Source organism: Puma concolor, chromosome A1 (genome assembly GCF_028749965.1).
Source record: "Puma concolor isolate L17-30 chromosome A1, mPumCon1.1.hap2, whole genome shotgun sequence".
Taxonomy (NCBI): domain Eukaryota; kingdom Metazoa; phylum Chordata; class Mammalia; order Carnivora; family Felidae; genus Puma; species Puma concolor.
In genome coordinates this window covers 85,532,082-85,676,260 of record NC_141667.1, presented here as the reverse complement: position 1 = coordinate 85,676,260, position 144,179 = coordinate 85,532,082, and the positions used below count along the sequence as shown (strand labels likewise).

At 36.1% G+C, this 144,179-nt stretch overlaps 1 long non-coding RNA gene across 1 annotated transcript; it reads right to left on the bottom strand.

Annotated features, from left to right (window-relative positions):
* Positions 1–38,734: 38,734 nt before the first annotated feature.
* LOC147584279 (uncharacterized) lies at positions 38,735–139,797 on the bottom strand. Its single transcript, XR_015247798.1, has 3 exons — positions 139,616–139,797; positions 111,129–111,192; positions 38,735–42,705 (listed from the first exon to the last, which is right to left on the bottom strand). It is a non-coding gene; the product is annotated as an uncharacterized LOC147584279 (long non-coding RNA).
* Positions 139,798–144,179: the final 4,382 nt, after the last annotated feature.

The window sequence follows — 144,179 nt, the reverse complement described above, 5'->3', positions numbered from 1 at the left end:
CCTAAATAAGCTGTAACCCATACACCATATTAAATAAATAGCAATTTTCTGAAATGTCTTTTTAATTTACCCCAAGCGTGTTCTTCTTACACACCAATTAAATCTATTAGCCCACAGTTTGTTGAGTTTAAAATAGTAACATCAAGAACTACCAACAACATACTAGCAAATCTGTTTAAGGGCATAAATGTGCATGCGTGTGTGTGTTAGACAGTAGTTATATGCATAAATGCATATTTAAGTATTCCTTTGATTTTGCTAAGATCTTTTTACAGAGCTCTCATCATTAAACAAATATTTCAAATGATTTTTTTTTTACCCTCAAAGGGATAATTTTCTGATCATTCTTGTATTTACTACTATTGGAACCAAGTGTATATATTGTGGGAAGCCTTTGCTGTCAGTCGAAGCAGAGTCTGAGTACAGGCTCCACCACTTAATACTTATGCGACCTTGAGCCAGTTACTTTGCTTCTCTGATCACCATCTGTAACATGAAGATAATAGCATGGATTCTAAAAATGCAAATAAGCAAACTCTGCATAAGGAAATATAAGGAGATTGTATGCTGTCTGCCTCGGATAAGGCGGCCCACTCTCTCCCAAGACAGTGACTCATCATCCAGAAAGTCACTAATCTGCTGTCCAACCTGCTTTTCTCAACACCTCCAAAGCAGATTAATATCAGGATATACTTACATTTCCCAAGCTCAAGAAGCTTTAAATAAAGCTTCATTAATGGAGAAGTAACTGACAGAGGGAACAGAATATTCTATGTTTGGATAGTACACCCAATTTCCGCTTATGGACAAATGTTCATTTATTCATTTATAATCAAACTGTCATAGATACCAAGCGGAGGGGACCAGGCTATTCCCTTCTTGTCTGTAGATAACAAGTGAAGCCAATCAACCAATGGGAAATTTCTTTGTAAATATGGAACCAAAGCAAAGGGGAATTATATTGATCAAATGTTTTAACATCATCATGCTAAAAGCCTAATGATGCAACCCATCTCACAATAGAGAGGACTTTAATAATACTAGTAGCTAACCCTGTGGAACACTTATGTGCCATGCACTGTTCTAAGCACTTTATATTAATTAGCTCATTTAATATTTATAAAAGCTCTTATAAGAAGTTCTACTATTATCATCTCCATTTTATAGTGAAGACACTGGCAGAGAGTAGTTCATTAATTTGGTTAAGATCACAAAGCAAGAACATGGCAGACACAGAATGAGCTTGTCAATGGGGCCTAAATGCTCAGTATCTGTGGGTTGGACTCAGTTTCTCCTCTGGACAGTTTTTGTGCTGTGGACACTGTCAACCTCCGCCTTTGTTTCTCATTTTCAGTATTACCCTTGATATGGACTCCTTTGGGTTCTCTGACGAAGGGACATTTAAGTCACAGTTAAAGAAAATCAATAATCCTACAACCAAGAAGTAGTACCTCAGGTAACAAAGAATAGTGTGTGCAGTGTTGGGTACAAAAGAAAAGATGAAAGCAAACAGAATGCTGTCTAGGTCTAGTCATCTATTTGACTCCCAGGCAAATGTTGCCGAACTGGGAACCACTCTGTCCATGGCATAGCTCCATTATGATTTCAGTATTTTGCCCTCACAGGGAAATCATACTTATTTCATTTGGTTGCAGGTATGGGATGGGAGGTAAGGGAAACAGCAGTGGCAGCAAAGCAGGATGGTAGCTTTAAAAAATGCAGGTTTTGGCATCGTATCCAGTTAGAATTCTGGGTCAACCTCTTACTAGCTGAGTTTGGGCTAATTATTAATTTCTCTAACCTTGGCTTTGCTCACTACGAAATGGAGAAAATATCAACCTCAGAGGTTTATTGTATAAAGCTCTGGGTCTAAACATCAATCACACAGTCCATGCACAACATTGGGTAGTTAATTCGTCTACATATACTGTGTAACTAGCTAACTCTCTTCCTCAGAGACTTACTCCTGTACCTTCAAACTTCCCTTTCATAAGGTGTCATTTCTGCACACCTTCAGGAAAATGAATACTTCAATCCTAAAGAAACACAGAAACCTCCTAGGCCTTACATTCACCTCTAGCTACAACTTACCTCTTTGCTACACTTGAAGTGACATTTTCATGATTTCATTTACTCACACTGCTGTCCCTCCCTGCTTCCTTGGTATCAGATTTTATTTGCCACATTTATCACCCCACTAATTTGGTTACTGTTAAGGCTACCAAATGGCTCCATGTTGCTCGACAAGATACCCATTCTTCATTTGATGCTGCCAGGGCATTTTAGGAGTATATGACGTTGCAAGGCATGGTCTATTCCCTTTGGTCACTCATTAGGTAACTCCTTCATTTCCACGCCACTAAAGATATGCTGCAGCCAAAAGTTTCTCCTGAGCCTCAAATTCAAGAATTTGTCTCTTTCATAACTAAACCTGTTCTTAAATATAATTATGTCCAGTGCTAAATCTTTGACTTATTTTCCAAAATTTGTTTCTCCTTCATTCTTCATTTTTCCCCCATCAGCCAGTATCATCTTCATTTCAATCAGCTTCCAATGCTAGAAACTTCAGGCATTCTTTTCAAAGAACCAATGAGGGGCTTGAACCCACAAGCCATGAGATCATGACCTGAGCCAAAGTCAAATGCTCAACTGACTGAGCCACCCAGGCGCCCCTAATCATTTCTTTCCTTCTTCTTGGTTTAGATGAAAATTGCTCTTTTTCTCATTTTTTAAGGTGAGAACTAAGTTATGCATTTTAGATCTTCTCTTCTGTTATACATGTAGTGCTATCAGTTTCCCGTTAAGAACAACTTTCACTATATCCTGTAAATTTAGTAAATTCTATTTTTCTTTTTATTTGGTTCAAAGTATTTTCCAGTTTGAGACATCTTCTTTGATCCATCCATCATTTAGGAATATGTGTTTACTTCCCAAACATTTGTGACTTCCCAGTTAGCTTTCAGTTATTTTTAGTTTAATTACATCATGGTCTAAGTGAAGGTGCCTTCTGTGATTCAGCAAGAATGTGGGCTACCTTGGTGAAAGTTCTATTCAAGGGTATTATAGGACTTCAACTCTTGTGTGATAAGGAGGTCTATAAATTAGATTAATTCAATGGATATGGTTGTTGTATCATTTATATATCTACTGATTTTATGCCTGGTGGATCTATTAATAACACGGATAAGGAAGTCACCAATGGTATTAGGGGATTCATCTATTCTATTTTCAGCATTATCAGTTTTTCTTCCATATATTTTACTGCTCTGTTAGGTTCATAGACACTGTTTTTTAGTTAATACTGTTTAAGATTATTGTGTCTCCTTGAGCAATTAACCCCTTTATCATTATGTAATACCTCTATCCCTGATAATTTTCTTTGTTGTGAAGGCTACTTCCTTTGGAATTAATACAGCTTTCCAGCCTTCTTTTAGTTAGTGTTAGCACAGTATATCTTTCTCCCAACCTTTTCTTCTCATCGTTTGCTCTTTGAATTTCAGCTTGAGAAGTTTCTATTGACATACTTAAAAGCTCACAGATTCTTTTTTCAGCTATGTCTACTCTATTGGCAAGCCCATCAGAGGCATTCTCCATTTGTTTCAGTGTGTTTTTTTCGATCAAGTATTTAATTTTCATTTTTCAGTTCTCATTATCAAGCAGAACACTACCAATTTGTTCTGGCATGTAGTTCACTCTTTCCAGTAGAACCCTTAGCATATTCATCATAATTCCTTTAAAATCCTTGTCTGATATTTTCAAGACCTAGGTCATATCTGAACTGGTTCTGTTGACTGCTTGCTTTCTTCATACGGTTTGTTTTGCCTTTAGAATGCCTAATTTTTTGGTTGGAAGATGGACTTATGCTGAGTGATAGGAGTGATGCTGAGCTATCAGCACAGAGCCTGCTGTAGGGCTTTAACTCACAAACTTTGAGGTCATGACCTGAGCTGAAGTCAGATGCTCAACTGACTGAGCCACCGGGTGCCCCAATACACCTTTAATACAAGGATTTAGGCTACCTATTACTGACAGGGGCTTCAAATTCCTCTAGTGCTCCTATTTTTGTCCCTATTCCTTACTTCATTTGGGCTTTTCTAAGTGGGTTTGTTTGCTTTTAACTATTCTTGGATCACTTAAAGTGGGTTTCTGGTAGACAAAAATATAGTTGAGGTTTTTTTTTTTTTTGTTTTGTTTTTTTTTTTAAATCAACTCTGACAACACCTGCCTTTTACTTAGTTCATTTAAACTTTTTGATTTAAGGTGACAATCAATATAGTTGCATTAATATCCCGCATATTTGTATTCTGAGTGTGTTACACCTTTATACCTATAAACCTTGAATATTAGGGGCTTTCAATCTCCCAATCTAATCTATCCAAAGTATTACTAAATCAGTGTTTAAAATATATTTTGCCCCTTCTTGCTTCCCTTCACTCAGGATCTTAGCATGATCTAAGTGCTATGTGATGTCCTTTAGTTTATTGCAATAGCTTCCTGACTGTGAAAGTGTGAGCTGTCTTGTTTCTAGTATTCTTTTTTGCAACTCCCTTTTATGAATAAGGTAGAACATCTTCAAGTGGTTTACAAAGACCTACACACTTTGCCTTCTAACTTCCCTCAAAACATTATCTTCTCTCAGGAGTCAAGTCCAATTCCCTTGCCTTCTTTTAAATCTTTTCCCCCCGCCCATTACTCAAATAGCATATCCCTCACTTAGGTTTCAGCTTCTTCCCATACCCTGCCACGCCCCGCCAAAGGTATTTATTACTCTTTTATTCTAATAAAACCTTGTTATTTCTCTACAGACATCTATCATTGTTCTAAATTATGCACTACTCGTAATGCATTATTATCTGCATCCTCAAATTGTTCACCAAGTCACATAAAATCAGGCAATATTTGTTTTATTCACTGCTGTACTCTCAACTTTCTGATTGTCACAAGGAAGGAGCTTAATACATATTAGTGAAACTGAAACTACAAAAAAAATTATTACTATTTAAGGACTCCTTAAAAGTATCTACTGGACATCTACTATATTTTATGGAACCCCACTCCCCTCCTGACTCACAAAAGGAAATTAAATTTGCCTCTTTTCAAATTAAGTTGTTGACAGCCAAAGAACACAGTCAGGCCTCCAGCTGAAAACGACACACTAATGGAGAAAAAGCGAGGAGATGACGTATACAAACCATTAATTAGGAGCAGAAATGAGGGCAATCAGCCCCATAGGTGGGATTTAGTCACGTGGATACAGAGGTAAATTTTGATCTTGATTTGGTGGGAAAATAACAGCCAATGGGTAAAATTAAAAATCATGATGTCAGTTTCCATTTTGGAAATTTCTCTAGCAGTTTTATAATAGCTATCTATACCTGAATACTGCTTAGGATACCATTCATTTGCATGAACATCCAAAGTAGAGGTCTTAGAGGGACTATTTGAAGTACATTTTAAATAAAAGGACATTGTTTCTGACAAAATTTAAGTGTATTCAAGTAATTCGAAAGGAGGGAGAACAGTAAACTCTTAAAATGTTGGATAAAAGAGAAAAGATATTTCTAGATGCAGAAATGGGCTGTCAGAAAAGTAAACAAGTATTTGGGGGCTCAAGGCAACAAGCAAGTCCAAAACCAAGGAGGTAAGAACTAATGGTATTTGCCCTGGGGGATATGCCCATCTCCATCAACCTAGCACCTGTGTCCACCTAAGCACAGAGAACAGATTTGGGACCAGAGGAAGAAACAAATGAGCCAAGTACAGCATAGTGCTATACTCCAGAAGGAGAACACACTCAGTCAACAATGTAGTCAAGACCTGCCGAAGAGAATAAAATGGTAGAAATACTTGCCTATCTTTGTAGAGAAACTGTCAACAATCACTTTTGTTTGGATTCATTAATTCCCATTAACCATTTGACAAGAAAAAAAAAGTGGAAAATTTAAATATTTTTTTGAGAATTAAAGGTGAAAAAGGTCTCTTTAATTTTGTGTGTCAGAGAGTTCTTACAGATAAAGCAAAGGATACATTTATAATCAAGTGTTAACCCCCAAAAACTCAAAACAAGTAATATCCTATTTCAATTGACAATCAGTTGCAACAAGTAAACAAAACCAAGAAACTCCACAGAAGACTTAAGACCTAAACAGATGGAATAAATAGGTAATTTAATATAATTAAAGAAATTAAACATAGTATTAAAAGAATAATGAAGAACAAGAGACTATAAAAATGACTAGGCATATATCACTAAATGATATACTTGCCAAAATGTTTAATTTAGTCATGAAGAAACAGACAAAGCCAGACTGTTCAACATTCTACAACATTTTACATGCCAACTGTCCTTGCTGCTTCAAAAATAACAATGCCATGAAATGCAAAAAAAAAAAAAAAAAAAAAAAGTCAAGTTCTAGATTGGGTTTTTCAACCTCGGCACTAATGACATTCTGGACTGCAAAATTCTTTGTTTTACGTGATGGTCCTGTACACTGTAGGGTGTTTAGCACAATCTCCAGTCTCTACCCACTAGATGCCAATAGCTCTGTCCACACATTTTAAACAAACATGTCTGAATAATGGCACACATCTCAGAGGACAAAATTGCCCCAGTGAAAAACACTGTTGTAGATTAAAATTTCAAGTACCCAAAATTAATGTTAACTTCTCAAATTTCCTGGGACATACATGCAAAATTACTGAGAGGTTATCATGAGTATACATGTGCATGTGTGTATTTAGAGAGTGAGCAAATTAAGTGTGCTGTGATAACATTAATTATTAAATTTAGGTACAAAGCACTTTTGTGTTTAATTTTATTATACTGATCTTTCAACTTTATTACAGGGGTCCTCCAGCATTGAGACTGGAAATCCGTCCATTGATCCCTGAGGTACTGCCTCTAAATGCAAGAAGTGGATGCAGTCCTGGAGCCCCAAGGGGCCTCCTGGACTTTGTCCCCACTGGCCCTGAGCCCAACAGCCTGTCTCACCCATCTCTAGGCAGGAGGCAAGTACCCCCATCAATGTTTATGCTCCCAGGGCTCTTTCCTTTGTATTTGTTCTATAAAAGTTGTTGCCTTTGTAATGGACTGTTACTTCAACCATCCCTGTAAGGTCCATCTGCACATTGATTGAAGAAACGCCCTTCTTGTGACCTGTGTTTCCTAGCTCTTGTAAAGGATTAGACAGGCTCTTACCCAAGTTCACCTGAACACCTGAACTAATAATTTAGAATATAACATGCAGAGACAGAAGATAGAAAATGTGAAAAAGAGACTAAAATACCGAAAAAAACCCAGAAAACAGTGAGATGATCCCCCATATACCAAATGAGACTGCCAGAATTCGTAGAAAAAGTATAGTTAAGAATTTTTCCAGGGATTCATGAATAATTTAAGTGCTGGAAATAAAAATCTAAATCAATTACAACTGACCCTCCCTAGCATAATGTCTAAAGATGTATTTCAGTAATATGCTGACTCCAAATTACAATGTGTGTAGGTTTTTCCACGCCACCAAACAATTTTGACACCAACTGGGTGTCCTACAATTCAACTCCATTCTGACACCATTGTGATAGTAACAGATCACACAGGTTAAGAACACAGTCCTACAAGAAGACTCCCCCTCTGTCTCTGCTCCTTTTCAAAACCAAGTTACATGGACTTCAGAGCTACTGGCAATAGATTGGAGTTTCCAACCACGCCCTTCTTGGGTTGAATTTGCTAGATCAACTCCTAGATCTAGATTTCACTAACTACATTACCAGTTTATTATAAAAGGCTAGAACTCAGAAAAACCCAGATGGAAGAGATGCAGGGCAAAGGATAAGAAAAGGACACAAAGCTTCCCTGCCCTTTCCAGATGCACACTTCTCCCCAACAATCTCCACATGTTCACCAATCCCCAAGTTCTTCAAACCCAGTACTTTGGGTTTTTAAATGGATGCTTCATTATTGAAGCATGATTGATTGATAACTGGTCATTAGCAATCAATTCAGCCTTTAGCCCCTCTACCCTTCCAGTGGGGCATGGGTGTGGGGGAATGGGAACAGAAGTTTCCACTCTCCAAGCTCCTGGTTGGTTTCCGTGACAACCAGCCCCCATCTTAGAAGCTTTTGACAAGTCACTCATTAACATAAACTCACTTGTGGTTGAAAAGGGTTTGTTATGAATATTAAAACACCTTTACTGCTCTTGTCACATTCCAAGAGTTTTAAGAGCTCTGTGCCAGAAATGGGGACAAAAACCAAGTATGTATTTATTATAAATCACATTATTCTATTTGTGCAACAAGGAGACTCATACCAGAAGCAAAAAGGAATGAGATTCCTAGTCAAAAAATGTAAGACTAAAACATTGGGCAACATTATGTAAATTGGCTGGGGATTTATAAGCATTAAAACATTCTAACATTCTCGTATTGCATTGATGAAGGATGCTTTTTATTTTACACTTTTTACTTTAAATACTCATGTTAAAAATTTTTAGAGGTAGCAATACAACAGTAAAAAAAGACACATAACTACTCTATTGTCAATTAAAGACAAAAAACAAAACCCAAAATGAATACATTTCACACATGTAACCAATCCAAAGATGGCAAAACCCAAAAAATCCTTAATATTTAGAGAAATGTGAGGAAAAAAAAAACATTGATAGAAATAAAATCATATAGCAATTATGTATTAACAGCAATTAGAATACACCAAACACTCCACTGAAAAAAAAAAAAATAAAGCTTCCCAGGATGGATCCAACAACATCCCCACCCTTCATATGCTGACACAAAAAAAACAAATCTAGAACGTAATGACAAAAACAAAAAACAAACAAAAACAAAACCAGAAGATAAATGGAAAAAAAAAAACAGCGTAGCAAGCAAATACTAAACAAGAGCTATAAGAACTTAAAATGGATATTCAAAATACACTAAGGAAAAATAAATATATAAATAAACAAACAAACCTAATAGGCAAACATTGTTAAAACCAACATGGTAGAGGAAGATATTAACACTCTTCTCTCACTGATCTATAGATCAAACAAATCCAAAAGTTAAGAGCACCACCATGCATATTAATAAACCTGAATATAATACTTCTTATAAAAACAACAAATAGATAAAACACTTTTCTCTCCTTATCAGAGAGAACCCCTGAGCCCCCACCACGAAGATACAAGGAAGATTTACATAATTTGATAATATGCTAGGAGAATAGCAATTACAGAGAACTTTAAAAGAATTGAGATCATACAGATTACATTCTCAAGCCACTCCAAATTAGATTAAGAATCATTGAACATGAGAAAACTTAAATGTTAAGAAAAAGTACTCATGGAAAAATAGTACATTACACCTGTTGGAAGCAGCAAAAACAGTACAGAAAAAAAATTACTTATGTAATTATGTTAGACAAATGAGAAAATAGGTAAGAAATTAGAAAAGTAAGTGCAAAGAAAGTAAAAAAGTATTACTGAAATAGAAATCCACTATTAAATAAATAAAATCAGTAAAGCCAAACCCTTTCTTAAAAAAGCATAATAAAACGCAAAACCTTCAAGAATCAAGGGAAAAAAAAACCTACAAAATTTAGAGTGAAAAAGGAAACCTAATTGCAGCTGTCATAAGTGTTAAAAAGAAGAGTATCATGAAAACATTCAGATCAGTAAATCTGAAAGTGTAGGGAAATGGACACTTTCTCAGAAAATTAGAAATTACTAAATCTGACTTTTAAGAGAAATATAAAATTTGACTGCCATGACAATGGAATAAATTGTTTAAAAACAAACAAACAACTTCCCATCTCAAGAGAGAAATGCTCTCAAGAAAAAGCTTTTGGCAGGAGAAAGAAGAAAACATGGAACCGAAAAGGAGAATAAACTGGGACTATGATCTCAGGTAAAGTCTAAGCTTACCTTCATTCAGACTCAAAACTTGGAGTTACAGTTGCCCAACAGCGTCTCAAAGCAAGAAAGCCCGGTTTTTGTCCATTAGGATTTACTGTCTACACCTGCATGGAGGGCATAATTTTCTAGCCATTTCCAGGTGAGAGGACCTGGCTAGGGTCAGCCAAGAGTAATTCTTCAAAGGCCACAGGTGTAAACCATTGGGCCCAGCATTTGAGCACAAAGTGGTGAACCAGCTGATAAAGGGATGTGAACAAAACAGTAAAATCCATGTTAAGAGAAGTTTTTCCCTACTTGAAGTCTTTCCAAAGCACCCAGATAAAGATCCGGAGCAATATATTACCTGTGTCCTAGAAAAGATCTCTGATTTTGAGTACTATCAGGATGTTTGAAGTAAATGTATCTCTAGAAGGCATCAAAACAAATCCAATTCTGATGTTTCTATCAATTACGAAGGGACACGGAATCTTCCTGAGGACTTCTTCACATGCAGGCAGAAGGGCCAAAATGAACTAATAGGGCTTTGAAGTGTCACCTAGCAGATTTCATCTTCTTATAACCTGAATTTTACTGTTAGGTATGTAGCCAAATGGCAAATGGGACTACTTTACCTCATTTTCAGGTGAGACAATGAAAATCAAGAACAACAGTGAAGGGAAAAAACAAACAAACAAACAGTGCTATTTCCCCTATATTCTAAAGACGTTTGCCAGCGGTGGGGTGAACCCTTCATCTAACACTCACAGGCAAATAATGAAAAATCGGTATCAAAGAACAACAGTAAGAGAAATAGTTGTTTTTTGGGGTTTTTTTTTTGCAGAATAAAATGACAAAGTTGTAGTTTTCCGACCCCCTCTTTGAAATTGTTAGCCAAGCCCTCCCCTGGGGAAATGGGTAGAGGCTGCATCCTCCACAATTCAGCACCACGGAGAAGGCTTTCAGGGGATTACTCAGAGTGCCGATAACGTGATCACCAGAACAGGGGCCATGGTGGACTAGTATCTGAATCGTATTTCAGAAATCTAAATGTGGGGTGCAGTGTGGCTCTGAGTCACAAGAGCAGAGAAAGGGACTGGAAGCAAACTGTCCCAGCACTGCTTGCACAGAAAATCTAGGTGGTTCCGGAAACTTAAATGTGAACAAAAGAAAAAAGCCTAAAGCTATCGGAAATGAAACTCAACTCAAGACAGCCATGAACCATGGAGGGCCAATGGCCTCAAACAAAACAAGACCGTGTAGAGACCATGCAAGAACTGAGTAGTGGTGTCCTAAAAGAAGAAGACATCCAATTTCCCTCCATTTTGAAACCTGTAGTTAGAATTTTTCAAAAGGGATTATTTATGTATTTATAATAATAAATATATATGTATATATTATATATTAAATATATACATGTATTAAATATACAAAAGTAGCCCAGGAGATCAAATGCCAGCTTTAAATATTTCCCTAGCCTGTTACATAGTTGTGTCTTCTTGTAAGTCCCTTTGCCCTAAATCACTCTTCTTACCTGGGTAAAACACTCAAGAAACCCCAAAGCAGTACCTCGAATGGGGCACATAGGAAATGCAGCTAGGGGAGAAAGAGTGCTCTGCCCATACCTTCTCCCTATAGGTGTCCTCACTTAAAGACATAAGAAGAAGGAAGAATCTTTACACTGCATATATTAAAGAGTTATATATATAACTGTGCTACCAGACTGGACATTTTACTTTTTGAAATAATGCTATCCTTGACACTAAAATTTAAAAAAAAAAAAAAAAAAAGAAAGAAAACATAGGTGAAAACTTCATCTGAAAGGTAAGGAAGAAATTTTTACACAGTGGATTTAAAGGATGGTTAAGACAGGACATTTTTTTTTTCTATTTGTATCTTAACAGTTCCAACTTGTTAACAACATATTGTTATGAACTGAATTGTGTGTCCCTCAAACTCATGTATGGAAGTCCTAATCCTCAGTGTCTCAGTATTTTATCTGGAAACAGAGTTGCTGCAGATGTAATTAGTTAAAAATGAGGACATTCTGGAGCAGGTTGAGTCCCTAAACCAGTATGACTGGTGCTCTTATAAAAATGGGGGTTTGGGACACAGGCACACATTCAAGGTGAACACTGCATGAAAACAAACATGTCGTCTACAAACCAAGGACAAAGACCTGAGCCAGATGTTCCCTCGCAGCCCTCGCAAGGAACCACCCCTGTCCCCACCTCACTTTCAGACATCTACCCCCTGAACTGTGAGATAATAAATTTCTGTTGTGACGCCATCCAGTTTGTAGTACTTTGCTATGGGGGCCCTGGTAAACTAACACAGCTGTTCATTACTACAGGTGGTTCCTTGAGTTTTAATTATTACTTCGGTGGTTTTGGTCATTTTTGATTTAAGGATTGGAAGCTTTCCGTCTGTAATTTTCATCATTTTGCTCAACATTAAAAGGCATATGTATTACTTAACCATTATGAGCTTCAGGTTTTCATCTAAAAGTAAATTCACATTGTTTTACTCCCATGTTTCAAATCCTATAGTAGCTTGGTTTTGCAACAACAACATTAAGAGTTCAAGCTCCTTACCATGGTCCCCGTGTCCCATATGATCTGGAGATTGCTTATGTCTCTAATAACTCAAATCCTCCCTTTTGTTCCTTTCTTTACCCCATTTAGCCGCACTGCCCAAATAATCCAAATTTATTCTGTTCACGGGACCTTGGCACATAACTTTCTTCCATCTTTTGGTTGCAACCACTGTAGTTCATGAAATTCCAATTTCTACCTTCGGTGGTTCTCCCTCATTACCTTGTTTCATCTTTTTTTTTTTTTTTTCACATTTATTTATTCCTGATATAATCTTACTTATTGATGTGTTTATTGTCTCTTCTCTCTCCCCTAGAATTTAATCTCCTTGAGGAGAGAGACTGTCATTATTGTTTATCCCTGCATGCCAGTGGTGAGAGACAGAAAAAGTGCTCAATCAATATTTTTTGACTGATTGACTCTAAAATGAGAAGGATGGCCTAATTTCTCCCTACTTATAGGACTAATTATCTATAATGTTCATGTTTTGCCTATTAATGTAAGTATAGTGGCTAGACCTTCCTTCAAAGCAACATTATCATTCCTTTTCCTCCCTCCCCCCACCCTCCACTACACTGACTAATAGGCCAGGCTGGGCTAGATGAGAGTCTACAACAATGAAGTCATCATAACATGTATTATCCAGGCAATTTCTAGCATGCAGTCTCTTCTGAGATTAAAATTATAGAATTTAGAAAAATTGAATTCTGAATCTTTCATGATTTTCTTGCATCATTCCCAAGAAAGTCTAGAAATGTGTGATTAGTTCACATATTTTTTAACCTTGGATATTGTTTAAAATTTGCTCACAGTAGCATGACTATTGCCTCCAAAGTTTTTTTGTTTTTTTTTTTTTTTTTTTTTTTTTTTTTTATTACTGTGGGTACTAGTGTCTTAGTAATGCTTTCTTTCTTATATTCACATGTTCGGAACCACCCTCTCTTCATGTTTGTCTTTCCTCCTTAAGTTACTTTAATTTTCACTATTGCAAGTATTTTTCCCCTAATCCATCCTGCTTTCAGCCTGTATGGTGAACACAAAGCTATAGCCTATGTTATTATTGTATGTTATTTCAACATGTTTAGGCACATGAATATTATGTGAAGACATAAAAGTAAAGGGGCAAGAGTGTGGGAAATAATTTTATTACTAACAGTATCCTTCATGCTTATAAATAGGGCAAAAGAAGAAAATGAGTGGTGCCATTATAATGGTATATCAAACTTCAAAAATTTGGACGAAGAGTCACATTAATATTTAAAGCTTGAAAAAAGTAAATTTATTTCCTCCTTTCACTCCCGTGTTCTCATGGAACCCAGATAAATGCACTGGCAAATTATTAATCCAAACGGTGTGGTACAAATTTCTGGACCACAGTGTACAAGATCATTTATTGAGCTCTTGCTGTATTCATAGCACAGAATCCATAGTTCTGAAATTGTATTCAAATTTAATAATAGTATACTTATTCTGCAATGTTCTCTGTGTTAAATACTTTACAAGTCACAAGTGCTTGGGCCAAAGTCCTAACCTAGTTGTGAAGACAAAGCTAGTATTGATAAAATACTTAAGATATCATATATATTAATGTAGAATACTGTACATAAATAAATTCAAAAGAAATAAAATAAGAGACAGCAGACTTAAGTAGAAATAGTTGGAAAAGTCATCTTTTCTAATATTTTAAGGTTTTAAAATTTTCATAACCAACACTCCACTTACTCCAAAAAGATTTCTAATCACCAACCTTGAAGAAATGCTGTTGGCTACAGTTTTATTTAGCAACATTTATTTACCAACAAAGACAAATAATCGGAATGCTAATGTGTGTTGTGTTGATGAAGGTATGTGCAAAGTACATGATGATACAGAAAAGGAGCACAGATTTCTTCAATTATAAACCACCATAAACAAATGTTAGTTCTGCTAAGATTGAACGCAGTGCTACCGGAAAGACATCTTGTGCAAAGGATTCCACCCCATACTTGAATGATCAAGGCTCTCTGAGAAGTCCTCACTGCCCTTCCTGGCACCTTGCTGACCTGATGCCTTTGTAAGCATAGGTGTTATATAGACCGCATTCCCTTCCGCCTGCTGGGAAAAATAACTGGGTATCTCAGATCATCCCACTTGAAACAGGGATTCTCAAATTTGATCCATTAGCATTCCAAAGCTAGGGCCTGAACCGGAAGTTCCCAAACACCACACTCTTGGGCTATGGTTCTGAATTAAATGCCATGCCTAACTTCCTGTTGCAATCTGTTTTTCCAAAGTAAAGTTATTACAAATAGCCAAGGGGCTCTAGTTAAGCACATGGTGACTTGGAAAATGTATCTGTGTCTGTACTGTATCTGTGCTGGTTTTCATGAATATTTGAACAGAAAGCAGGAAACAGTAAAGGAATCCATCCTAAGATCAGGCTTAATGTCCAACTTTACATTGCCAGTCTCAAGGTGGCATTTTGGCATGAAACTCAATTTTCTCTTAGAATAATTTGCATTGGGATTATGGGCTAAATGTTCTAAAAGTGTCTAAGCTATAATTCTTTATGAGACTGCACTTTGGCATTTAACTAGAGCATATGCAAGCCTAACTTGCAGGCTTAGTCTTTACATTTGTCCAAATTCTCCACACAATGCCAGCCAACTTTTAATGAAAAGCATTGCTTCGTGACATGATTTACTTGCTCTGTGCATTTTTTTTTTCTAGAGGGATTTTGGCTTTACATTAAATATAAACTGAACTTATTACTAAGACTTCTGCCTTTGAGTAAAACCTCTTTTTAAATCTCCCATCTTCCAAACACCCAACCCTATGCAAAGATAAAATGGTAATAAACCTAACGTGTGGCGTTTCCATGCTATAATAATTGTTTAGACTATACAGAATTACCTTCCGTTGTAGGAAGCTTATATTTCAAAATCCACTGGATTTGTGCCCCTTATGGTGAACCACATGATACTGAAACAAAGCACAAGACAAAGAGAAAAGAAAAAAAATGAGAGAAAAAGAGAAATGTTAAAAAGAAACAAGAATAATTGGAGAAAACGAGTAGAGGAAGGGAGAAAAGTAAAGTTACTAGAAACTGCAGAAGCTGCATTATCTGTATATAATGTGGCTATAATACTACATTGGTCAGCAACTATAATGTAAAAGGTAATGTGTAAGAGTTTTATATGCTTTTCAGAACTATAAAGGGAGTGTGAGTGGATTTTAAACATTTTGATTAGCACCACAAAGATTTTAATGCTTTATTTAAACAGTTTGCTATAGGGCAAACACATTTGGTAGACAAGTAAAATGAAAGCCCGGGCATCAGTTTCTCTGTTTTCTATTAAGTAATGTTGCGAAGTAAGCAGAAGTTGGATTCAGATATCAGATAATTATCTCCACACTGTGTGTCACAGTAAATAATTTTAATTGGTTTAACTTCAGGGACCATTACTGGCCTAATTAGAAACATGAAAAGGCTACAAGTATTAGGAAATATCCTGAAGGAATGAGAACATTAGCAATTCTGTCAAGCCATTTTTAAAATAAGTACACAGTAGCAGCCACATTTCAGTGAAAGGCAGGGTACTTGAAAGGTGCTTTTAGGAAAACAGTGCTTGTGAGTGTGTAATAAGAGATCTGTAATAGGAAGCATAGAAATTGGGTAACAGGCTGACACGTATGCCATTACTGTGTTAAAAACATACTAATCTTGTTCTGATTGCTGTTTTCAAGAGATGCAGGTTAATGTTTTCAAAGTAAAGGAATAGTAATTGAGGTTGGGTAAATCCTTATCGAGAATATGTTGACTTACTGAAAGAGGAACGGAGCTTTGAGTAAAAAAGCTGTACCCAAACACCTTCAGCTTGCAGGGAGTAGGACTGAGTGAAAGGTTGCTTGCTCTGTGTGTTTCCTATCCTCTCTTCTTCACCTCGCTTTCCCAAGGCTCATGACAAACAAATAGGTATTATTCTTTGAAGCATTCATATACATTATACATACCACAATGTGTGTAGACACAGTTCCCATTTACAGAATGGCTGCATTCTGAATGAAAAATGAGATGCTGTGTCCATTCGGTCAGAATTATCCTCAACAAATATTCCTCAGTTGGGGCACCAGGGTGGCTCAGTCGGTTAAGCATCGGACTGGTTTCTTTTCTATTTTAATGTTTACTTGTTTTTGACAGAGAGAGAGAGACCGAGCATGAGCAGGGGAGGGGCAGAGAGAGAAGGAGACACAGAATCCAAAGCAGACTCCAGGCTCTGAGCGGTCAGCATAGAGCCTGGCGCGGGGCTCAACTCTCACAGACCGCGAGATCATGACCTGAGCTGAAGTTGGACACTCAACCGACTGAGCCACCCAGGCGTCCCAGCATCAGACTGTTGATTTCAGTTCACATCATAATCTCCCAGTTTACCAGATCAGGCTCAACACTGGGCTCTGCAGTGACAGTGTGGAACCTGCTTACTATTCTCTATCTCCCTCTCTCTCTGCCCCTCCACCGCAAGCGCGTGCAGGCTCTCTCTGTCTCTCTCTCTCTCTCTCTCTCTGAAAGTAAATAAATAAACTTTGAAAAAAAAATAATTCCTTGGAACTTTCAACTGACCAGAAGTAAGATTATTACATCAGATGAAATAACTAGAATACCATATTATGTTTAAATGCACAAACAGCATCAAGAGCTTCTAATCAGTAATTATTTGGTACAATTTTCTTTTTTATTTGTAATCTTGGTTTTAGCTTTCCGTTTTCTGAAATAGCTGATGGCAACATTTGACCAACTATCCTGTTTGGGATACGCAGATTTTAATGGACTGTCCGAGCCTAAAGTTAGCATAAATCAACCATATTTTTAGTCATTTTTCTTTAGTTGTTTTAAATGGAAAGGATAGAGAAACTAAACAGAAAAAGGAAGGCATGGTGAATCATGGATCATTATAAGAAAGAATACATTACTAGGGAAGACCGCACAATTTTATACCTTTGGTATTTGGCACACTGTCAAATATAACATATTATTAATATAATTGAGCGCTTAAAAGATTTTTAAAAAATCAGTGTTCCACCAAAATTTGTCAAACAGAAAGTACAAGCATGAGTAAGGACCCAGCTCACAGATGTTCCCCCTGCGTATGCTCACAGACCCATTTATCTCATGGACACACATTTATTCACGCATGCACAAAGCCCCATTTCTATAGGCTGTGCTTTTATACCGAATGCCCTAAAATAACGCCACAAGCTATTATCTGTTTAAGATTTGTGTGTTTTAAAATTTTAGCAAATTCCTATTTGACTGGTGTGTATACAATAATTCAGGATAAAATTTTCTCTCACAAGATTAGAACAAATTATCTGTGTCTTCATGAAGAGCATACAGTGTATGCACGCAAAAAATGGGAATAGCTCCTATAGGATAATTTTTAGCGACAGAATAGATTAATTGCTTGTAGGTTTGTTAAGGAAGATACACATACACAAACAACACACACACACACACACACACACACACACACGATAGTTTGATCATTATAAAATAATACTGCCTGCTCACCAAGCACATGTTCCATATTTCAAATATCTTCCAAATGTAGAAGAGGGTGGGAGAATGAGGGGGAGAATAAAAACGTGGTTGCTTATACAAATATACATGCTCATATACGTACACAAACATACATACATATGTTCATATATTTCAGCTTTGCCCATATGTTCCGAAAATAGCAGCCTGGAAAGTTTGTACCCACACATCCCGCTCTCAGAGTAAGGATACAAATGAAGACAAATTTTGTTAGTACCCAAGTAACTTAAGAAGACAAAGTACTTCAGGACACTGCATTCTTTTAGGCCACTGAACATTGCAAAGCAGCCTTGACATACAAATCTTCGCAAAATACCAGATTTATCCCTGAAAGAAGTCTCTGATTACTTACTCTCGTATCCTCTTCCACAAAATAAACTATCTTCCCTTACACTCAGGGAACTAGCTAAAGGAGTAAATGTGCAGATTGTGGTATGGGCCTTAGTTTAAGTTTTCCTCCGAAACATTGAGAGGATTTCTGGATGATGACAATGATGATGCCATCCTGGTTCACCCTATTCTCTGATCATTCTTCTTTTAGGTATAGTGGCCAAAAATGTTCATTATTAAAATAATGTTATAATTATTCAGAATATGTCCTTGCCTCCAGAAAATATGAATTATGTAGTGAAATCAGCATGGCTTTTTAGTTTTGACAGACCTGGTTTAGATATCTGGATTAATATTTTACTACTTGTTAGTGGGCAACAGGTTTTTTAATCTGTAAAATGGAAGTAATGATTGAGTTGCAGGGGAAAAAAAGAAATAATGTACATAAAGCCCCTGGCTTATAGCAGTTTGAACAAAAGATTCCTCTTAATACTGTAATGCTTTGTTACCCCTTTAAGGATCAGTTTCGGTCATTTAGACACAATAGCTACTTTCAAGTCACTAGGATTTTCTATAAAAAATCAAGTCTGTGATAGGAAGCTTCCCGTAATTCCATCTCTTTGGTCATCGCCCTCCTTGCAATCTGCATGAGATCCTGTAATCATATTCATACAATGTGTTCCCCATTCCCCTTTTCCATCCTCTTTCAGTGTCCTGCCTATACCCCCAACCACAGATATAGAAGTGGATACTAGGTCCAAGAGTGACAAATCAGAGTCCCTTTCCCAAACCCTAATAGCTGGACAAAGTTAACTAGCCCAGGGGCAGAGCTGTCACTTACAAAGATGATAGGACTCAGAGAGAAAAAAAAAGTGATCAATTTCTCTCAGAAGCTGTTAGTAACTAAATTCTCTATGACATAAATTGGGATGAGTAAAAGAAGCCAGTGTGCAAAAGAAGAGAAGTAGATGTCCATAGAGGAGCAAAAATAACAGAGTGCTGGCTTAGGTTCTCTTAAGTCTTCCTGTTCAACTATGTTCTTGCATGTGTCCCCTTACTGCAAGCTCCAAGCACCTGCCACCCTGACCCACTTTTTTTTTTTTTTTTGCTTCTGTTTGGTTCCTGCAAACAAAAGAATTTCTGCTTATATAATACTATACTACATGATAGCATTAGTATGGATGCAATGATTGTATAAGATAAAATTAATCTAAAAATAACTTCTTACTTGTAGACATTATCTGTACTACTTTTACGTACAGTTGTTTGTTTTCTAATTTGCAGACAAGAACATATTGAATTAGAATTCTTGGGCTAAAGCAATAAACCAATTGCCTTTGAAAGGAATCTGAAGTTATCACTGGCTCTTGCCCATCACTTAAGATTTGAAAACTCAGGGATCCCAGCAGGCCCTTTAGATTTAGGCTGCTAATAATCTGGTAAATCTTTAGGGCAGAGGTAACTAGTAGCAAAGTTTACTGTATTAAGCAACAAACCTTCTTAATTAAAAATTGTACTTGAATAACTTTATAAATGCATTGATGTGGGAGTCCACAAACTGTTCTGCTTCCGCTATTCCCTGGGACAAAATGAAGGCAAGAAGTGATGAGGGGACTACCTGTTGGAAGCCTATGTCTTGTAAGTTATTTTATTCAGGAACAGAAATTTTCCTCTAAACTCTTTTTTTTTTTTAAACTCATAATTATCTATTCCAGATTTTACAACTAGCCTCTGAGTTTCTGATTAGATATCCTGTTAGAACATTTTCTTAGAGTACCGACTCTCAGATTTAATTGTAGATCAAAGGTTATTTGGGAAGCTTATGCAGCAGAGAGAGAAATTAAGGAATCAATCCCATTTACAACTGTACCAAAAACATTAAGATACCTAGGAATAAACCTAACCAAAGAGGTGAAAGACATGTATTCTGTAAATTATAAACTACTGATGAAAGAAATTGAAGAAGACACAAAGAAATAGAAAGACATTTCATTCTCATAGGTTGGAAGAACAATTATTATCAAAATGTCTAAACTACCCAAAGCAATTTACACCTTCGGTTCAATCCCTATCAAAATACCAACAGCATTTTTCACAGAGCTAGAACAAACAATCCTAAAATATGTATGGAACCACAACAGACCCTGAGTAGCCAAAGCAATCTTGGAATGGGAGATGGTATTTGTAAATGACCTATCTGATAAAGGGTTAGTATTCAAAATATATAAAGAACTTATGAAACTCAACACCCACAATAAGAACAGTCCAATTAAAAAAAAATGGCAGAAAACATGAATAGATATTTTCCCAAAGAAGACATCCACATGGCCAAGAAATACATGAAAAAAAGGCTCAACATCATTGAGCATCAGAGAAATACAAATCAAAACCACAATGAGATATCACCTCAAACCTGTCAGAATGGCTAAAATCAACACAAGAAACAAGAGGTGTTGGCATGGATGTGGAGAAAGCGGAACCCTCTTGCACGGTTGGAGGAAATGTAAATTGATGCAACCACTATAGAAAAGACTATGGAGGTTTTTCAAAGGTTACAAATAGAACTACCCTACAATCCAGCAATCACCTTACTAGGTATTTCTTCAATGACTACAAAAACACTAATTCAAAGGGATACATGCACCTCCATGTTTATAGCAGCATTATATACAATAGCCAAATTACGGAAACAACTCAAGTGTCCATCAACTGATGAATGGACAAAGAAAAAGTGAGATATATATTTAATGGAATATTACTCAGACATAAAAAATTGAAATCTTGCCATTTGTAATCATGTGGATGTAGCTAGAAAGTATATGCTAAGCGAAATAAGCCAGTCACAGAAAGACAAATACCATATGATTTCAATCATATGTGGAATTTAAGAAACAAAACAAATGAGCCTAGGGAAAGAGAGAGAGAGAGAGAGAGAGAGAGAGAAAGAGAGAGAGAGAGAGAAACAAAGAAACAGTCTCTTAACTATGGAAAACAAACTGATGATTACCAGGACGGAGGTGGTGGGGGGGATGGGTGATATAGATGATGGGGATTAAGGAGTACATTTGTGATGAGCACAGACTGTTGTATGGAAATGTTGAATCACTATATTGTACACCCGAAAATAATATTACACTGCATCTTAACTAACTGGAAGTTAAATAAAAACTTCAGGGGCACCTGGGTGGCTCAGTCGGTTAAACGTCCAACTTTGGCTCAGGTCATGATCTCACAGTTCGTGGGTTCGAGTCCCACGTTGGGCTCTGTGCTGACAGTTCAGAGCCTGGAGCCTGCTTCAGATTCTGTGTCTCCCTCTCTTTCTGCCCCACCGCTGTTCATGTTCTGTGTGTCTTTCTCTCAAAAATAAATAAACATTGGGGCGCCTGGGTGGCTCAGTCGGTTAAGCGGCCAACTTCAGCTCAGGTCACGATCTCTCAGTCCGTGAGTTCGAGCCCCGCTCTGATGGCTCAGAGCCTGCAGCCTGCTTCCGATTCTGTGTCTCTCTCTCTGCCCCTCCCCCGTTCATGCTCTGTCTCTCTCTGGCTCAAAAATAAATAAAACTTTAAAAAAAGTTAAAAAAAATAATAAATAAACATTAAAAAAAAAAAAAACCTTTAATAAAATGTAGCACCTGGGCTTTACAACATAGATTATCTTCCAAAACTTAGAATGTCACCAAAGAATCTACAAATCTTTAACAAATACCTAGGTGATTGTGATGCAGTTGATTCATGAACAAATCTTTGCACAAAAATTCTATTTTTTTGCTTTTTCTTATCAGATTTTTAAATGTAGAGAACCTAACATAATGTGGCAAATGCTTGAAAACATTTTTAACATTACCTTGCCCAAATTACAGCTGATTGTACCTAAAATTTTCAGTAGTAAAAAGAATAAAATTGTTTGGTTACAAAAACATTTCAAGCCTTATAAATATTTTTATTTGACGACAATCACAAACCTGGACGGAAACAATTTGAAGATTGTGCTTTGGTTTTTAATTTAATTTTTAAGATTGTGTATAAAAAATTATAAAATGATTGTATTGCAGATAACTATATAAAGGCACTACTTATCTATGTTACCTTCAACTGAGTTCATCATAAATTACATTAATTTTTAAAATGAGATATTTCTATTTGGTCTAAAAATTTGAAAGAAAATAGTTCCACTGTAGTAAGTGCAAGATACGGATGCTACTATTATCATAACCACGATAAGAAGTAACAATTATATTTGTGTATATAACTTATAAAATTAATTATTATGAAATAATACTTTTTATTTGTTTTATCAACGGATGATTCCTATTCAAAAGTAGTTTATTTACATCACCTTTTCGGTAGAGTCTGTCTTGTTATAATGAATTGATCTGGGTTATACACAATAAAATTATTTAAACCCTAATCCCATGATCCCTAAATGAGATTTAATATAGAAGTCAATGTGGTACACCTGTATTATGTTCTCTAAGGAGAAATAGAATTCTAATTGAAAACATTTATGTTGTCTTGTATACATTAACCTTATATTTAGAACTTCATGGATATTCAGCAAAGTATAAGTTCATAAATTTATTTAATAATTTATATACATAATAAATAAAATTAATCCTGATATGTGGGTCAATATTAAAATAAAAATGATAAAAAATTGTTACTTCTTTTCTTCACTTACACCTGCAACCTCCAAAGTATGACATGACATAAATCATTTTCCTTATCTCAATAGTACATGGAGTTGATTTTTTAAATTGTACAAGTCATACATGATCACAATAGAATATCTTAGAAATGTAATATGTTCTGTGACCACATTCCATTACATCTAATATCTACATGTACCTTAATTTATTTAATCCATTTTCTATCATCACGTTATGGCATTTCTTGTTTTGAGTCATTATAAATAGGTTTGTAGTGAACATCCTTATATGTACACTCATGCAAAAATTACCTCATTATTTCTTTATTTTACAGTAAGATAATCACTGCATTAAAGTATACCTGTATTTTAAAAGCTTTTGATTGATAATAAAAAAAGCTTTTGATTGATAATTTAAAAGTTTTTTATTGATTTTCATCTTCCTGGGCAATGTTTTAACTGAGACTAATGTATTCCTTAACAATGTATATTTTGGGGATGCCTGGCTGGCTCAGTTGGTTAAATGTCCAACTTCAGTTAAGGTCATGATCTCACAGTTCATGAGTTTGAGCCCCACGTGGGGCTCTGTGCTGACAACTCAGAGCCTGGGGCCTGCTGCAGATTCTGCCTCTCCTTCTCTCTCTCTGCCTCTCCCCTGCATGTGCTCTCTCTCTCCCTCAAAAATAAATACACATTTTAAAAAATAAATAAAAATGTATATTTTTGTCTTGCATCTTTGCTAAAGTTCTGGGTTTTTTTTTTTTTTTTCTGTTCATAAGACTGGGGCATTTTTCTTCATGAAACTGAAATTCATTTTGTTAGTATAGAAATTTGTTGGATGGTAACTACAGAGGAGATGAGGAAATATGAACCCCACATCAACCCGGAGTTTGTTCTCAAATGAGTACCCTAATAAACTGAATTACTATGTTATACATGGATTATCATGCTTCATACAATTATAATTAATTAAAATATCACTCATACTAAATAGTCCTGAATGGCTTTTGTATTTGAAGTTTCAGAAGTCCTTTGTGATTTGGTTTAAGGGTCTTGGATGTTAAACATCATTTATTCATTTAAGTGGCCTTTGTTTTATGTCTAACGTGCTAGATTTGGTGAATACAAAATAATAAAAAAGGTCTTATATACCTAAAGTAAAATGAAATAACCATACAAAGTCATATGTATTTAGGGTCACACCAGTGGTACAAGCCATGAGTATTTTAGAATTCAGAGGAACTAGAGTCTACTGTGGCCCAGAGAGGTCATAGAAGGTTCATGAAAAGTTTGAATCTTGGGCTGCATATTTAAGAAAGGAGAGGATTAGGCTATTGAGTGAGCGTAGCGAGGAGGAAAGGCATAGTAAGATAAAAATGAGCAAGGCAGGGGCGCCTGGGTGGCGCAGTCGGTTAAGCGTCCGACTTCAGCCAGGTCACGATCTCGCGGTCCGTGAGTTCGAGCCCCGCGTCGGGCTCTGGGCTGATGGCTCAGAGCCTGGAGCCTGTTTCCGATTCTGTGTCTCCCTCTCTCTCTGTCCCTCCCCCATTCATGCTCTGTCTCTCTCTGTCCCAAAAATAAATAAACGTTGGAAAAAAAAAATTAAAAAAAAAAAAAAATGAGCAAGGCAGACTTGAAGGACAGTAAATAAATGGAATTAGCTGAAAGGAAGCTTATGGGTTAAGGAACAATGAAGGGTACATTTGAAAACATGGGACAAACAAATTAGGGATTAGGCCAATTCACTATTAACCATCATCATAAAAGTACTTTCTGAGACATGATACTAAACAAACTCATCAAGACAAAGAGGGAGAAGAGTTGTAAGATTGGACCCAGAACTGGGAAAAACACCCTGGTAGTAAATGGGGAGAAGTGAGGTACAAATGGGACCATAGAAGATGCAAACATTGGCAATTTCTGTCAGGTAGCCCCAAAACATCCAGGAGATGATTTTTTCTATAGCATGTGGGTGGAGTCACTAGCAAAAATAATTCTATCAGAATTATAGGTTAGCTGAAGTTCCCTTTGATTGCTTTCATTTCTGAGACAGATTTCTTTTACTCTCCAGGAGGCTAATTTTGTAGATACTGCTGACTACCCAAATCACTTCTCTAGAACTTCACTGATTCTTGAGTTGCTTCTATCCTTCAGACTCTAAAATGTTACCTCTCTTTTTTTTTTTCTCTTTCCTCATTCTAGTCCAAGAATTGAGGAAGGAAATAATCTGTTTTTCAAATTAAATCACCAAAAAGTGAGAGAAATGGTAATGTAAATAATTTCAAGAAAGTAAGGGGGTACTTTTACTTAGGTAGATGGGTCTCTATCCATGAACTCTGATGGATCTATCTTTGAGTTGTATGTTTCTTCTCCAAAATCTTTACTTATTCAAGCAAACTATGGCCAACCCTAGATTATTTAAGCGCCTAATGGTGCGCTCACTGCTGTGGAGTTACTATCTAGTAATACTTAGTTCAGTCATGTTAAAGTTGACCACTATCTGGAAGACTCTTTCAGTTTTTCTAGAACAAATTTGGGACAGAAGCAAAGAAATAAATGACAGATAAAAGAAGAGTTGGGTTGATGATTAGCCAGGACAGATTAAGGAAACAATGGCATCCCTGAGAGAGCTTGGGCAGCCCTGAAATAACTAGTCATGAACTTCAAGGTGGGCAGCATAGGGCAGAAACACTGAAGGATTGGGCTAAATGAAAGGAGTAACACGACCAGAGTGTTTAAAGTAGCTAAAACTGAGAAGGGGTGTGTCAGACAAAGAAGCTGCAGTTGTGGATAGAAAGATTTAGAATTTAAAGTCCTGTTTTGAGGTAAAGAAATAAAGGGTATGGTCATGTTGAGAAGGTTGAGGTAGAATACAAAAAAGTTGAATAAGGGAAAATGGTGAACTATGAGGCTTGGTTTTAGATGGGCAATTTGAATATATTTGGAAATCACTGAGGATGATGCAATAACACAGGGTAAAGATAAAAGCATGATGTATTTCCTAAAGTTATTTCTTAAACAAAACATTGAGTATCCAAGATGGTAATATCAATAATTTTAAAATCTATTTCCCAAAATTTTCTGAAATATTATATGATAGCAAAGATGGTTGTGTTCAAACGGATTGAAAAATACTAGGTTAAAAAAGAAACCCAAAATGGGTGATGGGCATTGAGGAGGGCACCTGCTGGGATGACCACTGGGTGTTGTATGTAAGCCAATTTGAGCAGCAAATTATATTCACAAAAAATAAATTAAAAAAAAAAGAAATAAATTTAAAAAAAGAAACCCAAGTTTCTTTTCTACTCTGTTTTCGGCATTTTTTAATCAATTAACATTGGGAAACTCTAAGAGGAAAGGCATATCATGTTTTACAAAAGTAATCTCTTTTCTCCCCTCTCAGGACCTCTCAAGAAACTGGTAAATTGTTGCTTTTGTTGCCTTGGAGAGGTGGACTCCACCCTCTGTTAGAGGGAAGAGAGTTAAGGACTTAGTGCCTTGGGCCACCAGGAGCTCAACACTCAACCAAAGGGAGATACATAGAAAAGGGTGAAGGAACGGTGGAGATTTTGCACTGGAATCATGATTATTTTTGTCACTAGGCAGATTAGAAAGAGGTAATGGAAGTCCTGCCTGTAGGAGGCACTGAGGGTTACAGAGGTGGAGGTGGGTTTGTAAAGGAGCAGGCAACAGACATGGACATTAGGTTCAGTCCATCAACAGTGAAACAGAGGGATGAGAAGATGCTATATGAAAATCAATAGGACTGAAAACGATTTCACTGAGAGTATGACTATTTGGTTAGACATATATGAGACACTATAGGAAATTGAGTCAGTAGAGTTAACTTCTCCTGTAAGAATTCAACAAACTGGCAGATACGTCTATTTCTAATCACCCAAAACTCACTGTTTGGAATAGTAGTCAGAAAACAAGGCTGCAACAATTACCATGGATGGAGATATAACGTAACTTGGGTCCATCTTCTTCTACATATCTATGTTAAGAAAAAGATGTTTTCTACTTTTGCAATCCATTTTTAAATGAAAAAAAAGCAAACTCAAATAAATATCTTCACTATTTTATTTACCTACTTGATTTTCCATTTAAACAGGAAAGAAAAAAAAATTAACCTGGCTTTTACTGCTCCATTTGGGTTTCTATTGTTTGCCTCTGTAAAGTGACTCACATTTTCATGCAAGATCTTTCTAAATGCTCTAGCAGTGTGAATTGGGGTTTATATCTGTGACTATCTCCAAGTTTCTTTATCTGTTGTAGGCAGCAGCTTTCTTATCTGATAGCCTTATAATTACGGGAGAAACTGCATATTAATGATTCATTGCTTACATAAACAACTGGCCTTGGAGAAATCTAATGAACCAACTTTGTGAGATTTGATTTTACCTACTTAAATGTAAATAATGTTAAATGCTGTATATGCCAGGATTTCCACAGAATCTTATGAATTTTTTTATGTACACAAAGCATTATGAATTCAGAGGTTTTAACTGTTATCTTCTAATTCAGCTATTAAGATAATATGGTTTGACATCAGATATGCTCTATGAATGTGAGGTACCAGCACACATGTGCACACTAAGTGTTTATGTATGCAAGGTACAATTCTCAATTTTTTTTTATTTTTTTTATTTTTTTTATTTTTTTTTTTTTAGTTTTTAATGCTTCTCCTTTGAAGCCGGCAGCTTGTACATTTTTATCTGAAGGTTTGAATCAGCATCATGCTTTGAAGGAACAAATGGCTTCCATGTGGTGTTTGGCTTTCTCTTGCCTGTCTCTATTACCCTCTATCAATATGAAATTCATTCTGACAAAGTTTTTTACTTAAGCATATGCACCTGATCCTTTCCATTGGTCCTATGCTAACACATGCCTCCATTTAGGGATATGTACAATGATTGCCATTTGTAAAAAGAGGGTAATGTCATTCGGGGGGAAAAAGCAATTAAGTTTTCATATTAGAAGAAGATGGCAATTCCACATTTGTGGGGATGGAGGGATGGGAAGATTATTCCATTTTTTTAGTGCGTGCTAATTTTGAAAACAACATAAACAAAAAAAGTACCTACCTTCCAAAGTGGTACTCAGCACATAGACTTTAAAAGCATTTTGCAATAAATGAAGGTAATGACCTCTCTTAAAAATAAGTATCTCTGGGACATCCACCATTTATTACCCAATGTATATTTTTTTGAGCATTGCCTGTATTTATGACATGGTTATATAAATAAAGCAGGCCCTAAGTGAAACTGAGGAAATGTGCTGTGTAAAGTAATAATAAATGAGAAATTTTGCTTTTCTTAGCACTGGAGTCTCTAATCAACACAGTCATCCTGGTCTTTGTGGTCCCTTATTGGTTCTACTTTTTAAAAATGTGAACCACTGAGAAATCTCATCAAATGATTTAATAAAAATTTGTATTGGCCTTTAGAGGGTACCTCTTTATTTCTTGGTGAATGAGTGAAAAAAGGGGAGAGAAACCAACCAATAAAACAAAACAAAACAAAACAATAAAAATGTCATAAGAAGAGAAAACTAAGTAAAGACAACCTATATCTAAGAATGTAGAGCAATATCCATCTAACATTTTGTCTCTCAAAAACCTATGTGGATTAATAGAAATTTCCCAGGGAAAACTCAGGTCTGACCAACCCCAAACTGATCTATGTATGCTTCTCTGTTTTAATTGGTAAGTTAACTTTCCTTACCAAGACTCAATTTCTTCATATGCACAGTACAAATGGAAATGCTCATAGTTGTCTTTTTGAGTAAATGGAATGGCGTATGTAAGGCAACTAGCATGTATGTAGTCTACACCCAGGATAGAGTTATTCTGACTGAAAGTACATCTGGAGCCCACTATTCCTATCCCACCATTGCCGTCAAACAATCAGGGAGAATTACAATGACATCATATTATCTGATACCACAGAGGCAAGTAATAACTGTTTCCCTGTATTCCGGAAAATTAATCATTTTTAGAAAAGTTTCAAGACAGGAGGCAAAAGCTCTTTAAAAACAAACTAATACCTTAAAACAGCTCACATTTAAGTATGCTACCCACTAATATAAAATAGATAACTTGTGGTTTACTATCTCTAAAACACTGTTCTAGATGATAAATACAAACAACAAGATAGTGACGTCTCTCTTCTCATGAAACTCTCCATCTAATAGGAGAGACAAAAATAAACACATGAGTAGACAGTGACAGAGCTCTGAAGAAAATAATTATAGTGAGAGGATATGAAGTGATTGGGGTGGTTGTAGTGGAGTTTTTCATTTTTTTATTAATTGGAGTGTGGTTCGCACATAATATTACATTAGTTTCAGGTGAACAGCATAGTGATTCAACAAGTTTATTCATTTCGTGAAGCTCACAGTGTAGCTACCATATGTCACCATACAATGCTATTACAATACCATTAACTATAGTCCCTACAGTCTCTACTCTCGTGACTTATCCATCCCACAACTGAAGGCCTGTATTTCCCACTCCTCTTCACCATTTTGCTCATCTTCCCACCCTCCTTCCCTCTGGCAACCATCAGTCTGTTCTCTGTGTTTATGGGTCTGTTTCTGCTTTCTGTTTGTTTTGTTTTTTAGGTTCTACATATGAGTAAAACCTTATGGCATTTGTCTTTCTCTGTGTGACTTATTTCACTTGGCATAATCCCCTCTAGTTTCGTCATATTGTTTCAAATGTCAAGATCTTATTTTTTTATAACTGAGTAATATTCCATTGTGTGGGGTGTGTGTGTGTGTGGGGGGATGTGCTGTATCTTCTTTATCCATTCATCTACCAATGGACACTTGGTTTGCTTCCATATCTTAGCTATTTTAAATAAGGGTTTGATAAACATATATCTTTTTGGGGGATGCATATATCTTTTTAAATTAGTTTTTTTTCATTTCCTTTGTGTAAATACAAGTAGTAGAATTACTGGATCATATGGTATTTCTATTTTTAATTTTTTGAGGAACTCCATACTGTTTTCCACAGTGGCTGTACCAGTCTATATTCCCATCAACAGTGCTTGAAGTTTCCAAGGTGGTGGCTATTCAGATAGGATGGTCAGAGATGATTTGTCAGGGGAAGTGATATATCTTCAGAGATCTTGATACTTCAGTGAGTTATCCATGAGCATAGGGAACAAAGAAGTGCTTCTGACAGAACAAAAAAAGTATACAATTTCTAAAGCCATCATAAACTTCGTATTTTGAGAAATAGGGAATAACTCAGTGTGGCTAGAGCACATTGAACGAGGTTTAGCATGAAGGATGAGGACTATTTAAAATGTATTTTCTTAATTTAAATTTTTGATTATTCATTGCTAGGATATATAAATGTAATTAATTTTGTATATTTATTTCCATATCCTGCAATCCTGCCAAACTTTCTCATTAGTCCTTACAGCTTTTTTTCCAGTTTTCACTGAATTTTCTACTTAGGTGTTCATGTCACTTAAAAATAAAGATAGTTATATTTCTTCTTTTCCTATCTGGATGCTTTTTATATTTGCCGGCTTTTACTGTCTAGAACCATAGAACAATACTGAGTAGAAATGAGCATGTGAGATCCGTGTCTTGTTGTTCTTAGGGGGAAAACATTAAATGTTCACCATTAAATGTGTTATTTTCTGTAGGTGTTTTGTAGATGACCTATATAAGGTTGATGAAGTTCCCTTTGAAACCTAGTTTGCTGAGTTTTTATCATAAATGGATATCATATTTTGCCAAGTACTTGTCTTCACTTATTGAGATGATTTTTTTCTTTTTTGTTAATACAGTAGTGTGCAAATTTAATATTGTTAATTAAAATTAATCCCATATTACTAGGATAAAACCTATTTGATCATCATGTATTATTTTTCTATGTACTGTTGGACACATGTTAAAATTATGTTTAGAACTTTACATCTATGCTTATAAGAAATCTGATTTGCCACTAATCTCATCCAGTGTATTTTTCTTTTTTTTAAAGTTTATTTATTAATTTTTGAGAGAGAGAGAGTGGAGGTGGGGAAAAGAGAGAGGGAGAGAGAGGATCCCAAGCTTGAACTTGAGGGCTTGAACTCATGAACTGTGAAATCATGACCTGAGCTAAAATCAAGAGTTGGACCCTTATCTGACTAAGCCACCCAGGCACCCTCAAGTGTATTTTTCATCTCAGATATTGCTTTTCTGTCTAGAAGTATGATAAAGGGGTTTGTTTTGTCACTTGTTATTCCATATCTTTCATGTCTCTTTTTAACTTTTTTTTACACATAGAATAAAATTGTAATAACTTTTAATTCTGTCTGCTCATTCTAATATCTGTTTGATCGCTTATTAATTATGTATCTTTTCTTCCTGCTTCTTTGTATGTCTGGTACTCTTTGATTGGATGCCACACATTGTTGATTTTACCTTGTTGAAAACTGGGTATTTTGTATTCCTATAAATATTCTTGAGTTTTGCTTTGAAATGTAATTAAATTACTTAAAAACATTTTGATCCTTTTAGATATTTGATAATGATTTTTCAAAGTCAAATATGGAATAGTGCTTAGCCTAGAGCTAATTATTTCCCACTGCTGAGGCACAACCTGCTTTGAATATGCTACCTACCATACCATAAATTATGAAATTTTCCTATCTAGTTGGTGAGAATAAGCATTATTCTGGATCCTGTGTGAGCCTTAGCGCTGTTCCCTTTAACTCTACTAAATTATTCTTTGTCTGGCCTTGGGTGGTTTCCTCATTCACATAGAGGCTCTGACTGCTCCTCTAGTATTTTCTGCAGGTGTCTGGGGCTCTCTCTTCATGCAGATGTCTTTTCTCTGCTAGTCTGCTCTGCGACATCTACCTAGCTTCAACTACCCAGACTCTCAGCTCTTGTCTCCTCCGTGCAGGAAGTGTGCTGGGTCCCCTCGTGTTTTCTCTCCCTATCCCACAACCTGGAATCTCTCTTAAGGCAGTAAACTGTGGCAGTAATAGAGCTTACCTGATTGATTTCCCATCTCTCAGGGGTCATTGTACTTAGTTGCTTGATTTCCATTGTCCTGAAAACTTTCATTTTTTATATTTTGTCTGCTGTTTGATGCCTTGGGTCTAGAGGGTAAACCTGATCCCTATTTTCCCATCTTGGCCAGAGGTAGAAGTCATTTATTTGTTTGTTTTTGTTTTGTTTTGTTTTTGTCAGTGGAATAAAAGCAAATCATGAACTGAGAATGAGAATGAGTGTAGGGATTTGAGTTCTGAGAGAAGTAAAGGCATGAAATAGTTCTCTTAAAGAATAGTAATGCAAATCTCCTCTTGAAAGTGTGTTAAAATGATTAGGCATTATATGTAAAATGAGATAGTTCTAAACTAAGGAGTTATACGAAAACGGTTGAAACGTAAATGTGCATAAATTAAAATATCGTTAATTGCTCATGTTAAACCTGTCTTTATTTTTAACGTGAAACCCAGTTACTAGGTCTTGGATGTCCAATTCTACTTGTAGTTTAATGATTTCAGTTAATTGAAAAGGAAATGCTTTCTGACGTCAAGCTTTAAAAAAAAAAAAAGTGGAGTGGGCTGATAGTTTTAACAAATATTTAATTATAAAGACATAATCTTAGCAATCTGGGCTTAGTAAAGAAAATGTCAAATGTATATTTGGGTACCCTTAAATGACTGCTTGCTCAGTTGATTGAGGAAAACTGATACATTGTTTTCTATACAGATTATTTGCCTTTTCTGTAATATTGGCTGAATCCCAAAAGGAACATATTGGCTCTAAATGGTGTACATAATGTTAATTTTAATCTTTTTCCCCTAATATTTATCTCTCTTTTACATTTTTTATGTTTTGATAAATTAATTTTGTGATTTCCTCAAGAATGCTTACTTTTATTTTTTTTTCTATTTTTCCAGATACTGAGTATGTAGCACAGTGACCAGTGGTAGCTTTTTTTTTTTTATGTTTATTTAAATTTTGAGGCAGAGAGAGACAGAGCATGAATGGGGGACGGTCAGAGAGAGAGAAAGAGAGAGAGAGAGAGAGAGAGAGAGAGAGAGAGAGAATCCGAAGCAGGCTCCAGGCTCCAAGCTGTCAGCACAGAGCTGGACGAGGGGCTCAAACTCACAGACTGAACGTGAGATCATGACCTGAACCAAAGTCAGATGCTTAACCAATTGAGCCACCCAGGCGCCCCCTGGCAGCTTTGATTTACATCTTCCTGACTTGATGTCATTTTTTGTATTCGTAGACTATATTTTCACTGTAGTTATTCATGTTACGCCACTGGATCAAATGAGAATAAGGTGATGCTTTTGAATCATGGATGGATTTAATACAAAAATTTGAAGAACTGTTTGGATTTAGGAATCTAGCATTTGACTTTTTCTTAATCATTTTCACCATATGTAAGTCATAGTTACTAATTTTATACAGATACTGATACCTTCATATCTTTCCCACATTTCCCTAATTTTTTAGCAAATTAATTTATTCAATAATTTAAAAAATTACTTATGTGCATATTATAGCACACCAGTGGTAAAAAAAAATGACAAATAGTATGTGATCTCTGCCATTCATAAGAACTTATTTTTAATATTAAAACAAGATTAATGCAAATAAGAGGAGGGATACTAAAAAAACCTCTAAAAACCATCTAATTGGTGGATTATTTCATCAGATGATAAAATTTTTAGATACTCAGAAGAGAAAGATACAATTGTGAAATGGATAAGGGGCGAAACATTATGGACATACTACTGAGATAGACAGCGTAATATCAATCTTATTTAGGGCAGTAATAGACAGCAGGGAAGGTGACACAGAGGTGGAGAGGCACCAAGGTGGAGAGACCTGTGGTTACATGGGTGGGGGTGGGGGTGTTGGAGGGTGAGTTTGCATTAGGAAAAGGTGAGAATAAGGGTGAGTTTGGGTAAACTGTCAAAGGCCTTATATTCTGGGCAACTGCAAGTTTTGACTATTTCAGAGGCCTTGTTAGCCTGCCAAGGGCTCTTCCAAGTATTATTAGGCGGGGAAAAAAAAAAAATCACTCTCTCTCAAAGTGATAGCAAGTCATTAATTTATGCCATTCACGAGCAGCTGAAAGTTCCAGTTTGGTCAGTCGTGCCAATTTAAAAGTGTTAGCCTAAGTAAGTCCTACCAAGCTCACCCTGTGAGATTTACTTCCCTGAATTCTACAAATTATCCGTTAAATATATTAGCAGGCATCTTGATTTAATCTGGAACAAGATGAACTCAAAAAGCAATTTTTTTTCTCTTTCTTCCCAAATGTTCACATCTATTTAAAAGCTTTTTCTGACCATTTTGCTTATTTTTTAAACATTCCTCTGGCCTTATTTTTTTTTTTTTTTTTTTTTTTTTTTTTTTTTACGTTGTGAAATGATCTGAGTTATAAATGACATTGAAGAGGAACAAAGCAACTCAGCAGTTGGGGAGAAAGCTCAGTATGTGCCATAATTTTCTGCTCTGAAGAGATAAACTGATCAGTGATACGCTACAGTGATTTTACCAGAAAGCCTGTTTATTGTTTTGGCTTTAGCACATTAAAACTAGCAATGGTTCAATAAGAAGGGGTTGTGTTAAGAATTTTCTTGCCAACTATAAAGTTCCTTGTTGGTTTCATAGATAGTTTTCCCCCCAGGAAATCTGTGCTCAAAAGGGAGAATTTTGAACTCAAGAGAACATGCTTTCATTTGAAAAAATATGAAGAAGCCCACAACACAGTGAATGAAACATCAAGAAAACGTAAACATCTTTATGGTGGTAGAATTCCCCAAATACAGTGCAAGGCTCTTCTGATACAAAACAGCTGTTTTTCATGTGTATCTACAACCAGGCACACGGAGAAATGCTGCTTAGACACCTTAAGTCGTTTCAAATCAGCTTAAAGCATCCTTGGCACCCTTAAATATTAATGAAAGTCAACAAGCAGTGAAGTCTTTGCCCTACAGGGACTGTCACTGGTCAGCTCCTTGCTGTTTGTTTCTGAGTTAATCAAATTACTATATCATTGGTGCATTTGTACCTTCCACCATTAATGGTGAGTGTCTTTGAAAAAAAGAGGATGTCTTGGCATAATGGCTCATTAATCCTGTGGGAGATGGGGGAGGGGGACTCGTTTACCTAGATTGTCCTTGCATGTGAGGTAGAGGGGTAGATGAAGATCATTGGCAGCAATCAACCTCTAATAAGTCCTTCTAAAAGCTACTTCCCTTCACATCATCCCAGCCAGATAGGAAAGTACACAGGCAAAAAAGAGAGAGAAGCTATGAAAGGAAGCCTTTAATGATGCTAATTTCTTAATTAGGTTCCTCTGATGTAGGATATAGACATAGACATTAGTACCATTCTTAATATACGTGGAAGTCACTTCAGAAAAATCACTCCTGCAAGGAGAACTAATTGTTACCAAAATGAAAAATACGTTCTGCACGATACTGCTATTACTTATTTGTACTAGGCAAAACATACCTTTCCTTCCAGCATCAAAATGGTTAAAATGAAGAAGCCAGGTTATTACACATTTCAATTCCAGAGTCAAATATAAAAATTTCTATTATAGGGACAATTAATTACATCTGAAAATGGCAAATGTGCATCCTTGTCAGGTAGAGTGTACTCTGATGGCCTTTCCTCAAACACTGAATGTGGAGATTTGATCTCTTCTAATGATGCTGAGAAAAGGGTAATTACGCTATGGTCAAAGCTAATTTGCTTTCTGCCAGATGAACTGTTGTATTTTATTGTACGCTGACATTTTAAAGTAATTACGGCACTGTTGACCTTAGACAATTCCAGTTGTATCGCTGTCTACAGCTGCAGCGCTCGGTCTACCTTTGGCTGGCAGACAGTGGCTGTAACGAGGTAATGACACGGACAAAGAGCACCATATGGGGCTCCTTTGAGATACACAAAGCCCAGTGAAAGGAAACAAGAAAATTTTAACATCATCATTACAGTCACACATCTTTACAGCTATAAAGGATCCTGTCCACACATGCTCGTGTGCATGCACATACACACAGACACACAAATAATCTAAACACTTTGCTGCTTGTATCTTAGGTGTGTGCCTGGGTGTGTATGAGCATGTGTGAGTGCGTGCATGCGCGCGCGCGTGAGTGCGTGCGTGCGTGTGTGTGTGTGTTTCTTTTGTAAATGGCAGCATGCATCAAGAAGAAAAAGAGATCAGGTAGAACTGAATGTGACGGACTGGTCTTCCACTGACACGAGTTCAAAGGCTAAAGACTATTGATTGAGATAAAAGCCCAGGTTCTTATCTAATGTTAAAGACACTCCTTGTTGTCTGAAAACGGTGCACATAATTAGGCAGAAAGAAGAGCACTTCAGCCAGAAAATTACTATAAACTGAGCTTCATTAAACTTAGATATTAGTTAATTTAAAGGAAGAAGGTATTATTCATTGATATATTTTAATGAGCTATCTGGCTGTCTTTTCTATGGTAAGAAATAAAAACGTGTTCAGAGTTCGGCCTGGTTAATGTATCCCTGCTAAGACAGCAAAATAGATTAATATCATCCAAAAAGAAAAATACTTCATCCTCTTCAGGCACAAATGTGCAGGATACCGAGCTATGGAATTATCGTCGAGGAGAAGTGAAAGAAAACTGAGCTTTACCATCACGTTAAATATTTTATTCTGTTTATTAGGGTATGTGAAGCTGGACTATGGGAATGTGAGCTCTCTTACAATAAGCCGTGGGTGTTGCCTACATCATAGCTTATGGCCTACTTAAGTGACAGTTACATGGAGCAAAGGCAAATCAATTTATTTTCTTTTGAATTACACTTATATCATTCAGGGTTTTTTTCCCCCTAGTAATGATTGGAAGGATGCATGTGTCATTAACTTACCAAGGAAAAAAATATATAATTTACAAATTATACAGAGATGTTAGAGATGGCTTCAGTGTCCTCAGTTTAGGTTTAACTGTGAGGTTTATTTTTCCCCTAATGTGTGTTTGTTTGTTTTGTTTCTAATTTTCTTCACTTTCGTTACTATTTGGAGATCTCTATGCCAACAGAGGGTTTTTGTTTGTTTTTAGGACAGACTTCATCTGACAGAGTTACTAGAGAATTTCCGTTCAAAATTGGAATTAAATGGAATTAAATTATTAAAATGGTTATTTGTGAGGTGCTTACTTTTGGTGGCGTGTGATTGAAAATTACCTCGTTTGTAACCCCGGTAAAAAAGAAGTTCTAAATTAGATGCGGTAATCTCTTTTTAGTTGCATTTTTGTTTTGTCTTTAAACTTAGGCAAAACTGATCGATTATATAGTATATTCATTGTGGTGGGCTTAGGGATGTATTAATGCTATTTAAAACTCGTGTAACTATTGAATTACATATGAAATTCCAGATATTGTTAGAATGACTTAATTATTCTGGCACTGTTATTGTGACATCAACACATCCACTTAAGATCATATGTTAAGAAGAATGCATGACCAACCCATTTTAGAACATGAAGTAACAACAGCAAAGCAATCTAAGTGAGTGAAGTGATACACTAAAAAATGTAAACTCCGAGTGCTTTTGGTCTTTGCAGATTCAGACCCTAGTCCAACATTAAGAGACAAAACTGGAAATATGCACACGTCATCTATTTGTACCCTAATTCTTTGTTGTTATTAGAGACAATACCCCACACCTGAGAGCTAATTCTTTCATCTCCAAAAGTCCTTGATTGAAAACCTTCACTATATTTATTAATGAGTAATACTGCAGGAGTCTACCATTTCATATTTGTGGATACTTTCAGAAAATATTTATTCCTTCAGAAGTGCCCGGAGTGATGTGAACTTGAGATTTTACTGTCTAAATTTGTCTACCCTCCAAATCCTAAATGGTAGTAAAGACAAAGAAGGAAAATAAAAGTTTCTGAAAGCTGCATTTAAAAAAAAGGTAAAGAAAGAAAGAATTTCGATCATATTTCTGGAAGAGGAACGGAGTGAGGGAGATACATGAGCCCAGAGTAGTCAGAATCAGGAAGTGAGTTCTGATAGATTGAGAGTGAGTGGTAGAAAGAAAGAGAATGACAAGAAGTAAGAAATCACTTTCTTGAATTAAGAGTGAGTGATGCAGCCGGAGAAGCAGAGAGAAAGAGAGAGGGAGTTGGAAGCAGAGATGAGAAGAGAGCTACATCACAGAAGCAGGGAGACTGTAAAAGACCATTGCATAATAAAGCAGGTTCATTGCATGCACACTGGAACATTAGAGGTGATATCTGTAACCAGACGCTATAAAAATTCCACTTATTGGGGCGCCTGGGTGGCGCAGTCGGTTAAGCGTCCGACTTCAGCCAGGTCACGATCTCGCGGTCCGTGAGTTCGAGCCCCGCGTCGGGCTCTGGGCTGACGGCTCGGAGCCTGGAGCCTGTTTCCGATTCTGTGTCTCCCTCTCTCTCTGCCCCTCCCCCGTTCATGCTCTGTCTCTCTCTGTCCCAAAAATAAATAAAAAACGTTGAAAAAAAATTTATAAAAAAAAAAATTCCACTTATTATTAGAAGCTGACAGAATGCAAATAAAAGTAAATGAATAAAAGAAACAAAGCACACGCAAAATAGGACAGAAGACCTCCAATGGCTCTGAGTTCTAATCCTTCCTGGCTCTTTTTTGTTTTGTTTTGTTTTGTTTTGTTTTGTTTTGTTTTGTTTGTTTTGTTTTGTTTTGTCTTACTGCTACTTTTACACTGATCTCTCAATATGACACGCCAGCATCAATTCTTCTACTCTGCCCTAAGAAATGGGCTAGGCAAGGAAGATCTGCAAAATTCCTAAATAGCTGCAAGACCAGGGCTTTCATACAATATTTCAGTAATTCTGCTGATTATTTGAAAAACCCAAATTTTTCATACCTTTAAAATGTGGCAGAAGAGCACATCTTTTCTATGCAATGAAGGTTGTAAACAAGACCAAAATTGGCAAGGAGAAGGGTAGCTTTCTGGGAAGCAAAAATTTTAAAGCAAGCACTCAAAAGTCTTTGGAAAAGTTTCAGAGATTCGTTGGAAGCAAAATAATTCTCTCAACTCTACTTAAAATGAGCTAGTTTTCCATGCAAAGCTATTTGGAGCCATAAAAAGACAGTAACTCTAATCAAGTATATAGATTCATTAAGGACCATACTAGATCGAGGTCAAATATGTGACCCTCCAATCTGGGTGCACTTAGCTGAGGCAATACTATCTCATCATTACTATCTTGAATTTATTGTCCATGAAATAGGCTGTTGCCTGCTTTTCTATCAAAACAAATATAAAGACTAATCCAGCACGTAAAAGTGTAGTCAGACTATTGAATCTTTTTAGCTGGTGTGGATACACTGCAAAGCAAGAGAAGTCCGCATAACATTTAAAAAAAATATCTTCCAAAAAATAATGCATTTTCTCTACTAAATATCCATTGCATACAGTGGCTTTCATTAATTTCAGGAAAGGAAAACCAATCTTTGTATCTGCCTTGCTTTAAATGTCTTCTGTGCAGGAAAGTTTTAAGCAGCATCAGTATTTTACCTATCCAGATCAAAACTAGTCAAGGAAACAAGGACACAGGGTTCTGAGGAAAATGTAAGAGACTGAAACACCAATACTGTTGGGGGAACCGAGCACAATGAGAAATATTAAAGGTTTGTGAAGATTTCAGCGTACTTGAAAAGAAAAAAACACATATGCAGATATTAATTTTCACATATTTATATGTTTTTCATCACTTTATACAGCCTTGAGATGAACAATCCTGTTATCACGAAGACTTCTCTCAACAAGTAATAGCTAGAAATTAGCTTGGCACTGATTTAATTAAAATACCAGGTTTACATATTATTTTAGCATTTTCATATTCAATGTCTTCACTGGGCATTTATATAAGGATAAAAAAGAGAAGTAATTTAAGATTATTACAAAGTTAATTAAATTAAATCAAATCTTCAATTACTCTTAATTTCCTTTATTACACAGTTTGGCCTTTGGTAAAAACTTTTTTCCCTTTTCTATCACAAGGTAAAATATTTCTTGCTATAATTCAGACCAGCTGCAATTTGCAAATGTGCCAGAAAACTGTTCCTGTGCTGGTTGCTATTAGATAATGTATTTTACATAGATTAGCCTAAATTAAGAGTCAGGAGGAAAATCTTTCTTTCGTTTCATTTTTTTTTTTTTCTGGTTCTGAATGATGAGTAACTGTCAGTGTGTGGACGCCTCTTTTCAAGGAATGTGTGAAGCTGTCACCCTGCTATATGTGCAGGACCATCCAGATGTTACACAATATGAAATCCGGGTCTCAGCATCGTAATGATTGTCAAATGAGGGCCACCTAATTGTATGACCGAGTCTCAGTAAAATGACAATTTCTGGAGAGTTGGAGAAGGCCAATATCTTTCCATTATTTTAAGCCAGTATCTTTTCTCGGTTAAGTGTGCATTATCTTCTTGTGGGATAGTGCTAAAAATATTTAAAAATCTGTTTTGCAAGGTACTGCACCGTAGTTCGTGATCAGATTTCATTGGTATTTACAGAGGAAAAAAAAGAAAATATTCTTACATTACGGAGGTTTTGTCTAATCACAGCTATCAAGGATGAGGAATTCTGATCTGAGGACAGTGAACGTGCCACGCTGGCATCAGAGCCTGTTTATGCAGGTAATGGCTGGTTTAGGACACCTCTGAACTGTCACGCACCATGTGAATTAATGAGGCCATACAGGTCTAAGGTCCCTAAAAAGGCCTCTCTAGATTAGGGTCTATTAAACCTGCCACAAGCTGCTTAGTGTTATAAAAGTAACAACAGAGGCTTAACATTTTGTTCTTTTCTCTTTTCCCTTGCTTTTTAAAATACTGAAAAGAAAAATTCTCTCATTCCTTAGCAAATGCTCTAACTTATAATGAAGAAAGTCCTATAGATTTATGAGACACTCAACGCTTATTTAAAGAACACTAATGCTCAACAAAAACCTCCAATATCAAAAATATAAATTAGGTAGAAAAGTAGGTTTTAGGAACTGCATGGTGAGTTAATAAATGAAGCAGCTCTATTTCCTTGTTTTGTTTCAAGATTATTAAGGGCAGTTACATTTCAACAAAGTAAAATAAAAGAAATTGCACACAAAAAAAGTGGCCAATATAATCAGGGACAAGTAGAAAATATTAGCTCTGTTTAGGCTTAATCCAATATTTAGTTGAGGGAATAAAATATCATGATAGGTTCCCATGAAAAGGACAAACATCAACAGATAAAGAAATGATAATTAGCGTTTTTTAAGTATCACAGTTAATATAGCTCAGAGAATAATTTTATCCTCACGATATTGGCTTCACATTTGGTTGTGTGTCCTTTGTTCACGTCCTGTATTATTTCAAAACTCTCTCTCAAATGGCTATAGTTTTTCTGGGTTGTGAATATTATTGCATTAATGGACTTTCGTTTTTGCTTAGAAAGATTTGAGTGCAAAATCACTTTCACATCTTCAAATCTATTAGGTGCTTAGCCTTTAATTTTTTGCGCATTAACATGAAATGGTCGAAATATGAGGTTATTTTTGGAGTGATTATTATGATTGTAATAAGGCCTGACACTTGCGCGACTTCAAACACACAACCACCAACAGTTCCATTACAACAAAAGAGCTCCCAGGATAACACATTTTAATAGTCAGAAGAGTTGTGAATTCACAGCTTTGCACAGCAGGTGTGGCTGCACATCTTTGCACCCCTAAATACACTTGCTCATCTAATCTGACAGATTAGACAATGGCACAAAACCCTCATCACCGATGTCTAAACAAAGACTTCATTTCAGAAGAGACAAAGCTTCGTGCAGACCGTGTTGCCACTAATAACTTTTCCGAGCGGAAAACAATGTATATTTTATTAATGAAAAACAAATTGCGGCAGGGAAGATGAATGTCTTGGCTTTTCTGACATTTTAAATAATTTGCCTTCCCTTCCCTTTTGTGCCTTTAATATTTACCTTCATATCAATCTTTATGCAATTTTGTTAATTAGCTATGGTGCTGGCAGCAAAACACGGAAGGCATCCCAGTGTAGGACCTTAAAACCCGTGTTGCCAGGAGAAAACAATCTTGCTATTTTTGCGAGAGTAAACTATATTGGAAAGTATCTCCTTAATTAGAGCCAGAGGTTAAGTTGGACTCTGGGGCGCCCACATTCTGGTGACAAGGCACTTGGCAAAGGGTTTCGAACAGGAAAAGGCAACCTGATTTTCTATTCAACTTTGTCGCCGCTGAACATTCAAAAGTGAGGCTGGGGATGTGCGTATTTACCAGAAGGGAATGGACTGAGCATTAATGGGCTCGGGAGGCTTATTTGGAGGCAGCTGCACTTATCATGAATCAGGAAAGGGAAATAGCAGCCCTGGTGTGCTGTAGGTCAGTCACAAATGTCGACTTGAGAGAGCCATAAATCTCTCGCAGGACTCCAGCCAGTGACTTGCAGAACACCCTTCTAGCGTTTCCCTATAATTTAAAGATTATGTAAGGTGTATCGTGAGCGTGTTCGATGAAAATATTAATTTAGAGATAAATCCCGTAAACGCTTGGAGGCAGCGGCTTCTGCCGCAGTAGCTCTTCAAACAGGACACAGGCTGCTAGTTTGGTCAACAGTAGGAGGTCATGGAAGGCTGCCAAAGAAAACAAACCTTTTTCAATAAAATGCTTTCAGATCTAAGTAGTCACAGAATATCTCCTGTACTGTTTTATTACTGATATTTAAACTTTGATATATCGTCTTTTGCTCGAGTCAGAAATCTTCATCATAAAATGAACTGTGGCGCACACACACACACACACACACACACACACACCAAGAAAGGCAATTAATCACAGCCAACTCTTTCCAGCGAGTTCAAATAATTTTCTGTTGTTTTTGCTGGGGGGGGGGGGGGGGCGGCGGGCAGGGAAGAAAGGAGGGAGGAAATGGTAAAAGTTGAAGTGTCAACTGTTTCGCTTTTTAAATGTATTTGTTGTTTCCGGAAAGACAGATGGTATATATTGGTAAGAAAAATCTTGAGACTTTGAGAGAAATGATACAAGTTTCCCAATGAGTGGTTTATTAATGATAATGCTAAGAGACGATGTCATTTTCATTTAGCAATATGGCATAATTGATCCTAAAATAAAAGTACTCTACGTCTGTCTCTTTGGGTAATTGGATAATGTTAAAATATGAGGTAGAGTGTACAATGGATATTCAAATTTGTCATATACTTAATAACCTAAATTAGAAATTAATGCAGTTGAAAATATTGCCAAGGTAAGGATGAGAAAGTTGATATAATTGATTTCCAAAAAATCACCTTTCGCTTGTAAGGTAAGCATTGCGCTGGAGAACTGTTTACCGCAATCTGCATTTGCATTTTCTAAGACGCCTCTTTAGAGACCAGGAATCCATTAACGGCCTTCTCTCTTGTGGTTGGAAAGTACAACACTTGGTGACCACAGTAAGCACCAGATTCTACTAAATGGGTACCAAGTACTACCAAGGCCATATTCGTGTTCATCACTGTGGTTCACAAGGAGATTTCCAACGTTTTGAGTTTTTACCTCCCATAATTATTTAAGCCCTAAAGATATATAAGAATAAATGCAAATTGAAAACAATATAAATGAGGATTTTACATATTGTTAATGATATCCTGGAGTTGTAAGATGTAATTAACATTATAGTGTGCCTGGACAATCCAGGCAGAAACCAAATGAGAATTTGCGTCTCAATATTGGAAGTGTTGATGCAAAACTCACAGGTATCTCTCGCCCACTCCCTATGTTCTCAGAGGATGGTTCAAGTGTTTTAATACTTCTCTTCGTATCTTGACTGGTTTTAAAAGTAACGTGTGCGTGGAGAACTCTGACACTTTCGGTGCAGGCATTATCAGCACAGCGATATCTGTAAGCTATGCATGGCCACCTTTATTGTTTTACTGTTTTAAAAGCTATGTTCCACTCTGAAATTACATTAAGAATATAAATTTCAACCTCAAATTATGATTCTGTACAACAGAGGCAGAATGTGTGCTTTGTAGCCCAAGATCCCTTTCATTTAATATTAAGCATTCATCCTCTCACATTTTTCTATTTTTGAAAACTATTTGAAATGAATAGACATACACCATAGGATTCTAGACCCTGTAGAATCCCAGGGCCTGTGGCAGACTGAAGCCTAGCAGCCTCTTGTGCGGACACTGCCAGCAGAATATTTGAAGTTGATGCAGCTTAGGAAGAGGCTGATCTTCACAGAAAAGCCAGAATTTCTATAAAAAAAAAAAATTTAAAGCCATTTTGCCCCTAATCGTAGACAAGCGTTAAAGATCTTAAAACATGGCTATGATCAGGCAATTTTTTTGGTACACTTTTTAAATGAAGAGTAGCGTCTGCACAATTTAGAATGATGGACAGATATTCTTATACATTCCATACAGTCTGAATTTGAAAGCTACTAGCTATATGATCTTCTTGAATCCCAGTCTGTCCCCTTCTTTCATATAGCTAAAATGAGTTGGAAAGCACAGAGATTATTTTGAATTGATGTGAAATATGCCCTGTCCCCGCTGTCCTATGACATGCCTGACATTGGCCATCATGCGTTCAAGTTGATTCCTTCGTATTAGTCTATACAGAATACAAGCCCAGGCTCTTCCCTTTTTCTGTTTTATACTCTTCATTGCTTACTTCTACCCACACACGGAGGGAAAAAAAGTCATCACAAGGCACTAAGGAAACAGAAAATGAGAGACAATATTCTTGATCACTAAACCAGCTTAGAGTTTTTTGTTTTTGTTTTTGTTTTCCTCTTTTCATATTAAAGCGGGGGTGTGGCAAGAGGTAGAGAGAGAGAATCTTAAGCAAGCTCCATGCTCAGCACAGAGCCTGATGCAAGGCTTAATCCCAGACCCTGGGATCATAACCTGAACTGAAATCAAGAGTTGGACACTCAAGTGACTGAGCCACCCTGACACCCCACCAATTTAGAGTTTTAACTCAAGTTTCAGTGGTGAATTAACTCTGTCAATCGTTTCACGGATCAAAACAAACAGGATGCTTTTCTATTTGTTTAGCATGAGATATAGAGTTTTAAGACTATTTATCTAGCACTAAAGATTGATTTTATGAATTGAAACTGAATCTAATTGCTTCCCAATAACAAATAGTATATTGCTGTGATGGAAAGTAGAGTTGATAACTGAGGATCAAGAAAAGGGTCTATTATACAAATGGACTGTGGTCTTTTTTGGGGTATTTCCCTAATATAGCTATAATATAAAGAATCTGCACTGAAAAGATTCTGCCATTGCTAAATTCGAAAGATGATTAAGAATCTGTAATTATCATCAGTTGACTGGGGGGAGAAAATGGGCCACAGAGAAAGAAAGAATTAGAAGGGAGAACTATTGTTGGAGTGTGAGGACATGGTTGGCATAGTCAGATAACAAGGAAGTTTCTGTATCTGATCATGCTCATGAATAAGAGTCAATAATTGCTGTTGTCATCTTATGACATAGGTCAGCATTTTGTTATACAGTAAATAATTGTAGATAATTACAGACATACCTTGTTTATTGCATTTTGCTTTACTGAACTTCACAGATACTGTGTGTTTGTTGTTGTTGTTGTTGTTGTTTTATATAAAGTCATAGCAACTCTGCATAGAAAAAGCCTGTTGGCATCATTTTTCCAACAACAGTTGTTCAGTTCTTGTCTCTGTGTCACATTTTGGTAATTCTTGCAATATTTCCAATCTTTTCACTATTGCTACAATTGTCATGGTGATCTGTGGTCAGTAATTACATCCCACTGAAATCTCAGATGATGGAGAGCATTTTTTTTAGCATTGAAGAACTTAAAAAAAATTTAACGTTTATTTATTTTTGGGAGGGGGGGGGAAGTGGCAGAGAAAGAGGGAGACACAGAATCCAAACAGGCTGCAAGCTCTGAGCTGTCAGCACAGAGCCCCATGTGGGGCTCAAACGCGGAACTGTGAGATCATGACCTGAGCCCAAGTCGGATGCCCAGCAATTAAGTACTTTTAATTAAGGTATGTGCATTGTGTTTTGGAGCATAATGTTAGCACACACATAACACTCTACACTGTAGGGCAAACATAACTTTTATATGCAGTAAGAAGTCAAAAGATTCATTTTCCTTACCTTACTATAATATTCACTTTATTGTGGTGGCCCAGAACTGAATCCACAATATTTCTGAGGTACGCCTGCATGCAGAGTTCAGGCATTATGTTATCTGCTGACGTTAGAGAGCTACGATATAGTCCTCATCTTCAAGAGAAACCCAGAGTTTAAGAGGACAATTCATGGCAATTCCTGGATCCTCACTAAAACATCTGTGACCCTCTACAGTCATGGTCTGCAGCCCCAGCGAGGTCCATAGGGCTGCCTGGTCAGCTCCCTCACCTATTTTTCACAGAAACTATTTCAACTCAGTCCCATCTTTCCAAAACATGTACCATAACCCCAATCTATCACTCCTAGAAAATCACCTTACCTCCCATTCAGCAAGGAACATAGAAATCGTTGAGAGTCAACCCAACTTGCTGACATCCAACAGACACCTATTCTGAGTTCTTTTTCCCCTCTCTCCTCGTGTTTGTATCATTCTACCAAAATTGTTGCCGAAAGTGCTGCACGTGGGTAGGCTTCAGTCATTCTCTTACTTAACCTCAGTGTAAGTTGACACTAGAAAGAACTTCATCCTTCTTAGAAAGTATTTCTCACTACTGGCTTCTCCTTACCCCACCCCTTGGCTTGTTTCAACACTACCGTTTTCTCAAACTTTGGTCAGTCCTTCTCTCGGAACTTTGCCTGGTTATTTTCCCTTGTCTATCTCTTAAGTACAGATGTTTGATGTGGTTCCATCTTTAAAAAATATGAAAGCATTATTACAAAGTCTAGTATAACAAGACCGATGAAGATTTTTGTTAGTGGCTAAAGAGATAAAAAAGGAAATCTCATTATTTTGTCTCATGTTATTCTTCATTATACTTCAATTTCTTTTGTAGTCAAACACAATATTCAGTTAATGTTCATTGTGTACAAAGCATCATACTATGTACTTAAGAAAGTTATGTAGGCTTTCTGCCATGTCTACAGAATTGGCTCTCTTATGTTCATTATGTCAGGCTCACACTAAGCCTTTACAATCTTTACTAACATGTGGGAGTCCCTACGTGTTGTGCAGCCATTGACTTTTGATTTAGTACAATTAATGGTGCAGAATTTGTGCTCTCTCTGTGAGCTTTTTAATAACCCCTCCCAAGTCTTATGACGTGGGTATATCCACACCCATGAGTACCAAGGCTCCTACTTCAAGAATTTGTGTGAACTCTGGAAACTATTGACCCCCAAGGTTTCCTATAAAAACTGAAATACAACTTAACTCCATTTAATCAGTTAATTTCATCTGTAAAGTAACTTAGCCTAAAAAATATACTAAGTATATGTTAAGAATGGCACTTTTCACATGCCTGACCCCTTTCCTTAGGGTGGATATTGAAGATGTCACTTCAGTGTTTCATGCTAGAGGCATACTGCAGGGTCGGTTAGACCTGAGCTTGGAATCTTGTAGCAAAGAAACTATAATAAAAGTTTTAATGAAAAATATTAGCATCATGGATTGTGAGGTGTCCTAGGTTGCTGTTGGTTTTTTACTTCACTCATGGAGACAGGAATTTCTTTAAAATACACACATATACACACACACAACACATCTCACCTATACTCAAATTTTAGGACAAGAAAGTACAGATTCTGAATAATTTGCTAACTGTATGCTCAGGGCATGTGTGGCACCCACACTGGTTTGCTGTATTAGTTAGGTTTTACTCTTGCACTCTGGAACTTTTTTTTAAATTTTTTAAATGTTTTTATTTATTTTTGAGACAGAGAGAAACAGAGCATGAATAGAGGAGGGGCAGAAAGAGAGGGAGACACAGAATCTGAAGCAGGCTTCAGGCTCTTAGCTGTCAGCACAGAGCCTGATGCGGAGCTCAAACTCACGGACTGAGAGATCATGAACTGAGCTGAAGTTGGTTGCTTAACCGACTGAGCCACCCAGGCGTCCCTGGAACTTTTCAAAAGACTCATCATCAGGGTTATTTATGCTGCTTTGTGACAGAAAAATATTGAACCATCAGTATTAGTGGAAAGAACATAGGTTGAAGAGACCATAGAATTGATGGCTCGTTCCTTTGTAGAACTGATGTTCTTTGAATTGTTTTTCCTAAGAAAAATAAGGGAGGAGCTAACTTTCCATTTCCATATTAAAGGATGAAACAATAAAAGATAATTTAAAAATAAATTTGGAATTTTATCTTTTGAAAACCTTTAGAAATGGGACATAATTTCTTTTTATGGTCTGCACTAGTTAATGATGGAGGGTTTTACAATCACATGCAATGATGAAGAAGAGAAAGGAAGACTCAATCAGAATCCTTCTCTTCAATCACTCTACCTTTTTACAGCCAGTACCTATGTTGTATTCTTTTCATTTACCAGGGCCTGATAGCAGAAGATGTAGATGGGGAAGTGGGGAAAAACAGATAAGTAAAGATGCTTGAATGGAGGTACAGACAGTAGAGGATGTATTTTCTTGCCTGTAATGACACTGGCAGAGAAAATAGAGCAGGCAGCACCTTCATTTTTATCTGTCCCTCAAATAACTTTTGTCAATCTATCTTCACAGGGCAGAGGGACGAATTAAAGAGAATGCAGGATGGTAGTAATGGAGGTTGGACAAGATTTTGTTGGGGGTCAAGATATCAGCTTCAAAGAGCTTGCTCCTTTGCTCCCTTTTAAGATCTCTATTGTTCAAGACTAGTCAGTATCCCTGATAACAACTAGGTTAGTCATTTAAACCTTACCATTTAAGAGATATCTTCCTTCACTGCTGAATCACCACCGTGAACAAAACCAAAGCGTGCTATATACAGTAAAACCTTGGACTGTGCGCATAATTTTCTCTGGAAATATGCTTGCAATCCAAAGCACTTGTATATATAACAAAGTGAATTTCAGGAACCATTGGCTCTGTCATGATCATATGACATTCGGCATCATGTACTACCCATATTGCAAGACATTGCTCATTTATCAAGTTAAAATTAATTATAAATGTTTGCTCCTCCTGTGGAACACTCAAAGAACAAGTTACTCACAGTCCAAGGTTTTACTGTACATAGGGAGACATAGTAAATATGTTTAGAGGGAAACTCATATAGAATAGGCAGTTTTAATTGATCATCAGAGTTAGAAATAAGGACATGAAAGAAAAAAAATACCAGGAATATGAGGACTTTATTTTAATAACTACAAATTGGAGATGTGGTTAGCTATTTAACAAGTTCTATTGTAAACAGAAAAACCTAACAGAAACAGATTGTGAAGCATAATGTGACAAAAAGACAGCACTCTGGAAAATTTAGGGATTTGTGGATTTAAATTATAGAATGTTACAAATGATCCAACTGGGTCCATTACTCAAACAAAGAAATTGAGCCCAAGGAAACACAATCCTGTAATGAGGCAGTACCAGAGTTGAAAATACTAACTGCACCACCTATCCTATTTTTAATTTTTTAATGTTTATTTACTTTTGGGACAGAAAGACACACACAGCGTGTGAGCAGGGGAGGGGCAGAGAGAGGGGGCGGACACAGAATCTGAAGCATTCTCCAGGCTCTGAGCTGTCAGCACAGAGCCCAGCGTGGGGCTCAAAATCACCAACTGCGAGATCATGACCTGAGCCAAAGTGGGTCACTTAACAGACTGAGCTGCCCCAATGAACTGCACTACCTATCCTAAAGCTTAGTCCACCACATCATAGTATCTATTTGTATACTTTACTCTGTATTGCCTGGATTGGGTCAAAATAATGACCTTTGTTTTGGAATGAAAATTTAACTATGTTAGATATTAAATAAAATATCAATAATAATGCATTCCATGTTAATACATACTTTTCATTTTTTTGAACCTGTTAATGAGTTATTTTTCTAAAGTTTAATGCTTTCAGAAATTAGTCACTTAGAGTCTTAAATCCCCTAAACGTTACCAAGTGACTTTTGAAAGCAAAACAGAAACCAGAAATAATTTACTTTGTTATATAGGGTACTTCTGTGTTAATTAGAAAGAGTTTTGAATTTGGAAAAAATTTAATTTTTTACTTCGAAGATACTCTATATGTATAGTAAGTGTACCATAAGTAATTCAGGAGCAAAACAAAACAAAACAAAAACAAAAAAAATGGGGCTCTCTCATTCCTAGAATTGCCAAATAATATAGAAAATGTCCAGTTTTCAACAACAACAACAATAAAATTAAGAGACATGCAAAGAAAACAGGAAAGTGTGGCTCATAAGAGGAAAAGACAATCAATGGAAATTGTCCGAAAGAAGCTGAAACATTAGATTTCCTAGACAAAAAGATTTTACATAGGGTATTTTAAATATGTTCAAAACCTAAAGGAAATCATGTCTAAAGAATTAGGGGCACCTGGGTGGCTCAATTAGTTAAGTGTCCAACTTCGGCTCAGGGCATGATCTTACGGTTTGTGGGTTTGAGCCCTATGTCAGGCTCTGTGCTGACAGCTCAGAGCCTGGAGCCTGCTTTGGATTGTTTATCTCTGTCCCTCTGCCCCTCCACCACTTGTGCTCTGTCTCTGTCTCTCTTTCAAAAATAAAATAAAACACTAAAAAATTAAAAAAAAACCAATAAAGTATGAGATGCCATCTCAGCAATTAGAGATATTAAAAATGAACACACACACACACACACACACACACACACACACACACAGAGGGAGAGAGAGAGAATTTTCTTTATAGAGTTAAAAAGTACAAGTGAAATGAAAAATTCACGAGAGTAGCTGAATACAGACTGAAGCCTGATGAAAAATTAATCAGTGAAATTGAAGACAGGTCAGTTGAAATTATGACAGTTGAAATTACGCCATTTCAGGAACTGAGGAAAGAATTTTTAAAAAGAATTGAGTCAGAGCACCTGGGTGGCTCAGTTGGTTAAGCATCTGACGTAGGCTCAGGTCATGATCTCGTGGTTTGTGCGTTTAAGCCCTGTGTCAGGCTCTGTGCTGACAGCTCAGAGCCTGGAGCCTTCTTCAGATTCTGTGTCTCCCTCTCTCTGCCCCTCTCTGGCTTGCACTTTCTCTCTCTTTCTCTCTCTCTCTCCCTCTCTCTCTCAAGAATAAATAAACATTAAAAATGAATTGAGTCTAAGATATCTGTGGGACACCATTAAGCATAACAATAAACACATAATTCAAATCTCAAAAACGGAGGGAGAGAAAAGGGAATACACAGAGTATTTGAAAAAATAATGTCTGAAAACTCAAATCTGATGAAAACATTAATCTACACATCCAAAAGTTTCAACAAACTGCAAGTAGGATAAATTCAAAGAAAGCCAAATCTATATACAGCACAAGCAAACTGATAAAAGACAAAAACAAAAAGAGAATCTTGATATTTTGATAGTAAGATAAAAGTGATATCACATAGAAGGATCCTCAGTAAGATTAAAAGCTGATTTCTCACCTGAGACTATAGAGTCTAGAAAAAAATGGAATGACATAGCAAAGTGCTAAAAGAAACATAAATTCAAACATCCTGATGATAAATAATTCTATACCCAGCAAAACTCTTTTTCAAAAATGAGATAGGAATTTAGACACTCTCAGATAAACTAAAATTGAGTTCATTGCTAACATATCTATGCTACAAGGGATTCTTCAGACTGAAATGAAAGGACAATAGACAGTAACTTGAATCCAGAAATAAATTTAAAAAAAGAAAAGAAATTTTATAAACTGATAAAGGAAATAACTCAGGTAAATATAAAAGACATAATGATATTTTTTGTTTGTAAATCTTTCTTTTACCTATGTGACTTAAAACAGAACCGCATAGATGATAATTTTACATCTGTCTTCTTTGGCACAAAAATATATAAAGGGATAATTTGTAACAATAACAACTTAAAGGGGACAAGAGAACAGAGTCATATAGGAGCAAATTGTATACTATTGAAATTAATGTAGTATTAATATGAACTGATTATTACAAATTAAAATGTTTATTGTAATCACTAGGGCAACAAAAAGAAAATAACTATAATACATATTAAAGATATGGCAAAGGAATTAAAATGGTACAATAAAATAAATTGAAAAGTAAAAGATGAAAAAGATATTCCACGCATACAGTAACCAAAAAATAAATAAATAAATTAATTAATTAATTAAATAAAATAAAAAAGCTGGAGTGGCTAAACAAATAAAAGAAAAAATGGACTGTAAGATAAAATTTGGCATTAAAGGAGTGCCTGGGTGGCTCAGTTGGTTGAGCATCCAGCTTCAGCTCAGGTCATGATCTCACGGTTTGTGATTTTGAGCCCCACGTCAGGCTCTGTGCTGACAGGTCAGAGCCTGAAGCCTGTTTCAGATTCTGTGTCTCCCTCTCTCTCTGCTCCTCCCCTGCTCGTGTTCTGTCTCTCTCTCTGTCTCAAAAATAAATAAACATTAAAAAATTTAGAAAAAATTGTCAATAGAAACAAAGAAGGGTATCATATAATGATATAAAGGTCAATCCATTGAGAAGATATAACAATAATAAATATATATGCACCTAACAACCAAACCCCAAAATATACAAAACAAAAAAATGACTTGGAGGAGCACCTAGATGACTCAGTCAGTTAAGCTTCTGACTTCATCTCAGATCATGATCTCATGGTTTGTGAGATCATGGTCTGAGCCCCACGGCGGTCTCTGTGTGGACAGCTCAGAGCCTGGAACCTGGTTCAGCTTCTGTGTCTCCCTCTGTCTCTGACCCACCTGTACTTGCAAAAATGAATAAATGTTAAAAAAATAATAATAGTAATAGTTCGATATGTTAACATTTAACTTTCAAAGAAAGCTAGAACTAGACATACGATCAATAAGTAAATAAAGGACTTTAACAATAGTGTAAGCTTAATAGACCTATTGGTGAAAACCAAACAGATCCAACCTAATAGACAAGTAGACATCTATAGAACATTCTACCCAACAAAGGCAGAATTCACATTCTTCTCAAGAGCACATGGAGCATTTTCCAGGAATGATGATAAGGTAGGGCACAAAACAAGATTCAATAAATGTAATACGATTGAAATTGTAGAAGTATGTTCTACAATCAAAATGAAATTAAACTAAAAACCAGTAACAAAATGGAAAATGAAAAATTCACAATTATGTGGAAATTAAACACCATGTTCTCAAATAGCAAATGAGTCCAAGAAGAAATCACAAGAGAAATCAGAAAATACTTGAGATTAATGAGAATAAAAATACAAAATACCAAAACTTATGGGATGCAGAACAGTCCTTCAAGAAAAATAAGTAACTTTACATACCTACATTAGTAAAAAAGAAATATTTCAAATCAATCTTCCATCTTAGGAAATTGGGAAAAAAAGGAGACAAACTAAACTCAAAACAAGCAGGAAGGAAATAATAAAGACTAGAGTGGAAATAACTGAAATAAGAAATTTAAAATTGAGAAATTAATGAAAACAAATAGACAAACCTATGAATATGCTTACTGATGAAGAATAGAGAAGATTTCTAATATCAGAAATGACAGTGGTAACATTACTTCTTACTTCACAGAAATAGAAATGGTTACAAGAAACCACTATGAATGAATGTATTTCAACCAGTTAGGTAACTTGGATGAAATGCACAAATTCTTAGAAACACAGAACCTACCAAAACTGATTCAAGAAGAAATAGAGAACCTGGGTAGAACTATTACAAACAAAAAGATTTAGTAATCAAAAATTTACTAACAACAATAACCACAAAAACCCAGAGCCAAATGATTTCACTGGTGTATTATACCAAAGATTTTAAAAATAATTGACATCAATGCTTTTCAAACTCCTCCAAAAAATCAAAGAAAAAAATGTTACTGAACTGATTCTGTGAGGGCAGTGTTACACTAATTCTAAAGTCAGACAAAGGTATCACAAGAGAACTACCAACCAATAGTTTTATGAATATAGGTAAAATACTAATAAGTAGAATTCAGCAGTATATAAAAAGGATGATACAACATTACTTAGTGGGATATATCCCAGGAATGCAAGATTTTTTGAACATATTAAAATCAAGCAATATCATATACCATACCAAAAGAATAAACACACACACACACACTCACACACACACATACAATCATCTCGATAGACACAGAAAGAAAAAGCATTTGACAAAACCCAACACAAATTCAGAATAAAATACTCAACAAATTAGGAATACAAAGATATATCCTTAACCTGATAAAACATATCTATGAAAAACCCACAGCTAACATCATACTTAATGATAAAGGACTGTAAACTTTCCCTCTAAGGTAAGGACACAGACAAGGATATATATTTTCATCACTTTTTTCAATACTGTACAGAATTTCTGGCATTTAGGTAGGGGAAAAAAATGAAATCGTCCAGGTTGGAAAGAAAGAAGTAAAACCATTTATTTGCACATGGAATAATCTCATATATAAAAGACACTAAAAGGGGTTATTATCCAAAATATATGAAGAACTTATACACCTCAACACCCCAAAAGCAAATAATCCAATTAAAACATGGGCAGAAGACATGAACAAACATTTCTCCAAGGAAATGACCAACAGACACATGAAACAATGCTCAACATCACTCATCATCAGAGAAATGAAAATCAGAACCATAATAAGATGGCATTTCATTTGTCACAATGGCTAAAATCAAAAACATAAGAAATAAATTTTGACAAGAATGTAAAGAAAAAGGAACCCTAGTGCACTGTTGGTGGTAATGCCAAATGCTGTAGTCACTATAGGAACAGTATGGAGTTTTCTAAAAAACAAAATAACTAGAATTATCATATGATCCAGTAATTCCACTACTGGGTGTTTACCCAAAGAATATTAAAACACTAATTCAAAAAAGATAGGTGCACTACTATGTTTATCACAGCATTATTTACAATAGCCAAAATATGGAAACAACCCAAGGGTCCATCTATAGATAAATGGATAGGAAAATGTGATATGTGCACAATAGAATATTACTCAGCCATAAAAAAGAATGAAGTCTTGCCATTTACAACAACATGGATGGATATAGAGAGTATAATGCTAAGAGAAATAAGTTAGTCAGAGAAAGACAAATACTACATGATGTCACTCACATGTGGAATCTAAGAAACAAATGAACTGTCAAAGGAAAAAAGAGTCAAGCCAAAAAAAAACAGGATTGTTAAATATAGAGAACTGATGATTATCAGAGGGGAGGTGAGCGGGGGATGGGTAAAATAGGTGAAGGGGATTAAGAGTACAGGTACGGTGATGAGCAATGACTAATGGATAGAATTGTTGAATCACTATATTGTACACCTGAAACTATATAACTATATAACTCTGTATGTTAGTTATACTGGAATTTACAAAAAAAATTAAAAACTTTAAAAAACACTAAATAATACACACACACACACACACACACACACACACACACACACACAATCAGAGCTGGCAAATGAGTTCAGCAAAGTTACAAGTTATCATATTAACATACAAAATTTCAACTATATTTCTATATATTAGTCGTAAACAATTTGCAAATGAAATTAAAAACAATTCTAATCTTAATAGTATCAAAAAATAATATACTTGGTAAAAAAAATTAACCAATGAAGTGTAAGATTTGTATGCTAAAAACTATGAAACAAAGGATGAAATGAATCAAAGAGGATTTAAAAGAATGGAAATATGTCCTTGGTTAATGGGTTAGAAGACTTAATATCAATAAGATGGCAATACTCCTCAAATTGATGTACAGCTTCAGTGTTATCCCTATCAGAATTCCAGGTTGATTTTTTTTTAAGAAAAGGATATGCTGACCCTAAAATTTATGATGAAATGAAAGGGACTTCAGAGAGCAACAACCATCTTGAATAATAAGTATAAGGTTGGAGGACTTACATTCTTCCATTTTAAAAGTTACTACAAAACTACAGTGATTAATACAATGTGGTACTGGCAAAAGCTAAATATATAGATCAAGGGGATAAAATTGAGAGCTGAGAAATAAACCCATTCATCTATGGTCAATCCATTTTTTTACAGTCAATTTTTTTTACAGATATACCAAGAGTATTCAGTGGAAAAATATAGTATTTTCAACAAATAGTAATGGATATTCACATGCAAAAGAATGAATTTGGACTGCTCACACAAGGTACACAAATTAACTCAGAAAGAATCATAAACATAAACGTAAGAGCTAAAGCTATAAAAGTCTTAGAAGGATTCATAGGTATAAATCTGCATGAAGTTGGATTTATCAGGTGTTTCTTAAATATGACACCAAAAGCAAAAAACAAAAAATAGATAATATGAACTTTATCTAAATATACAAATGTTGTGCTTCAGAGGACACTATCAATAAAATAGAAAGACAGCTACATAATTGATAAAAATACTTGCAAATCATGTATCTGATAAGGATCTAGTTACCTAGAATATAAAGATAATTCTTTATATTATAAAGAATATTATAGATATAATATAATTAAATAATTAATATAATTAAAGAATTATAAAAAGAAATACAAAACTGGCAAAAGACTTGAATAGACCATTACCCCATTGAAGGTATACAAATGGCCAAAAAACAGGTAAGAAGATTCCCAAAATTATTCATCATTAGGCAAATGCAAATCAAAACCACAGTGAAATGCCACTTCATACCCAGAAGGATGTCCATTTAAAATATATATATATACAGAGAGATAGAAGGTAAAATAACAAGACTTGGTGAGGATGTGGAGAAATTGGAACCACATATAATGCTGGTAGAAATATAAAATGGTGCAGCTGTGGAAACAGTTTGGCAATTCCTCTAAAAGCTAAATATAGGGTTACGGCAAGCCACAGCTATTCCACCTTTAGGTCTACAACTTAGACAATTGAAAACATATTTACACAAGAACTTGTACACAAATTTTCATAGCAGGATTATTCATAATATCCCCAAACTGGAAACAATTCCAATGTGCATCAACTAATGAATGGATAAACAAACGTGTTATATCCTTACAGTGGAATATTATTTGGCAGTAGAAAGATGGTACAAAATGGATGAACCTTAAAAATATTATGCTAATGAAAGAAGCCAGACTCAAAAGATTGACTACTGTATGATTCTTCTTATATGAAATTTCCAGAATGGGCAAATCCATAAAGATAGAAAGTAGATTAATGTTTGCCCAGGGGTGAAAAGGAAATATGAGTCAGGGTCACTGTTAACAGATACAGTATATCTTTTAAGGGTAGTGGCAATGTTCTGGAATGAGACAGTGGTGATGGTTGGATGTCACTACATATATACTAAAAACCACTCAAGTGTATACTTTACACAGTGAATTCCACATTATGTGATTTTTTTTTCTCAAAAAGATTGAAAAAGAAAAAAAATATTAAAAAAAGAATCATGACACCTCCTTCAACCTGGATTGCCAAGCGACCATGAAAATCAAAACTTTCCTGTAAACCACACGGAGCATAAGGGAGAAATGAATTTTGTTGTCCTGATCCACTGAAATTTGTGATTGTTACCACAGCATACACTAGCCTGTCTTAATGATACGGCCAATAAAGAATTCCTGTATTTAACTACCAATCAAGTTAGAAAATCCATACCCTCTCAGAATCTCAAGACAAAGTTCAATCATCCCAAATTTATTGGATTACATATTTCTGTAGCAAGACAATCTTGGTTTGATATAAATTTCTGTATGTCACTGAACATATATAGCTATTTGAAAGTGCCATGAAAACTAGTGATGACCTTAAAACATGAAAATACATAGCAAATATCTGGAAAATAAATCTATCTGCAAATATTTGTTAAACATTTTCAAACATTTAGGGTTTTTTTTCCTTTGAATTTACTTTTATCATTATCTTAGAAAGGAAAAGAGGAAAGATTAGATGTTGGGTAATGATGTTCTCATATGTCAAAAAAATTCCTTTTGCTATTTTGAAAATTAAACTTCTTTTAAAGAATTCTAATATCCTTAATATTGATGTATAAATGTCACTTTATCACATTTAAAGTGAATAAAAATTGGTCCAAATTGAAATTGCACAGGGGTGATGAAGAGTTACTGTATGTGCATCTGCCAAACTTCAATTTTGGAAATCACTTTATGATTTCTAAATATATCCATTGTTTCCTATTTTCAAAAATCTTTATCAGTCAAAAGGAAGTCTATCTTTACAATACTTTTCCTTCCAATTTTCCTAAAATTATCATAGATGTAAGTGTGTTTATGTTAATTATATGAGGTTCACATGTTGACCATTCCATGTCTTAAATTTCTCCCCTAAAACTCACAGGAAGATGTCTTCTCAGATTGTATGTAGGTAGACAAGGACTCTATGCCTAAAGACACTATATCCCAGAAAATCAAAATTATGTTCAAGATGTCTTGATATGCGCTTGCCAGGGTCACAATTTTCATTCCCATCAAATAGTGGTATTTTCTATACCTTCCATTACTATCCTAATGATTATCATTGTGGTCATTCATGGGGCAAAGCAGTTGTAATGGTATATTTCAATATAAATGTACAAATAAATGAGCTTGCTTCCCTCTCTTACTTGAAACACTGCATTGTGGTTAGACTAATATCCACAAACCTTACTATGGTCTATCCGAACCTGCATGATCTGGTCTGCATATGCAACCCCACCTCTCTCCAGAACCATCAGATAGATTGTTCAAGCCTTAGGGGCTTCCTCTTGTGTAGTAAATTCTTACTTCCACTTGCGATTTCACATGGCTGGCTCCTTCTCACCATTGTGGCCTCATGTCAAATATCACTTCTAGACAGAGAGGACTTTCTCTAACTACCCTAGCAAAAAAATTCATATCTCTCTAAATAATATCATCCTGTTTTATCACCTTCATTACACTTATATACATTTCTTGGTTTATTTACTAGTTTATCTGTTTATTGTCCATATGGCATCTAGAATGGGAGCTCTATGAGAGCAGATAATGTATACTCAGCACTTAGATGCATGCTGACTTGTGGAGTGAATGAAATAAGTGAATAATGTCTTGGATATCTCTGCATGCCACACCCCAAGTGATTTTTAATGCTCCCCATTCCCCTACCCAATGCATACATACCTTCACACTTAACTTTCCCCGAGTCTTTCAATAACTCCGTGAAACAGCTAATCTCAGACATTCTCAGAACAAAAGAGCTTATGCAATCAAAGTCACTTCTAAAATGTATTAATAATCATTCATTTGCTATTCATTGTTGTGCAAATAGTGATGGAAATCTGGTTTATCTGCCATAGGTTGCTGCAAGAAGTGTGCTTGCTTTCCTCGACCCCAGTGAACATTCTCCACACTCATCTAAGGGCAGAATTTGGACATGTGTGGTTAGTTGATTACAACAAACATATGGGGGAAATGACTGAGAATGCTCAAATATTGAAACCATATGTTACTGCATGGGAAACTATGCCTTATTAAAAAACAAAACAAAAACTGAGAATCCAGCTAGAAACATACAGCTCAGAGCTCTTGCTTTCTGAGCTTAACCACTACTCAATTTATTAGACTGAAGACTCTTACACTGAACTCAATCTTAACATCACAGAGTAGCTTAAAATTTTAACTTAGTTAAAATATTTTTTTTGACTACAGAAGATTACAAAAATCACACAGCTTGGAAAATTTGAAAATTCCTTAAAAAGTAAAAATATCTTGAATCCTAAGAGATTTTTAAAATTCTATTTTAAATGCCATGAAGACTTCATAGCTTTTCTATAATACTGCTTATATAAATGGAGTTTTAACTCCTTTTCTCAATTGACATCACTCCATCTTCATAGAGGAATCCATCAGACAGGGAACATGAATGGCACACTTATGAGACATTAGTCTTATCATTCCAGATTAAGAGAATTAACACAAGAAGAGAATTAGCATCAGAAGTGATGTTGAGCATCACTAGAAGACCTCAGAATAGACTCATATACATTCGCTTTTAAATCTCAGATGAACCTCACTCACTGTCCTTCATCAAATCTAAGGTGTCATCATCAATTGTAAGATACACCATTACTAAGAAATAAAAATGCTGCCAACTTAACAATGATCTAATACTCTCTTGATTTTCGGAGTTTAAAATATGAAAATCTATCCATGTTCAAATCAATGAAGCATGCTAGTTATACCAACTTGAATTTTGGCATGATGTCCTACTATTCAGCACTGAATCCAAGGCATAGTAAGAAATTTGTTTTTCACACTTCCTTTCCCATTTGGTGCCTGTTCCCTTAGCTAAGGAGCTCGGTGCTCATTTTGTCCCCTTCTAAACCCTTCCCCACCCACATAAATGTCCCTGCCACCAGTGAGTCCTTTCCCTGAGTTTTGCTTTCCAGAGAGAGCCAATACTCCACATTCTTCCTTCCAATTCCCTCTCTTCTTCTTGTCACTGTCAGAAATTGGTCTTACAGATTACTTTGAGCTAGGGAATTTGATAATCAAAGATAACTACATGATACCATTTTAATAATATTTGCATTTTAATGGTGAACTCCTTGACTCACAAATTTTAGCCCAAATAACTCAATCACCTACAGTAGATTTTGAAGCATAATTTCAGGTTATATTTTGAGATATAAAGACAGTTAATTCATGTAAATTATATCCACATTTTGATTCACATGTGGAGGGAGGCAATATACTGTGGTAGAAAAAAGCATGAAGTCTGGGGTTTACTAAGACACTGTTTTAATAGCTCCTATGTAATCCGGAAGTTGCTTAATATTTCTTACTCTTATTTTCTCATCAATGAATTAAAAATAATGATAAATACATTTCATAAATTTTATTAAAATTAACAAGATAAATATAAATTGTGCAAGAAAATTTCTAGCAATATGATATAATATGTAGTCATATAGTTATATATTATTTGATAGAAACAGACTACATATAATAGTATACTGCTGACACCTTAATCAAATTATCAAATTGGGGGGCACCTGGGGGGCTCAGTTGGTTAAGCATCCGACTTCGGCTCAGATCATGATCTCTAGGTTTATGAATTCATGTCATGCGTCAGGCTCTGTGCTGACAGCTCAGAGCCTGGAGCCTGCTCCAGATTCTGTGTTGCCCTCTCTCTCTAAAATAAATAAACATTAAAAAAAGTTTGTTTGTTTGTTTTTTAACTATCAAATTGGGCCTAAGTAGCATTAAACGTTCAAGCTCTACTAACTCTACCATAAATTTCTAGGTGTTATTCTTGACAATATGCTTCCTAACTTTGTATGTATTGTTTAGATATTCTTATATACATAACAAAATTACTTACCTAAAGGTCCAGGCAGTTATGTAACTGCTCTTTCACTTAATGCCAATTATTTGAAATTCTTTTATTTTTTTCTCACATGACTGAAATTAATATTGTAACCATCGATATATTTTTAAAGATTTGGTCATGGTGCTTTTTTAATAAGTTAAAATCTGTGTTGCTTTGGTAATAGTACACTCCTACAAAGAGACCAACAGACCTTTTGTGTCTGCTGATTTATACATTTCTGATTTTTCTTGCCTTTTCTAAATTGCCATTTTCCTTTCCTTCTTTATTCTCCCTAGCTTGTCTTTATCTTTTTTTTTTTTATTAAATTAGAAGCTCCTTCTCACCTTTTCATCATCCCTCTTCCAATTCCAAATTTTTCTCTTGTTCTGATCAGACTGTAAAGTCAACAGGTATATATTTACATCTAACCTTGTTTTCTTTAAATAGTTAAGAACCAAAACATATGTAATGGTTAAAAGATTAATTATGTCCATATCCAGGCTAACTTTATCTTGTTGATTCTTTACTAAGTTCTGTAAATAAAAGTTTTTCAGTACAATTAAATTCTCTCAAGTTCAAAATTTTTTTTCTAATTCAAAAAATTTTAAGTACAAACTCTAAACATCTTTAAAGAGATAGAATGTCAATTCTAGCAAAATCCTCTTGCATGGCAATCCCACTACCCACTGAGCAGCTTATTAGACACTGAGACACAAAGAGGGTTCACTAGAAATGAGGGAGGTTGGTTTCAATCAGAGATCATGATCAGAGTTCTCCCAACAGAGCTGACTGCTTAATCACTGACTTTGGAGTTGAATGGAATCAGAAGAAAGCACTGAACACAGGTCTAGAGCAGGACTTACTGGCTATAGTTGGTATAAATGAAGATGATATGAAGTTTAACATGATTAAAGGCAACAGAAAGATGTGAGTAGGAACATAAATGTGCATGCATCTACAATTTTTCCCATCCTGCTCTCCTAAGTACCACTGATACTTTAAGACCTGAACTGGTTAAGAGTAAGATAATAGAAAATGGAAAACACTTGGTACACAGTTATGTATGGTCCTTAATCTGTATAAATAAATACAACTTTTCATTTTCCTTCTCATCTAAAACAATATTTCTTCAGTTATCATATATATAAAAACAATTTTTGGAAAGAGGTATATGTCAGGGCTTATTCTGCTAAATAATATAAAAATCTATTTGGGACAACAGGACATATCAATTATTAAGTTATATTGCAACATGTTGCAATGTATATATCTTTAGTATGTTCAAATGAATATACAAAACAATAGTGATACATTACCAGAGATGGAGCAATAAGAAACCAGGCAGTTTTGGAGACATATATCTAGTGTTGAAATTCAAAGTCATAAGGCTACACATAGCTTCCACAGTCAAGAGACTATAGAAGGAACAACAGAGAGTTGATAACAGAATGTTGAGGATTATTTACTCCTGAAGGCAAAAACATAAAGAAAAAAGACTTTGTTGAGTAATAGTGGAAAAACCAAAGCAAGCATATACATAATATATATTATGTATATATTTATATATATATCCATGTATTTTATATATATACATATATTATGTAATATATGTATGAATGAATGTGTGTGTGTGTGTGTTTATGGCCAATAGTCTCAGATTCCCCTGACAAGTCCAGGAGAATGAAGATTGGAAAAATAAAAATGGATTAGGGATTGGTGACTTTGAAGGATTCAATTTCAATTCAATGGTTGAAGTGAGATAATGAGGAAGTAGAGAAATGAAGGAAAGGAGAAATAAGATGGAGCAAGGTTCGAAAGTAAAGCAAAATCATCCTGAGAACAGAAAATCCTGGAGAACTGGGGAGGCAATGGTGAATGTGCCAATGGACAGGGAAGACTTCAACATTTTAAAAGGAAGAGAGTAATTGATGGAAGAGAGAGGACAAAATCATGGACTTGACAGTCAGTTTAAATGTTAATGGAGAGTTCTCAAGTGCATAGGAACAGCTGCTGACAGGAACTCAGGATACGTCAGTTTTAACTATCACCCCAGGCAGATGAGTCCCAAATACTGTCTCTCGATTTAACCTTTCCCCTGAACTCCAGTTGGGTGGGTGGGCTTGTCACTCAGGAATACAAGTGCAGTGACCATGCTACCATCCAACTTATCGTGCTATCATTAGCCTACAGACACATATCTATTTCTGCCTGTCAATTTGTCTCTGTTAGCTTCACCACACCCTTGACTCTTTTTCTACTTGCTTTCTAAAAATACACTACTTGAGACATTGACAGTAGCACTACATGTGATTTGACACCTAGAACGTAGAAAAGGAAAAAAATGTTGAATGGATGAATAGATCTATCAATGGGTGGATGGATGAGTGTGTGACTGAATTTACTGATCACTTATTATCTGCCAAATATTATTCCAGTCCTTTTATATACGGAAGTGTCCAGAGGCAAGTTTTCTGCCTCTACTTCACATTAGAAATTGACAAAACAAATGTATTATATGCCCATTTGTGATAAGTGCTAAGAAAATAAGGAAAGCCACATGAAAGAAATGAGAAAGTGCATGGCAAGAGCTGTTATTGACTGGTTGGTCAGGAAGGCCTCTATGTAGATCTGTCATTTAGCTGGAAAGGTAAGTAAAATGGGAAAACAAAGCAGGCAGATATTGGGAGAAAAATGTTTCTAGATACAGGGAAGAACAAACTCAAAGGCACTATGGTTAGAATATTCTTAACTTGCTTGAAAGTGGTGAAAAGGCCTCAGTAATTTGAGCAAAAAGGATGAGGAAGAAGGTGACATGAGAGAGAGAGAGAGTGAGAGCCCAGGTCATCGGGCACTTTTTGATGTGGTGTTGCTAGATTTAGCAAATAAAGATACAGAATGCTAAGTTTGAGTTTTAGATAAACAACAAATGGTTCGAATATATGTATGTCCTAAATATTGTATAGGACATATGTAATATATATATATATATATATATATATATATATATATATATATATATTTGCTGTTCATTTCTAATTCATGTTGAACTGGGTGTCCTGTATTTTCTCTGGAAACCCTACAGTGATGACATCTTTGGATTTTACTCTGAGCGAGAAGGAAAGGTGCTGAAGCATTTTGAACAAATGAGTGGAAGTGGAATACTTGTTGTATGGAAAAGAAATCATAAAATGGTAAGGATAAATACATGGAGACTGGTTGGGGCATTGTAGTCAAGGCCAGAGAGGATGAGGTCTTGCTAGTGCCGTAATGGGGAGGGAGATCAGCAGTAGTGGAGGTGACAGATTAGATTTGTGATGGAAGAGAAAGGAGTCAAAAATGATTCCAAGGTTTCTCGCTTAAGGAGCTGGTAAAACAGAGCTAATGTGTCCCCAAATGGGAAAGAAAGAAGAAAGTTCAAGGCAGAAGATCAAAATTCGGGTTATTTTTAACATTTTTGAAGTATACATGTCATTCCATAAATTTCACCCATTGAGGGTATAGAATTTAGTAAGTTTTGGTGAATTTAGAGTTATGCGGCCATCAATCTGACCTCATTTCAGAATATTTTTATCAACTTCAAAAAGATGCTTGGTACCCATTTGTAGTAACTCCTCATATACATCTCAAGCCCCTGGCAATCACTAACCTATTTTCCGTATTGGCAGATTTCCCTATTCTGACATTTCATAGCAACAGAATCATACATGGGTTGGTTTTGGTATCTGGCTTCTTTCTCTTAATGCTATGTTTTCAGATTCATTTATATTATAGCAAGAGTCAGTACTTCTTTCCTTTCTATTGCTGAATAATATTTCACTGAATGGATATGTTATCAGTTACTTTGTTTTTGTTTTTGTTTTTCCCCAGCTTGGGGCTATTATAAATAATGTAGCATTGACTATTCACATCCAAGTCATGTTTTTATTTCTCATGGGTAGAGTATGTGGAGGAAAATTGCTGGTTTGGACGGTAAAATTATGTGAAGAGTTTGGTTTTGAGTTAGTATCCAAGGAGAGACATTGTGTAGGTACCTGATGTCTTGGTCTAGAATTTAGGAAAGAGGTAGGTACAAAATTGGAATTTAACATTATCAACATTATTTCAACGTGATTGGATCGCATAAGGTCAGGTAAGTAGTCAATGTAGTTAGAAAAGAAAAAGGCCAAAGATTAACTCCTGGGGCATGCCAGTTTAAAGGTTACAAACGTGAGGAGGTTTTGTAAAAAGAGAATAAGATGAACCAAACATGGAAAAGTTCAAAGCAGACATTTGTTTGTGTCCTGGGCATCACATCCCTTTGGTCAGTCTCCAAGCTCAGCTGAAACTGTGGTAGACAGTTTCAGTTCATGCTAAGAACCTCCAAGATTTTCTGCTTAGCTTCTCAAGGTTTTTTCCAAAGTGAAAACCAGTCACTCAGTCCCTGTGGTCATGTATGGAATTAAGGACCCCACAGGCAATTCGCACTAATGAGAAGATGGGACTCAGGGTTATAAATGCCCCCATCTTCTATCCTTCGGCGAAGTAATTCTGAGTTTCTGAATAACAGTAAAGCTGACTAGTGTTGAATCAACAGAAAATCAAAGCAAAGAAAAGGGAGGAAATTGAGATGTATATAAGATCTATTTCCAAGAGTTTTGCTGCAAGGCAGAGTAGAGAAGTGTGGTGGTAAGTAGACAGAGATAAGCAGTCAGAGAGTTTATTCTTCCTCAAGGGAGGAATTTGTTTTAAAGATGGAGAGTATTACATTGTGTTTGTCTAGTGGAAACAATGAAGACGCAGAAGACAGAGGTAGAATTGCTGGGGTGATGTTTTTGAGTAGATGAGGAGGGATTTGATTAGGGACAAGTACAGGATTTTACCTTAGAAGCACAGACTTTTATCTGTTTTAATAGGGGAAGGCAGAGCTTTTGGACGTAGATATGAGTTTACTAGTGCATTTAATAGTGTGGACACATGTTTAGTCCATGACTTGACAAATAAATTCACTCCTGAACATCTAGAAAACCGAGAGTCCGTCTTCTACTTGAACCCAGCAACAACATTGAATATTTATATTTTATTATAACCCATTCCCTTTCAGACAGTCCTAAAGTAGCAAAATTTCTTCCCATGAGACTGAGCCAATGAGTATGTAGTGAAACTGTAAAGTCCTGGGTATGGGTAGGAGAAACATACCTGCTGCAAAATGAGAAGCAGCCAGAAGTATTCATGCAGTGAAAAAAAAAAAAATAGTTTTGGGAGCCACAGTGTTAACAGAAAAATTTAGCTGCCAAAAAATATATAATGTAACTTCTTTAACATAGGTATATTAGTATTTTATTTTATATCTGAAATTCTCATATTTAATTGTTTTGAGTTGAGTGCCTGCATAAAGGTCTTACTATATAGCCTTATTAGAAAAGAATCTAAAACAAAAGTCACACAGTAAATAAAGCATTGTAATAAAGATTGGAAAACTGGCTAGTTTCGGTTTAGTTTGGTTTTTCCTGCCAGCGTCAAGCTGTACATAACTCTTGTCAACTCTAAAGACAGTACTGATGTATATTAACATTTAATGAGTACCTGCTATGATCAGACCTTGGTAGAAGCCATGGATGAAAATGAGTCAAACAGTCTCCGTCCCCATAAAGTATACAAACAATTGCAGCAGAGTATTATCCAAAAACTGCAAGAAAAAGCATGTAACCACAAAATCGTATAAAATGACTTTTCTAGGAGAAGTCAGGTTATGACAGAATAGGAGTCCTATGAAAAGGGGTTTTAGAAATGAAGACAGAGTAAGGAAGAACATTTCTGACACAGGGCCAAAGTCACTTCACTTCTTCTGGACTTAGTTACCTGTCTGTAGAGTTGAGCTACATAAAGCTTTTTAAACTCTATCCATGGAGTCTGTCATACGCCATAGCAACTGGAGAGAAGCTCGAGGAGGCAGAAGTCAAGATTAGCAATGAGGGCCCTTGGCTTCTAAGTTCCACGTCAAATACAGACATCTTCAGAAAAAGTAAAAGGAATCCCATTAATGAAAAAAATATATTTATGAAAAACCTCTGGGTCTTATGATTTATAAGGTTTTAGTGTTAATGTTCCGTGGAAAAATTTGGTGAGTGCTTCTGTGTTCATTGTTACTATTTTGTTACTTTCTAGAAAAGAAAACATGCCCTGGGGACTGCAACATAGCTGCTAATTTTGAGGGGGAAAAGGAAGTGTTTGTCCACGTAGGGGCAAAAAGGACAAAGAAAGGCACTGGATGAAGGAGAAAGAATCTGCTGAAATGCAAAGGCACAAAGGAACTGGAAATATATTACAAACTTTGCTTAAGACTAGATTTTACTTCTTTAGTGTCAATTGAATTATTAAAATAAAAAATGATAAAATTATAATTATAAAATGTATATACACATATGCAAACATATTCATACATTTGTGGGCATATTTTATACAGGCACCGACAATTTATAAAATTCTAATAGGAGAGAAAGTGTAATATCTAAATCTGTGACCCATGCCCTCTAAAAGTAGTCCAGAGGTGGGGCTCCTGGGTGGTTGAGTTGGTTGAGCATCCAACTTCGGCTCAGGTCATGATCTCACGGTTGGTGAGTTCGAGCCCCACGTCGGGCTCTGTGCTGACAGCTTGGAGCCTGGAGCCTGCTTCGGATTCTGTGCCCCACCCCTGGCCCCACTCCTGTTTGTGCTCTGTCTCTCTGTGTCTTTCAAAAATGAATAAACATAAAGTTTTTTTTTAATTAAATAAAAGTAGTCCAGACGTGCCTGGATGGCTCAGTCAGTTAAGTGTCAGATTCTTGATTTCAGCTCAGGTCATGATGTCATGATTTGTGAGATAGAACCCCCAGTTGAACTCTGTGCTGTCAATGCAGAGCCTGCTTGGGATTCTCTCTCCTCCCCTCTCTGCCCGTCTCCTGCTCACGTGTACACACTCTCTTTCTTTCTCTTTTTCTCAAAATAAATAAACATTAAAAAAATTAAATAAAACAAAAGTAGTCCAGAAAAAAGATAAGGAAATAATTGCCTGATAAAGTTTATAAAACACACAAAGAAGAAACATGATAATGGGGTATTTCTAGAATTCTTTTTGTCTATTATTTAATCCAATTTTGAAATTCAAACCTGTTCAATGAACACCTCACATCCCCTCACACAAAGAATTTAGCTTCATTTGAAGCTGGTTTTGCAGGGGTCATAAATTCTCCTTTGGACAAGTTAGAATCTTGTCTATCTAAAGTAATTCTTGAAACTGCAGATAAGGGGCGCCTGGGTGGCTCAGTCGGTTGAGCATCTGACTTTGGCTCAGGTCGTGATCTCACAGTCCGTGAGTTAGAGCCCTGCATCGGGCTCTGTGCTGACAGCTCAGAGCCTGGAGCCTGCTTCCGATTCTGTGTCTCCCTCTCTCTCTACCCCTCCCCTGCTCATGCTCTGTCTCTCTCCCCGTCTCAAAAATAAATAAAACATTAAAAAAAAAAAAAAAGAAAAAAGAAACTGCAGATAATAGTTCCAACAAAGCAAAGTTATGAAAACTTTGTAATTTCTTTGAAAATGTATAGGTAAACTCCTTTTTAGATAAGCATGGAGATACAATGTAAGTTTTTGCATTGTTTCAGTACATGCCTTACTGCTCTATGGTCCCCTGGCTCGGTTGTTCTTTTTTTTTTTTTTTGTCATGCCAAAGACCGCATAATCTATTTTACATTGATCAGTCAAGAAAACATAGGTGAGAAATTGGACACTTGGGAGCTCCAATTTTCCTAAAGGTTTTGCTTAAGAAATGTCTTACTATTTCACAGTATGTCAACATTTTTGTGTCATCCCATCATGTGGAGTTATATGCATTTCTTTTATATGGCTTGCCTCATAAGCTTATCAATTACAATGTTAACTTATTTGAAGATTCTGGCCTTCAGACCATTACCTTGTGTCACAAAATCATAAATTAAAAATACCTCACGTTGTTTTTTGTGTGAAGAAGTTGCATTGTATAAATTTATTTTGTGTATATTATTTTCACCATTTTTCATGACAATAGTAATAACATAACTATTGCTTACAAAAATATACCACTAGATTTTTATAATAAAAACTATCTAACCTTGTTTATCCCATATATGTAAAATGAGTATGTATCTTCGGAAATGGAATCAAAAAGTAAACTTGTTTTTTATGTATTTTTAAAAACCATTTACACAATATAGTCTACTCTGTCTAAATCCAACTGACACAACTGTATTTTGCAGCTAGACTAACTTTGTGACTTTGAAAAGTGCTCTTCACATTGCTTTTTATGTGACATCAATTTCACTGTGCACCGGAGGTGACTGAGAAACATTTTGTTGGTTAAAAATATTGCAGTAAGCGACTGTCCTCCCCGCAATTTTCAAATAAGAATCAATCAAGTCCTGGGTGGTGATGTGCAAATTTTCAGTCAATTTTAACTGGTTTGGCTCTTCCGAAGGTTAAGGTTGTTTAATGGTTGAAAGCACATTGCAGTGAAGCTAGCTACAAAAGTCAAAGGGTAGAGGATTAGGATTTCATTTCCTTTTAGCTGTCGCCATGTCTGTTTTCTGTCCAGGCTGCCTCTTGCTGCCGTTTAACCCATGCTTTTAAAGACAAGAGGGGTTGGGAACTTGAGGGCCTCTGACTTCATTTTAACAAGGCGTCACTAGCACTTTGGTACATAATTTGTCATAAATGTCAGAGGTCAGTGAATGTTCGAAACCTACAGCCAGCAGATGGTCATTATGACAGCAGTTATGTTTCAAAGGCAAAGGATGTTTTGTGGTATTTACTTTAGTGTGTTAGTGTTACACCTCTGAGTGTATCTGAGAAGATTTGAGGTTAAATCAAAACATCCTGTGGTTGACTACTTAGGCGGCAGTAACAAAAGATGGATCAGTTTTCAAAAGATACTCCATTTGGATATTCTGGTAAAATTTACACAACATTAGTTTTTTTCTCCTCGTGTTCAAACACATGGATTTCCCAGTTCTCACTTCTGAGAATTAGTAAAAACAAAATAAGGTGAAAAAGCAAATTATTAAAATGTGCTAATGTGAATTTCTACATCTAGCCAGATCACTGAAATTGTAGAAAATAAGATCTATAGATGAATTTCTATACTACAGCTATTACCTAATAGCAGCATCAAATAAAACAAATAGAAAATCTTAGATTCAACTATGCTTCTAAATTTGTTAGCTTAAATGTTAATAATTTTCTCACCATATTGTCTTACTTTTTAACTTCTGCCATTGTATACTAAACAATTTTAATAATCCCTAAGAGCCAAAATTAGACAGCAAGACTTTTTTTAGACACCATATTTCCATTAAACACTATATTTCTGTATTTCCATTAGACATGCCCAGCAGAAACAACAAAATGAGTGTTTGTGTTAAACAAAGAGGTCCACCATTTCTCAATACCTTCTTGTTCTTAAAATCATGAATTTAGCTATAATAAGTCTTGGAGATAAATTCGTCAGATATGTATTTCTATTAAAATCCATGGCCATGAAGATAAAAGCATGCTTGATACTGGATGAAAATTTAAAAAGAGAGAGATTCTAGTGTTTTGCTGTATTATTGGATGCCCAAACGTACAGGGGATATGAATGACGATCTCCTAATACATGAAATAAATGATACAGGCCAGGCGGAAGATGCTGACAGAAGCTCTGGGGCCTACATCTATCCACATATCTATGGGAACATCAACTCCATTAACTTGAATTTCCTATTTAAAATGCTTCACTAATGTTGCTGATAATTTTATCTCACAGACGATACAAAGGGAACAAGAACTGTTATTCTGAACTTCACTTTGATCAAAAAGAAAGAATTGTGTAATGATCTGAAAGTGGCAATGACCTTGGGAGGAATTAAGACACTATACAGTTAGAATTCAGTTTAGCTGCATGCAACAGAAAATCCAAATTAACTGGCCTAGTGCATAAGATTTCATTCTCTGTTGAAAAAGTCCCGAGGTCAGCTCTCTAGGGTTAGGGTAGCAACATAACAAATTAGTGCAGATTCCAGTTCCCTCTCAGCCTTTCATTCAAAATGGAATAGGTTAAGAACATTGACACAGAATCCAACTTCACCACTTCCTAGTTGTCCAAACTTTGGCAAGTCAATTCATCTCTCTGTGCCTCCGTATCTACATCTGTAAATAGATTGATAATTACTAACTATAAATTACTTTAATGGAAATTTCTAATTGAAACTGTGGGTAATAATTTGTAATAAGTACTCAAACATAACAGTAGCTAACATTTAATGAGTGCTTCTCACGTCCAGGTACTGTTTTTAACTCTTTACCTGCTAAGTAAGATGCAGATGATAAAAGGCCATATCAAACATAACCCAGGCAATGTAGAACCCTGTGCTTAAGCTCTATGAAGAAACTGAGATCTCCATCTCATATGACTGTTATGTGCATATGAGTTGCATATGAGTTAACATATGCAAATTGCAAAGAATAATTCCTGGGAGATGGCAAATGCTACATATACTGCCAGCCACTATCAATGCTACTGCTTTTCTGATGTGGCCCTCTTAATCAGTCCAAGATGGCGGCTAGAATTCCAATAATTTCATCCTTACCAAAAGAAAGTTATGTCACCTTCCTTTAAGGACACTTCCTGTGTACACATAATCTCTACTTCCATCCAATTGGCCATAATTTAGGCCCATGAACATGAGATGTGTGGTCTTTATTCTGTATCCCAGTAAAGCTTGTGGAATTCACTCAGAAAATAAAGAAAAACTAAATATTGGGAGGAACAACTAATAGTTAATTGCCATATGTCAACTATGAGTTCATAAAAATGTAAAAATTGTCAATTGGAGATTCCTAAACATATGCCTTAGGTTTTTAAGAAAGCCATACATAAAATAAAGCAAAAGTGTAGGCATCTGGTTTCTAGAACGAACTCTCAGCTCCCCAAAGAAGATTCTTAAGGGCAGAACAGTTAAGCGAAACAAAAATGAAAGCAAAACCCATGAAGAAATAAAGAAGGACTATCCTAAGAAACCACAGAGTTTTGATGACCTAAGATTTAGAAGTAAAACAATGTCGTGGAACTTTGTGACCATCACCAAGAAGAGAAAGTCAAAGATGAGATAAAGTTTTAGGGATAAGACTGGAACAGGAAAGTCCACTTTAGCTATGCTTGGTATACAAAAATGAACAAAAAGGGAACATCACTTGTTCTTAGAAGATGAAAGTGAAACACAAAACTATCCATCTCTTGGTCTTCATCTTCAGCCTTCAGGGTAAAGACTCTTTATACTGAGAAGAGTGTAACAAATCATTAACACAATCACCTCAGTCTGCTGTGCCTTTCTTGCATTTTGCTTTGCACATACTGTTTCCACCATCTGGAATTTCTTTCTTCTCCTATTTACTCATGAAACTCTCCCTCAAACTTCAAAAGCTAGTTCAAACTATAATCGTAGAAAGCCCAGAGAGAGTAGGACAGTTTCAAGACATATCTGGCAGAGGATATCAAAGTTCCTTTCCTCAGAGGTGGGGGATATGGCCAGCTAAGGGTAGCCAGATAGATGAGACTCACAATCGTAGTTTGGGGTGTTAGAGCTCCTCCTAAGCAAGGTCAGGATCAGATAGATTCAGTCTATAAGTAAGTGCCAAAATGGTGACAAAATGGGAAACAGAGGTACATATCAAGTTCACTGAGATGAACATGGTTTAAATAATAGTTTATATTAGGCAGAAATATTACCAAAAGAAAGCAATTTCACTTAATATGAGCTTTAATAATGAATTTAATATGAGCTTTCGTGATTTCCACAGATGTCTTTGGATGTCTTAAAAAATGTCTCTATGGGGCGCCTGGGTGGCGCAGTCGGTTAAGCGTCCGACTTCAGCCAGGTCACGATCTCGCGGTCCGTGAGTTCGAGCCCCACATCAGGCTCTGGGCTGATGGCTCAGAGCCTGGAGCCTGTTTCTGATTCTGTGTCTCCCTCTCTCTCTGCTCCTCCCCCGTTCATGCTCTGTCTCTCTCTGTCCCAAAAATAAATAAACGTTGAAAAAAAAAAAATGTCTCTGGGTATCTTAAGTTGTCTTTTCTAGTTGCCAGGTTCAACTTCCTCAGCTGTAAATGGATTTCCAAGGCAAGTTATGGCAACTAAGTAAGAAGATGCATATAAAGCACTTTGCTTTGTTGCTGGCACAACGTATGTATGCTCAATACTATACAGCTTTAAAACTTATGAATAGGTTGAATACCTTGCCTAAAATAAATGAGATGAATCAACAGTGTCCCAATTTAAAAAAAATGACTTTACGTCCACTTGAATAACTTGCATGCCCAAAGCTGAAATCACTGATCTTCTCATTCTGCTCCCCATCTGGGTCCCTCTTCTGACCTCACTGTCTCTGCCAATGTCTTCACCTTTTCTGGGTTATTCACGGTCAAATATTAAAAGTCCCATTTGAATCTTTCTCCCTTCACGCTTGCATCCATTCACTTGTCAAGGTATATGGACTTGAAATGCTCTGTGTCACTCACATCCATTCCCGTTAACAGAGTTCAGGTCCTCATTTCTTCTCTCCTGGACTGTTTAAAACCCTCCTAACTTCTCTTTCACCTTTTGTGCCTCCCCGCGGCTAATGCGTCCTCCAGAATCCTTCCTGGTTGAATTTCAACTCATTCGCTTTAACCCATCATTTCAACCCTGTCAGTATCATTCAAAATCCAAATTCTGTCCTCTACAACTTATTATCCTTCTATCCCCCACCCTCACTTTCTATATCATCACCCAGGCTGTACAATTAAAATAACACGCAAAAAAGACCAGGCAAGGAGCTCTACCAACACAACTGAAAGCCATTTCCAAGGCCCATATCAATTCAAACCAATTTTATTAAATGAATATTTATTGGTGTCCTTCCATTGGCAGTGTGGTACAATGTGGTAAAGCATTTCAGTCTTGTTAGGCACGCAGTCCTAGTCTGAAGCTCCAATTTTCCACAGAACAGTAATGTAGAAAGGAACTTTTGTTCCACTGAACAGGGAAAATGGGACTATAATACCCAATTTATGAGTTTCAAGGTTAATTAAAAGCATTATCAGGAAAGGCAATGTAGTTCAATTTTCATAATATGGTGTTTAATGCATTAAAAGAAAAAAATAAGCATCATGCTAAATCTGTAGAGATACAAAGAGTAAGACTCAGTTCCTGCTCTCAGAAAACTTACAGTCTAGTCGAGAGGCATTACAGATGTGATAAGACAGTACACAAATACTAATCAAAAGGCTGTGTGTGGCCAAGTCCCAGAGAAACGCAATGGGATTCAAAGCAGAGGTCACACCGGTCCTGAGGTCTGGTTGATTGGTTCTTGATCATGATTTCGAGAGCCATGAGGAATCATCGAAAGTTTTTTTAAAAAAAATTTTTTTTTCAACGTTTATTTATTTTTGGGACACAGAGAGAGCCAGTGACCTGGCTGAAGTCGGACGCTTAACCGACTGCGCCACCCAGGCGCCCCAAAAGTTTTTAAAGGGGAAGTTAAATGATGAGAACTAGACTTTAGCAAGGCTCCACAGAGAACAGTATCTAGGTTGTAGTATTAGGTTAGCGAGAAAAAGCTGATTAAAAGATATTAACATTACTTTTTTTTTTAATCTTAACTTGATTCTTATGCTGAATCCGTTGACTGCTGCTTCTTTCTTGATCCCTCTCCTCCTTTGTATTCAAATTACCTCTCTCAAGATCTTGTCCAAAATCTTTGGGTTTTTCTCTATCTCATTTCTGATTCTTTTTTCTCTAATTCTATAGTAACTACTGATGCCTCCAAATTTTGCTATACCCCTCATTTCATATCATTCCATTACATTCTCTTTAAATGATTTTATTTAGACTCAAGAGCTGAAATCCTGCCCATATCTTGGCAACTCCCAAACTAAATTTCTTTGTAGAATTCTGCCTTGAGCTGGTGATTTATATCCACCTGGCTCCTCAGCTTCTACAACTGAATAATCAATTACTTCTAACTCAGGTCAAATTAGATACCATCTTGACAATGAACTATAATTCACTCATTCATTCATCTATTCAGCAAATGGTGTTTGAGCCTATGCTATGTATCGGGTACAGAGGCATGTGAACTTCACCAGCAAATACAGATATCAACCCTTGCAGAACTTTTATCAAGTTCACTCTGGCAACAGATATTCAGTGTTGTGATTCTGAACCTCCCCCTGCCCTTAACCAACTATTTCTAACCCTTAGGGTAGTCTCTGATGTAAAACATTTAAAAATTAAAAAAAAAAAACAAAAAAAAAACCAAAAATTTATGATCTAGCCCATGCTGACAGATTAGGGTCACTTTTTTTCCCATAGTTTATAATTTACATAATGTATGATTCATCATATAAACAATGCTCCAGCTCACCTGTAGCCTTTGTCCTTGCTCTTTCCTCTATCTGGAAAGTTTCCTCCTCTTCACCCATACCCCATCCAGCTAGTGCCCGTTGACTTTTTGAAACTCACCCAAGACGTCAGCTCTTCCATGATCATCTCCCATTTCCCAGTATGGATTAAGTCAGCTTCTCTATATTCCTATCAACATTTTATATACCCCTACCATAGCACTTATTCAAATCTATCGCAAATACTTCTGAATCATGGTCCAAGTAGTTTCTGAGCTAATAGAATGTGGGGACTTTGTTGTTATTCTCTGATTCCCTGTGCTAATTATTACATTAATATTTCTCAGCTCAAAATCCATTTTCTATGCTCTAATATTAATACTATAATTGGACCAGCAAACATTTCTCCTTCACCAGTTGACTTGATGTGAGGCTTTGTTAAGAGAGGGAACTGGAGGAACACAAGTAAAAGTAAAAACAAGTCCATTTTCAGGGACCAGTCCACCCAGACCCTCTAGCAGTTTACCTGGCCACGTGACAAACCTTTTGTAGGTTTTCTAGGGACCAGCTCTGGCCTGACTGCACCCTCCAACAGGTTTCTCAGACATTCAGTGGGACATTCCTAAGAATGAAGTACAACTACACCATCCTTGAACAGGTTTCTCAGCCCCTCCGCAGGTAATTCTTAGGGGCCAGTTGGCACCCTTTTTACTTCTGCAAATTTCTTATGTGTCAAAACATTGTTTCTTTGGGAGTGCTAATTTCTCCCATAAGAATCTCTGCATTTTAGGGGCAGGGAAGAATTCCTTTTCTAAATTCTTAGTTCCTTCTTGTTCACTCTCCCTTGGCCTTAGATACGAGTAGCTGCTTTTTGCATTTGCTACTTCTTTAGCCTTACAGTCCTTTTTTTACCCTTTATGCTAGTTAATTCTTTATACTGAATTTTCCTGATTCAAATTACTGTATGGTTTCTGTCTCCTGGCTGGACTCTGACTGATAACTCCCTAGCACAATGCTCGGCGCATATTGACAAGCAAATATATTGTGGTTGAATTACGAAAATAACGATCAAGGAAAGAAGCCAAAGATATAAACTGCTATTTTAGCTAAAGGAAGACTAGATGTAAGAATCACTGAGGATTCAAACTTTACCAAAGATGGCAACCAATAATGTATGAGGAATAAAACAGAGCCAATGATAACACCAAGATTTTGAAATGGAGAGCCTGGGAACATGATGGTACTATTAGGAGAAACAGACAACTAAAGCAGAGAAAAAGATGGGAATTTTAAGTGATTTTTAAAAAACATGTTTATATCTTAAGAGAATGGCATTTTCTGGAGTATCTCAGTACTTAATCAAGTTACCCCAATAGCTAAAACAGAAAATCCAAAGATCTCAACAAATGGCTTACTGGGAAAAATGCCTGTTTCTCGCTCACACAGCAGTTCAAGCCCAGGGTTTGGTTGGAGAACACTCACGTGGTGACTTAGGGACTCAAGCTCCTTCCATCTCATGGATGTACCTTTCCCCTGGGAGTCCTCTGCAGGAGCATCTGCATCTAGATGCAGATGGGGAGACACAGAGAAAGAAAACTGGTTCGGGGGGGGTGGGGTAATGACCACATTCTTACACCTGTGGCATGTTCAAGTGACAAAGAAAAAGGAAGTAGTGTCTATACCTCCTTGGTCTTATTAGGTCACATCAACTATCCAAATTTGGGTGACATGGTCCTGAATGACCTCAGTGTATTGTGAGATACGCAAGAAAGGAGTGAAAACTTCCCTTTGAAGCAACTGAACTTCTGTCTGGACTTATGTATAAAATTAGTTAATTCACTTGCCCTTAAAGTAATGACTCTATTCAGTGACAGGTTGGTATGTTGCATGTAACTTACGGCAGAAAAGCTAGCCTCTATAAATGAGAACTACTGAAAAGAAATATTGAGTTTGTGAATGCTTATTATACATTGAATATAACAATAATAATGAATGCTTACTGAAACACCAATATGTGGCACATCATATCCTGAGTGAAATATATGTATTATTTTATTTAAGCCTCACAAGTACCCTAAGTCCTATTTTGGCCCTCACTATGGCCATTGGGAAAGTTTTTTTGTTTTTTGTTTTTTTCAATGTTGACATCAGATGGAACTTCAATTCTCTAGTCCCCCTGGGCCCTTTGTCTTTGTTTGTTAATTCCTGTGCTACTGTAGGTGGCTTTAAGAAGCTGCCTAGCACTTACCATGTGGGGACAAATTATAGGAAGAAATGGCATTATTTTTTTTCTGCAGAGAGCATGCTTTTTGGCTTGAGAAGACTTCAAATTTCTACAAAGAAAAATATTGAAAGTTCAATGCTATGTTAGTATTATGAATGTAATGTTTTATTAGAAAGAGAGCTGGCAAATACTTTACAACATAAGTAGAAATAATAGTAGCTAACACTTATAAAGAATTTACATGGCTTCCCTTGAATCTGGGATTAAATCCAGGCTCTTTAAAAGTTTTCCTCAGGGCACTTGGGTGGCTCAGTCAGTGGAGCATTGGACTCTTGACTTCAGCTCAGTTCATGATGTGGTGGTTTGTGACACTGAGCCACACATCGGGATCTGTCCTGAAGCCCAGAGCCTTCCTGAGATTCTCTCTCCCTCTCTCTCTGCCCTTCCCCTGCTGGCTCTCTCTCTTTCTCTCTCAAAATCAATAAACATGTTTTTAAAGGAGTTTGCCTCTAAAATCCGGCTCTTGAGCCACATCTCCCAAATCATTTTGAACTGTTCTCCTCTTTGCTTTTTATGGTTCAGTTATAGTGCTTATTTCTTTTTTCCTTCAGTTTCCAGAATATTCCAAGCTCTTTCCTATTTTGTGGACTTGCCACATAGCTGCTCTTTCTTCTTAGAGCATTCACTATTTTCATTTTCTCCCACCTACTCCTTCCCATTCTTCATCTCACTTCTCCAGAGTAATTTTCCTGAGCACCTAATGTGAAGTAGATTCTCCTCATAGCTGCCCTTCACAACACTGTCTTAATTTTCTTTATACCATTGATCACAATTTATCATAATATATTTATGTGTTTGTTTATTTAGTGTTAAAGCCCCTATTGTTTTTTTTTTTTTTTGAAATGTTATTTATCTTGAGAGAATGCACAAGTGTGCACACGAGTGGGGAAGGCACAGGCTCTGTGCTGTCACCATGGAGCCTGCTTGGGATTCTCACCCTCCCTCTCTCTCTCTGCCCCTGCCCCCACTCAGGCGTTCTCACTCTCTCTTACTCTCTCTCTCTTAAATAATAAATAAATAAACTTAAAAAAAAAGTCTTCCCCAAATCCGTTAGCCCGAACAAATCTACCTTCTGTTGTATTCCTAGAATACTATGAAAGTATATTTACTATAGGATTTATCACAATGCATTCAATAATTCCATGTTTCTTCTGTTAGGATATGTGGGCCTAATAATCATAGTTCAATGTCTTGATGTGGTACAGAGTCCATAATGAATATCTATTAAGCAATGAATACTTCATAAAACTTAAAATGCAGCAATTTCATCCTTAAGATTAGCACAAAAAATCCTAACCAGGAAGGAATTAACCAGATATTCGTAAACTGGGGAATATATTTATAATAGCATTTCTGTGTGTAAATCCATTTTAGCATCTAAATTAATAAGTTGGAAAACAAATATTTTGAATTCTGTCACTGTCTAATTCATACTGAATATGCATTTCATCTGAAGAAGTCAGGAAATTGACATTTACTTGCTCCCTCTTGGGACTTTGAGGAGACCTAAGAAGTATATTAGTCTCAAATAGTAGAAGAGAAGAACATAGATTGCAGAGTCAGACTTCCTTCACTGAAATTCATTCTTCAACACTTACTAACACTATGTTTTTGATGTTTTTAAAGTTGTAGCTTCTCCATCTGTAGAGGGGAAATACTAGTAACCATTTCGCAGGGCTCTTGTGAAAAATAAATAGTATTCAGGTAAAACCCTTAGAGCCATATCTGGCACATTGTCAGCATTTATCAAAGATACTCAAGGGGCATATGGATGGCTCAGTCAGTGAAGTAACTGACTTCAGCTCAGGTCATGATCTCGCGGTTCATGGGTTGGAGCCCCGTGTCTGGCTCTGTGCTGACAGCTCAGAGCCTGGAGCCTGCTTCGGATTCTGTGTCTCCCTCTCTCTCTGTTCCTCCCCTGCTCGTTCTCTGTCTCTCTCTGTCTCTCAAAAATAAATAAAGGTTAAAAAAAATACTCCATACCTCTTTGTATTTCAATCAGAAGAACTGTCACACTTGGGGCGCCTGGGTGGCTCAGTCAGTTAAGCGTCCGACTTCAGCTCAGGTCATGAGCTCACAGTTTGTGAGTTTGAGCCCCGCATAGGGCTCTGTGCTGACAGCTCGGAGCCTTGGGCCTGCTTTGGATCCTGTCTCCCTCTCTCTCTGCCCCTCCCCTGCTCACACTGTCTCTCTCTGTCTCAAAAATAAATATTAAAAATTAAAAAAAAAATAAAGAAGAACTGTCACACTTATGAATATGTCTAACTTCCTCCTTTCTATATTTTGAATTCTTGGAGGTAAGCAAACTTGTCTCATGCAACTTGCTATCCCTTAGAAACTTTAACAATACTTTGTAATTAAGAATTTGTATTTTGGTTTGCATAATTCTGTCATGTTTATTATTTATACCCTTTTTAAACATGCCATAAATATGTGGTCAGGGACTTCTGCTCTGTCAAGACAGTCTGGGTATAAAACTATCCATCAAAAAAGAAAGACCTGTTGGGGAATCTATATTAGACAATTTGTAAGGTAACTCCTGAAGTTCTATGATTCTGGAAATCATTTAGAATTTTAAATAGGATATTTATTGAACTAAAATACACATACTATAAGGATAATAAACAGCAGCCTAATTAATTTTCACAATTTGAACACAGCCATGTAACCAGAACCCATACATAAGTACTGATAAAGTTATAATTTTTTATAATTAAAATATTTGTATTATCACATCTTCTCAAATATAATATTATCTTTGTTTCGGCATTTATATGTTAAAATCAAAGACAAATATTCTCCAAAGATACAAAGAATTATATTACCAAAATGGTAATTATGCCCACACCTTCAAATTTTGCATCATACATAATTGGGGAAGGTATTTTAAGTCAGGAATAGTTGCTTCAAAGGTCAATAATTAAAATCTTTTATAGTTTTATGACTGGTTATTCCAGAAGAAAAATTTACCTTTTTCATAAAGCCCTATCAAATAAGCTATCAGCTATAGAATACATGTATGTATATATGCTCATAGCTTCTATACTTGGACTTTCAGTAATTAAATTAAGTGATTTTACTGGTGGGATATCCCTAGGAGGCTAATCACTAGTCAAAATACTGAAAAAGTTAATAATGGAATTTAGATGGCACTTGGAAACTGTGGTTGAGTCCTTCACGGACATTAAAGTTCTATTTCCCATCAAGACACCTACCTGGAGAATCTTCAGAAATATAAAACACAAATACCTTGATATTTAGCAAAAGGATAAAAAAAAAAAACACCTTTGTTTCTTTTTTTGCTTTTTCTTTTTGCAACCTGTACTTAGTCAACTTCCCTCTGTGGTGTATAGATTCTGAAAGATAATTCTTCAGACATGGGTTTTCTTTTCCCACTTACAAGCAAAGAAACTAAAATTGTGCTCAAAAAGCCTTTCTGCCCAGAAATTAAAACTGGAAAATGGGAATAAATTATGTTTTAGTTTGCATCTCATGTGATGTACAGGTTCTCTCTCTGAAGCACAGAAATCTTACAAAATAAATGATTTTTCTTCAGGCTCAATGAAACAACACCAGTCCTAGGCATAACTTTTAGCCAGGGATTTCAGCATGTGCCTCGTGGAAAGTATCAGGGAAAGAGCGTACAGAAAATTGAGGAGTGGTAGGTAGGTAGCCACTAATTAATGAAAAAAAGAGACCCAAATAACTCTAAATATTTAGGCTACATGATTTAAATGCGCTTGCAAGGGGTGACTATTAGCCTGTTTGAGAGATGGTCCGTTCATTCATGGCACAATGCAGGTCCCTCAGAGGCACCACTGTGAAGGGAAACAAAGGGTTTGGGGCAGCCCCCCCTCACCCATTCTCCTCTGCTGCAACACCCCTTGTTCACAAAGCTCCTTTCAACTGCTCCTTTATTCTGGATGTTTACTTTTACTCATTCAGATCTCTTTTTGCTATCTCATGCACAGCATACCCCACCCTCCAGCACGCTGCACACAACCAAAGCACAAGCTTGCCATTGAAGAAAACGAATCTCAGGCCCAAGATTTGATAATTTGTAGAAATGCATGGTGAGTTTTCATATTTACAAAACAGTAACTATAGGTACCTTAATGCAAGCTAAAATAGATTTCTGGGAAGAAACATTCTGCAGCAACACAGGGAAGTTACAGTACAAGCATTTTGGAGGGTTGGTTTCCTTGATATTTCGAACAACAAAGCATGGGAAAACATTATCACCTGAGTAATATAAAAATGGCAGAATAAAATATCTGTTGTATTCTGAATTAATATGCTTAGTTTTGAGTTTGCTTTGATTTTTTAGGTTATTTTTGTAATCCAGAAAATTTTAAATCCTGGAGTATGAGATAAATAAGTATGTATATGATACGACCATATGAAGTTATATATATATACATATATATACATATATATATTTAGTTCTCTCTCTCTCTCTCTATATATATATATATAGAATAGCTCCCTATGATACGTGATTATATACAAATAAACTTTGCAAGAAATTATACCTGTAGAGAGGAGGGATAAGTCCCCTTCTAAGTTATTAAGAGAATGAACAAAATTTTTCAAAAAATATCTACATTAAAAAAATATCATAATCTGGTCAAGGGAATATTTACAATGGTATCGCCATTTACAGTTGGACATGTTAACAACTGTGAAAGTTTATTAGCCAAATCTCTAAGTCATTTGTGTAAAATAGAATAAAAGTCTTATTCAATCTCATCTTTTGAGCAGGAATTACAGTATAATTTAAAAGGTATTTTAAATAAAAATTTAAATATGGTAAAATCTATGAGAAAACTTTACTTTTAATTTGAATAAAATCAGTCAAGTTCAGGTTATTAAATCAAATGAAAACTACTAATTTACTACTCCATATTTTTATTTTATAAAAAAACATTTTAAGTCAGCTTTGAGTTTTAAAAAATGAAATGCATATTTCATGTTCTATATGAAATAATAGCATAATAATGAAGATTTATAATAGCATTACACAACTATAATATTGGGGGGTTTTATTCAGTATCTTTAATGTAAAAGTTAAAACAGTTCTTTTAACAAAGAAAAAAATGTTACTATTTTACCAATAGTAACATTTTACTTCCACTTTCACATTTAACATTTAATTTCCACCTTACCTTGGAAATACACCCATGTTCGATCTAGTATTTACAACTTTATTTTTAAATTATTAAAAGTTATGAAGTGTTTACCTCCTTAGGAATAAAAGAGTTATATATGCAGATTTGAATATTTCACTCATCCCTTTAAACATGTAGCTCATGTATGTGTTTTTAATTGGGACTATCCCACTCTTCTAAACTCAAATACTTTCATTAAAGCACATGTGCATGCAAGCGATGATGACCCTTTAGAGCAGTCATAAATTTAGTCGCTGGGAAATGAGAAGGCTTCACAGATGACTTAATTTGCTGTGGGAACCTGCGCTTCCTCCGTGTGTAACCTCTGCATTTGGCTGCCTGTGACCTTCAGCACCATCCACCTGCTGGAAGCCATGTTTGATTCTCTGACCAGGGAAACGCCTGCTTGACAACAGAATGGTATCATAGGACAGTGTGATGGAATTTTTCTTTCTCTGTCATCATTAAGGGGGTTCCCCCTATGGTGAGGGGAATGAAAAGTACGATTTAATGTTCTCTGGAGAGTGGCAGGGGGAAAAAAAAGGCTCAAAGCTTCACATGCTGCTTTCGGAGTGGGTCATTTCAGTCCTTGTGGCGAATGGGATGTCCCAATGGAATTTGCCATAGACTGGCCTGAAAAGAAAGGGATTAAGACCCTTTTCAGGATGGAAATGTAACAAAAGGACCACTTTTATGATGTAGCAGCATAAAATAGGGGGCTCTATTGTGTAACTGATTGCTAAAGATCTTTGAATTGGGTAGCCGAGCCTGGTAGGCCCTGTTCCCGGCGGGTTTAGAGGCTTGTACAGAATATGTCTACACTAGACGCAGAGTTCTGCTCTCATTTAGGCGCAAGTCAGAGATTATCAGTTTGTTCGTACATGATTTTTTTTTCCACACCTACCGAAAAGTGGCCTGTAGGGAGATTATACTCTAGTGAAAGTTGCTGCTAATTAAAACAAGTAATTAGTGTTCCTCCAGGCTTTGCGGTTTCACTCACTTTTGCCCGCCAGACAGCATTAGTTTAAAAGCAATCCAATTTCTAGCAATAACAGACTGTAAAAAAGTCATTTAACAAGTATATAAGTGTAAGGTTACAGTTCAGGCGTTGATTTATCTCTTCTGGGCTATTTAGAAATACTGTAGCAAAGTTGAAGAGAAAGAAAGTTAAATAGCTTTAAAAAAAATTAACATTAAGAAAAAAGGCCACATGCCTCAGTCCATTTACAAAAAAAAAAAAAAAATGACAAGCAAAAACTGGGAGAATATGAGATTTCCTAAATTGCATTAGGAGAGGAAAATTGGATTTAATGCTGTTTTCTCATAGAACCCTCACTTAGCATTTTGTAAACAGATCATTTCATTAAGTCCTTTTGTTTCTCCTCCCGCCTTTGCTGAAACAGAGACTTTTTATTGACTGATTCTCATTGAAATGAATTGGAACAGTAGAGTTTAACACAACACATTATTACCCTTTTTTTTTTTTTTCACAATTCCAAAATGACTAGCCTGGCTCTAGTTTGCATATCTGGTGGGAGGATTTTGTTAAACAGAGAGATCTTGAGAGAGATTAAAATATTTTATTATTAAAGAGATATAACAGAAATCAATATGAAAAAAACATATCTACAGTGCATCATGCCCTGATAAAATTCATGTCTAATCGCTGAATTTTTGTAATCTGACAACCTTCTATAATTGCTGCCTTTGCTGTTTAAAATGATCTATTTCTGAGGTTGATATCATCAAAGACATGCATACTATTGTGCAAGAAATTCAATGTAACTCATCATTAAAATCACCCATAAGTCTGCTTTCCACCCTTAACAAATTAATTCATAATACTTCAATTAATGCACAGTTCTTAGATTTGTGGGTTTTCCAATGCTATATATACATTTTTTTAAAAAAAGAATGTCAGCTATTCCTCCAGAAGACACATAACTTCCCTTTGCTATTCGTTTTGTACAGTGCTAATCATATCAATAATATTCCATATGTGAAAAGACAATTATTATAAACTGTTAATACCACAAAATGTCAGCTATTATCACATATTCAACTGGTGGATTCTGAATTTAGTCATCTTCTTTAATGGATTATAATTAACGAAGTATTAAGTAGCCTGATTTTGATCATTTCAGGTTAAAACAAGACTCTAGACCTATCACATTTTAACTACCAATTTGGAATATGAAGATGTCTTTCATAAAGTCTGGCAGCTTGTTTAAATTAATGAAATACATTTTCATCATGTGATTTATGAACTCTAAACCATATTTTAGAGTTTCAGAACATGCTTTTCCTCTCCTAGAATTTATTTCCTATGTTTATTTAAAGGATAAGAATTTTGGCACCAAGCTTAAAAGAAGAAATCTTACAAGTAGCATATGATCAGTAAGTACATTTATTTGAATCTCTGCTTAATTTTTCAAAATATCTCTAAGAAGATAAATTGTTAACTTTTTCTGGCTATAATTTTTTTTTTTTTTCTCAAGAAGGAATCTTTGAAATAATGAAGGCTGAATTCATAGCTAGGCATATTACTGTATGGATGATTTTTCTAATAGAAATGCTCTTCTAGAAATTCTAAAATTAATTTATAATCCTTGAAGAAAGTCAAATGTGGCATATTGAAAGTTTCTGCTGTATCATGCCTTTTTTCTTGATTAGAAACTACGCTCAGCTGGCATTTTAAGATCTATTATTTTTTGTTTTGTTTTGTTTTTTAATGGTGGAAAGCCTTCTTTCAAAATCAGCCTTTGATAGTATTTGATTTTCTTAAATTGCATTCAGGCTACATCTGTCCAGTCTCTTTTTGAGGTCAGAATTTGCTTTTTATTTCAGAGCTGATAAGCTGGAGAATGTGACTGTGGCAGCACAGACCTAGGGCACCAGAGGGCAGACTCTACAGAGACCTGGGAGGACGCTTTATGGATTGTGATGGAACCATAAGGGAGACCATAATAGCTCTCATTTTATGTATTAAGCCATATTTGCACAACAATTCCATTATAATACAAAGATAATCTTAAGAAGTAATTTTAAAACAGCAAATGTATAAATGCTGAGTCTCAAGTAAAAGAAAATAATTTTCCTAAGCCAAATGTCTTAAGAGATTTCAATGGTCATTTGATTCTGTTTTAAAGATAATTTGACCTTATGATACACCCATTTCTTAAATGCATGTCTCCAATATAATTGTTTTCATTTGGAGTTGAAGTTAAAAAAAATAGCTAAATAATCCTTTGTAATTTGTTTTACTGCTTCGCAGTGCTTTTGTCTAACCAGAGGAAACTCTAAGTATACAATTATTAGTATTAAAGTTGATATCTCCAAGAGTTCAATACCAACTTTATAAAACCAAAAAAAAAAAATCATATACTGAAAATAATGGTGGCTTGGTTCCTCTTTACAATTTTAAAAATATATTTCTTTTTTTTTTAATTTTAATGTTCATTTATTTTTGAGAGAGAGAGAGAGACAGAGCACCAGTGAGAGAAGGGTAGAGACAGAGGGAGACACAGAATCCGAAGCAGGCTCCAGGCTCTGAGCTGTCAGCACAGAGCTTGATGCAGGACTCAAACCCATGAACCATGAGATCATGACCTGAGCTAAAGTCAGATGCTTAACCTACTGAACCACCCAGGTGCCCCTAAACATATAATTTTTGAAACACAGCTATTTAATCTAAGTCCACCCACCTGGGCCGTATGCAGTCTTTGAAAACAGAGGTGGTATTATCTCTATGTAGTGTAATAAAAATCAATAAATGTTTACTGAACTTAATGTACATGAATTTCTTTGATATTTTGACCAACGTTGTACTAAAGATATAGTGTAAATAGCAACTTTCATTGTAAAATAATTTAGGAGTTTCTAGAAAAGATAAAATACCTAAAACGTTATGTACTTTGTGAGACATGGCATTTAAAGAACACCTCTACAAAGCACAGAATTTATCTACTACACAGCAGCCCTATGCAGGAAGAATCAAATTAGCATTTATGAGAAGCTGCCATGGGCCAGACATCAGGCCAAGTGCTTTACGTATCTCATTTATTACAACAATTTTGGAGATAAAGATTCGGGAACTTAGGTTAAGTAACACCCCCCCCCCCAAGATAAGGTGAAAGTAGTGCCTTTGTTGAAAAGTATTTCTGGAGTGCGTGCTCTGTGCCCGTCACCGTACTAAACGCATCATAGGTTTCCGTGGACAAGATGCATGAGCTCCCTGCTATCTGGAAACATACGTTCTAGTAAGTACACATGTAGCTGGGTGTGTAAAAAAAAATACGCAATGTTCGTGAGAAGTATTATAAATAAAGATATGATTCAATAATCAAAAAACAAATTTGTCTCCAAGGTAATGCTGATTTTTCCACATAATTTTTGAACTTTTGACCTAAATGCAGATCTTTATTTCTCATTGTTCCAATCGTGTAAATTTTAGTCCCTTTTCCCCAGGTTTTAACTTCTTTTTGATTCCTGGTATTTTTATTCTCTGCAAAGCTGATGGCCATGCAGACCGCACCACTCCTGGTGCCCAGAGCCATGGCAAATCGTTTTCGATTTTGCCAGATTCACTTTATTCTTCAGAAATGCAGACTGCTATTGCAACCCTCTCCCTAAAGAGACTTGATTTTTCAGTCCCAGTGGTTCCGCTGACCTTTGTTCCATACTGTCTTTACTTACTCCCTTCTCTCTGTTGCCCCTTGTTTGATCCTGTATCTTTTATCATAGAACCAATTTGATACTTGGGCGTCTCCATCTTCAGTATAATAGCTAACATCCATTAAGTGTCTACTATGTGCCAATCATTTATTCTGAATTTTCTTTACAATTACATCTCATGGAACTCTCCAATTTCTTTGTAAGGAAAAGTATTACTGTTACCACCATTTTATAAATTAGGAAAATGAGGTGCAGACAAGCCATGTCCCCAGAATAATACACTAGTAAGTGACAAAGCCAGGATTTAGAAGAATGGAGGTCAATGATTTTACTGGTAATTTCATGTTTCAGAGTCTTCTATAACACTGGAGCCATCTTCCATTTTAAAATGGATGGTCTTGGGGGGCACCTGGGTGGCTCAGTCAGTTAAGCCTCCGACTTTGGCTCAGCTCATGATTTCCTGGTTTACAGATTCGAGCCCCGTGTCGGGGTCTGTGCTGACAGCTCAGAGCCTGGAGCCTGCTTCGGATTCTGTGTCTCCCTCTCTCTCTGCCCCTCCCCCCTCACATTTTCTCTCTCTCTCCTTCAAAAATAAACATAAAAAAATTAAAAAGTAAATAAAAATAAACAAACAAATAAATAAATAAAATGGATGGTCTTGGAATCAAGTCTCTTTTCTTTCAACATTTTAAAAATGTTTTTAATGTTTTTTTTTTATTTTTGAGAGAGAAAGAGAGAGAGCATGAGAGGGGTAGGGACAGAGAGAAAGGGAGACACAGAATCTGAAGCAGGCTCCAGGCCCCAAAGTGACAGCACAGAGCCCAACATGGGGCTCAAACTCCCAAACCGTGAAATTATGACCTGAAATCATGACCTGAGCCAAAGCCAGATGCTTAACCCGCTGAGCCACCCAGGCGCCCGTCTCTCAACATTTTTTAAATCTATTTCTCTAAAGTCTAGGGGCTAGGTTTCATTATATTCAATGTTCCTTTCCATGTTTTCATAAATTCTAAGTTAATAATATCACACCCTCACAGGTTTTTAAACACCACTTTTCCAAAACCCGTTTCAATAGAAGGGAGCATGGAAGCACAGAAGGGCATCGGGCATTGGCTGTACAGCCAGCCAATTGGATTCAAATCTATCTTTGCTATTCGCAAAGATAGATGTTTTTTGGGGTGATTTGCTTAATTTCTCTTAGATTTCAGTTTCTTTACCTTCTCGTTGACGAGAGTATATGTCTTAGGGGGTTGTGGTGTGAATCAAAACAAGCAAAGTGGTTTTGGCACACACTTCACACTCCCTAATTTTGATTTTATTTTTATTAGGATGAAGATTGAAGAGGCAATTCTTTTCAGTATTTCTTAAAAGTTTGAGAGAAAATTTTCCAAAAGTTAAGCCAAGTTGTGTTAGATGGTATGGTGCTGACTTTCTGACTTATCACAGTCTGCACAGTTGGCCATATATTTATTCATCCTTCATTCACTCATTTATTCAGCAAGCAATGCAGTAATTGAGCATTTATAACAACTATTTATAAAGATTTCTAGAACTATCATACCATGCTCTGTGCTAACTAGCAGGATTTCAGTGGTATGTGAGAGAAAGTTCCTACACTCTAGAAATTTACATTCATATTATTGATATGATAAAAGGTATGAGAGAAGGAAGCAAAGGAATTAAGCTTATGTTATAACATTTTTATTATGACAGCAATATCCACATCTCCTCTTTTGCAAGGTGGTCTGTTATCAACAGTGCTCTTCAATTTAGTTTCATCTATGAAGTTAAAAATTTTATCTAAACATCCAAGATCTCTTTTATCTCTGAAATGTTATGCTTCTAAAATCATGTCATGTGGGTCTTCTCTCTTTTAATTCCTACTTAAATTCCATCAACTATATTTCCAGTCTAAGGTTCATGGAATTTACTGAAGGTAGAATGACTAATTTGTAATCTGTATCACTTTTTGCTCCTTCTATTAGGTCCAATTTGTACAAATGTGTACATAGTATCTGTTTTAAATCCTGTCCAATTTACCTGCAAGTTTAAGTTTTGTAAGAGATCATCGGCTCTGTTTTTCTTAATGATTTCTGGGGACCTACTATTGCCCCTTTTCTTCTCTCTTTATTATTTCGATTGTTTTTTTTTTCTGGGCATTTCCCCCGTATCTCTCAAATATTATTAAAGTAATAATTTCTGCCACAAATTACATTGGCCTGAATATGTCTGGAGAATAACCAAGAGCCGAATGTTCAAGCTGTTGCAATGTGAGGAGCATTCAATATACACTTGAAACCACACTGGAGCCTCAGCCACGATATTCTTGGATAGAATCTCTAGAAAAAGCTAAGGAAGAACAACCTGACACAATGTTGTCTGTATAGAATAATATTTATATGAACAAAGGCAGACTCTTGGGGACCTGCCACCACAATACAGCATACATATGACACACAGCAACTTCAAGTATGGACCTTTTTTTAGCTTCCCATAACTCCAATATTCTGCTATTCTTTCCATCCATTGTATGTTGTCACATTTATTTATCATCTGCCTCTTGCCCTAGTATGTAAATTCATGAAGAAAAAAAAAATTAATTACTACTGTGCTTCCAGCACATTCCTTAAACACTCACTGAATGAATGCCATGAAATGGTTAATATGTCACTGAAGATATAAGGAGATTAAGATGCTTGCATAGGTATTATATAATATATAAAGAGATACTTGTTAAAAGTGACATAATTTTGATATTTTTACAGCAAAGCAGTTTTACAATTATTGTACAATTTTTTAGAGTTAAAGTCATGATTTCCAAGTATGGCTCCAATTTTGAATACATCATTTTACCTTGCAAAAAGAACTGTTGAGTATCATGGAAACTTTCTTGCTGTTTCTACAAAATAAGGAGTCAACTGTAGAACGAACACTGGGAAATCAAAGTTTTCTTTCATTCTAATCTTACAGCAAAGATATCATTCATGAAACAATTTTCTCTGAGTGCCTACTATTTGCCAGACAGTGAGAAGGGGGCACTGTAGATGAAGAAAAGCAAGATATAACCACTACGCTTGAATACTTTCCGGCTACCCAGGATGAGGAAATCTACAGTAGAGTCAGTGTAGGAAGGGCTAGTATCTAAATAAAGCAAAGAATTAGGCTCCTAACAGAGAGAGGAGGAAAGGAACAAGGGAGGACAAGGGTAACAAAGCAGGCCTCCAAATGGAGACAATTAATGATGTGAGTTCTTGTAAATGAAGACAAGTTACATAGGACGATCAAAATAATCACATTCCAACATGTCCACAATAACTTGTTTACTGTGTGGACTGGCAATTTCCACTAATTAAAATTGATTCTAAGCAATCTGATTCACGTTTAATGGATGTGTTCTTTGCTCTTACACTAAAGAACAATCTGCAATTCGTGAGTTTTGTCTTAAATGTAAATGCCAACAATACTCTTGTTTCTTATTCAGTTCAGTAGCCCAATAAGAACAGTGAAGCACATTTTGAAGTCACTGGCCCCTGCAAATAAACGTCCCTTTTTATTTCCTTACTGAAGTCAAACTCCGAAAGGTGCCATCTATACTCCCTTGTGACCATTTTCTTTTAACTGTATCTAGACTTTTTCCTAAACTACTTTCAAAACCACCACCTTTTTTTTCTTTCTTTTGTTAAAGAGACCTGTGACAGTTTTCTCTCATCACCCCCGGATGGCTGCTGGTTAATCAAAGAATACACAATTTCTTCCGAAAATAAATGAGCACAATTGATCAAAGTTTTCACCATAACTCATAAGAACCATTTTTATGCCTCTGCCAGGGCCCAGGACTGTGGATTCATTACAGAGACCTAACTAGTAAGTACTTAAGTTGATAAACTTTTCTAATGTATTTGTTAAAAAGAATACGCTTCAATCAACCATCATTTATTCTTTAATACCTAATCTCAATAACAAATTGTATCTTACTCGTTGTTACGTTAATGAGGGTAAATTCCAAGATCAAGAGTTTCAAGAGCTTAACAAGTACCTTTTTACTCCCAACAAACATTTAACTTAACCCGTCTCTAAATATTTACTAACTCCTTGACTAAATCACATCTATTCTAAACTTTCCAAAAATATGACTTTCTTTCTATTTCTATGAAACCACCCCTGCCTACCTTCAGGGCATGACCGAAGCTTACTTGGTAAAAGGTGCAGTGCCACTGAGACCCAACGACCGAGATCCAATGCTTTTTCCTCCATTTTGTAGCCACATGATATTAAGTAAGCAACTTATTTTTCTACATTTCCTGGGTCTGAGATTTGGCAAATGAGAAAAGTAGATGTGATCATCTATAAGGTCCCTTTATAGTTTGTATATTGTATAATCTTATTATAAGTCACTCCAAATTACCAGGACCCTCAGGGTTCTGTGTAGTTAACTTTATTTCATGCTTTTATTTTTGTGATTTTCCACAGTTTTTCTGTATTTGTTTTTCTATAACCACTTTGATACATAGGGGCCCCTTCATCTGTTCTTCACGATGCTATACAATCCTAGCAATTAAAAGTTACTCAAGCCAACTCATGACCTCCACCATGCTAGAAATTTTGATGTGACTTTTGTACAACTAAATTTGAAGTATAAAAATTGCATAAAAGTCAGCTTTCCCGGGGCACCTGGGTGGCTCAGTCAGTTAAGCATCCAACTTCAGCCCAGGCCATGATCCCTTGGTTCGTGAGTATGGGCCCCGAGTCAGGCTCTGTGCTGACAGCTTGGAGCCTGGAGCCTGCTTTGGATTCTGTGTCTTCCTCTCTCTCTGCCCCCACACTTGGGGCTCGCTCTCTCTCTCTCAAAAATAAATCAACACTTAATTTTTTTTTTAAGTCAGCTTTCCTGTTATATAGTATTATATTTACTTTGTAATTCTACTTACTTTAGAATTTTACTGATGGTTTGAACTTTACCTAAACCAGTGACTTGGAGCAGCAACTAAACAACAACAACAAGGAGAGCAAAAATAAAGGTGGTAATATATTTGTGCTGGCTTCCAGTTAATCCTGTGTGTCTTGTAATGCAATCTAGTATGAGACATGTGATAGATGGATATTCCTGTCAAACAACTATTCAGAGACAAATGTGTGTGATCTCAGTCCAGTTCAGAGCAGACTGTCCCTGGAAAACCTGGTGGAAGTGGTCATCCTATGAGTTGTCAGTCTGATCTAAGAAGTTCAAAACTAAATGGACTATGGAACGTATTAGGATTTTAAACCTTCAAAGGGACTCCTTGGACCAAAGATAGGCCCTAGTCACCCGATCCTATCAGTTTACGAAAGAAGGGTGATTTTTTAAGAAGACCCTTTAGTCAACTTTAAAAGAGAGCACTAAAATGAAATTTAGTAAAACACAGAAGCAAAAAAAAATGAAAATAGCCAAAATTTAGGATGGTCTAACATTTCAGGCCCTGCAGACATTATTCTTCTGCTATATTAAATAATCTACTTAAAATGATCCAGTAAAGAGGAAAACAACAACAAAGTAAGGAATACTATTAAGGAATACTTTAGTTTACTTTAGAAAATATCTTAATGTACTTCTTACACCAAAATATAATAATTCAACACCAAAACAAAATGTAAGTTGGGGTCTCACAGGATATATGTTTTATATGATTTGTAGGTACTTGATACATGCTTAGTGATAATGAGGATAATAGTGATCATTTGATCATGAATATTAAAATGGAACACTTTAAAAGGAAGTTCCTCTCTCGAGTTTGGGAAGTCATCTTTATTTATCACCACTTTTTAAGGTCTTAGTACTTTCATTAAAAAATGTATGTTGGGGCGCCTGGGTGGCGCAGTCGGTTAAGCGTCCGACTTCAGCCAGGTCACGATCTCGCGGTCCGTGAGTTCGAGCCCCGCGTCGGGCTCTGGGCTGATGGCTCGGAGCCTGGAGCCTGTTTCCGATTCTGTGTCTCCCTCTCTCTCTGCCCCTCCCCTGTTCATGCTCTGTCTCTCTCTGTCCCAAAAATAAATAAACGTTGAAAAAAAAATTTAAAAAAAATGTATGTTAACTTACAACACAAGAATAAAATTAACCACGCATGTTTTTGAAATCACTTATATTAAGAAAAATACTGCTTGAGGACTTACATTATTCCCCAAAATTCAGACAATTAGTGCCAAAGCTAATTTGATGTCTTCATGTTATTTCCAACCTGAATTTTAAATGAATTCTATGATCTATTCCAATTTATATCCTATCCTCTGAAACATACTTCGAAGCAATTACTTAAATAGTAGAATTCTTTAGGCCTTCTTTAAAAACGTTGGTGTATATTTGCTGACTAATTTTGTTCTGTTTAATTGAAAATTATGTACCATGATTAAAAACAAATAAACCTACTAAGTTTTAGTTTGGTAACCAACTGTGGAATTTTAACCTCATGGGACTATTTCAGATTTTTGTTTTACTTTTTCCCTTCTTTTGTTTGATCTTTCCTTCTTTGTTTTCTCTTTCTCTTACTTTCAACTTCATGATAAATTCTGGATTATGTCTCACTGAAGTTTCAACACTAGATTTAATGAAGTGGCTGAACTTTTAACCTCTGAGACCAATATACTTTAAAACTATCACCAATATCCATTGTACTCCCCACCCCCGCCCCCCGCCCTGCCGCCCAGTGGTTCTGTTCCAGATAGAGGAAGAATAAGCCGTGTAGAGTACAGGAGCTTGTTTACCCAAGCTCTTTTTCACAGCAAATCGAGGGGTTTTAATTCTTTAACTGGCCCTTCTCAAAATTCTTATATAAAAGAAAAAAAAAAAAAAAAACATGCTGGAGGCTCCAACCCTCCATACTCCCCAATCCTGCTCCTCTGTTGGTAGTTGGTCTGCAAATAAAGAGCTCCTGGGTTGTCAGCTTTCAGTAAGAAGTCCCTTATTTGTAACAAGGCTTCAAATTTCTCAACAGAAAGGATCACTTTTACTGGGTCATCTTATAGTTTCCAAAATCATCCTATCTCTTCAGCCTACATTCTGCCTGCAAGGTGCACAAAACAGCACTTCCTAGAGTTCCAGAACCAAACAGTTGGGACGCTTTAAAAAGGAAAGAACATATTTCAAAATGTAGAATTCACGCATACCTTTTCCTCTTTGTGCTATTAAACACTTATAAATGTCACTCCAAGCTATGTCTGTCTAGAGGGAGCCCCAAACCGGGCAGTTCCCTTATTTGTTGGAGGAATAATCTGATGAGCACTGAACACTAGAGGGGGAGCTTACCCGTTCAGGAGAGAGAAAGCTTCGGACCCTTTGGGAAAGGATCTAAGAGATACTAGAGCTACTGACTTAAACAAGTCAGCAAAGATTTGGTCAGCCATGGTTCAGAAGTCACAAGGTCAAGAATAGTAGATAGCCAATTTATTGTCATTTTCTAAAAAGGCAGGGAATCATAAGTGGAACTGAGAAGTTGAGCGGCTCCACATGCTATAATATGGAATATTTTTAAAACCTCTCTGGAGGCAGTTTTAACATGAGGAGTAGGATTACAGAGGCTTTTTCCCCCTTTACCATGACTGTCTGTCATTTAAATGTCTAAGGAATGATGGGATGAATTATCATAAAATTTTGACAAATTTGATAGCTCAAGCAAAAGGGGGAAATAGGCATTCTGATCATTAGGTTCTAATAAGACATGACATTTAAAATGAGTTTACATGGCAGTTAGACCTTTGCTTTTTTTTTCCTCCTTGATTTAAAAACATTGAGATTCTTTTCTTTGGAAAGGAAATGGCTTTTTTCAGTTTGACTTCTTGGTAGTTTAACGATTATAAGTTCTATTTTACCTCTTCTATATTTTTATACCTTGTAACCATAATCTAAATCCGTTCCACAATTTGCCTGAAATTGAGAGAACTTAAAATGTACCTTAAAAGCCAGCATAATATTTAAGTAGGAATATTTAGAATTTTAGAAGGAAAAAAAACATAAGCAGCTCTTTCATTTGTTATTAGCTTGTTTTTTCTGTATCACCTTACGTACAACATGGTAGATAAGGCATACTGATTTTGAGAACAAATTGTATTTTACAAAAAGAAAACATTAAGAAGACATGAACCAAAGTACTGAAAACTGAAATTGGTTTCCTCTGATTCCAATCTCTACTCCTTTACCAACCAAATATCAAGTTCTCTTTGCAATAAACTATTCTCAACCCACATGAGCAACTTCTATCATGATGATGACATTATTTACTGAAGAGTGCCACTTTTTTAAAAGGGAGGGTCTAGGGGAGGGAGGGAGATGATTCAATCACAATTAGTCTGACCTCTGGAAACATCTTGAACTTTTAGTTGAAAACTAAACCAGTTTGGGACATTTTTAAATTACATGTCTATTAGTGCTACTAGAAAGCTGATATTTTGGGGGCCCTAGGTGGCTCAGTCGGTTAAGCTTGACTTCCACTCAGGTCATGATCTTGCAGCTGGTGGGTTCAAGCCCCATAGTCACCGTGCTGACAGCTCAAAGCCTGGAGCCTGCTTTGGATTCTGTGTCTCCCTCTCTTTCTGCTCCTTCTCCGCTGGTGCTCTGTTTCCATCTCTCTCTCAAAAATAAATAAACATTAAAAAATGTAAATAAAAAAAGAAAGCTGATATTTCTTTATAAAAAGTACAAAGAAACATAAAATGCTTTTAAAAACATTAGTTAAAATGAGTTTCATTTTGTCAGATTTCCACAAGTTAAAGTGAAGTGGAAAGATGCATTTGTTCTCAGTAAGTAAACTCCATGTAGATGTTGTAGTAAGGAATCAACACCTGACTTTTCCCAAGTTTGTATGATTTCATTCATACAAACAGAAGCAGTAGTGAAACATTTTGTATTTATATAATTAAATAATAGAGCAGAGGGAGCTTGAGTTGAGTATATTAACTCTGTTTCTTTGTTTCCTGTGATAGAAACCAACTGTTGGGCTACTCAGTAAAGTCCATCTTAAAGTTACTAGTCTGGCCCTGTAATGTATCCTTGAGATTCTACCTGCAGGTAATAGTGCAAACTGTGTAAGTGCCAATGCAGTAGACACATTTACCTGGAACTCAGAGGGCACAGTCATGCAGTTATGCAATTCTGAGGGGAATATGAGCTGGTCGAGTAAATGTAGCTTCCCCCTTGTACTGTGGGAACCAGCACCATTTTGTTCACTCAAGATACATGTTTCGCTTATCATCTGTGCCCATCACAGAAAAAAGGATGTCATGTGTCAGAAAATGACAAGTCGTATGTGAATATTAATTAAACTTTACTGAAACATTCCCATTCATCAAATCCATAAAAAATTAAGAGAAAGGGAACTGGGTCTGTGAGTAAACATAAAACACTCGGAAATTACAGTCCACCCTTGAACAACACAGATGTGAATTGCGCGGATGCACCTACATGTGGATTTTTTTTCAATAAGTATACACAGAGTACTGCAAATGTATTTTCTCTTCTTTATGATTTTCTCAGTAACACTGTCTTTTCTCTAGCTTACTTTATTGCAATAATAGAGTATAGACCGCATATAACATACTAAATATGTGTTCATCAACTGCTTATGTTATCATAAGGCTTCCAGTCAACAGTAAGCTACTGATATTTAAGTTTTAGGGAGTCAAAAGGTATACATAACTTCTGACTATCTTGTGGGGGGCGGGGGCGGCGTTGCCGCACCTCCTGTGTTTGTTCAGCGTCAACTGTATGTCCAACATGAACCAGACTAGTCTCAAGGCTCTTGACATGTTTGGTACTTGATCTTTCTGATTAAATATATTAGCCAATTTATTCATGTATATTTCAATTAACTTATTTAATCCTTAGGATTTTTTCTCTTAATTCTTAAACTGACCTGAATTTAGAGATTTTCTTTACTTCTAACTTCGTCCTTTTTAAGATAAGTAGATTTATTCCTGCTTCATTTCTTCCATTTCCACTTTATTTTAGGAATTTGAAAATAATTCGAATAAAAAGGAAGAAATTTATTTATTATATATTAAATATTTTCCTATTATAAACTTTATCACGTCACAGTTGCAGAGAGGAAAATATTACAATCAAATCATTAACGTTAAATGTTAATAACGTTAAATGTCTAACCATTGTTCAGACACATAAGATTCAGACCCAGAAGTGTGAGAGGGAGAAGAAAAAGAATGCTGTCTGGTCTTAAAAATGGTGTAAAAGAGGGGCGCCTGGGTGGCGCAGTCGGTTAAGCGTCCGACTTCAGCCAGGTCACGATCTCGCGGTCCGTGAGTTCGAGCCCCGCGTCGGGCTCTGGGCTGATGGCTCAGAGCCTGGAGCCTGGAGCCTGTTTCCGATTCTGTGTCTCCCTCTCTCTCTGCCCCTCCCCCGTTCATGCTCTGTCTCTCTCTGTCCCAAAAATAAATAAACGTTGAAAAAAAAAAAAATGGTGTAAAAGAAAATTAATAGCTAGGTGAGTATACATTCACTTCACAGTGAAGTAGCAATAAACTTACATGAAGTATGTTTTTTTTTTTCTTTACAGAGAAGTCTGCATTAATGAAAATGTACCTGTTAATGACTACCAATATGGGGTGAGAATCCATGTCAACATTCTTCTTTCAAAGATTTTGGAATTTATTATCAACATTTCATGGAAAAAGCCTACTGTTTGTTCTGTGACTCACTGGTGACTCGTTTTACTGTGAAACACAGCCAGGACCGGAGAGACAGAGACAGAGACAAAGAGAGAAAGAGACAGAGAGAGAAAGTGAGAAAGAGGTAAGAATATATTTATAAAGGAGACAAATAACAAGAATGGGTGGCTCAACATTCAAAATCAAATAATGAATTTGTTTATAAATCACTTCACGTATTTGAAGCCAGATCTCTACCTAGAAGTGTGTAAGGAAGTGTGGTTAACAAGATGGAAATGTATATGTCTTTAATATCAATTTGTTCTCATAGAGGCTGATGCTTCACATATTAAATAAACAAACAAAGGCTGAACACCTACTATGTACCAGATACTACGCTTAAACCTGGTTTATTATTGTGAACAAGAAAAGAAAGGTGAATAACATTATGAAACTTACAATGTAGCAGGAGTTCAAATAAATAAATGGATGAGTATCATAAAGCAAGGGTAGGTTACTACTGGCACACAAAAGAGGAACACCTTACCCAGACTTCAAAAATCATGGAAAGTTTTCAGGAGGAGTGGCAAAACAAGCCTCAAAGATGGAAATAATTAAATTAATGTAGAAGGAAAAGGGAAGGCATTCAAAAGAAAGAGTATTGGGGGAAAATGAGCAGGGGTGCACACTGGAGGAACGACAGAATGGTGTGAGTGATAGGTCAGCAAGGACCATGGTGGAGAGGAAGTTGTCAGTAACTTTAAGAGTTTAGCTTTGGGGCGCCTGGGTGGCGCAGTCGGTTAAGCGTCCGACTTCAGCCAGGTCACCATCTCGCGGTCCGTGAGTTCGAGCCCCGCGTCGGGCTCTGGGCTGATGGCTCGGAGCCTGGAGCCTGTTTCCGATTCTGTGTCTCCCTCTCTCTCTGCCCCTCCCCCGTTCATGCTCTGTCTCTCTGTGTCCCAAAAATAAATAAACGTTGAAAAAAAAAAAAAAAAAAAGAGTTTAGCTTTATCTCCGAGTAGTGGAGAGCTTTCAAAGAGCTGTAATCAGGGAATGGTCAAAAATTTGAATTTTAGAAAGCTTATCCTCGCAATGTGGAGAATGGATTGAAAAGTGACAAAGCTGGAGGCAAGCGGTTCATGTAGGAGACTATGAAATCAGTGACAGGCATTCAGAGAGAAGCAGCTCTATCTGACAGCTATTTAGAAGGTAGAGTGGACAGAAATTAGTCTTAGGTTAGAGGTAGAGAAAAGAAAAAAGGAGTAGTTAAGGATATAAAGAATATTATAATATTATAGCAAATAATAATCGTACCAGATTATTGCCTGCTACTTTTAAAGCATTTATGTCACGTGACAACCCCAAATATACTGAAATTACACCATAAAAAAGCACATGACAGAAACAAGTCTACCCATCTATATACCTTCTATAATCTTAAACACCATGATATCTCAACACGTAATCAAATTTTCCTCATTTTACTGACAGCATGATTCTTTGGTAACCATTTTCATTTTACTAACTCTTTCCAAGTTACAAGGAAATTACATACACTCTACATAAAATTATTTAAAACAAAAAAGTCCAAAAATAAGAACAACTGTGGCATATGTAGAATCATAGATACTTGCCAACTTGTGAACTGCAGCGAGTGTACTTAATAACTTATAATCTTTTTTCCAACTTTAGAATAAATGACAATTTGAATTTAAAAAGTTCTTTATGGGGTGCCTGGGTGCTTCAGTAAGTTAAGCATCCGACTTCGGCTCATGATCCCATGGTTTGTGGGTTTGAGCCCCACATTGGACTCTATGTTGACAGCTCAGAGCCTGGAGCCTGCTTTAGATTCTCTCTCTCTCTCTCTCTCTCTCTCTGTCTCTGTCTCTGTCTCTCTGTCTCTCTCTCTCAAAAATAAAAAAGTTTTAAACGTTCTTTAGGAAGAAATAGTAAAATATTTACAAACGTGTTTGTATAATTATTCATTTAGGTATATATAGAAATGTTTGCATTAACCTTTTAATTTAGTTCTATTTATTTACTCATTCAACAAACTATTTTATCATACACATGCAAATATTTACGCAAATTGTACAATAAGAAAGCCAAAGGGATTAGATGGTTTACAAGATTCTCTTGTTTCAGGTTTATTATTTTTAAATACTGTTGCAGAGAGAGAGAGAGAGAGAGCGAGAGAGCGCAGTTTAGTCTAAGCCAAGGAATTCATTTGCATTCTGAAAAACAGACCCAGGGAGTAGGTGAGGGTATCTAGGCAGTAGTGAAAGTAAAGATTTTCCTAGAATATTTGATGCCAGAATTTACAATTGTGACATCAGTACATCCTTGGCTCCTTTATGGGGGTAGAATCCTTTGATCTGGCAATTTCTTTGGGTTCATAATAGACACCCCCAGTGGTTAAGGAGAAAGGTAGATTGAGGTTAGAACATAAGTCAGGATGTGTGGGGCTCCTCAGGAGCTCAGTCAATTAAGCATCCAACTCTTGATTTCAGCTCAGGTTGTGATCTTGCTGTTAGTGTGTTCAAGCCTCACATTGGGCTCTGTACTGACGGTTTGGAGCCTTCTTGAGATTCTCTCTCCCCTTCTCTCTCTGCCCTTCTCCCACTTGTGCTCTCTGTCTCTCAAAATAAATAAATAAACTTGAAAAAAAAAAAAACAAGTCAGGTTGTGTTCTATGGAATTAGGTTAATTTCCCACTCTTCATTTGGATGTCTAATGCCCACTTCTATGATGAAGATGATGTTTTCATTGCCCAGAAGTCAGAGAAAAAATATCCCTTTAACCACTCATATCACTCTGGTCCTTCCAGGAGTTAGACTGAATAGTAATTAAAAGTAATGTAGCATGTATTTGCCACTTGCTAACATTTCCTTAGAATTTTTAAACAAGACTATATCTAAAATCTTAATTGCTAACAAATCTATAAAATGTGGAATCAAGTAACTTTAGAGTGCTGTTGGAAACCAAATTGACTCAAGACTAGGTGCACAAAAAAAAAATGAAAAGTAAAATTTTCATTATGGAAAAATTATCCTTCTAAGACTTATCAAGAAGAATTTAACATCACTCAAACAAAGTTTCCTGTAGGAATTGGCCTGTAGGTAAGAAGTTTCCTGGAGGTAAGGTGCCATACATCCTGGTTTTCCCAGTATGGTCCGTTGTATACTTGTTCCCTTGGCCTCATTAATAATAGAGCTCTTTCATTTTAGAAGTGTCTAACTTTGGATAATAAAACACATGACTACTTTTCTGGTAGAACTTTAGCACCATCAATGCTTGGGCAACATTGGTAATTAGAATGTTGATTGAGATCAACATTATCTAAGAAAGATCTCATATATCAGACATGATGACAAAGGCACATAAGGTTCAATATTAAACCTTGATATCATAAGTTCTGTTATATCACTGCTTCCAAGAAATGACATTAACAAAGATAAGAAAATCACAAAACAATGAGAATTTGTATCAAAATTGTGTAAACAAGGCATCGAGTATGCACCCTTTGTGATTATTTTCATGATTGCATTATTTTTAAACAATTATAAGTTCTATAACTGAGTTCCAAAAGCACCTCTGACCCTGGTGACTTTGAATGGTGACTGTCAGGGATTTCTAGTATCTCTCATGACACATGAGGATAATTTCTGCCCCTCAGTGAATGACACTCTCTTTTGGCATCTAGCACAACATTTTAAACGTCAGATTATCACTAAGCACCAGTAACTCATTAGGAGGTACTACTTGCATTATTCCTTGCTCATCCAAACGATCGCGGTGCAAATTAGGAAAGAAGTTTTATGAAAGTTGAAAATCCTAAGTGAAATTGATAAACAATTGATTAAACAAAAGAAGGAGAATTAAAAGTGCCCAGCTAGAGCCAGTGGTTTCAGTGGCTTGCAATGTGTTAAATGTGTTTATTTGTACTTTCAAAGTTCAGATTTCCTCATACATTTTCATACTGATGGAGATAAAATGCTAAAGTCTTAAATCCCTCTATGCCATGCTGAGTTGCTAAGGGCTGTTGAGTTTTTGTTATTTCTCCTCTCGAGTTAGCTCTGATTACGCCTGCTGAGTGAAAAATTTGTATTTGCCGACAGAAATAGGAACCACCCCACGTGCACTTGCACTCAGCAAATGCTCCAATACATCACAAAGATTTGCTCAACCCACCTTCAGAGGCCAAATCGAGCATGTTATTTTCTGTTTAGATCTGATTCTGGAGCCTATCAGTCAGGAGTGTTTTCCAATCTCTGATTAAAGCAAGGCCCACAAAGCTGGAAGTGTTCACACACAGTCTCATTAGAGTGCTGGATAGAGTGACCCAGGCCTTCTAGCACAAAGCTCTGAGTGAACTTCAAATATGAGAGTGCATCAATCAAATCCAAGCAAGGCTTTTATGTCATTTTTCTACTTTGCCTTTAAAGTCCTATAGGAATGCCCTTTCCAGCTGTACAGCCGAAAAGCATTCAATAGAAACAAAAAAGCAAAGACCCCCCAACCCCCTGCCCCTTCCAAATGGGTATGGTTTTACCTCCCCCACCAAGCATTAGAGAGTCTTCTGTGCGTTTTAAATTATTTAGCATGTTCGACAATGCAACAGAGAATATATTCGTATCACTCAGTGGCTCTGTATTAATTATTAGTGCCCATGCGAAAGAGAAACCAATAAGGTCAAAGGCAATGAGATTGCATATTGTATGTTTTATAATAGAGGTAGCAGAGAGATTGGGGGGAAAAGAAAACAATGCTTACAGAGGCTTTCGTGCCCTGCCCCCAACCTTAACCCAAAACTTCACTTCTCGCATTTTATGTGTTGGCTTACACCATTGTGAAAATAAAAAAGCAAAACAAGAAAATCATAAAGGACTATCAAGAATCTTCGTAGAAAAGATAAGGCATAAGTCAGAGAGACAAGAGTCAGGCACTTAGTTAATGTTTGTTCCACACACCGCTCAGGGCACTAGAGTCATTTTCAAAAATACAACCTTAAAAGATAAGCATAAAGCAAAACAATATAAATTTGCTCACTAATATCATTAGAGGAAAATGCACGGGTGCACTTAGCAGTGATTATTAAATTTAGGTGCTTTCGCTTTGAACATCAGTCCAAAAGGCATTATAACACAAGGAACATCCATATGAATTAAATAAAATGGGCTTTGGAAGCCTGAAAAACAAAATCATTTAAAAGGAGAAAATAAATCTCTCCTACAGCATATATAAAATTTCCTGAATTTTACACCTGTCTTCGAACAAGTGAATGGTTCAACTCCTCAAGATATCCTATAATGATTCAACCAGGTAGAGCACGATTGCTGAAAACACAGTGTGTGTTGTGGTAGCGGGCAGATATATTGCTTATTCCAGGGAATTCCCTGTATCTGTACATTTGTTTCCATCTCCAAACTTTACTGCATGTGAGGCAAATACTACCCACAAATAGAACTTCACCCACTCAAATATATTGCAGTATGTAAAAGAGTGTTTGAATTTAGAGCAATATATATTTTTTTTAAATTTAGCATGTGTTTCTTTACAGGGCTTCAGATGTTTGGAAGAATTATGCAGATTTTATAAATGAGTACTGGAGCATTATGCTACTTGATAGTGCCCCATCTGTGCTTCCCCTGTAGTGTTTGACGGGGCATCTGTGTAAATTGCTTTTTTTTTTTTTTTTTTTTTTTTTTTTTTAGTTAATTAGTTTATTGCATGAAACTTAATGCACTACCTGATAAAAAACTTCTGTTTATTTCAGCACTTTTCCCCTCTACAGCTGATGTTCATCTTCAGCTCCCATCAAGCCCAACTTCTTCCTTTGTAGATGTCAAAACGGAAATAATGAAACAATGCTTTTTTTTCCTTTCGATCTTATAGTGTGTGTCAAACTATGCGTCTGTGACGGTGACTATTAAGAATCTAAGTAATAATTTGCTAACCCCAAATTTTCACGTTTTAACATAGCTTTTCAACTGAAATGTCTTATAATGTTTTTAAGAGATATCTTAAGGTTTGGGATTTTCGTTTCTTTAAACCAACTTTTTAGGGAACAGATACATGTAGTCATGAGTTGTGTACAATCAATCTTTCTTTCCTCTCTCGGGTATGCTTGCCTCCATGTAAGTTGTTAAGTTAGGTCAGTGTAGGACCAAAAATCTTGATGCAATTAAATAAACCACAAAAAACAACAAGAAAATTATGAAATGACTTTACATTTTCCTGTATCTTCTAATAAGAAAATAATAGAAATCCCAAATGATAAACTAAATTTTCAGTTTCATCTTAATGTTTGTCCTCCGGAAAAGCAACACCAACTAAAGCCATACAGATCAGGACAGAGATGAGAAGTCCTGCAAATATTTTAGAGGTAATATAAATCATTGATTAAGGGCAACGGTTTTGAATCCAACCTATAGGAGCTGTGTAACCGTGGGAATTTTCTCTACAACTTTATACCTCAACTTCCTTAGGTTCAAAATGATCTTATGATGGTATTTACCACACAGAACTGTTGTAAGTATTAAATAAGTTTATACCTGTGGATGCATAAAGCAGTATCTAACACGTAACAGTTGCTCAAAAAATGTTGGCTATTACCACGCTAATTTTAGTGAAGACAGCTCTTTTGCTAGAAACATAAGCTCGCATTGGTTCACTCAATAAATCTGAAAAAAGTAACTATTACTTTTTCAAAACTTAAAATACACATACAATGTAAAATATTTAAGAAGACTATTAGATAGTATGTCGGTATATTCCCTTTTAGAAAAACCAAGAGGACAACATTATAAGAATACATCTAATTTTATGACTCTTTCAAATTGAGGACGTAGCAAACAGTCTGCCAGTTAGGAATTATAGAAGTTTATGTGACAGCTATTTCTATCTTCCTCTGACATTATGGTCATCATACAAGTCAACTCTGTAAGTTTTAAATAGCATACTAGATAAGCATTCCTTTTGCATTTATAAGCCTTGTAAATTATTTGTCCAATGATGTTAACTATTTATTTAGTGGGCACCGATTTATAATTGGTCTACAATATGATATACTAATGCTTGTGCTCCATTGTGCTCTCTCCCGATAGATTTTAAAAAATTAAGAACATAGATTTAAGTTTGATTTTGAATTTACCTTATCTCAAAATGTGGAAAACCTGTCAATGATGTGCACTCCTGTTCACCTAAAAAAAGTCAGTGCAAATGAACAAGCTAGAAAGTAGAATTTGTAACAACACTTCAATATGTAAAATCTGAAATCAAAATGTCAAATGCTCTGACTTGGGCAAATCGAATCATAAACTAAACCCTCGTACTATATCAATGTATGAGAACTTAGTAAGTTCCAAGAGTGTTCTTAGATTCACATGTAGTATCTCTTCCATCCAAAAGTATAAAAAGTTTGAAAGTTATTCTTCAGGATATAAATACTTATATGCAATTTGCCTCAAAGTTTAAGATATAAAGGGTTCTAGCAGTTGCTTAAAACCCAAGGGGGAAGAAAAAGAAATATCAATTTGATGCCAGTAATAAAAACTACCGAAGAAAGAATATTTTGTAGTTAATAGTTTGCTTTTCCCATGTGGAAGACGATACGTAAAGTCTTAGTTGAGGGGAAATCATACTTTGTAGCGATTTTTCACATTAAATGTACCAGGTACTTCAAAATTTGGTTTCTAGACCTCCTCCTCTTAGTAGGTTCACTTTACAAAGATAAGAAAATGAAGATCACACATACACACACATACATACACACCGTTTGCAAAAATTAAAATCAAATAAATGTTCCTAAAATTCTCATGCCTAGTTTGGGAAATTTAAGTCATAAGAAACACTGTATGGAAATCAAACCTATATGGGACTTCCCAGCCCTTTATGATTTTTTTTCTTATTCAAGCATTCAGCAAATATTTATTGAGCACCTATAATCATAGTCCTAATTCTAGACACCAAACATATGGTTTCATATATATGCTCATGGATCCCACATGATAACACAGATCAAACATCTGATTTCCTATCATTTATTTACAAAAACAAACATTTTCTCACATTCCATGCATTTCTACATGAAATTCCTTTACAGAAGCTATCAACTGAGTTTATGTAGATGTAATATCTGATGGATTTCTGATATAAAATATAAGCCCAAAAAGTATAAGACAGTTGCACTCTTCAAAAAGCTTCTAATATTACTCACTGGGCAGATCAAGAATTCATCTAACACTTGATTTGGAGAGTCAGTCCCAGGGTCTAGTGTAGCAACCTCAGACTACAGCAATCAAATTGCAGAGAAAAGTAATGTCAGGTGCACTCTATCCAATTTAGTTCAGCAAAAATTTTTCCCAGTTTTATTGAGCTACAACTGACATACATTACTGAATAAGTTTCAAGTATATAGCATACACATTTCACTTATATATATTATAAACCGATTAGCACAGGAAGTTAACATCCATCATCTTATATAGATACAAGAAATTGGGGGGGGGGGGCAGGATTTTCTCCTTGGAATGAAAACTCCTAGGATTTACTCTCTTACCAGCTTTCATGTATATCAAAGAGCAGTGGTAACCAGAATCATCATGTTGCTCATCCCATCCTTGGTACTAATTTATCTTATTAGTGGAAGTTTGTGCCTTTCACGACCTTCCTTCCCTTCCTCCTTCCTCCACTCCCTGCTGGTGGCCGCAGGTGTGATCTCTTTTTCTATAAGGTGTCCCTTTGTTGGTTTGTTTTGTTTATTTTAGATTTCACATATAAATGGACAATTCTTACTGGTATGTGAGACTGATAATTATTGTTTTCCCTTGACATAGTAAAAACGATTGTTAATCTCGTACCTTTCCTTGGTATTTCATGCTGTGCCATAAGATCTAGTTAAAGCCTTATAGATTCCACTCTTACATATAAGTATTTGAAAAAAAAAATGATTTTGGAAAGGTTGGACCAGCTTAATTTTTCTGAGCTTTGCTCTATCTGCTTGGCAAGATGTTCAGTCCTCTTGGTAATATGTTCAAGTTAATATCTTCTTCTTTGAGAGCAAAGTAAGTTATAACAACTATTAGATCATTTCCGTGTTCCGGCCAAGCTGATTAACCTGACTCCCACTCTTCGATAAAATCTCACCATCATGTAATTTTTAGTTTTCCTAACATTTTTCAAGATGGTATAACTGTTATAAATTAATACTCCTAATTTTACATTTACGAAAAAAGAATTCTGTGTCTACCTTTAGTATTACCATGACTTCTTTTGTTGGAGACAAAAAAACAACAAAAGAAATCAGTTTTTCAAAAACAGAAACTCTTATAAAGTAATTGGACCTGGTCAAATGAAGGGTGAAATGCACGCACTGACAGTTCTGACAAAGCAAAAAGTATCCAGCCAAACTTAAAGAATTTCCTAAATTTGCTAATCATTATTTTTTAGACCAAGTTTCCACCCACCGACCCCCACCATTATATCAGGTGGAAGTGTCTAAAAGAAGATAGACCCCAAAGAGCAGTTTAAAATGCTTTAAAAAATTTTTAATGTGATACTGTTCTTTTTAAGGGTTCTTTCATAGGTGATCAGTCAGAGATACTGACTTTTGTGAGTTAACACAAAAGTGAAATAGCACTTTTAAGTGCTGTCTCTCTTTGGAGATTTAATGTGCTTTGTAATATCTCTGAGATCAGTCAGGGAGAGACGAGAAAAAAGAAATTTGATTTTGAGTCTGGACCAAAGCTCGGTGACTTGAGAGGCACCTAAACATAATGAAAAGGAAGAAGTTTCAAAGAGAAAGTTGGCAGCTATGACCAGAATCCACAGGGCTAGCAGGACTGACATCAACCAGAGGCAGATTTAGAGGGGTATCCTATGATCTCTCTTGATACCATTGACACTTCAAGACCCAGTTTCATTGGGGAGCAGTCCAGTAAAAGAACATCTCCAAAGGACACAGCATGGTTGCGGTATTGAGAAAGACATGAAAATGCCAGCACCAAGAGCCTAAAGCTGTCCTTTTCTCCTCCAAAGATCACATATATCAGGGGAAAGCAAAAGTCAACATCTGAAACCTGCTTTTTCAAGCTTGACTTGAATGATATAAAGTTGGCTGTGTAATAGCTAGATGCTTACCTTTTTGACCTAGGTTCAGTCTAATGTAAGAATAAGTTATTAGCCGATTCCTGGTGGTCTTCACTTACCTCCCGGTGAATAACTTTCTACTCTAGCTTTTTTTTTTTTTTAATTAAAGTAACTGCCAGCTAAATTTGTGGCAAATACTAAAATATCAGCCCAGAATGTCCCCATCACTTTAATGCTTCCCATGTTTTCAAAGACCTATGTATTTCTGCTAACAGTTCTAAAGGTTGAAATTGATGCCCAAGTAGCTATGTATGGAATATTAAGTCTAAATGTGATAAAAACCATCTCTAAACAAATAATAATAATAATGATCAGGGAATTAAAGATCTCATACAGATATTTTAAGCTAGAACGTGTGTGTTGACAAAAGGGGTGTAAGCTTGAGTTCCATAGATGTCCAGTTCACTTATAAAGGACAAGAAGAAAAATAATCTAGAACAAGGATATTAGCCATGTGGGGGAATGAAAAGTTATGAATAAATGGATGCAACATGAGAATGTCTATTCTAAAATGACATCTCTCTCCAGTAAATTACAATTGAATTATGGCTCCAAAAGTTTTAGAAATTTGCTTATGTAAAAATTATGTTCAAAATGAATAAAAGAATTGAGTTATTTGTCAAAATAACTATGGTAAAAATGTCACTTTTAGTCTAGATGCTCAGGCAATTGAAGGAAAGAGCTAATAATTACCACTTCAATTTTTAATGCTAAATATCATTATAAAACACAGAATTCCATGTCTACCTCCAGGATTATCATTACCTCCAGTGTATAATTCTGGAAATATTTCATGACACAAAAATATCTGATTAATCCTGATTAATTCAATGTAAAGAATTAGGTAAATTTAGTGGAAAAAAATAACCTAATGTCTTTTCCATAGAACATTAATTAAAACTTTATGTTTTATAAAACTGTGTTGTTTCATTTTGTGGGTACTTTCAAAGTTCTTTGACTGGAGCATAATTCTAAGCAACTGAAAACTCTCATACAATAAAATCAATATGACACACTATTTGTTAGCTAAATTGTCTATTTTGTGAAACCAATTCTTGAGGAATTCTTAAGGAACCCATATGTTCTGAGGAGCAGAAGTTTGCTTTTAATTATTAAATGAAGTGAGATTAGAATATGTGATTTTAGTCTCATCCATAAAACGAATTTACAAGGTTTAAAAAAATTATCGTATGGCATCTGAAATACTCACAAATAATACACGATTATACCAAAAGGTAAAAGAAATTTATCGATCGGAAATATATTTATTAGTAGGTAGTCTTTGGTTGTTTATAAATAAGTGTTAAATATCAATGATGCAGTTAGTGAGCTAAAATCATGAAAATGTTTTTTGTGTAAGTTTTTAAATCAAAGTAAATTTTATCACCTAGTGTCCCAAACCTGCCTGTCTCTTTAACCATTTCTCTTTCCTCTTCAAAACTAAAGAATTATTTTATTCTTCATTGAAATACCTAGACTAAAGGTAATCCTTGACTACATATTGAAAAGAAAGTCATTCTGCTGCTCTTTATAGAACCACCACACCCAGGAACCGCATACCCTAGAGATGAGTCTATAATTTTGTTCATAAATTATTATTAGCTAACTAAAATTCAGTGGAAAATAAAACACATTCCTTTTAGCTTGGGGTATCTTTTCTTGTTCCCTACTCTAGTCTTTAAATAGCTAGTTATAAATTTAATGTTCTGTGAGTTTCCTAATATCTATGTTTTCTTTGAAAAGATCTAAGACAGATACCATATGTTTTCACTCTTATGTGGATCCTGAGAAACTTAACAGAAGTCCATGGGGGAGGGGAAGAAGAAAGAAAAAAAAAAAAAAAGGTTAGAGAGGGAGAGAGCCAAAGCATAAGAGACTCTTAAAAACTGAGAACAAACTGAGGGTTGATGGGGGGTGGGAGGGAAGGGAGGGTGGGTGATGGGTATTGAGGAGGGCACCTTTTGGGATGGGCACTGGGTGTTGTATGGAAACCAATTTGACAATAAATTTCATATTAAAAAAAGAAAGATTAAAGTATTTTATAAGTGCAAAAAAAAAAAGAAAACAACAACAACAAAAAATGAAAAGATCTATGAAGTCATCCACATACACCAATAAATATAAACTAACAAGAGGAACCATAAGGGAGAAATACTATGGCAAACATTGGAAGTAACATGTGTCACTATCTTTTCTATTTATGTAAGACCATAGATGTTTTGATAAATGCATCTATATAAATTTTAATGTCAATTATTTCATTCCACAAATATTTTTCAAATCCTACTACATACCAGGTTCTGAGGATCCAGAAATGAACAAAGAAGATGGGGTTCTTATTTTCACAAAGTACACGGTCTAGTGAGAGGAAAGAGAATATGTCACGTAGTAACAGATGCTACAGATAAAACGAAGTCAGGGCACAAAAATAACAAGACACTGAGATGTACCCATGTGTACCCATGTATTTTATAATCCATCTGATATTAATAGTATGATCTTTCTCCTATCATGACACCCCCAGCTCAATAACTTTTGTTTATCCTGAAAAAAAATTTATATTTATATTTATGTTTATGTTTATGTTTATGTTTATATTTAACAAGGGAAATTATATCTAGGAAATCTAGCTGATGTTCTATCAGTTTTATAAGACTTGAAATGGTCTAAAATATTCCCTAAAGTTAAAACATTCAACATCCAATTCAACTAACATGCAGTAGGCAGAATTATATTGACTTCATTCACATATATATAACCCTTTATTTAAGATTTGTCTGGTCATTTTGATGCTTAATATACTTACTTACATAAGCATTGTAGTTTATACTCTACAAAACATGGGATCTGACAAGTTAATATTCTAGCCCTTGAATCTCTTCTATTGCTGTATTGTAGAATACATCACTATAAGGCAACACATTATTAGACTGGTATTTATCCAGGTCCTCTCTTTAGTAATATCTAAACTTGTAAATATTTATATATGATTCTTCTTTTAAAAATGCCCAGTCAGGGAGTTGTTTCTGACTTTTAATTAAATATTATTAATTTTGTCTCACATTTATATCTTTTAAATTATTTATTGTTTCAAGTTAAACACGATTCTCAAAACATTCCCCACCTTGATTTCACAAAATAATTAAATGGTTTTTAAATTTTTCATTTAAATTCCAGCTAGTTAACATACATATAATATTTAAGATGGATTAAACACCTAAATGTGAGACATGAAATCATAAAAATCCTGGAAGAGAACACAGGCAGGAACCTCTTTGACAATGGCCATAATAATTTCTTACTAGATACATACATCTCCTGAGGCACAGGAAACAAAAGCAAAAACAAACTACTGATACTACATCAAAATAAAAAAGCTTCTGCACAGTGAAGGAAACAATTAATGAAACTAAAAGACAACCTACGGAATGAGAGAAGTTATTTGCAAATGAGATAGCTGATAAAGGGTTAGTATCCAAAATCTATAAAGAATTTAGCAAGCTCACCACCCATAATAACCAAATAATCCAGTTAAAAAATGGGTAGAAGACATGAATAAACATTTTTCCAAAGAAGACATCCATATCATCAACAGACACAGGAAAAGACACTCCACATCACTCATCACCAGGGAATACAAATCAAAACTACAATCAGATATCACCTCACACCTGTCATAATGGCTAAAATCAACAACACAAGAAACAGCAGGCATTGGCGAGGATGTGGAGAAAGAGGAACCCTCTTGCACTGTTGGTGGAAATGCAAACTGGTGCAGCCACTCTGGAACACATTACGGAGGTTCCTCAAAAAGTTAAAAATAATGTTTTGTTTCGTTTTGTTAAGTAATACATGACATGAAGGGTGATAAAAATTCTAGTAATTTACTTATTTTAAATTGTTTTCAATATTATCCACCAATAACAATAAACAAGGAATCACTGTCATCAGTTTCTTTTAAATTCATACTTGTTAAATAACTACATAGTTAAATAAAAAGTATGATTTCATGAAAAGTGCGTTTAGAGTACACGAATATATTCTCAAGACCTAAGTTAGCAAGCTCCTAACTTCTCATAAAGCTCTTAAAACAATGCAGTGAGGACTACTGAAAAAACTCAAAATGGCAAGAATAACTACTCCATAAATAAATATAGGGTCAGTCTTCCTAGGTTAGTATTTAAGTGAAAACATTTCCTCAAGTCTTTATCTCCAATCTAATAACTGTGTGAGCTCCACATCCCATAAGTGATGTTTGCTATGAAACTTGAAGTTTTAACACTTCTAGTTAGTACAGGATTCTATGAATGCATGGAGAAAATTCCATACACACGGTCTCATCAATCCTCTCTCTATAATCTTAAACATTTAAAACATTTTTTGAAGATTCTAATTTGGCTCTGAATTTTGAGCTGCTTCAAAGGACACTTGAGAAAGCATGGAAGGAGCTTTATATCAACTTGTTATGCTGCAATATTCCTTTTGTGCCATGTAGGAAAGAAAGAGATACAATTTCTCACATGATGGTTCTAAAAATATGAGCGATTGGCCCAATTTAATTCTAATTTTATTGATAGCTTAAACACCAGCTTTTATTATGAGAAAACATGTTTATAATTATGTTCCAACTGATGCCTTTCTGTGTTTTTCACTGTCCTAGGGGAGAAAAAGCACAGCCCACAACCTTATCTAAAGGACAGTATGAACGAAGGCTCACATATCAGAAATGATGCATATATCAACCACACTGAATGTAGGAATTTCTAAACTATTTATTTTGTTTTCCAAAAATATTTACATTGAATAAAATGAGCCATAGATGGTGACAGATTTTGTGTCACCCTTCAGAGATGTATCATCTACTGCTTGAGGCCAAGAAATGAGAAGTTTCCATAATTAGTAAGCAAAATTGAATAATTGGACTGTGGTTTATGAGGGGTTTTTCCTCTAAAAATAAAAATCATGTAATCTTTAAGGCCTAGTTATGTGGGCTTACTTGATTTATTTTAACATAATTTAACAGAGCTACAAATAAATAATCAAGCATAGATTTCTTCACTCTTTTAGTAAAATATCCACACAATAGCTTTCCACTCAAGAGTTTTTCCGATAAAAGTATACTATTTAATTTCAATATAAATTTACAGCAAGATTAAGAAAAATAAAGAGGGCTCCCTTAATAGAATGAAACACTTGAGAGTCAACATCTGAATTATAACACTGTGAAACGATAAAACTAATTTGACTCATATGTGCCTCTGAGGCAAAGATTTGTTTTGAATGAGCATCTCTTAACAAATATCACATTTATTATATCTTTACCCATTCTATTCTCACATTATGTTCTATAGTAGAACGTGCTTTGCTAGGCAGAACTGTAAAGTACTTATAATTTGATGACGTACTGAAAAGTATTTCAATTGCTTTCTTCAATCATTCACTCATTCACTCATTCATCAATTCAATTGATATGAATCGAATGTCCGTGTCTTAGATGCCAGGGATGTAATCATTAAGAAAATAAAATGCCTGCTATAAAGGAATGTGTGGTCTAAATCCATGATGGAAAGGGACAGTTCCTGTTACCTAATTTAAGCCTGAAGGATTTGTTATAATCCAAATTTTTTAGTGAAATCTCAACTAATCTTGGGTCCTTTATTGGCATTGGTTTCTTCTATCACTGACTGACACCCTGAAGAATGACTCAAATAGCTATTGTTTTTGCTTTTTCAATTTTTTGACTTAAGGCTGGTTATGGAAAATGTTGAGTAGGTGAACATTCTTCACCAGGTTCTCTCTAGTTGACTCACCAACTTTTAAGATATTTTCAACCATTCAGTTTATCCATAAACTTTAAGAAAGAATTCAGAAGCATTTATGGTGCCCTTCAGAAATCAGGCACTGAAAAAAAATTATAATGCAGATATCCCAAAATATCAGTATTGGCGGATTATTGGTCTTAAGTTTCCAGAGAAACTTCTGGGTTCTGAGTACCTGAGGCACATACAAGGCATAGAGAACTTTTTACATCATTCAACAAATTGTACTGTCATATATATAATATAAACTTGACCTCTGGAAGTTAGTTTTTTTGAAGTCATGTATGTGACTGTGTGTACGTTTTTTTGGGGGGTAAAACTTCAGAGACTCTAAATTTTAACATTTTCTCGTAGCTTTGCCTTGTCTCTACAATAAAGTCCTAGACCTTTCTATGCCCACTATTATCAAAGTTGGCAGCAGTATTTCTGATAGTATTATAAGGTCATTTCCAGAAATACCATCTCAGAGAAGCAGTAGCCTTGGGCACACTGTTTGATCATGGCAGAACACAAGATTATAAGTGTGAAAGTGGAAAAAGGCAAAGTTGGGTGTTAAGTATGATACCACTTCTAGAAATATCCTAGTGGTTATATGTCACAACTATAACATTTTTTTAAGTTTAGTTTGTTTTTTTAAGTTGATTTTTAATAGCATGCATGTTTTCATCAATTTCACTAAGAAGTATTCATGTAACATTGTCCCAAAATATATCATTATAATATTATACATAACATCTTTATTTCTGTTATATTAAAAAAGCATTGATACATTGGAAAAACATCTACTTTTGCTTTGTATTTGCATTGCAAAATAATTTGCATTTCTGAGTAGAGCTTATTTTAACAATTATATAAGTAAAGAAAAGGGTACTATTATCAATGCCTAGATTTTTCATGGCTACAATTAATGATTCAGTAACTATTCTTTTGCTATTGAAGTCAGTATTATGTTGATTTATATATAAATTTCCCTACAATAGCATAATTCAGATATTTATTTTCACAGGATAAACATTTAGGTTTTAAGTAGATGATAGGAGCTACTGTGTAGCCTCTAAATGGGAACAGTAAAAACTGGGAACCCCAAAATGAAGAAATAAGTAAATACCTCCTTTGATGTCATCAGACTGCATTTTCAAAAATTTTTTTCCTCTCTGTGGCAGCACCTTTATTTTCAGATGCTTAGAAGCTTCCTGATCTCATTACACACTTTCTTGCTTCTATTCATGTAACTTTCAGACAAACTAATGTTTAACTATTTATGTAGCTCTCTGCCAGATATTTGCAGATTACATAATTTTATTAATCATATTACTACATTGACATGTTTTAAACCAATAAATTCTATTGTTAAGGATAGTATGTTCTCACAGACTCATCTAAAATCCTTCAGGAAGAAATAATTTGTGGGCACTTACGGATATGAGGAGAGATGGTTTTCTAAAGTGATTCAAGCATTTATTTAGCATTTACTGTATGCAAAATAATTTTTTTTAAAAAAAGGCTAGGTGTTTGGTGTATTCATTCCAAACCATACAGAAAGAGTTCTTTGGCAATGTGATTTAATTTTATATTCTAAATTATCCTGATTCTCCTTTCATAGAAACGGATTTGATTTAAATGTGAACATAAATTTTAATAGTGTGATAATACTATACATCTCAACTTCTTTTCAAGTTTTTATTTATATTCTAGTTAGTTAACAAATATAGTAAAATTGGTTTTGGGTGTAGAATTTAGTGACTCATGATTTACATATAACACCCAGTGCTCATCCCAACAAGCGTCCTTCTTCATATCCATCACCCGGGGCGCCTGGGTGGCGCAGTCGGTTAAGCGTCCGACTTCAGCCAGGTCACGATCTCATGGTCCGGGAGTTCGAGCCCCGCGTCAGGCTCTGGGCTGATGGCTCAGAGCCTGGAGCCTGTTTCCGATTCTGTGTCTCCCTCTCTCTCTGCCCCTCCCCCGTTCATGCTCTGTCTCTCTCTGTCCCAAAAATAAATAAACGTTGAAAAAAAAATCATTTAATACCCATCACCCATTTAGTCCATCCTCCACCCACCTCCCTCCACCAAGCCTCAGTATGTTCTCTATAGTTGAGTCTCTTGCTTCCCTCTCTTTTTATTTTCCCTTGCCCTGTGTTCATCTATTTGGTATCTTAGCCAACTTTAATTTTGACAAAGACATTGCAATTTGTCACCCCTTTGAGTCCATTTACAAGACTTACCTGATTGAATAGGATCATTCAGATTTTTGTTTGTTTTTGTTTTTAATGTTTATTTATTTGGAGAGAGAGAGAAGGAGAGAGAGAAAGAGACATAGCACATGTCTGAGCAGGATAGGGGCAGAGAGATGGAGAGAGAGAAATCCAAAGCAGGCTTCATGCTGTCAGCACAGAGCTCAATGTGGGGCTCAGTCCTCGAACTGTAAGATCATGACCTGAGCCAAACTCAAGAGTCAGATGCTTAACTGGATGAGCCACCCAGGATTATTCAGTTTGAATTCACTATGAAGTTATTTCAACAGTATTATTGAATCTTTTGCTTATGGAATGTCACTAAATTGCAGGTTTGCCTAGAACTCTTTGTTTTCTCTGTTTTGGTCTTAAATTTTAAAGGAAAGGAAACTGCTAGCCCCTCAGCACTATATTCATATATTTTGGGTCTAGGGAATAAAAATGATGAACGTGAATAACTAGGACATGCGTTCACTAATCCTGTTCCTTCCCTGAAGAGGATAAAATTATGAGAATGTAAACATTCATGTTTCAAAAGAAGATATCTGCCTGCTAAATCTTAGTCTGGCTACTATTAGAAATGGTGCCCTGAAGAAAACAGGGAATTAAGGAAACTACTTTCCTCTAGACTAAGGGATACCTGACTCCTCATCAGTTACAACTCAGAACACTACTGAGTTGGTTTTCTCACTTTGAAATCAACTGCCACTCCTCGGTACTCTTCAAGATTACTCTGGGATAAGTCACAGAGAAGTCTGCTTTTTCCCATGCTCTCAAGACTTCCTACAGAACGAGAATGTGCTCTGTTCTCCTCTGCTCCAAACAGAAGTAACTGCCCCAATACCACCTATCTCATTGCAGGGTAACACAGTTTCAATAGTAATGACCCTTAACTTGATAGCTGATTAGATATGTAAACATGCCTATTCTGTAATAGTCTTTTCTAAAAATTTGGATGGCATCATGAAGTATAATTACAAGTAGAAAGTAATTCCACCCTAAATATCTGTTTGACACTTAGGATCCATTGTCCTGCTCCTTAAAGGATTAATAAGAGAAGAGGAGAACATAATTCTTTTTGTAAAAATGGGTTTGGGAAAACCAAAGGACAAAGAGGACTGGTGCTTAACCCTCACCATTTAACGCAGTGGTCAGAAAAGCTCTATCACCCTAGTGCTACCCTCTCAACCAGCATGGATGGTCCAGGAGATGGAGCGGAAGGATGGCTCAGTGAGATGTCTAGCCATATAGTTCTGACACAAAACGTGATCCAGTAAGTCAGGGGGAAAGCTTCAAGTTTCCTGTGACCCAAGAGAGAGGCAAAACAATTGCAGTGTCTTGTGCATTAATGAGGCCATTCAAAGAGCTGGAAGAGAAGGAGAGGCCCTGTAGGTCCAGAAGAATACAGGAGGGATGTGCTTGGTCCCAAAGCCTAATTCTTTAGGTAAATAGATGCCCCCTGCAAATGCCAGTTTAGGTAATGGCAAAGTCAGGGAGCAAGATAACCATTGTGACCCCAATGGGGGGGTCAACCACTGCACAACCCCAGAGGCATAGATTTCCACCCATAGGAATGGATAGAAGACACCCTGAATGGCTAATATTATCTTCCAAGTTTAGACCTGAAATAGAACCTATAGAAAATTAAAATGTTATACTCTACACGAAGCTGTAATCAAGTACTGAGATTCATTCCTGCCACAATACATACAGTCTCTAGAGCAGACTAAATGAGGAGCACTCCTGCTCAACACATGAAAGACTGGGTTACAAAAGAGGGTGTGTCTCAAAACACATATTCAAACGACATAGTCACTACCTGCTATAAAAAAGCTGCGATTTACTTACGTATTGGGTCCTTGCTTTCATAATCCCACATTCATATTGGAATAACAGTTTAATTAGACACTATAGCTTCACCAGTGGTTAGTTCATAAAAATTGAATTTTAAAAGAATTCATATTTTGTTTTTTATGAATTGTTATTTCCTAATCATTATTTTACACCAATATCATTGATGCCAAAATGATAGGATAAAATTTATAACTCAGTCCTAAAAAAACAGCCAACACTCTCCTGGGGTAAAATTGGGGGCGGATGGCCTGAGTGTTTGAGGTAAAGCTCTTTCTTTGATTTTCTTCACATCTACAAATACCATTTCCAAAATAAAATCTAAATCCAGGTATAATGTAATTTCAAAGAACTCTTTGACCTTTAGGGAAAAAGTGTCTGTTTTTTAAAAAGAAAATACAATTTGTTACAAAGAATTTAAAATACAAAGAATTAGTTACTTGCCTCCCATGAAAAAGTGTGTGTATGTGCGCGCACGCGCGCAGGCATGAATGAGCCACCTGTTGGCCACACCTCAGGCACTAGTACTAAGGCTATTTCCGGTTAATTTAAATGAACCATATGCAGAATTGTGGTGAAAAAGATGGAAATTTACATAACATGAATTGAAGACCTAAAATCAAGATTGCAACAAACCAAAAGGAAAACCAAAGTATTTTGCCTAACTTAATTGTCTCTATTGGAAATTTCTTTCATAGAAAACAAATCCTTTGACTGTATGAGATAAGGCCTAAAGTGCAAATGCATTCTATGGAACAAAATTAACATGTACAGTGCAATTTGTCAATGAATGATAACGGACTTTTAGTGAGAGCAAGTTTTAATTTCAATAAAAGCAGTTGCAGGGAGAGTCCAAGGGCAATGGCTGCCCAAAGGGAAGGTTTTGTGCAAGTTGTGGGAGATGCCCAAGAAATAAGGCAGTGTTGCCTTAAATTCATATCATGATTTGTCCCATTAGTCAGCCATGCTGGGACTAGAGTGATTTTCAAATAGTTCTTGACACCTCAAATTTATTACCATGTTTCATTTCTTTAGTGTATTTAATGAGCTCCTACTATCTCTTAGGCATTCAGGATACAGCAAAGAACAAAATCAACAAAACTTCCTGTCCTCAAAAATTTTCCAGCATTATGTCATAGTTACAGGAGTTGCAGAGATAAAGCAAGGAAAGGAAACTAAGAGATATCTTGGATATTAGTGGGTTTTATTTTGTTTCATTTTTTAAATTTATTTTGAGAGAGAGAGACAGTGGGGAGGGCCAGAGAGAGAGGGAGAGGGAGAATCCCAAGCTCTCAGCACAGAGCCTGACCCAGGGCTCCATCCCAAGAACCCTGAGATCATGACCTGAGCCAAAATCAGGAGTCAGGCACGTAACTGACTGAGCCACCCAGGGACCCCTGGTAGATTTGTAATTTTAAACTAGGCACTGACAGAAGGTACAGAGAGGTAATTAAAGATCTTAACAAGATGGAGGAGTAAGTCATGCAACTATGCTGGGGAAGGGCATGTTGAAATCGCTGAAAAGCCTGATGCACAAACAATTTTGTTGAATTTCACTCCAGCTGTGTCTGTCGACAACCTTCATATGATGTATAGTTCAGTTAAACGCAGAGATTTATAATAGTGTTCATATCAGTTCATCTACATACATGTCTAATACATGCATGTTTGTCTGTATTTATATATATCCTTACAAATATTTATATTTATTTTATAAATGTTACTTCTCATCATTTTTTATGATAAACATTTCGATTTATCTTATCTAATAGACAGGAATGGGCATAATGAATTAGACTAGAAAGAATCTTTTCTTTACTCTGTCATTCAAAATAAGAGTTCTAAAGCTAATCAGGATATTTTTACCTGGGAGGGTAATCTAGAGACAAAAATAAGAATACCCACTATTATATCTCATTAAGTCTTAAAAAAATTAAACTCCCTAATTTAACAGTTAAATTTTGTAATTTAATTGATTTTATAATTAGGAACTATCATACCTCTTTTTTTTACTTTTTCATCTTTAGATGAAAATTATGACAACTCTTCAATATATTTTTAGTTAAAAATAAAAGTATGATATATATTTGTGAAATTTGAAGGACACTATCAACCACAGTGGAGTCAGATTTGTCCAGATTTGCAAGCCCATTTATTTTTATAAAAACAGCCTGACTGATACACCTCAACTTGCATTCTACAGAAAGGCTACCTCTGATATTGAGGGGTTTTTACAAAACAAAAAATATTCAGCTTAAAAAAAAAAACTTTCTATAACAAATCAATGTATTCCAATACATCCACTCAGTAGCTGTGGCTTAACTACGGTTTGGGAGATTTCGTGAGAGAACGAAATGAAGGCAAGAGGAGTGGGAAGGAAAATTAAAAAAATGATACTGCCTAGCTACAAGCTGCAGAGGGAAATTAATATTCAAAAGGTTAAGGTGTCTGTGAAATGTATGTAATGAGTAACACTCATAGTTTGTTACTATAGGTTCATTGCCTCTAATGTTGAGGACGGCACATGGATAATTTACGATTCCCATTGTCCCCTCTGCAGGGATTAATTCTGAATTATTTATGTACCTATATACGCAGAGAACTGAAACATTTTAGTTAAAGTCAGCCACTCACTCATAGTCTTGAAATTATGCAGCCCTTGTTGCTAAAAATGATGTTAGCCTCTTGTGATTTAAGTCATAACATTTTATTTTCAGTCCCACTGAGAGAGAAGACATACAGGAGGGGGAAAAAGATATATTTTTCTAGAATAAATCTCAGAATGCATTTTTTAAAGATGTAAATAGATAATGGTAATTTTGTTGAGTCAAATTATTGTTGGAGAGAGCATGTAAATAAACCTTTATTTTATTCATGATTTGTGATTTTGTGCTGGAACACTCTACAACTTGTTTTCATACTGGTATCTTTAAATACAAAGCCTCTGTGTTTCAATAAAGGGACTTCCACCTACGTGTTAATTAATCAAAGAATGAAATTTCATTTTTGGAAAATTGTACTAATCCATTCAGATTTCACACCAAACCGTTTCATTTATTCAACTGAATTCAGAAAAAGTACTGTTTCCTCTTAAACTCCAGTGATTACTCACCACTATTAAAGGCTCCTTTGACTCCATCAGAATTGGGGGAGGGGGGAATGCAGGTATGACGCACTTCTCTGGAAAAATAATAGATTATATTCTGGGTTGACAATGTGTTTGATAGGTGCTACCCTTGTCAACATAAGACCATCACACTTTTTGATGAAATGAATTATTTTGAAACACTGTGTACATTTAACACGTATTTTTTACATGTTTTGGTGGAAATTACAAGTTCCCATATATTTAACCAGGTTTTTTTTTTGACTGAAAACCATCAAAAGGTCTCATATACAATTCGTTTAAGAAAAAATCACTGAATAAAAACGGTCTCCAAACAACCAACCCTGGGCCTTTGGAATTCAGATTACCCAGTCTCTTATGATCTTACGAATTATGTTTCCCTAATAATTAGGGCACATCTCAAGTACACACCATGCTGTACAGGGTATTGAGTATTAAAACAGGGAATTAGAATATTCAAAAGCAAAATATATATGCGTATATAAAGATATGCCACATATAAGACATTAATTTCTCCTTTAGCCCCGACCCCACACAATTCAACAATTGCTAATAAATTAAGAGGAGGGGCATATTGATGTACTGCTTGACTATAACACAAAGAAGTGTAGTTAGCAAAAAGCTGCAGTGGGTAATGAACAGTATTTTAACTCGGCAGTTTAACCTCCGTGTCTGTCAGCTGTGACCTTTTACCAACCCCAATGAGAGTCTGATTTCTCACTTTTGCTACTCACTGCTGGATGAGTGAATGTAGAATTTGACAGCGAGAGGTTTTACATGAAAAGGAAAGGTACTTAAAAAGCATGTTTTGTGATGATAGGCTACATTTATTCACTGTTCATTACACTGGGTGCAGCCGCAGCGCTGGTGGATTGATTGGGTGTGAGCGCTTGTCTGCTGTGGAAGTGAAGAGGTGTTATTGACCTGCATGGGAGCTCAAGTGACCTTTAGATGACCCCCCTTTCACCTGAAATTGACCTTGAAAACAACCTAGGGTTCACTCCCATTTAAATAGGGGGGAAATGCTTCTAACAGCATGTGAATTATTAGAATTGATATATTGAGCATTTCCTTTTCTCCCCCCCTCCTCCCTTTTTTTTTTTTTTTTTTTTTTTTTTTTTTTTTACTTTTACAGAGGTAAATGCATGTAGGGGGTAAGGCGAGTGTTGGCTTTTAAATTTCCAGACCCTGCAGCTGCTCTGCTTAGTGTTTGTACAGATTTATGGAGGAGGCCAACCAGACTTTGGACCGCTTGATGTAAAATTTTACCATTCATCATTATTGATTAGAGTCCACACTCTGTGACAGAGCCCAAACCTTACTATGACAATTGCTATTTCAGTTGTTATGGGCCATAATGGGCCATAGGGATGATTTAAAGGAGCACAATAGCTATCTGTAATTACACATGAATAATCCATGAATTCTACACCACAACGCTTGTGATCAGACCCTAACAACCAAGGCTTGAGACATTTATTCTTGTTCTCTCTTTGGCATCTGTGCCAAAAGTTGCCAATTTATGAAAATTTAAGCACAACAAGCTTACCCTCTCCCATGTTCAAAGTTTTTTTCTTTCTTAGTTAAAAACAAATCACACACTTGGAAACTGATAGCATATTGCCTTTTTACAGATGATGGGATCAATAATTGAACTCGCTTCTTAATAGAAAAGAATGCCATTATTTCATCAATTAGCAACAAGTAAATATACTAGAAATTTGGTATGACTGCTACTGGAACCAGAGGAGAAAAAGCAGAACATTTACTACTATTGTTTTCACCTTTTAAACAAATGTTTTCCTTGGAGCCTTTAATGTCATGCTTGGTCAGAAAGTTGGGGGAGGGGATGGAAATCAAGACCATAAATTAGTTACAATGGTACAATGGAAATGTGATTGGTCTTATGCAAGCTTTAATAACTGCTGAAACTAATATGCTAACCTAGGGATTCATATGTTGGACTTCAACACTAAATTACTCTTTAATTTTATGTGAAATGGAGAGAGGGAGAAAATGCCCACCAAAATGTTTGCCTACATGCAACCCCTAACGTCCAAAGGGCTGGCACAAACACACCTAATAAAAAATCACATTTGTTAGTGGGTCTTCAAATTATTCTCACATCCAGAATCTGTCTTGGAGGGGAGACCACTCCATGGATATGGCAATTTCAAAGATAGTTTTATGCGTGGCCAATTTTTTTCAGAAGACTCCAACACTTCTAGATCCAAGAATGGGAAATCTACACAAAGTTTGTAAGCTTGTTTCTTCTAGCTCTTAGAATTTGTGTAACCAACTACTAGATTTACTTATTTTGAGATTTACTTATTTTGATTTCCTGACAATTTAGGAAACCACTTTGGCAATGTTTTTGGTTTATCTACCACATATTCCAGAAAAGTCTTCCTTCTGCCTGGTTTGCAACATTACAGTAGTTCAACCTATTTGGGGCATAGTCGTGTTGTTTAACTCAGATGCATTTTTCATACTGTTCAAATATTTACATGCTGAGCTACAGGCTTATTAGCAATCTGGTGAAGTATTTGTAAATCTGGATCAAAATTCTGACAGGATATTTATTGCATTGACTTGACCTATTTTCTATCTAAAGCCCTACTCCATAATTCTTGTTTCATTTGATGTTAATCCTATGCATAAAAGGCAGTAACCACAACATTTGTACACAATAACACTCTAACATCCACACAGGAGGATTCTCCTAATCTGACTGCCCCCTACCTCCCTCAGCGTGTGAGGTGTGTGTGTGAGGGGCTTACACCTGTGATTGCTTTAAAGCTCCATGAGCTCCTGACTTAACCAGCACACGTTATCTAGGGCATTTTACTTTCCTCATCTCTCCTTACAGTGATGATCCAGTGCAAGAGTCCTCGGCAAGGAGAGGACCAGCAAACTGCCAATATTCTAATTTAAGATTAGATCAGGGGCGCCTGGGTGGCGCAGTCGGTTAAGCGTCCGACTTCAGCCAGGTCACGATCTCGCGGTCCGTGAGTTCGAGCCCCGCGTCGGGCTCTGGGCTGATGGCTCGGAGCCTGGAGCCTGTTTCCGATTCTGTGTCTCCCTCTCTCTCTGCCCCTCCCCCGTTCATGCTCTGTCTCTCTCTGTCCCAAAAATAAATAAACGTTGAAAAAAAAAAAAAAAGATTAGATCATACTTAGTCATCCTTGGGAACCTTTTCTTCCCTTCAAATTGTTGTAATATTGCTATGTGCTTTGGATATTCCATTAAATGGGTTTCACTGCAAAACTGAAATGTAACCTCAAGTTTTGAAAAGCAACTGATTTAAAATTAAACAAAAGGCAGTTTTTTCGCCAAGTCGTATAAATGATTTTTTTTCAAATATTATTTCTTTCTAACTGTTCTCATTTGTCTGTACATCAAATAAACCCAAAGCAGGGGCATGTCTTCTTGAATAGCAAATTCTTTACAAAATACAACAAGAACGAGGGCTTGTAATTGGTGTAACATTAAAAATCCATGTATTTATCTAGTCAGCCTCCATCTCATCTTTGTTCCTACCTCTCTATAAAGGGTAAGGCAGTTTTGCCCAAAGGAAGAAATAAAAGGGAATCCTCGTTAAAAGGTACATTAACGAAAAAAGAAAAGCTTTATTGAGGACATGTGCAGAAAGGGATGTTTGAGTAGTAAATGATAATTTACTTTTGAGGTATATTAAAAAGGTTTAATCTTACTGATCATGAGTTAAATTGGATGTTTTAATCAGTTAGCGAGTGCCAAAAATAATTATGCCAGAGCGCTTAGTCTGCGGAACATGTACACAAAGCATATAAATCCTCTGCTTCCCCAGGGATTTCTCAGAATAACACATAACTAAAAGACAAAAGCGATATCAAACTCATGTAAATTAACATTGCAAATGATCTGAAAAATATAATAAATAACATGATCCCATCACTTTGAATATGCAGCACAGGCAAGGGTGTCCAACACAAATATATGCATTAATCTCCTGTATCCTTACTAAACTTCTTCAGTAAACTTTTCTTCCATGTACTTTCTACAGTTCAATTCAAGGTCATTCCTTTCACTGAAAGAGCTGGGCTGGGTGACAGAGCATAGAAATCTGTGTTCCTTTTAGAAATGATTGTGAAAAATAGGATTATTTTCCTAATGAGTTTTTTATTGAGGAAGTGTAATAAAGGAGTTGGACCTAAGAACCTTGAGAATCCTTTGAAGTTCTAAAAATGCTGTGATTTTTAAGATTAATATTTACCACAATTTTGATACTACCCAAACAAAAGAGAATAAATAACAGATTATAAAGATGAACTAAAAAGCGATAGGTAAAATTATTTCAGCTCTTGTACAATGAGATTTGAGATGAATTACTTCAAAATACTGCTAGCCACAAAGACGAAGGTAGGCCATATGTTTTATTGATTCCATTGGTGTGAAAAATATAATGTGTATAATTTTGTGTGCTAAATTTTCCACACCCCCAAAATCCTACTTAAGATTTCTTTTTGACGTATCTTAAGTGTGCTGAGTACATATTGACAGTTTGATTCAATTACAACAATATAATTTCAGAATAATAAATACCTCCACCATTTCTTCCACAGATAATTGACAACTTTGTAAGTACAAACAGTATTTCTTAACATAAATAATAAAAATCTTTTGGACCACAGATTACTTCTAGTCACTGATTTAAATTATTTTATTCCGTGGACAAAAATAATTCCAGTTCAGGTAGCCACCAAATATTTAGAAAATTTCTAAAATATGTTTCTCTGTACACAGTAGAATCGACTCTGGAATATTTACTCAAGATTGATGTAGAAATTTATCATTTTCTGGAGGTTGAGGATTATTGAAATCTAAAAGAAGAGTAGGCTGAGGCTAAGTGAAGCATCAGTTACACATCTGATGCTTTTCCCATTGTGTAACTTAATTGGTTTACACTGATTTTGTACTGGAGTATTTAGGGACAACATGGGGGCTTTTCTGCAGATCTGAACAGCTGCTTGATTTGTTAATGAACAAGGTTATCAGTAGCCAATTGCTCACAGCTGAAAAACTGCATGCTCCTGGTTAGTCCATTGGAGAGGGAATTTTTTAATGTGGCTTTTGTGTTGGACACTGTTGCCTTTTGGGTGATTTGGGTACATACATTTGTCCCTTTAGTAATCCAGCTTCGTTACATGCAAATTAAAACTACTACATACACATTTTTACTCTGTGTAATGGATGTAAGGATGCAACAATTACTCATCTTTAGAACATAGGGAAAAAGCCCTTTATCATGGAATTGTCAGTTATGTCACTTATTTTTTTTGGGGGGGGGGGGAGGTCAAAGATCCCTTAGAAAGGTTTATGAATGGTAGCAATCTCTACCCACAAGTGTATGTTTAAGCGTACACACACACATTTTGCCAACAATATGTCATGTAAACAATAATTCCTATGCATTAGGTTAAGAGCCCTTTCAATAGAATTGTTTTGAAATAGACTTCCTTTAGTGCCAAGGAGAATGCTGTTTTACAGATTAAAAGGTTTCTACTTAATCTTATAGGAAAGAAGCAATTAAGTATCAGGTTATAAAGATCAGTTACATGTTTCCTGTCAAAAACTGGGCCATACTGCATAGACAACAAAAAAAAAAAACATTCATTGGCGTAAAGAATATACACATTCATTTGCATTGCCTCTTATAGAACCAGGATCATTGAAAGACGGAAGATGTCTCCCTTCAATAAATATGCGGTTTTCATTTTTTTCTAGATTTTCAGCATAATTTCAATGGTCAACTAAATAATGGATACACAGTTGACCCTTGAACAATGCAGGGGCTAGGGGTGCTGATATTAAGAAAATCACAAGGAAGTGAAAATACGTTTACAGTACTGTGCTATATTTATTGAAAAAAAAAATCCACATAAGTGGGCTCATGCAGTTCAAAGTCATGTTGTCTGAGGGTCAACTGTACAGATATATAGTCCTAATAACAATTCTGAAAATGAGATTTGAAAGTAAATCCAATGCTCTTCAGTGTGGTACCCATTATTCTCTCCTATTCCAACATTTCCTTAATCATCTGCTCCAGAAGAGATGCTTCAAATGACTGGACAGTCGCAGTCCTTGTTTTTAAACATCACTAGCCATGTTAAACATTACTAGCCATGGTAGTTAATAATGCTTCCACTTAGAGAATAGACACAAAATAATCAATTGTTGAAATATCAATACTGATATCTCATTGAAGATCTAAAAAGAGATGAAGAAACTTCAAGGCTGTATTTAAACTTTAAATATTAAAATCGGGTTTTTGTTTGGATCCATTATTATTATCATTCCATTTCCAGGGAATATTGTCTTGGTTTACAAAAAGAAGAATTTTGTATGATTTCTCTAAATTTAACTTGGAATCCAAACAAAACAAACATAAAAAACCTCCATGGTCAAGCATTAAAAGCATTTCCTTAGATATACCCTTAATTATTTTGCCCCTCTCTTGATTTTGGTTAAATCCCACAACTATACAGCTTAATCTGTCTGTCTAGAGAGTAACATTCCATCATGCTAACTGGTCTTATATTCCTGTTTACTGCCTACAGTGGGCCCTTAATAATATCATGCAGTCAGTAAATATGTCTCCAGTATGTTTATACTTCTATTCTCCTACACATGTATTTCATGGCTTCTCACTCTTCAAACCTCAACACCCCCTTTCTTGTCCGTACTCTCAGCTGATGACATTTTTGTTTTCCTTTACTGAGAAAAACTGAAGCAATCAGAAAAGAACCTCCGAAGAGTCTATTCCCCACATTACCAGTACATGTGCTCACATACTCTGCCTTCCTGCCTGGTGGGACTCATGCCACTCCCAGGCTCCTTTCTCAATTCAAGTCTGACTTTCACACTAGTTCCCATCTTTCCCCCCTCCTCATGGAAGAGCCCCAGGAATGTGCTCCTCGCTTTCTCCTGTCATATCAATTGTTCACTCTTTGCTAGACTTTCCCCATCAGCACACAGGAAATCATATTCTGATTATTACACCACTATGACTTACATCTTTAGACAAACTTCTTTTGTTTTTTTTTTTTTTTGTTCCCTTTCAGCAAAACTTCTCAACAGACTTTTCTTTTTTTAATGTTTATTTATTTATTTATTTATTTTGAGAAGGAGAGAGAGAGAGAGAGAGCATGAGTGGGAGAGGGGGAGAGAGAAAGGGAGAGAGAATCCCAAGTAGGCTCCTCACTGTCAGTGCAGAGTCCGACATGGGGCTCGATCCCAGCAACTGTGAGATCATGACCTGAGCTGAAATCAAGAGTGGGTTTCTTAACCCACTGAGCCACCCAAGTGCCCTAGACTTTCTATTCTATGTCCAATTTATCTCTTTCCATTTTCTACTAAAATCACCCTAGTCTAGATCACCACCACAGCATGACCGCTGCCACCAAATTCTGCTTTTCAATCACAATTCCCTAATTGTAAATCCATTGATCAATTCCAAGTTCCTTCCCTATGTGACTTACCAACAATTGACAGAGTTGATTAGTCCTTCTTCCTTGAGACACTTCCTGTCTGTACCTGGTTCCTAGGTGACAGTCTCTTGGTTTTCCTCCTACCTGATGAATGCCTCTTCCTCTGTTTCCTTTACTGGTTCTTCCTTTTCTCCCAGGCCTATTAATCTGAATGTTCCCCAGAGTGCACTCCTCTATCTTCTCTTTTCCAACTATGTCCCATTCCTTGGTGATCTCATGTAGTCCTATGGCTTTGAAGAGCATCTGGGTGCTTAAACTCTCCAATATGTTTCCAATTTAAATATCTGTCCTGACTTGATGACCTGACATACCCATGTAAATGTCTAAGAGCCAAATCCAATATGTGTTCAAATCTGATCTTCTCCCCACCCCATATCTGTTTTACTTACAGCCTTTTTGTGCCCCAGATGATGACAGTTTCATCTTTCAGTTATTTGGGCCAAAAGCCATGTTTAATCCATCTGCAAACCTCATCAGCTCCACCTTCAAATATCGAAGATCTAACCATTTCTCACTTCTACATTACCATCCTGGTTAGAATGGCCATGTTGTCTCATTTTTATTGCAGTACCTTTCTACCAGGTCACCCTGTGTCCACCCTTCCCTGCTACAGTCCACTCTTACTATAGCAAACAGAGTCTTCCTATAAAATGTACTTGTGATCATGAAACGTCACTGTCAAAATTCAGCAATGACTCACCATTTCCCTTAGAATAAAAGCCAAGATCCTTGTGATGGCCTAAAAATCCCAGCATGAACTGGTCCTACTCCTCTGTTGCCACATTTTCCATCACTCTCCCTCTTTCTTGCTCATTCCACTCCAGCCACACTAACCTTTTCTCCTTTGGGGCCAATGCTCTATTTATTTTCTTTATCTGGACTATTCTTCCTACAGATATTCTCTTAGCTAATACTTTTCTTCCAAGCTTTGCTCTAATTTCATCAACATTGCCTAAGGAACAACTTTAATACCACAAACTGAATTTCCTCTTCCAACACTCTCAGTCCTTCTCAACTTGCTCTAGTAGGTCTTTTTCATAGCACTTATCAAATTCTATCTATTAATCATATAACTTAAATATTTACTATATTTCTTTTCTTTTTTTTTCTCTTATCACTAGACTCTAAGTTTCATAAGGCACTGTTTTGTCGACTGATCAATCACCACTCCTTAAAACCATGTGTGACACTTACTAATAAACATCTGGTGAAGGTGTATGGTTTAAAAATATATCAGGAATTAAATAAATATAATCAAGTAGTAATAAATAAATGATATAATATAAATATATCTCTAATCATTTCATTTCTTCAAATATTTATTAAATACTGTCCATGTGATAATAGTCTAGTTTTAAGAAATCCATAGTCAGAAAACAGAGGGGAAACTAATGTCTAGCATAGTATAATATACTATGACAGCTGTAATAGAGTTATACATGGGGTATTATGGGAACATGAAAAACCTGCTGAGGACTTCACCAACTAGCAAGGCCACTTAGTTGTCTCTCCATGTGACAGAGGCTAGAGATTTATTCTTTGGAGAAATTTAAACAACCTGTAGATTTAGGGACATTAGAAACAGCCAAGGGTGAGACTGACTTAGGATACTGTTAAATAAAAGTTTATATACTTAATGGTGAGCTCACCCCCATCTCTCTCTCTCTCACACACACACACACACACACACACACACACAGAGAGAGAGACAGAGAGAGAGAGAGAGAGAGAGAGAGAGAGAGACAGAGACAGAGACAAAGTCACTACCAGAATATATTCCATCAAGTCTATGGGTCTATAGCTCACAGAAAGGAGCCCTGAGGATTCATTTCTGATGAAACTGAATGACCAGTAAAGACAGGCTGCTATATGAGGGTTTCTCCAATATAAATTACAGGTCTCTGCTCCCAAATCCTGGTATGAAATCACTCACTCATTAATCCCTGACAATAGATACAGAGCTTCCAGTCAGATTTTTTGCTTTATTCTTAATACATATGGAAAGGCCAGTGGTTTCAGATATTTGAGAACACCTCTCATGGAAGACAGAAATTAGAACAAAGAAACAGAAAAAAGGAGAGATATTTTTCATCTTAAATGAGTAACAGAAAGTGATATGTGGAACCTGGGCTAATTACAAGGGGTGATTGGTTTTCCTGTGTTTGCCAAAGGAAGGAATAAAGAAGAGGATTCTAGATTGGAGAAGGATGGGTGTGTCATTCATTCATTCAATCGGTCAATATAGAGTATGTGCGCTTACCGCACGTTAGGTACCATGAAAGTCAGGGTAGAAATAAAGTTTCAGCAACTTGAGTCTGACATACCCAGGTGACATTTAAGTCACAGTAACTTGGTGACTTTTTATGTACAAATTTGGAGCCCCAAAGAGTTACGTGGGTTGAGAATCGTCACTACTGTATAACTGGTGCTTCAAGTAATAGACATAGAGGAGATTTCTCAAAGAGAAAAAGCTACAGATAGAATTCAAAATTTTAGATCTATCAATTTCCAAAAACCTATTTTATTATACAGGTGTAAAAGTTGTATGTTAACCAGATAAACTTTTTAAAAATAGGGTAACATTAGATTTCAGGGGAGAGCAAAGCACACAAATTGTACCTTCTTCCTCTCTCCCAATTCTGCCAGAAAAACATTTCAAATAGCAAATTTTGATGAATGCATGAATATGCTTTTGAGATTGAAGTACTCATTTTAAAGACTTCGAATCATGCACAGATTTAACAAAGCTTAAGAATTTTGAAAGAATTTTATTAAGACTATATATTTTGTGACAATTTTTTTTTTATGCTTCCATTCATGAAGTAATATACCTCCCTATATGTAAGTGTACATTCAGGGGTGCCTGGGTGGCTCAGTCAGTTAAGCATCCCATTTTTGATTTCAGCTCAGCATCTCATGTTTCATGGGTTTGAGCCCTGTGTCAGACTCCACGCTGACAGTGCAAAGCCTGCTTGGGATTCTCTCTCCCTCTCTCTCTGCTCCCCAATCTCAAAATAAATAAATAAACTTAAAAAAAAAGTATACATTCAGACCATTGATTGATATTTTGTGTATCAATAATACACTACAAAGGTAGGTATATTTCCAAGATGTCCATATGGTATACCGTTTAAAATAAAATGAACAAACAGTACAAAAACATAGATCATACCAGATGGAATTGAGTAGATTTGGGCAGAGCAAAGCTCTCTCAGAGAACAATTGGAGGAAAAAAATGATACAACATGCAAATCATCTGTTTGAAGATGCTGGAAAACTGATGAGGCACCAAGGACTGGAAGGTCTAAAACGCTAGAGAGGGCAAAATCATGAGTGAGTAAGCTGACCTTTGCAGCTGCTTTTACCATGAGGCCTGTGCCTGTCCTGGGCTTAAGCAGGAGCCTGAGAATTGGATTTTAAACTAATAGAGTGTTACTCCTGGGAAAAGAAAAACCAACAGAGCTTTTGACAAATATTTGGAAAGGACGTTCAAGAATATGAATGGGTTTAACCCAAATTCTGGGACTATGCAGAGTAGAAGGTTAAAAGCTAACGCATAGGGGCACCTGAGTGGCTCAGTAGACTGAGCACCCAACTCTTGATTTCAGCTTAGGTCATGATCCTGGGGTCATGGGACTGAGCCCTACATCAGAGTACACGTCAGGCTCTGTGCTGTGTGTGGAGCCTGCTTAAGATTCTCTCTCTCCCTCTTCCTCCCCCCTGCCCAGTCACTTGCTCTCTATCTGTAAAATAAAAACAATAAAAAATAAGTATTTTTTTAAAAAGCTAAAAAATAAAATACCTGAAAAGTAGCTGGAGGTCTATATTGCCTCAGAAAATAAAAATCAGAATATGAGACCTGTCAAGAGAATGGGGCCCCTAAAGGGGAAGCCCATCCACTGGAGATTCTAGGAGTCCAGGGTGAACCCAGGATCAGCCAAGCCACATCACGGTTGCCACACCTCACCAAAGCAGCATTCTCCTTCATTTATTTGCATGATTAGCTTTCATTCCTTCTACCTATCAAAAATAAAGGGTGTACTCTCTCTGAAGATAGTATCTGCAGCCCCCATGATTTATATATATAATATCTGACATTCCATCAAAAGTCACTTGGCACAACAAAGACAGAACCACATGCCTAAAAACCAAAAAGTGTAAAAACAAACAGATAGCTCCACAAATCACCAAATTATTAGAGTTAACAGGTTATGAAATAATTGTGATAAATATATTTATGAGAATGAAGGAAATGAACAAAACATTTAATACTAAATTAAACCTTTCAAGAGAATGAAATGGAAATTTTAGAAATGAAAAATAAAATATCTGAAATAAAGAACATATTCAGGGGGCGCCTGGGTGGCGCAGTCGGTTAAGCGTCCGACTTCAGCCAGGTCACGATCTCGCGGTCCGTGAGTTCGAGCCCCGCGTCAGGCTCTGGGCTGATGGCTCAGAGCCTGGAGCCTGTTTCCGATTCTGTGTCTCCTTCTCTCTCTGCCCTTCCCCCGTTCATGCTCTGTCTCTCTCTGTCCCAAAAATAAATAAACGTTGAAAAAAAAATTAAAAAAAAAAAAAAAGAACATATTCAATGATGTCAATAGCATATTAGCCACAGAAGACTGTGAAGGGCATTTTGTTTAAGGAAAAGAAAAACAATTTAAACATCTTGTAATTCTGATTTCAGGATATTGACAATATTTGAACTACAGGGGGTGTAGAACGAAATTTTGAGTATATACAAATTTTAAGCTTTAATGTTGTGAGAAACCAAAAGAAAGGAAACAAAACAATCATCTCTTGTGTGTAAAATAATACATATATACAGTTTGATCATTTTTACACAGTGCTGCCAACTCAGTAATTTTCTAGTTGATTTCCTTCTTTTCAGTCTTTCTTGGCTGTTTGACAATTTTTAAATAATGGTATTAGAATTTAAGTGAAAATAGCAGACAATGTGAAATGCACAAGTCAGAGGGAGTGTATATGTTTAGACACAGAATTAAGATATATATTTTTATAAAAGGGTAGAATTCTAGCTTATTTATAAGGATTATAGATATGCTACATGATAAGAGATGTGACAGAAAAGCTGGTTTCGTAGCAATAATAGTCAGTGACATATTAGCAATATAACTAAGTGCCAACCAAAATCTTTCACAGTTACTATGCCAAGACCAAAATAGAAATCAGACACATGTTTCTATCAGATGGGGGTTCATTGGTAAGATGCAGCTGTTGCCTTCAGCACAGAAATTGAAGATAAACAGATTCATACTTTAAGAGGTTACAGCAACTTCTGGTAATCTAAATTCAGGTTACACTTTCAACGACATGAACACCAAATAATGAGAATGATTTCAAACACCTCGTCAGGTAGTGATTCTTAAAGCACATATCAGAAATCTCTGATTTCTATTCAATTTAATTCCATTAATTCTTACTAAGTACCATGGAAAAAATTGATGGTTGCTTCTCAATATCCATTCTCCTCTTCTTTTTTAACAGAAGTCATGCATCAAGCTAAAAGACTGCCTTTCCCAGCTTTCTTGGCAGATGTATATATATGACTAAGATTGAGTCAGTAAGATTAAAATAAAGTATCATATACTTAAGGAGGGAGTTATCTTTTATCGCTTTTCCCTTTCTCCTGCTTTCTAGAACATGCATGTGACAATTGGAGTTCCACTAACCACATGGGTTCCATGGGCTCAGTCTAGGAATGATAGAAAGATGATCTAAAAGAAACTTATAACCTGAAGTAGCGTTTGGGACTGCCAGACCACCCTGTTCTGCCTACCTAACTTTAAACGCTGGAGAAAAATTAACATTTTAGCCTACTATTATAGGGGAAATGTAATATGCAGTCACACCTAAACCTGATATAAGTGCATACGTGCGTGCTAAATATGGGAAGCGGTGTGTCCTTGTTTTTCCAAGAAATGCAAAAAAAAAAAGCTCACCTTTGCACAATGGTGGGAAACTGAGAATTTAACATGAGTGGAAGTATAGACATCATTGATGCTGTTTCTTAAGTGAAAAATGGTACTTTGGGCACAAGTGCAATTTAATCCTATCTTTCTCATCTAATTTAAAGAAGTTAATTTAGATCTATTATCTGCCATGATTAGGAAGTCAAATGAAGAATAAAACTAAAATAAGTTAATATCTCATTGGGATAAATAACTAGACCACTCTAAGAATACACTAGACATTTGAAGAGTGAACTTAGATTATCGCTGTCATTCATAAAATACATTCAGGGCTCTGTGTAGCTGGGGATGTTTGATCATTATATCATAATATAATGATTAAAGTATGGATAAACCTAGTAAGTTGTAGACAACACAAAATACCAAACCGGGCATTCCTCAATTCATGTGGTTATACAAAGCAGTACTTAAGACTAACTTAAAATAAGAAAGGCTTAGAGCTGAGATTATTTTATTGAAATCACCACCAGAGTAATGTTGGGTCCTCTGCGTTCAGTACCACTGAGTAGCAACTAGAAAACAGAAATCACATAATCACACAACTCCAAGATATAAGAAAAAAATTCCTGGAGTTCTGAGATCCATGTAGAATTGTCTTCTGATCCTGAGAAAACAATCCTTCTGAGTTTTTCTTTCTTTCTTTCTTTCTTTCTTTCTTTCTTTCTTTCTTTCTTTCTTTCTTTTCTTTCCTTTTTCTTTCTTTCTTTCTAGCAGTTGACACACAATGTTACATTAATTGAGGGTATACAGCATAGTGACTCAACTTCTCTATATGTGATGCTATGCTCACCACAAATGTAGCTACCATCTGCTCCAAAGAATGCTATTACAGTATCATTTTTCAATGAAAAGTATATAACTGTGTGGTAGGAAACACCCCATTCAGATAGCTTTAGTATGAATGAAAAGTTATTTTGTAGCCAAAACACTTGAAACTTTGTTATACTGTTATAGTGAAAGATATGAAGACATTACTTCATGAAGATGGTACATATCCCAACCAAATATTTAAGTATATAATTAAGTTACCATGTTACCCCAGAAAAATCCCTGCTTAGACCACATTCTGCAGGTATTCACTCCCTCTAAACATCTTCAAGTATACCCAAAACACTAGTAAGTAAGCACAGGAATAACACTTCAATATTTGCTATGGGCACTCACACTTTGCCTTTAAGATTGCTCTAGACTTCTCATCTTCTAACTCATAAAAATTTTCTTGGGTCCCTGGTTTTTAAGCCTACTATTGATTCAAGGTCTCTATTCCATGTCCAGATTCTTTTTAGCTCCTCCCAGCAGGAGATGGCATTTATTTCCCCATCCAGTGAATTTGAGCCAATTTTAGGACTTGTTTTAATAAATAAATATGACTGAAGTAAAGTTTTTCAAGTACCAGACTCTAAGTCTCAAGACACTTCACTCCTTCAGTCTTCAACCTCTGGCTAGGTTGCCCTAAGACTAGGTTGCCCTAAGACTGCTAGGTAAGTAGTCAATTTAGACCCCTGAAGGGTAGCAGTCCGTGGAGAAATGAGATTCACCAGCCAACAATGTGCAACACCTGCCATCTTGGATATTCTAGCCCAGCAGATTCTCCAGTAAAATGTAATCACATGAGAAACCAAGAGTCAAGATCATACAAAGATTGCCCAAACTCATGATAGACAGTAAATTGTTATGGTTTCAAGCCACAGAATTTGGGGTTGGCTTGTTGTGCAGCAATAGATAACTGATGTAGTGCCTAATCTTCCTCTCTCCCAGGAGGCCTTAGATTGATGACCTGGGTTTGAACCATCTAACTTAGGTCTAACTTTTTTCAAATATCGACTATTAAAATACAACCTGAGGAATATTTTTTTCATCATCATCATGTTGCCATGGCAAAGATATAAGGTCTCCAAACAACTATTCTCTCCATCCTGCCCAGGCCGTGGAACTCTACCTAGTCAGTCCTATTTTTGGTCTAACCTCCTTATCTGGGATGCCACTGACCTGGTCTGCTCTGTCTTTGCACAAGAATAGAGTCTCTAGATACCAGGCAGATTAACCCGGTACGGTTTCTCTTTGGTTCTTCCAAAAAAAAAAAAAAAAAAAAAAAAAACCAAAAACAAAAAAACTTTTAATTCTGTACTTTAAAATGGCCATAGGAAGATGAATAAACAAGAACAAAATTCACACTTTAATATATAGAGAATTTATGAAACAGAATTCTTAAATGAATATATTTAAGAATATATAATTGCTGACTTATCACAAAGTATAAAATCTTTAATTATAAATGTCCTGCAAATTGGAAGCTAATGACCAAGCTTTCTTCATTTGAGTATTGATGATGTCTTTAACCAGAAATCTGCAAATACTTTCTCCTCATTCATTCTGCTTTGGCTCATCTTCCCTTATTGCACACATTGATTTTAATCTGTAAATATATTTTAATCTCTAGTTCTCAAATTGATTTGCTTCTGGCAGAATAGGCCTGGCTTACCTGTAATTTCTCAATGCCTCGTCTTGCTTCATAAATATCATCAATAAAAATACTATGGTATAAACTATTTCTTTTTTTACTTTTTTAATGTTTATTTAATTTTGAGATGGAGAGAGAGAGCACAAGTGGAGGAGGGGCAGACAGAGAGGGAGACACAGAACCTGAAGCAGGCTCCAGGCCCTGAGCTGTCAGCACAGAGCTGGGTGTGGGGCTTGAAATCATGAACCGCAAGATCATGACCTGAGCCAAAATCTGATGCTCAACTGAGTGAGCCACCCAGGCACCCCTGGTATAATTTCTAAAGCTGAGTACCTGTGAGTACACCAATGCAATTACAACAACTTCTTCTGTAAGGCATTAAAGTTCCTGCAAAATGTTTCCTTGAAAATGGGATCCATGAAGCGACTGACACAACTATGATACTAAAGGTCTTTCAGTTTCTGGTTTGCTAGGGAGACAGTGCTAACAGGCTGATTGTGGCATTAGAGATTCTTTCCTTCACTCACAAGTCCTTTCTTTCTTAACTCTCACTTTTTATCTATAATCAAGTACCCTTGGATTCAGGTTTAAAGCCTTCCACTGACCGCTCTACTAAGATTTTGTCACATAAACACTTATGCCCACTTGCAGACTCTTTACGGTCTCCCACCTATCAGCTTCTTCCCTTAACTGTCCATCATTCAATAGTAAACCAATTAACCACTGTTAAGTTTTGTGAAATTCCAGGGTCTAGCTAAGTGAGGTCAAAGACATTTTTAATAGCCTTCTCCTCTCCTCTTTAGTAAATTCTTTTTAAAAAAAATTTTTTTTCAACGTTTATTTATTTTTGGGACAGAGAGAGACAGAGCATGAACGGGGGAGGGGCAGAGAGAGAGGGAGACACAGAATCGGAAACCGGCTCCAGGCTCTGAGCCATCAGCCCAGAGCCCGACGCGGGGCTCGAACTCGCGGACCGCGAGATCGTGACCTGGCTGAAGTCGGACGCTTAACCGACTACGCCACCCAGGCACCCCAGTAAATTCTTATATATGTTCTCCTTTCATGGAATTCAGAGAATAAGCGCTAATATATGTTTCCAGAGAATCACATAGAACTTACATTCTTATAGAATTCTTTGACAAAAATGAAGCCCAGGTAATATACAAAGGCAAGGAATACAGTGATAATTACATCTAAATAGTGGACATTTTGCATGTTCAATAGTGGAAAGATAAAATTAAAGCCGTCTGCAAATCTCCCTTGCACATCTGGTCCAACTTAACAATCACTGCTGCCCCACTTGCTAATTTAGTTCCTATTTCTTATCAAGGGGAGGATATGGTGCCTACATAGGGTAATGGCATGGTAAATTTTACATGGTCAGACTTACCGGTTTTCCTATTTAATAGGGTTCTGGGACCCAATTTCCACAGGCAGGGCTAGGGATTTCCTGCACCAACAAACAATTCTCAACACCAGCTTAGAGTCTTAAATTTTGACTCAATTCAGACACTATCTGTCCAGTGACAGCATCCTATTCCACAGGGTGAGGACTTAGCCCCACAAAACTGCTCTCATCTACAACCTTCCGAGACCCCTCCCAACTCTCCCCCACCTCCACCCACTTCAGATGCCAGTCTCAAACCAACGTTGTTACCTGCACTTCCAGCCAAAGGGCTATAAATCACAGGTTCCCACAGCCTCTTCCTTGGGTTGATTAATTTGCTAGAAAGGTTCACAGAACTTAGGAAACTCAATTACTTACTTGATCACTGGTTTGTTATAAAAGGATAAAGCTCAGGAACCACCAGATGGAAGAGAAGGAGAGCTGTGAAGTATAAGGAAAGCACAGGCAGCTTCCATGCCCTCTCCAGGAACTCCACCAACTTGAAAGCACTCAGAACCCTCTCCTCGTGGGTTGTTATGGAGACTTCATTACACAAGCACGATTGATTAAATCATTGACCATTGGTGATGATTCAGCATTTAGCTCTCTTTCTTTCCTGTAAATCAGGGGGTTGGGACGGAAAGTCCCACCCCTTTGTTAGTGGTTAGTCCCACTGGCAACCAGCCCAGGTGCTTTCCAAAAGTTACTTCGTTAACATAAAGCCTGTTGTGGTGGAAAGGGGCTTGTTACTCATAACAAGCTACCGATTTCACCCTTTGGCTCTGAAGCATTTTCAGGAACTAAATCTATGCCATAAGATGTCTCTGTTGCCCTTATCAATCAGGAGATCCCAAGGGTTTGGGGAGCTGTGAGCCAGGACCTGTGGACAAAGATTGAATATATAAGAAGTATATTTGGGTCATGTGAATGACCAAATATATATTTTTACAAACCATGTTAAAAGCAAGACAATAGGCCCAAAATGGAGTCATTAATGCTAAACCCCACATCACCAAACCGAGACTTAATTGCACTTTCAGCTCTCCCAGAAATGGAATCTTAAACTAGTCAAATCAGGATTTACTTGATCAGCATTAGTGAAGTAATCTTCCTGGTAGAACCCTGAAGCAAGGTGACCTTGCCACAACCAAGTTTACTAGCACAACTTCCTTGTTCTTGCTCCCTTGTGCCTGAAAAGTCTTTCATTATGCACAGCCCCTTGGAGTTCCTTTCAATCTGCTAGATTGGATGCTGCCCAATTCGGGAATTATTGAATAAAGTCAGTAAGATTTTTACTTTTTATTCAGTTGAATTCAGGGTTTTCTTAATAATCACAATATTGTAATTTGTAACCCAGATGTAATCATTGAGCTCTGAACATTTTTCTGAGCCTAATATCTCATCTTATTCTCAAGTTCTAGAAATGATACCTCCCAGGAGTCCTATGTCCTCTGAGAACTAAGATGTCTTGCTTCTTTTTGGTTTTTCCAGCCACTAGATCAGGGGTCTTAAAGTTCCACAGAAACCATCAAGAAACATCATGAGCATGACTAGCAAGATACAAGTGCTGGGGCTTACACGTTCTATATAAAAAGGACAGCTGCTTAGCTGTGACAGATTGTTGCCATATAGGAAAACTAAATCTGTTATTTTCTTATCTTCTAATTATTTCAAGGAAAACCCAATATCCATATTTTTCTGAGAAAGTTCCCAAAGGTTTAAATGTTGGCAAATAATGTAATTATAACAACTTTGTTTGGTCCAAAACACACACACACACACACACACACACACACATCTCCATTTGCAAATTTAGGATTCAAGCTTCATCTCAAAAACCTCAGCTATCTGCTAAATGGGAATTTTATATTAATAAAAGTATTAATAATAGCAAATCTTTCTTTGCAGAGATGTAGAGGTGTTTTCAAGTTAAAAAAGAAATGGACTCCCTTAAAAAATGATTCAGAACGTTCTGGAGGGTGGCCAAGAGCCAAGTGTGCCTGTTCTGGAACCACACCACCTAGGTCTAAATCCTGGTTCTGCTACTTACTAGCCAAGGATGTTGGGCAAGTTATTTAAGCCTTCTGTCCCATAGTTTCTTTGTTTTTGAAGTTGAGACCATTTTAGAAATAGTGCCTACCTCATAGTACTGTGAGAGTTAAATTAGCTAATTCTTTTGACTCTCTTAGACCAGTGACTGGCAAATAACAAATTTTATATGTATTTTTTTTCAAATAAGTAACTGTCACATAAATGTATTGTCTCAGAAACATTTTTGTACAGAAAAGGAAGAATAAACCAGTTTAACCTTGGTTAAGCTGCCTGAGAAGTCCCACAGGGACCAGGGAAGAAATGTAAGTCTATAATCCGAAATCACTAGGTGAACATTTACGGTGTGAGGAAAACACCATGTCACAAAGAACTTGTGCAAGAGGAGTAGAATTATTCTGCTTTTTTCCCCCTTTCTAAAATAGTGGCTAGGATTGTTCAGAGAAAATTGGCCTATCAGCCAATAATTCCTTACTGCCAACCCAAGAAAAGTTTCTTTGGCATGAGAGTGAATGGAATTATTTTTTAAGGTGACCATTAAAAGAAACTAGAACTTTATTTAAATTAAGACAGGAATACGGGGCACCTGGGTGGCTCAGTCGGTTGGGCGTCCGACTTCAGCTCAGGTCACGATCTCGCGGTCCGTGAGTTCAAGCCCCGTGTCGGGCTCTGGGCTGATGGCTCAGAGCCTGGAGCCTGCTTCCAATTCTGTGTCTCCCTCTCTCTCTGCCCCTCCCCTGTTCATGTTCTGTCTCTCTCTGTCTCAAAAATAAATAAACGTTAAAAAAATTTTTAAATTAAAATAAATTAAGACAGGAATACATTCATAAACAACGTTTTAACTTACTAATTCAGGGGGCGCCTGGGTGGCTCAGTCGGTTAAGCGTCCGACTTCAGCCAGGTCACGATCTCGCCGTCTGTGAGTTCGAGCCCGGCGTCAGGCTCGGAGCCTGGAGCCTGTTTCCGATTGTGTCTCCCTCTCTCTCTGCCCCTCCCCCGTTCATGCTCTGTCTCTCTCTGTCCCAAAAATAAATAAACGTTGAAAACAAAAAAAATTTTAAAAAAAACTTACTAATTCAGAAATAGTTGGTCTTTGGATCGATAAGACACTTGTGTCAATGAGTTAGGAGGAATAGAAATGATCTCCTTCCAATGTCTATTTGTATAGTCAATACAGTCACAGTGAAATACAAGCTATGTCAGAGATTAGAATCCATAGAAGACAGGAAGACCACTCATCACCGGTAACATCATGAGAAGTTGTTACATGGAAATGACTAATTCTTGTTGTCAATGTTCATTTTCCAGACTCATTCTTGATAGTATCAAGATGTGACATTTCCTAGGTAGCTTGAGGATAGAGATAATATCTGACTTTTATTGAGTAAGTGTTCTATGTTACTGAAAAGCATTTATTAAAAATTCATTTTACCATATGCAGTTGTTAGGATGTGGCTAAGACTTAATGGTTCTCAACTGGGGGTGATTTAGCCCCCAGGGGACATTTTGGTTGTCACAACTAAGTTGGGAGCTGCTACTAGCATCTAATGGGAAGAAACCAGGGACATGCCATGCATCCTATAACACACAGGACAACCTTCCAAACAAACTACTGTGTGACTCACAAGTGTCAATAGGGCTGAAAATCAGGCACACTTAAGCAGAGTGCAGTGATGTGTAATAATCTAGCTTGGCCTAAATTAAGAAGCTAAAATTGTATTTTACTAGTGTTCTACTGCGTAACACCAATAATTTGGTGTTTGCACCATAGTATGAAACAATGAACATGATTTTCATTTCAGGAAAAACAGGTTTAAATCCTACCTCCTCCACTTATTAACTGTATGAGCTTAGAAAGCCCCTGTGCCTCAGGTTTCTCATCTGTAAAATGGGGATATTGGTAGTACCTACTTCACAGAGTGATTGTGAGAAATAATAAGTTCTTATGTACAAACTAGAACAGGTCCTGGCCCTTAGGGAGCATTATATAAACATTAGCTAAAAATAAGTGATTGGTGAATGAATAAAACAGATGTAAAATACCAACCCTCCTATAGACAATCCCGCCTCTTTTAACCTTATTAGTGAAATCGGAAATAAGGCATTGAATTTATTCTTAGCGAGGAGTATAATAGTTTTAGTCTTGCCACTGTTCTTCAGTTTTCATTGTATTTCAGTAGGACTCTTCTGTATCTATGTGTGTTTATCAAGTACACACTATTTACACAGCACTAAGCAACACAAAGATTTGTAACATGATGCCTAGGTCTTCCCCCTGATTCAGAAATTCATAATTATTGACACTTAAAATCTCTCTTATTTGGAATATTTCAAGCATCTGTTTCTTACAACTGTGGTTGTAATTCAAGATAGGGTCAGACAACAAAATAACTATGTACAATTTTCTGATGTATTTGCAAAACCGTCTGTTTTTATTGGAAAGACTCTGAACTCTATAATGTACAGAAATATGTGTATGTTTTCCAAATTGGTTTTTATAAATCACTGGTTGTAGATATTTCCGAATACTGTCCCTTTTCTGAAGACGGAAATAAGAATCAATACGTGTAGTGAAACATTCAACCATCATGATATTTTGGTAGAGTTGTGTTCTCTTTCATTGGGGGCTTTACATTCATTGGGAATAAAAAATCTGTTTACTCTGCTGGAGAAATTAGGCTCTAAAGAGATTGTTTCAGTTCTCTTTGTTTATGATGATTTGTTAGCTCTCGACTACAGAAATAATTTTGTTGTTTACATTAATCTATGGTGGCAGTATTAACTTCCCATCATACATAAATATAATTATTGATCATTACCAGCTGTAATTCAGTGTTAGAATTACAGATTTACATAATTGTGCTATTAAGTATAAACTTGAACTTCATATCTG